The sequence below is a fragment of the Excalfactoria chinensis genome, chromosome 1 (assembly GCF_039878825.1).
Source record: "Excalfactoria chinensis isolate bCotChi1 chromosome 1, bCotChi1.hap2, whole genome shotgun sequence".
NCBI classification, from domain to species: Eukaryota; Metazoa; Chordata; class Aves; order Galliformes; family Phasianidae; genus Excalfactoria; species Excalfactoria chinensis.
Genome location: NC_092825.1, coordinates 103,603,680 through 103,742,751, shown reverse-complemented (window position 1 = coordinate 103,742,751; position 139,072 = coordinate 103,603,680). Strand labels below are relative to the sequence as shown.

General features: G+C 43.2%; 2 protein-coding genes across 2 annotated transcripts; one reads left to right on the top strand and one right to left on the bottom strand.

Annotated features, from left to right (window-relative positions):
- Window positions 1-9,154: 9,154 nt before the first annotated feature.
- Window positions 9,155-13,358, top strand: LOC140247172 (trefoil factor 3-like). Its single transcript, XM_072326569.1, has 4 exons — window positions 9,155-9,236; window positions 10,473-10,619; window positions 12,466-12,615; window positions 13,226-13,358. The coding sequence occupies exons 1-4, from the start codon at window positions 9,158-9,160 to the stop codon at window positions 13,231-13,233; spliced, it is 384 nt and encodes a 127-aa protein (XP_072182670.1). The 5' UTR covers window positions 9,155-9,157; the 3' UTR covers window positions 13,234-13,358.
- A 9,811-nt stretch (window positions 13,359-23,169) lies between these two features.
- ABCG1 (ATP binding cassette subfamily G member 1) lies at window positions 23,170-75,345 on the bottom strand. Its single transcript, XM_072332940.1, has 15 exons — window positions 75,201-75,345; window positions 72,098-72,341; window positions 40,725-40,842; window positions 39,948-40,080; window positions 38,507-38,557; window positions 34,143-34,288; window positions 33,309-33,432; window positions 32,103-32,217; window positions 31,219-31,367; window positions 30,938-31,039; window positions 28,419-28,587; window positions 27,564-27,664; window positions 26,947-27,105; window positions 25,523-25,641; window positions 23,170-23,996 (listed from the first exon to the last, which is right to left on the bottom strand). Exons 1-15 carry the CDS (start codon window positions 75,240-75,242, stop codon window positions 23,768-23,770), a joined length of 2,001 nt encoding a protein of 666 aa, XP_072189041.1. The 5' UTR covers window positions 75,243-75,345; the 3' UTR covers window positions 23,170-23,767.
- Window positions 75,346-139,072: the final 63,727 nt, after the last annotated feature.

Sequence of the window (139,072 nt, the reverse complement as noted above, 5' to 3'; positions counted from 1 at the left end):
ATCTCAACACAATCATCGTGGATAATAGAGACAAGAAATAAGTTGAGTTAAACTATTGGCAGAACGTTTTGTGGCAACTACCGTAATTTCACTAAAGATAAGTGTTTCAGAAGGGTAAGGGGGCTGAGCCAAGAGTACAGTCCAGGCTGGACTTTGTGGAGAACAAGGGGAAACCCCAAGGCAGAAATGCTCATGTTAGGGCACGTGGCTGGTGCTCCCAGCTCCTGAGGCCTCCTTCTGACTCATGTAGTACCTCTCTGTTTCCTCTTTTGCAGGTGGCCTCCTTAATGCAAACAGATCAGTGTTACGTGAATGTGGCCAGGTTTGCTGCCTAATGAGTACCTTTGGCAGAAAGGTAAGGGCAGCTGGTTTGTTATTCAGAAACCAGGCCGTTTCATACAGAGGCCTCAGGTTTCCCACATTTCTAAAGTTCCCCTTTGTTATTAAGGAGATCAATAAAGCTGCTATAAACCTCTCCAAACATAATCCAGCCAGCCCAAGACTATGGTCTAGGAACAGCACATGTAGAATGAGGTAATGATGGGTTCCAGCAACACTTATCTTGTCATTTATACATAGGTAAATCTTGCTATCCCTCTCATCAGCAATGGATGCTGCCATCACAGTGCCCTTGGCTGCAAAATGCTGAGGCTATAGGGCTGGGAGCACAGCCATATCAGGGTGCACACTGCAGGGCTCTAGGAAAATGCAAGATATCACATAGGAAAACTCCAGGAAAGCAACAGAACCTGATCTCCCCAAAAGCCTCCTATGGTGCTATAGCCAAGTTGTCTTGATGCGCATGCTATATGGAAATGGCTGCCTGCTGGGTTACTGCTGGAGTGGCCAAATATCACCAGAGGCAGCAGAGTATCCAGGATGGTCTGCTGGTGCTTCACCCTTCTGGAGAGATTCATGGGGGCATGATCTGATGGTTTGATTTGGATGTGGGTGTTGGAGGTTTGCAGAGAGGGCAGACAGCCCCTCTCTAGCACCTGGTGTACATGCACAAAACTTTTCTCACCTGGGTAAAAAACCTCTCTGACCTCTCAGCACTGGCTGACAATCCCAGAGCATGCATTTGTGGCTATTTTTGTCTGTTTTGCAGTCAGTATTCATGTAAAACTGCATGCAAGAGTCTATTTCACTAGCACAGATGCATCCCTTTCCTTGAGAAGGGGTAAAAGCCCTTGGGACATCTTCGATTCTCTCACTGATGCCTACACCAGAGCAGCATTCATTTGCACTGACACCAGCCCTTTCCGTTCCTTGCCCTTTCCACACACCAGCACCCAGCTGGCTGAAACCGAGCCCAGCAAACTGCCTGTTTCCTTTTTCTTTCTCTATTCTTAATTGTAGCCCCTTCATCATTAGTTCCCACAGGACCATCAATAGCATATTTGTCTGACACAGGCAGCTTCACTGCTATAAATTCTCCACAGCTCATTGAATAGAGACTTTTTAATTAGGTTTTAGAAATTTTCCATTAGCAGAGAGACACTGAGAATTCAGGTCTTACTTCTGAAAAGCGAAGTATGATAGAGGTGGCAGCGGCTTGATTTACAGAAATATTAATATTTTCATCCTTCTATTTATGGGCACGAATTAAGAGATGATTTGCTAGTGGATAGAAACATGTTTGTCACTTGTGCTACAAATGAGAGCATACGAAGTACACTCTCAGGAATTCACTGCCTTCTAGTGGGATGCTGAAGCCCAGTTCTAGGGAAATTACCAGTAACAAAAGACCCTTCCTCTCCACAACCCTCCGTCACCTTCAGACTTACACACACATATTGAAAGCTGTTTGCAGCATGATACTTACACCAGAGCCTCACTTGCAGGGCACTTTGAAAGCATCACCCTCAGCAGCCCCATAGGATGGCTGTATCAGCCCAATACCAGACAGGCTTTCTGATTTCCCATCTCAGCTTTGGACCAAACTTTGCCCTGGTCCTCAAAGAGAAGTTTGCATGAGATGATGGAGAGACAAATATTAGCCTCTCCCTACAAAGGAGTTTCATTGGATCCCGCCCAGACCAAGACACTGATTTACAGTGCACTCTGGATCAGTTAATATAATTTTTTGCCACTAAATCAATTAATTCTGATCACATTTGTAAACAGAGCTTGGAACCTCAGTATCTCCCTAACTTCTATTTTTTGTCATGGTGCCTTTTGATTGCCCCTCTGTATAGAAAGACACCCATTCCTGAGCTAGTTTATGCTATAAACATGTCCCAAAATGGGTAAATTACATTACAATATGTTTCTGATTTTGCTGCTGTACCACCACACCACAGTAAGTATTTTTGCTCACAGCTGGCCCACGCTGTTTCCTGCTGCTCCAAAGAGTTGACCTGAGCACATCAACATATGGAGCTGGTGATCAGCTTTGGTGTCTCCCTGTTCCTGGTGAGAGGTGCTGAATGGACCCTGCCCCTTCGCAACTGCACCAGCCAGCTTCCCTCCTTCCCTCCTCACTGAGGGAGGAAACCATCACCGGAGAGCCATCCCTTCCTTCATCAACGGTGTCCTTCTTCCAGTGATCACAACTAATATGAAGGACTGGGTTTGCTGAGTTGAGGTGAGTTTCAGAATCATTGCCATTCATCATGCCATTTTCCACTCTGCAAAGTGGGACATTTTTAATAGATTTAGAATTTAAACCAAGCTCCATTATCTTGATTTTGAGCTTTGTGCTTTCAGAGTATGATTAAACTCCAAAATCTAGGAGAGTTTGAAAAGATTTCCCTAAAAATATAACAAAAAAGCAAAAGAAGTAATCATAAAATCATAGTTTTGGCCAGACTAATTCAGGCTAGGTCCATCTTTATTCCTCATCTGATGCCAGGCATGGCCAGTCACAGGTGCTTACAGGAAAGTTTTAAGAACGAGTACAGATCAATCTTTCCTCTAGGTCACAGAAATTTAGAGCCTTCTGAAGACAGAATTTCTACCTTGAACATCATAAATAGCACTGCCAGTGGCCCTCTGTGCTGGGTAGTACCATCTGTCTTACAGTCCTTGCCTATCTCTGGCCTTCTGCTTCTGGAGAAATGATTTCTAGACCAGTCACACATTATATTCTTCTCATGTGCAGCTGCAGCCTCACTGTTTTATTGACTGACCTTCTCATGTTTGTACTGTGAGGAACAGTGAGCAACACAAGCCAAAGGCCAGCCAGTATCCTGTCCTAAGTAGCAACAAGAGCTGATGCCAAAGAAAGAGTTAAAGAGCAAGTCAGATGGGCAGTGACACTTCCCCAGATTCTTCCAACATGATTTTCAGCTTAGGCTTTTCTTGACTTACAACTTACAGACTTACAACCCAGAACAAATTTTCTTCTACAGATTTTGATCACTCCCCAGATCCATGTGAAGTTTTAGCAAATGCAGGATCCTGCAGGAAGGAATTCCACAGCTTGCCTACATCCTGCCCACGTGTCCATCTTCCTTCCCCCACTTTGAATGTGCTTCTTAGATGGTCAAACTTTAATATTAGGTGAGACAATGATGTAGTGGTATATTCCTCCGCCTTTTGTGACTTTATAGACCTTGCAGCCTGGATAGACCCAACCTACATGGTCATTCCCGGTGTGGATGCTGTCCTGTCCTACCCTACCCTACCGGCTTTCCTTCATCCTCATGACTGGACCTGTTAGAGACTGGAAACTGTGAAAAAGGGCATAAGAAAAGCAGATGTGGGTTTATAAGATGTCATAACAGTGTTCCCTATTCCATATCCTCCATTCCATTCCATAACCACTGCTAACTGCCATTTGCTTTCCTCAGTTGCTAAGTACTGAGCTGCTGTTTTCACAGATCTGCCTCTCCTACCCCATATGCCGACATCACACACTGCACTCACTCATAACCAGGTGATAAGCACCAGATCAGGGCCATCATTTTGTCTGAAGGGTTAGGGTTGCTCCTTTCCCAGATGAGCAGTGCTTCGTGTTACAGGCAGTATCAACTGCAATCTTACCCTGCAGTCATTCAGTTCTGCAAAATCCATCTGTGCATCTTCCTCATATCTTCACCACCATGGTGTTGCTAACAAATTTTACCCTCTCCCACTGTTTTGAAGCAGTTTATAAGTTTATTGTTATGCAAAGGTCCCAGCATGGCTCCTTCTGGCCTTTCCCTTCAATGAAAACTGCTCACTCTGTTACCTTCTTTCTTATCTAGGCAAACACTTCTCCTCCTGGCCTGTGACAACTTAGTTTCTGAGTTGCTACACTCTTCTAAATCTGTGTCCATAGCCGATTGCTTCCAAGCCTGGGTCTTTTCTCAACATCTCTTCAAACTGCACTTTCTCCTTTTAATGTGGGGCAACCAGAACCTCACAAAGCAATACAGGCATGGGCTCAGCGGGAACTGCAGTGGTGTTGGAATCACTTCTGTCACTTCGTCCTCAGTCCCTTTTCCAATAGCAACTAAAACTCAGTTTGCCTTCTTGACACTTTGAATACTCAATTAGTGTAAGCAAAGCAGTTCAGAGCTCTGTCTGAGTGACAAGGGCTAATTTACAGCCCATCTTTGTGTTTACATATAATTAAGTTATTTTTCCTCCATGCACTTTACGATGCACTTACCTATTCTGTCTTTCACTTGACATTTATCACTCTTGTAAGATATTTCTACAACTCCGTGGTTACCTGCACTTTTGGAAAAATATGACAAATAATTCTGAATCATCTGCATATTCATCACTTCATTATTCACCAACATTTTCTTATCATTTCTGAGCCTGTTGAACAACAAAAATCCTCTTCTCCCCTTTGTGATAACTAACCTTTGTCTCCTATCTCAGAAGAAATTATTTGTTTATCTCTCTCTGATTTTACATCCATGCACTCATTTTTATTTTTATTTTATTCTTTATTATTTTATTTTTTCTGTTTTCTTTATTCTTATAGTAGCTCCCTTTGCTTTCCCGCTTAACTCTTCTGGTTCTATGTACATACATGAGGACATCTCTTTTTCTTTCCTTTTCCTTTTCCTTTTCCTTTTCCTTTTCCTTTTCCTTTTCCTTTTCCTTTTCCTTTTCCTTTTCCTTTTCCTTTTCCTTTTCCTTTTCCTTTTCCTATCCCATTCCCTTTTTCTTTTATTTTTTCTTTTTGTGGTAAATATTTGCTCTCAGTCCCCCATATTGTGCCTGTAAATACCACTGTAAATACCACATCCATCTTACTCACCCTTTAAGTTCAATTTAGTCACAGGATCATAAAATATCCTGAGTTGGAATGGACCCACGAAGATTATCAAGTCCAATCTTGGAATCCACACATCCAAAATTCAAACCCTATGGCTGAGCACTTTAGATGTTGAAATTTAGGCTTTTAGACCTGACTGGGCTCTGAGTTACATATCTGATTAACTTCACATAATTACTTTTCTCATTTTACCCTAGGCATGGATGCTGACAACAAAAATATGATGAAATCCCTTGTCCAGCACTGCCTCTGCTTTGTAGAAAGTCCATATTCTTTTTAAGAAGTCCCCTGGGAGAGTTCATGCGCACCAAGTTAAAGGTGGTTTGGACACCCCCGCTAATATATCTGGTATAGGTATATTTATCTAAGAGATAGGGCTGAATGGCTCTCAATGCTTACTTTGAAACATTCGTTCCCAGAGTTAAGATGTAAGGTTTTCTCTGTTTATTTTTCTGAACCCACAGTGTTATTCGGTTGATAGGCAAATAACAACCCGAACTGAGGGCTTTTGTGTGCTCAATCAGCTTGTTAAAATACATGGGAGGCTGATGTTCCCACTGGCACCAGAAAGGCAGGAGTTTTCTCACAGTGTAAGCCTCAAAACAACTCAGAGAACTGTCAGAGACCCTGTTGTATCTCTCATCCTTACTGCTTGCTTTTTTGTGTTTCCTTTTCTACAGGGGAAAGCTTCTCCTTCTTTCTATAGTTCTTCCCCCACACCTGTGCAGCTCTGGCTCTGGTCCCGAGAGGATGATGTCTTGGCAATGTGGGGAAATGTGAGGTGTGGTGGGACTCAGCCTTAGAAGGAACATTTATCCAGACTGAGGTGAACACAAGGGTCACGGAGTTCCTCTGTTTCCAATTGCTCCTGACACAGTGTCTGCCCATACTTTTCTTAGTGACAAGCATCTACCTCTGCAACAGAGGCAGATTTCCCTGTGGTGTGTCTTGCAAAGTAAGCTGTGCAAATGGAGAGCTGCAAAGCCTCTAGATGTACTTCAGGAGCTTACATTTATAAATATGTGTTTAAAATTTTCCAAGTGTCACCAAGTCTCACCTGTTCTATACTTTTCAGTCTGCATTTAACAGCATGCACACTTTCAAGCATTGTGGTCTCATGTGCTATCATTGTCCACAGTTTGGTTTAGCTGTATTTTTCCAGAAGTATTTCTTAGCTTTGTCTGCAAGGCCTAGTTTTGCTGTTTTGCTCCAAAAGCAGGCCCCTCCCTAAAAGGGAAAAGGAAAACCTATCTCCAGCTCATACCCAGCAAGGCTGACCCAGGCACAGGGATCTCTGATCTGCAGCACCCTTGTAGAGCAAGGCAAACAGTCTGACAATTAAGGAGGAGAGTATTGCTCATTCCTGCAGTTCTCATAAACGTTCTCTTAAAACTCAGCATTGCAGTGAATGGCATGAGATGAGCTTGGCCTAGGTGATGTACATCTACTGTCTCCACTTATAGGTCTTCCTTTTTACCGGGCATCCCTTGCAGAACTTGAGGAAGCTGCATTGATGAAGACTCCCACAAAATCCAAATATACAAACAGGAAACATTCATTGTTTCTCTATGCCTGAGCCCCTAGCTCCATTGTGATTCCCAGGATACCAGAGAGCGGTGGTGAGAGAGGCCAGGAGGCTGGAAGGAGGCAAAGAGCCCTTCCAGTCCCTTCAGTGCTCAATGCAGAGTGACCCAAAGGTTTGGGTGGATACTGGCCTCAGGGAAAGAAACACATTTGTGGAAAAACCCCTGATAGTGTCCAAGGCTTTGCTCTATAAACATATCAGAGATCTTAAAGTGATCCGCTGGCAAAAAGCGAGGGGCTCATTTCTTTCAGTGTGTTTGCTTTAAGATGCCAATCATGTGCTCTTTCCGTAGCAAGAACTCGGTGGTATATTTGCCATTGTGTGTGTGGAAGGATTGGGCCCAGGAGCTGACAGCCGGCAGATAAGGGCTTAACTAATGTTCTGTAAGAGGCAGGAGGGACTGATTTTATCATGGTGGCCTGATTTATGCCCAGGGCCAATAATCAGCTGTGAGCTGCTGCTGTAGTATGAAGGCTGCACAGCTCCCCTGTGAAGCACAACATTTCATCCAGGCTCAGTGCCTTCTGAAGGAAGCTGGTGGAAAACTGATCTGGGCTTCCTCAGGACAAGCATCACCTTTGGCCTTTAGGAGTGCTGTCAGCATTTCATGCAAGGAGAAAAATGGATTTTTGAATTTTAGATCTGGTGTTTTCCCTCACTGACGAAAGTAAAAGGTGAGGGCTGGCACACAAGTCCTCCTCCACCTCCAGCTTGGTATCTTGTGCAGTGAAGGATGCAAACAGTGTCTGATTTCTGAATCATGGCTTTCAGTGAGAGAACATAAGTCTTTAAGAAGTTCTACAGCAGGATTTGAGCCTCTCATTTATAAGAAAGAGGCCCTGGAGAATGTTCGGAGAAAGGCAGTGAAGCTGTGAGGGATCTGGAGCACAAGGCTGATGGGGAGCAGCTGAGGAAGCTGGACTTCAGTCTGGAGAAGAGGAGGCTCAAGGGTGACCTCATTGCTTTCTGCAACCACCTGAAAGGAGGCTGTGGTGAGGTGGGGTCAACCTCTTCTCCCAGGTAACAGCAACAGGACAAGAGGGAATGGCCTCAGGTTGCACCAGGGGACATTCAGGTTGGACATTAGGGAACATTTCTTCTCATAAGGAGTGGTGATGCAGTGGCACAGGCTGCCCAGGGAGGTGGTGCAGTCACCGTCCTTTGAGGTGTTCAAGAACCGGGTGAATGTGACACTGAGGAATGTGGTTTGGAGTGGTTACAGGCATGGGTTGAGGATTGCACTGTATGGTCATGGTGGTCTTTCCACCATAATGATTCTATGATTCTATGATAATTAACTCTTATGTTTTGCTTTCTCTTCTTTGTAGGCCAAAATCTTTCCCATAGGGTTCAAAACACATTTAAACACATAAATTACACTCAAAACTGTCTTAGAAGTTCAGAGTTCTTGCTTTGAACTTTATCAAGGATGGAGGAAGAAAATAAAGTCATCTATAGTAATTAAAAACATAATTTTGTCAAGGAAAGAAAAATCAACTTTGAATTTCACTTCTGATTATGAGCAAGAGGAGTTCCCTGGTGGCTGGGAAGACAGGAGCCCTTGAAACTGATAGTACGAATATATTCTATCTAGGTTCACTTAGCTGGGACTAGTAAAGAAAAATACAATTAAAATATTCAGACAATAAATTCAGTTATTTAAAGAAGGTCAGTTTCCATGGGGCAGACACTCTTGCATAGGGTAACTACTCTGCAGTATCAGCTGGAAGGTAGGGGACCAGCCCCTGGACAAGCACCATCTCCAATGGGTTAGGCTGAGATGATGACACAAAAACTCTCCTTTTCTCACCCAACTGTCCCAGAGCTTGAAGATGTCACAGCTCGAGCTTCCCTGCCACATAAGCTGAAGAGTAAATGTAACTCAGACTGAACTTAAGGACTAGGAATATTGGTGGCATATCAAATGCACTTGTAAAGGAAATGTATGTATATGTTTTGCAGTAAAAGCAACCATTTGAAGCTGCTAAGTGATCCAAAAGACTCACATGGCTATGATGTCAGCTAGGAATGCCAGAGGCATGCAGTAATATCCAATTAATAGATTAGGGGATCACGTAATAGATACGTGATCTAGGGGTACATAATAAACATGCAATGAAAAGTTCATGCGAACCTAGAAATTTATCTCAGGGATATCAAACTATACACGTTAACATTTCCTAATTAAGCAACAACAAAAAAACCACCAGCCTCTGGGTGAAGCTTTGCAGGGAACAATGTTATCAGGTCTCTCCGGGTAAACATGAGGACCATATAAAACAGGCTGCTTGAGGCAAAGCAGCACCTCTCCTCCGCCTCCCTTCCCAGCCAGAGGCCAGAGGGCTCCCAGAGCAATGGATGTGAAGGGAATCTGGTTGCTCTTCGGCATTCTTGCTGTAGTCCTCATCAGCTCAACAGAAGGAAAACCACCGTGTAAGTACATTTACCTCCTGTTGCTTTTGCATCAGCCTGATCCTACTGATTATAATGGCAGCAAAAGCATGCCTCCAGATCACACGCCAGACAGGGACTGTATTGCTCTGGCACTATTCCCACATTTGGAGTCTATTTAATTTTGTTTTCAGAGAAAGCTAGAGCAAAACATCAACAAGAACTGCAGGTGAACTCCTATTGGTGGAATAACCAGAAATCTGACCCAACGATGGAAGAACAAAATGCCCAGGAATTCACTAGAACAGGACTGGGACTGAGTAGTAGTTAGGTTTGTCTAAAAGAGTCTCCTGACATCCGTTTCATGTTACTTTTCTGCATGAATGTGGTTTCAGATAAGTCTATCTGCCTCATCCACAGAAGACAAGTCATCTAAGTAACTCAGGAAGTAGAAAGCAAGTAGCTCAATGGCATGTGCAAAGGGACATCTCCAGAATGTCTTGGTTGTAGTTGACTATGTAGTAGCAAAATACTAGAAGTTGCCACTCAGAGGGTGGTGACGCTCTGGAACAGGTTGCCCAAAGAGGCTGTGGATTCCCCATCCCTGGAGGCATTCAAGGCCAGGCTGGATGCGGCTCTGGGCAGCCTGGTCTGGTGGTTGGTGAGCCTGCACATAGCAGGGGGTTTGAAACTGCATGATTGTTGTGGTCCTTTGCAACCCAGGCCATTCTGTGATTCTATGAAAAGTGCAGCTGCAATTATTTGTATGCAGCTGTGTTCTTATGGTGACCTGAAAGATAACGCTAAGATTTGGTATCTTTACATTTACATCCACTGGACCCTTAACTCATTCTTTCCTTAAATGAGATGAGTGAATCAACAAATATTTAGCATCTCAACACCTGAAGTTACGATTTTTGGCATCTGATGTGATCTGTTTGAATTTCACTGTCCCACTGTGCTGGGCTAGGCTGGGCTGGACGCATGTGGGACCATACAGTACTGGGTGAAGTACAGATCTTACTGAAGTTGATAAGGGAGTTTCACTTCAGCCATTAGAGAGAGGCCCAGCATTTCACTTGCCATCTATTTGCCATGAACAGATCTTAAAACAAACATTTTAAGTTCTGATCTTAACAAACAAAAGAAAACATACACTTATAAGATGGCCAGAGTCCAGGGAAAGCTTACGGTTTCAAGAGAACACTTGTTAAATGCACCTCTGATAACAAGTATGCAAACTAACACCCAGTAACTTTGGATTTCTGTCCTCAACAGCAAAATGCCAGTGCAAAATAGCTGCCAGGGAGCGGAGGAACTGCGGCCCCCCAGGAATCTCAGCAGCAGAATGCAGGAAAGCTGGGTGCTGTTTCAATGCATCGGTACCTGGCGTCCCCTGGTGCTTCACTCCTAAACCAAAGAAAGGTAACACCTCCACCAGAAACACTAACTTGCCTGGTGCTTGCTTATGCAGAAACATGTACAATCAGGGAGTGGCTCTGCTCTTACTCTTTGGCCAAAGAAGTGAGTGCAAACCTCTCTTAGAAGATGCTTGGTAGAAAAATGCAAAGTCAAATATTGATTGCCTATCAGGCTTGGAATGCATCCTCTTTGCACAAGACATTTCTTTTTTCCTTCAGGTTTCTTGTTATCAGATAGATCAAGCTGACTGTTTAAAAACATTTCACTGCCAATTGTGGGCTTGTCTGTCACTGGAGCATACAGTGGATGCTCATGGATGGATGCTCATGGATGCTCAGCACATACCTAAAATGGGCTTTCTATGTGGCTGACAAGGACATTAACACCACTTTAACAACATGTGTTAAAGAGATCAGAAAGTCCTCAGCAGATGAATCATTTAAAAACATGGACATCCTGTAACTTACAGGTTTTTCTTCTTTTCCTTTTTAAAGATTATTTTCATGCTCGCCGCTTTCTTCATTTTCTGCTTGATTCCCAGTATAATGCCAATGGGTAGTTCTTTGTTTGTTTGTTTGTTTTCTCTCCTGTTTTTGCTTCCAGTGTTCATTTAATGAAATCTCCAAATTATGTCAGGGCAGATCATTTTTCTCCATTAGATTCTTCCTTCTGAAGACCCATTGGAAAATCAGACCTCCTTCCATCTTTTACCCTTATGTTCCCATAGAGGATCAAAGATACTCATCCAAATCCTTCAGTAGCTGAGTGCATTTCATGTAACTGTTGAATGCAAAGCGCCAACTGCATGAATCCTTCTTAGGAGAACTTAAGTGCAGTTTTAGCCATTGTACCACCAGCTCTGGACATGTGAGATAGGAGGAAGTGAGGGTACAAAGGCAATGTTAACAAATAAACTAACTTGGTGTGAATCAAGATTGTCCAATAGGGCTTAGGACTGCTGAGATTTTATTTTGACTTTGAACACTGCTCGCTTTTCTTTAAAATCTTGAAAAAGAAATGGCTGTATCTCACAGCGGCATTTTCATAGAGTTGCTTCTCTGAGCAGTAATCTTCTAGGATAGGAATGCCTAATTATTCAGTCTGGGTGGTGAAAGGGGCTTAATGTAGATTCCCCACAACTACAGTTCCTATCTGCTGGTTGCGTTCCCACAGAAGTTCCTTCCTTGCATGTAATTATTAATTTACTGGATGAGCTGTGATTCCTCCTAAGTGACTTAGCTTCCCTCCAAAACTGAAGCTGGCATGGAGGTGAATGGATCTTCCTTTCACCACAGCAGGGCTGCTGTAGTGTTGGCCTCTTGCACTGAGCCAGACACAAGGCTGCTGTCTGTGGTGTCATCATGGAAGACAAAGAAACATTGAATACTCTCAGTTGAAGGGAAACCACAAAGATCTCTGAGTCCAACTCCTGGCTCCACACAGGACCACTCAAATTCAAATCCTGTGTCTAAGAGTGTTGTCCAAGTACTCCTTGAACACTGGCAGAATGGGCTGTGACCATTCTGCAGTTGGCCCTCTGCTCCACTGCTGGATCTGCAAAAGGCAAAACTGGATTGCTGCCTGCCAGGCACTTCCAGGGATGAACTTTAGCCCATCTAGCCCCAAGGGTGCAGCAGAAGTTCCTCATCTTTTGGTATGCAGCTTTGCATACTAGGCATAGTAAGAGTTTGAGTGATCTTGCTGCCTGAAATCAGTGTGGAAAAGGTCACCACTGCTGTAGTGCTTGCTCATGGACCCCATCTACCTTTTATTTGTGAATTTTTCCACCAAGTATGTTGGGCATAATGTAATACAGCCTCTATCCTTCCTTCCTTTTTGCTTTACACAGTTAAGAAAGTTTGCCCTGCTGATCCTCGTATCCGAGTGAACTGTGGCTACCCTGGCATCACAGCTAAGGAGTGCCTAAGCAGGAGATGCTGCTTCCGGGCACATCCTGCTGGTGTCCCCTGGTGCTTCTACCACCGCACGGTTGAAGAAGGTAAAATCCAAATGAGATATTTCCCCTGTATCCCCACAGCCACCCTGTAGTTCCGGAACAGGACAGGATCTTCCCTGATTCTCAATGTGGGTTCAGAGCCTCCTCACCCACAGGCATCAGTGGGTGATAAACCCTGAAAGACCAGCTTCTTTCACGGAGGAGTGGTGCTGATGTGTCCCAGGACCAGGGACCTGAGGGCAGTTGGGGCTCAACTGTGAGTGCAAGCCCTTGGCTAGCAAGATGATAGAGGTGTGTCTGCCAAGTCTTTATCACAAGAGGTAAAGGCTTCTTATTAGAAACATGGAATGAATCGGATAGAAATTTCTGATCCCCTCCTCCTGTGTTACAGTACAACTAGTGCAGCCCTGTCTGTTTCCAAGCCATCCCACAGTCTATTTTGCCCCTGGAATTATCATTTGGTTTTAATCATCTGAATCATAGCTAGGAAACACATGTAAAGATGGGTGGGACACTAGTTGCTAAAGTCTGCCTGTTGGATGCACGCACTCTTTTTAATGTGCTGCATCTAGGCAAATACTTCCTTGCATCTTGTCAAATTTGAGGAGAAAAACATCTGTCTTAACCTACTTCTCTTTTCCCCCCTCCCCAGGTTGTTAAAGTTGAAACTTCCTGAAGAACCCGCTCAACTGGGAAATAACAGCCAGATGTCCCAGCTCCAACTTCTTGTTTGTAGTAACAATGATTTCTAGGTGATTTTTTCTTCTTTCTGAAGAAAATAGAACCACAACCTCTCTTCTCTCAGTAGGGTAGTACGTACCGTTTTTCAACGTAATAAAAGAACCAAGATACAATCCATGAGTCCTCTGCTACCTTTATTTTAAAGCTGCATATTTCTGCTTCCCAGGAAGTCAGACATCTCAGTAATATCCACTGCTTACATTTCACACCTGTGAGCAGCTATGTGTATGTGCTACCTGATGGGTGGCTACAAATGGACCCCTCTCTTTTCAGCACTGACAATACTCAGCACTTCCCTTCACACCACTACAACAGTAGGGCTGGGTTGCTTTTTCCCCTCAGGACATGTAAGTTCCATTTGCCCATGTGCTCCACAGAAAAGAATCATGGTATCATAAAGGCTGGAAAAGGCCACTAAGTTTACCTAGTTGGCTGTTCAAGCTCTGGCAAAGCTCCTATTCAGAGGGAAGATATCAGGCAATGTGCTGAACCAAACTGAAAAAAGAGCACAGAGCTGAAATATTCATGTTGAAAGCAGCCACAGAGTTGGGTCACAAATGTCTGTGAGCTACTGGCCTAAAGTTTCAGCTCTGGGGTTTAGTAATAGAAGACACTTGTTACATGTGTTCAAGTACATTCCAAGGCTCTTGGTCACAAAGAAGAACCTGAAAGCTTGAAATGGTGCTCTCAAACAGAAGCTAGAATGTAAGAGCTACTTCTGATTCCCTGATACAGCACGTGTGGTCCCTGCCCCAGTTTACCCCAGGTACACCATGGCAGGAGGAGACTGACAACACATGCTCAGTGGTAGAAGACGATTTGGAAAACAGATAGGCTTTGCTTTACAGTGCTTCTGGTGCAGTGCACTGTTTGGTCCACCTACAGTAGCACTCTCACACACAGGAATGGACTGGTGTGGTTTGAAGCGCATATAATCAGTCTGGTGATTTGGGTCTGTCACATTTTGAGGAAGCTTCACCAAAGCTGAATCTGGGAATTTAAAACGTGATCCACGTGCTCCTTCTTGCTGTGAAATGGGATTTCTCCACTTCCTGCCCTTTCTCAGGCTAGGCACTAGGCCCTATGCAAGGGAACACTGTCATGGCAGCATGCAGCTTTCAACAGAAGCAGAAAAAACTATTGCTTCTTTTACAATGATTTCAGAGCCACTTCCTCAAAAAAACCAAACCAAACCAAAACAAAAAACAGCACTAGTAAGACTTCTGGTAAAGCTACAAAATATGTTTAACATCAGACTGTAAGAATAGGGGGAGCAAGCGAGGAGGGCCCAGGAACAGGGGCCACAATTTGATGTTTCACTTGCATGTTTTCCTAATATTTTCCATCTGTAGAAGAGATCAAGGACAGGCACAAAACTACAGTGCCAAGCAGCTAGCAATGCAATTGCACAACACTGCATAAAAAGTTATCAGATACTCTTGAAGAAGTCTGCAAGGCACCAAAAAAAGGGAGAAGAAGACAGAAAAAAAAAAATGAGGCTATGAAAGAAAAAAAGAAAGATGCAAATAGTACTAATGTGACTAATGCTGCCCTTGGCGGCAGTTTCTGCCATAAATGGAGCTTGCAATATACATTTCCCAACCAAGACCTTTATTATTGTTCTCCTCAGATCAGATCTCAGTGCTGAACTGACAGCATGACAACTGCTCGCTGTCAACCTGGGCACTTGCATCCTCCCATGCTAAAAAAGGGGCCATTCTTAAGGTAGCAGCTTTCCTGCCTTCCACTGTTTCTGAATCTGCACTATGAAGGAGAGTTTAAACTAATAGCTACAAGAAAATAATGCAGCATTAACTGTTGTTTTCAAGTGTTCTCTCTTTTATGAATCCATTTGGAATATAGAGTGGAAGGTAATTGTGTGTGAGGTACATTAACTTTTGCACAGTTACTAATGAGAAGCTTATGGTTGGCTTATTTCATAGCATTAATTATAATGTAAGACACTAAAAGTAATTTAAGTTGCCCCTCTGGCTACAAAGGAGTCCTGTTGTTCTTTTCTGGTCTTCAGAGACGTGGCATGGGGAGCCGTCTAATTTTGGGGGCTGTAAATCCTTCAGTCCAGCATTTTTTCATACCATAAAATATGACCTCAATTACAATTAGAAAACTATCTTGCCTTCAGTATGAAAAATACAATCCTATTGCATCCTATGGGCTGTTTATCCTTTAAGCATCATGACTCGTGTTGTCTAGGACTAGACTCTTGACCAGCTTGTGAAAGCTGTGGCTGTTGTCCTTGACCTGTGGTGACAAATCAGCTAATTCTGAGGCTGTGGCAGGCAGGATGGGTGCCACAAGGACAACTTAGCATGAAAAGCCACCCTGCCAACAAACAAAATGTATGGCAAAGACACACCTATAGCACAACCCTTCTGAAACTGCTGTTCTTGGGGCTTGAAACAGGTCCGGTTTCCTGCCCAAGAGTTTTCCTCATGGTCTCTAAGCTGGGACACCGGTTAGAGTGGCAGAGATGGAAAGCATGTCATTTCTTGGACAAGGCAGATCTTCAGAAGAAACTTGAGCAGAAAAATACTGGCTTTCTAAATGAGCTGGAGACCTTTCATGATGTACAACTTGACAGAAATACACAGGAGGCCAGAGAACACTGCAGGGGTATCGTGGCAGAACAAGGGAGAGATGTGCTTTGTAAAACAGGGAACAGATAGGTGTGACTGGCTGAATAGAACATATTTTCCCTACTCTGGCAACAAGGGAGGAAGAAATCTGTACACTCCAGAGTACTGAGCAGAAAGAAGAAAGCGGATCACGGAATGATTAAAGTTGGACGAAACCTCTGAGACCATCTAGTCCAACCATAAGTCCATCTCTCCACGTCCACTAACCATGTCCCTCAGTGCCACATCTACACATGATCATTCACTGCTGCCTGTAATGCAAGAGCATGGGGAAACTGTGCTGAAATGTGTAGGTAGGGTGATTAATATGAACAGGTGATTCAAATAGGAATTCGATGTGTCTGTGGAAGTTAAATCCATCAAAGACAAGAAAATACAGAGAAACTCCCAAAGATTCAGGCAGTCCTTGACTTGTCAGGCAAGTACACCTTGATGCGTTGCCCTCTTCTTACACTCTTACCTGTACAGTGCTGTTGCCACCGTCAGATCCTTGCCAACACATATCTTTGCCCTGAGCCAACACAACTGCATTTCTGTTCTGAGGAATTTTCACTGTTTGTATCCATAACCTAACTGCACTGGGACTTATGTGAAGCTACCACGATGAACATCCAAACCAGGCAGTTCGCTGCCCTTGCTAACTGCTAGAACCTCATGGAATCAGTGAGAACATACCTCCACCAACACAGCTGCCACATACATACATGGGACAAAAGCAACTGTCTGAAAATAATAACACTTTATTTGATTTTTATTTTATTTTTTCCTTACATTATCATAAATGCTCTCTATTCTCAGAAAACAAAGCCCTAGTTTGGAAAATAATGCACATACAAATCTCTTACGGGTATTAAGTATACAGAAATATACAAAGATTTCTCTATTGTTGTCATGTATCATCAGAATGTCCCACATCCCACATTTTTACTCAGGTTCACCGTACCAGTAAGCGTAAACTACAAAGGTAACAAGCAACCTGAAAAAGACATGGTTGATATAATTACATACATGTATATATATATCTACAACAGTGCAAATATATCACAGCGTGCGGGCAGCAATAGTCTCTAGAGAAGCATAGTAAAACTGATTCATAGTAATGCAAATGCATTACAGAAACAACAGTGACATTCGATATACAGCATATGCACACTTCAGCACGCTGATTTAAAATGATGCTTGCATTGACTCTTGCTTTAAAAACAAAAGAACAAATGTTAAATAATTCAATTACAGATTCAAGGGCAGTATCTCACAATAAGGTCAACTGACTCAGATCAAGTAATGAACAGATTTGTAACAATACAGGTAAGGGTTTGGCTACACTGCGGGACTTGTCTTCTTGTTATATATATCATGTGATCTTCTTCCTTTAATTTCATTTACTGTAACTGAGGAGCATTTGTTCCATATTCTTTTTCAGAACTGCTCAACAACTTTGAGAAACATTAAACCTGTTTCTTAAAGTGAAATAAAGGAGTCTGTGTAACAACACTAAATGGATTACTAAAATAATTTAAACTAGGGTCCAAAAAAAAGACATCACAGATGTCAACGTCTATGTTAAAGATTCCCATGTCACATTATCATCTGCAGAAAAAGACCCATTATAGATTTTTCTTTTCTTCTTGAAAGAGAGAAGCACGCCCTTAGATCCGGACTGTTTGGTATTCCGTAGCTCAGAGAAGTCTAAAATGTCTGTGCTCCTTCTCCAACTACCTCGTGCTATTCCTAAGAAGCTCACCGTAACCACCCATGTGGGCAACAACCGTTATCTAGCAAGGAGGACACAAGCAGTTGATTCATGTGGCCTGAGCTGTATAGAAGTCCCCAAAAGGAAAATGGATCAACAAAACCTTAGTGAACGCTGAAGGCATAAATAATGTCCAGAATGCAGGCTGGCAGGCTGAGCTATGGGAACTCATTTTGCAAAAGGATCCATATTTTGCCTGGTCATCCTTTGATTTATGTTTCTTGCAATGAGTCTCAATAGAATTCCGAATCTCTGTGAGGAAGCTCCTACAGCTGACAAACATAAAGTTATGGTTTATCAGATTTCAAAACAATAAAAAACTTAAAGGAAGCTCATAAACAAGAGAGAAAACCTTTTTTTTTTTTACATGGATAGTAAGCCAAGGGGGAATGGTTTTAAACTAAAAGAGGGGAGATTTAGGTTAGATGGCAGGGGGAAATTCCTTACTCAGAGGGCAGTGATGCACTGGCACAGCTGCCCAGAGAAGCTGTGGTGCCCCATCCCTGCAGGTGCTCAAGGCCAGGTTGGATGGGTCCCTGGGCAGCTGAGCTGGTGGGGGGCAGCCCTGCCCACAGCTGGGGTTGGGTGGGTGGGCTGTGAGCTCCCTTCCAACCTAAAGCCATTCTGTGATTTTTAGAACAGGACAGTAGGAACTGATCCCTGAAAACGGTGCTGCCCCTGTCCAATAGCAAAGCCAATGATTAATGTCTGTGACACCCAGCACTTCTGTACTCACTGGTGCTGCAGTAAGACCTGTGTCACGAGCTCAGCAATGATCAGCCTGTCATAGACTGTTACAAAGGACGTGACAGAGTGTCATTTTCTGCCTACTCCTTGTTCCCAACAGTTTTTCAAAATGCCTTTGTGATTGTTGTATCTTATTAATGGATTTCCATACAGAACTAAAAGAAAGCAATTCCTGAGCAACCACACCCTTTCAGGGTGTTCTGGTAGGAACACAGATACACACAATAAGCTCATTTGGTCTCAAAGGAAAAAGAACAACCTTTGGGACAGTATCTCTGCATTTACCACCGAGATGCCCTCTGCAGAAATTCAGATCAATTACCCAAGTCACCCTGCAATGGGGGAGTCTGAAGTCAGCTAGTGCTAAAACCAACCCTGAAGTTCTTTAACATTCTTGCTGCTGGCAGGGATTTTGCTGTCCTGAGTGAATATTCAAGGTAAGAACAATTCTAACAGAGCTCAGATTGAAACCCACTGTAGCTGATAAGACATTCTGCAGAGCTGGAGAGGGGGGAGGCATTCTTGCCATTAGGCAGAACAAATACAGACAGCCCTCTTCTCCTCCAAGTCACCAGGTGTGATGGACCTACAGCTCAGTAAGTAAAGGTGATGTGGAAGAAGGGGCAGAGGCTGCAGAAAGAAGTACTGATGTCATTTCTACCCTTCTCACATGCATTCTTTGAGGATCTCTGGAAACATCACTGCTGCACCTTAGGTCCCTCCCTCTGTCCTTTTTGTATTGGTACTGAATATCATTGTCACAGGGTAGGAGACAAAAGAAGACAATTGCATTTCAATAGAAGCTAATGCTGAAAAATAATTAAGAACCCTTCCTTCTTAGTTTGGAAAGAAGAAATAAACACTGGCATTTTTAGTAAGCAGAGCACTCCTGGATTGGCATTTCTGGTGCAGAAAGAGCAGAATAGAAACATTGTTTTTCCTTATCAAAATGATGCAGATAATAAAAGCTATTACGCAAACTCAAACTCAAAGTAAATATACTGGAAAACATACACTCCTCTCTGTGCTCTATTTTCACTCTCCTTTGTCCCAAATATTTTCTGGTTCAAAAAGATTAATTCAAGATCACTGTAATCACCATCAACTAACCTACAGCAACTAACCTAAAGCAAATGGACTTTTCACTACAGACTTTGAGTCTCTTCACACAGCCAACATCTCAGTTTTCCTGTGCAATACAGCCTCCAGCCAGCAAAGCACTTAAGCCTGGGCTTTATTTTAGAGACATCAGTCGTTGCTTTGATTCATGAAACAATACAGATGTGAGGAGTTATTAACAAGCATCATTACTCTTTTTGGGAAAAAGCTTTCCCATTAGTGTAGAATGCATCCACAAATAGGACGTCCTTCTGCAAGAATCACTGCAGTGGTGCTACAGGTCAGGGTGCATCATCAAACTTTGTTTTAAAGTAAATGCTTAATGTTACATTAATTTCCTTTGCCAACACAGACAATGGCACAAAAGACCATACTGAAATGTCTGCCTTCTGATACATCCAGTTTTCAGACTCAAGGGCTCATTATCTCACACTTACATAATCGTCTCTCACTTTAATGTGCATATATATTCCTCTCCTTCAATGAGAAATGAGATATTTGGGGTTCCAAATGTTAAGAACCACGCAGGAACTCAGCACCAGTTATTTCTTCCATTACTCCCTTTGATCCATTAAGATGACACCTTCTCATTTTCTTATGTGAGTACAAACTGTTTTCCAAATCTTTTATTTCATTGTAAGTAAAAAATAATTACTCCTAAAAACTTTCAGATGAGACGCATGTTTCAGCAGGAAAAAAAAGAAACTTGAGGCATAAAGTCGTAACTGATGCACATAATAACCAAAATAACATAAGACTAAGTAAATAAAAATGAAACAAGGAAGCCAACAGAACGCTAGACTTCTAGTAATCATGACAGCAACCATAGATGTAGTCTGCAAGAGGCCATTTAAAAACCCTTGTGCCTTGTGCAATTCTTAAATGGACTGCAATGGGTCTGAACAGCATTGATTTCAACAAGTTTATGACTATTTGGACATGGTTATAAAAACAGACTTTTTGAAGTGTTTAGTTTCTTGCTGGCCTCATCTTTTTTTCAGCACGAAGCCCCCAGAGGTTGGCAAAGTGCTCGCTCAGTTTGCTAACACAGGAATGCATTTTATCCTAGCCTGCTAGAGCTTATTACTGCAAAACAGGAGAAAGGCCGAACAGAATCTGTGTTAAAAGACTTCGCAGTTTAAGAACACACAATTGAGATGCACTTCAAATACTTCTGTCCCACGATAACATCAAAGGATATCATTAGTTAATTTTAGCACCAAGGCAGGAAAGAATGATTATCTCATCTGTGGGTAGCGTTGGCTTCAAGAGAATTCATTTATTTCTTTATTCGGATACTACAGCCTGAAAGTGTTCCTCAGAATAGTAACTTTCAGCTATATTCTGCCAGCAGATGGCTGGGAAAAAGCACATCTAATAAAAGGAGTGACAGAAATATTCTGGAGTGCCTATATTTTTTTTTTTAGGAACACCCACAGAGGACCAGATTTTTGGCTACCATGATACAATACATCGTTACAGCACAGAAGGATATACTGCAGACTAAAGAGCTAAAATAAAGTCTACAAACAGAGAAACGAGCACACACAGACAAGACAGTGTCCAAGGTGCCCATATTACTAAATTAGGTTAGACAGGAGAAGACAGCGTTGCCCTCATCCAAGTGTTGTAATGTCAGTTTTATCAGCAAGGTTATTTCGTTCGGCAAACTGCAGGTGATCTTCAGTGTGCTGTTTGGTAAATGGTAAACACGAAACTTAGACCTTGAACTGATTTAATGGTGTGGATGTCTCTCATTCATACTCAGCCGGCCCACAGCTGGACCATCAGTGTGCGACAAAACAGTCATATGGCAAACCCGGGGTTTCCTATCTGTTTGCAAACAGTAACTGCATGAAATACTTATAATATTCTGAGAGTCTTAAGATAATCAAAGCAGGTTGTACCAAGGAATTTCAGCTTGTGACTTATTGACTAAGTGTTCACAGTTCTGAATATTATTTAGAGCAGCTAAAGTTCTTAATTTCTCACAGCTAACAGCCAGGTAGACACATACCTCCTTGTTAGCATGCCTAGAAATGCTGTGGAGCTGTATAAAAGCTCTACTGGCTCCAGGGTTACTTTATTAAAAATGAAATAAAACAGCAACAAAACCATGCAGAGATTGTACAAGGATTCTTTTTTCTTCTATAGTAAAGATTAACCTTGCTTTCACAGGCCAACCTTACTTCTAGGGAAAGTTCAGCTACCATTCCTAAAATGCATGAAAAGACTCCAGTCTTCTGGAACACTGGCTTAATTCAAGTATGCTGATTTTAATAAGTATACACAGTCTGTGTCTGCATCAGTAAATTAAAGATAGTCTGGGCATGGGTAAGGAAAACCAGCAAATTGTCTTCACTGAAAATTGAATGGCAGAGTTGTAGCCCAGCACAACCCAAGATTTTTTGGAGAGCATTTGAAGTTAGCATAGGGTAGAGATTGTTCTTAGCAGTCCCAGTTGCTTGAGGATTAACAAGATAGCAGATTGTGCAAACTGCCCGAAGGCCGGAAATTGGGTTCTGGCATTATTTAGTTAACTAGTAAAGATGTAGCCATGGAGTCCTCAGACATAGTCTGTGAACTGTAACTGATGATGAGCAGATGCACAAGGTGTCTCTTCATCTACTCTACTGTTATGAATTACTGAGCTCCTGAGTGGTTTGCCTTCACTGAGCTGCTTCCAGTCTACAAGACTTCAGCACCTGCTTACAGAATGCGTAAGTCTGGCTCAGATATCTGTGACGCTTAGGTAAATGGACAATAACTGCAGAAGGTATTGGAATTCACAAATAATTTCACCAGAGTGTCCAACATGGGCACAAGTTCCACGCTATCATTTTGGGTTGCCAATCCATACCCGTGAAAATCAGTAACAAAATTCATAATGGTTTAAGAGTCAGAATTCCCCAACAAGTTTACAAAGGTGAGATACACAAAACAAATGCATGCCTCTTGCAATAGTTTCATTGGTGTTTAGATAATTTGCTGTTAATTTTCATTTCACTTACGTAGACTTTCGGATGTGAACAAAACTGCTTGGCCTGCAGTGTTAGAAGGCCCTTTGCATTATCTGAGGAGACGCCTACAAGTCATTTTTAACAGGTATTTCAAACACTGACATACAAGGCAGTCACAAGTGGTTTAACACAATACTCCAAGCTCTGAACTATAGATAGATTTTGGACTCCATCAGATGATTTCTTCAGGGATAGATTCTGTTTTCATAATTTAAGAAAAACTGAGCCTTGGAGTGCTCTGATCTTTTCATTCACAGGAGGTAGATCAAACAGATAAGGAGCAGTATCAGTATTTTCAAGGTAACAAACCTTTAGGATTTAAAAGACACTGCAAAAGAACATATTTTCAATCATTCAGCAGTAGCTTGAACATCTGTGCTATCTATTGTTGCTTCCAAATATGGATCACAGACTTAGCACAGACTCAGAATCTGCCCTGTCCTCCTATCATGACAATTTTCAGGTATGAGACCAGCTCGACAAGTAAAGCACCAGAATTCTACATTTAAACAGAAACAAAAATAATGACTTGAATCATTTTAGACTTTTTTTTTTCTTTCTGCTTTTAAAAAGTACCCATATCAAAAAGATGTATTTTCCTTATTAATTATTACAGTTACAGACTTTTGGCCAGTAGGGGTAATGCCATGGAAAATAACTGCAAAATAATACATAGAAAACTACAAAGTTTAAACTCCTGAATTTAAAAAGATGAGATAATCCTATTTTCTTTGCATTTCTCATTTTGCATCTTATTACCTTGTCACCTATAGATGACATTATACTATTCAGGCTACCAGGACTTGAATTACCTTATCACATAATTGGTTTTCATAAGGAGATTTCCTGCAACCAGTTTGTGGGTTTTTTTTATTACAGTTACACTGTCTCAGTATTGATATTCTGTGTTGTAAAATTCCCTTCTATTTCTTCTTCCTAGTTAAAGCTAGAAAGTGTAATGAAAACATGACCCAACCCAACTGGACTGATTGACGTAACGCTATATGTCCTCTATCCCAGTGTGGTTCTCTATGGGCTAGGTCATAACAGCATCTAGCTGGGCACTGGAGACGGGCCTGCCACAGTGAGACAATGTCAACTGCCCTCTACTGTATGCCTAAAGATCTTTCTACTGCATCATTTTGGTTGTTTTTCCTCTACCTCTCTGCTCGGATTTTGTATCTGAGAACAAAATAGGCAATTAGACGCAGAGAGAAGAAGAAAATTCCCAGAACAATGAAGTCCAGGTAAAGTTTGGCATTTTCTACATCCAGTTCTCTCAGAATGGCCTCTGATTTTTGAAAATGGCAAGTATCATCTTTGTCACAATGCAGATCTTCTCGATCCAGTCCATAGATGGAGAGAATAACTCCTTCGAACCCGTATCTGGAAAGAAGAAGAGTGGATCGTAATTTAAAATGTTGATATCTTTTTTGAAGTACTCTCACTGAAGTACACTCTCTAGAAGACCTTGGATGGAAACACTGAGGAGTTCGTTACTGTTCTGATGTATGTGCCAAGTTAATTTCTATCCTTATTACAATAAAACAAAGGACGTGCCACTCGTATTTTACATGGAGCAATTTCTCATAAAGGAAAATGTTAAAATACAAAGCAGGTGAACTTCAGCTTATATTCAGATTCCCCTTTTAAAAGTGATATAATTAATTCCATTTTTAAACCAAGCAATCGGGATACAACTATGGTTTGAAGTCAGAAATACATTAAAACTATTATCAATCTAGATCATTTCTTTTCTTCCATGTACTGCAGTTTCACTGATACCGCACAGTTCCCATGTCTCCCCTGAAACTGGATGCACTTAAGATTTTACTCTACAAGCAGATATGTTATTACAGTTCCCATGCATGTAATAGCTTCAGCTCCAGGAGACCCTGTGCAGGCTGGACAATAGCTTAAGGCCTCATCTTGAATTCTAGCTTAACTAATTAAAGGGGTACAGTCTCTTTATGACTGATGGGTCTTTGTGTAAGACCTCACTAGATGAATGAAAGGATATTCAGTTTGATTTTTCTTAGTAATACTGCAGTTTGGGCAGGGTGGGGAGAAGTGAGTGAGCAAAGTAGGTACCACCTAGGAACTTACTTCCTCATACTAAAGGGGCCCTACAAATACAGAAACCACATACAAAATGACAGTCCAAAGACCTTTTATTAAGATGCACTTCAGCTCCTTCCGCAACATCCACTTCCTAATCATTTAATCTGATTTCAAAGAAAACCTTTTCATAATCATCATGGGAATTCACCACTTAATTTTCACCATAAATATTTAGGCATCCAGTCCAAACTAGCCTGCTGTGTCAGCCTCCAGAGGTTTCCTGATGGCAATCATCACACCATTAGATAACTGTCTCAAGCAAAGCGTGACTGACATAGATAGGGCGCAACATGCCTACGCCTATCAGCTCTTGAGCTAAGAATTCAGATTAGTGATGACAAAAATCCTATGCCTCTTTGCTACTGCAAAATTTAAAGAAAACAATTCTTTGTCCAACAAGGCTACCTAGAATACAGCAGTGATTTATACACCATTTTCCTCTGAAATGTGGTGCTGACAACAATTTCTCAACAATTTTAGGTAAACCAGCTCTATCATTTCACAAAATCCAAGCAGATTTGGATGCTATGCAATCCAGATTATTTTCACAAGTACTTACACAGACTTGTGGCCAACGATCCATACCAAATATTCTTGTTTATTTCACAGTGTACACAAAATAAAATGAAGTGAGGTAACGTGGTATTCATTTACATTATACATATGTCTATAATTCAAAAGAATATTGCTTGAACATAGACTCCTCAGTGTCCAAAACAACCAAACAATCATGCAAAGGCAAATAAATAGCTTTTCTAAAATGGGAAACTAATGAACTCCTTAAGCAGTACCTGACATAGGAAATGTAGGACATCCACTGGAGGTATGTTGGGATGGTATCAAAGCTGACGAAAAACCCAGAAAACAGAAGCACGGGAATGGCAGTAACTGGACCTACAAAAGTGGCAACCTGGGAAGAGAAGGAGTAGGCAGAGTCTTGTCAGACAGAGAAAAAATTAAAAATTAACTTGCTCTTTCATCTGATGTCCAGACTTCACATTAGGAAACCAGATTGTCAAATAACACTTTTCTTACAAAAATCCTGGGTTTTGTGCCAAACCCAAATAGACAGTGAAATTCTACTTTCCTAGGCAGTGGAGAGTTCTACCACTCAAGTTATGGTATTTCACTAAATAATTAGAGGTTCAAATGCCAATTACTGATTTTTTTTGACAAAGTTCCTTAGGGGCAAGTTAACATTTAGTAGAGGAAAACGGGTCTTCTCATCTTCTTCAAACTTGTTCCTACTTGACTACATTGCTGCTTCAGGATCCATCCTTTGAAGGACTTGAACCCACCACAAAATTTACAGACCAAGATGGACACTAGGATTCCTTTGATACTCAGTGCAAGTGACACCTCTTCCTCACTGTTTGTTTGACAGACCAGCAGGCACACAGCCCCCCCTCCTCTTTAATTGCACATGCACAGTAGTTTCAACTGGTTCTAAAATTTGATGAAGGTGGTAAAAATCATCTCCAATTGAATGGCTTTGGTGAGGAAGACACATATTGGCCCATCTCTAGCCTCTCCTCTCTACATCTCCTCTGGGGCAAAGGGTCATACATATATCTCTAGTGAAAGCAGAAGAACAGAGGTAGAAAAGGGTTTTGCTCAATTCCACAGGATGGTATAGAGTAAACGAAGATTTCCAATTCAAAAAGTTTCACACTATCAGTACACATTAGTATCAATATAACATGTTACAACAGGCACCACAGAACATTTCTGTTGTAAATTACTGCTTCACCAATCTCCCTGCCAGTAAGCAGAATGGAGTTACATGGCCAGCTTCCAGTCTGGCAGTCACACCAACAGCTGCTTCCTGCCCTTCTTCTGCAGAAGTTTAATGTCTGGTCAACCTTTTTTCTACCTTTCCTCTTGCAACCTTCTAGTATGTGCATGGAAGAACCGCATCCTGAGCTGCTGACCTCCATGGCCAACCTCCACTCTGTATATGCATACAAAGGCATCAGTCCTGCAGTTTTTAGGACCTGCTCAGCCAGGGATAAATACCAAACGACAAAACACTCAATCAGGCATAGCCCCATCCAGATCTGGTAGCAAGAAGCATCAAGTAGCTATATCAGGCAAAGAGAACTTTTTGCCTATCTTCTTTCAATGAATGTCTTAGGGACATAACAGCATTCACAGTAGGCAAACAGTGCTAGGAGATTAGAAGGATTCCTGTGAGATCACCAAATGCCATCAGTACCTGGAGAGATGTGGAGGCTGCACCAATGAGAAGTCCCAGTGACTGTGCCACCAGGGATGTCATGGTTCCCAAGGCTGCAAAGAGGACAAATCGAAGTGCATCAGACGGCTGTGAAGTCATCCAGTACACAATGCTGCAATAAGCTACAGGAAACATGATCTGCAAGGAGATATAATTGTAGTTAGTCTGTTGAAGCCTAATGTTCACTTTTACTCTGAATAAGATCAAAACATAGGGAGTCCTAGTTAAATGCACAGCTCTCAGTCTTTCCATGTTTCATGATAGGTATGGTGTTGAGATGAGAAGGATGAATTAATCTGCCACAAACTGTAATATCTATCATACTCCTTGTGTTTTACACAACAAACTCCACACACTTATATCCCGTTCCAGTTTCCCTTTACACAAAATAAAAAATGTTAATTATTTAGTTAACAATACTATTTCAGATGTGGGCATACTATTATCAAGATGCTTTTTGTCTGAACCTGAGGCTAAGGCACACATGAAATGTTTCTCCATCACTCAAACAGATAAAATACTGCTACTGATCTTCTCAGTAAGTGGACTTGCAATGAATTTAAAATGGTTCCTGTTTCATTGAAGAGCACGTATACCTGAAAAGGAACATCAGCCATTGTTTTGGCAAGATAGTAGGCTTTCAGGCTGTACCAGTAGTTCAGATGCTCTCTAAGAAACACTCCCATCTCAAGAGGAACTACAGAAAACATAAATAAAGTTAGCTAGGTTGTCAGTGTGTAATATTCTTCCACACAGTAACAAATCTAATAATATAACATAACAGTAACAACATCATAATCCTTAACTGCTGTAGTCTGACAGTGGGACTGAAACTCAAATACCTTTCACAAACCAGCAATAGTTTCAAGATTTATAATGAAATGTGAGAAGTCAGCCCTGAGAATAGCTAACTGTTGAGTATACGCACTGGGTTACTCAGATGATCTGAACTCTCCTCTAAGAAGCTTTTTGAAATAAAAAGAGTTTCAAAGCCTAGAGGACCTGGTTATTCCTTCTGGCACAAAGGCACATCTGAAGTGACAGTGCTCCCTGAAGAAGTATGGAACAGTTTGTTTCAGATACCACATATCTATACTGATTTCATGCAGCAGTCATGACTTAGAAGTCCCAAAGAGATTAGCATAGTTTCTCTGAGGTTTAGCAAAAAATCTTAACAAAGCAGAGTTACACTGGCACGTTAGGAAAAAGAGTAATTCCAGTCAGGACTGTAACAGTAGACTATGAGAGTTGACAACTACTTGCAGAACTGTGGAGAGAAGTCTGCTCCTGTTTGTTTCTACACAGCAGTTAGTGAGAACAAGATTTACCCCCAAGACTGTCTTAGAATTGAAAGCACAATCAAATGTTATGGTACATGAAATAGCTACAAAGCCCTTCCAACCTGCTGTAAACTCCTAGTTCTTTATTTTAAGAGTATGACTCATACTCACATGTAAGGACAGTTGGCATGAGTGCAGCAAACATAAGAAACAACATGGAAAAGAAGAGGAAGCCAGAATTGCTGAGAACCTTCTTAGCTTCATTGCCAATGCCTAAGTAGAGCAAGCCAATAAGCAGACCAATTCCAATGTGAGAGGTGATACGCAAATGTGTTAGGACCTATAAGCAAGGAAAAAGAAGTATTTCCAATCAGAAAGTCTGAGTTCAAAAACAATGGAAATATGACTGAAATCAGATATACAGCATGCAGAAAAAGAATAATTATATCCAGAAGAACAAATATAGGAATGTTCACTTTCTACTAGGAAACTGGGTCTCAGCTAAGGAAAACTTACATTAATGAACTAGCGTGAATCAGATCCAGGGCTATTAGTTCAGAAAATTTCTTCCAATAAACAGAAACAGAAATTGTAAATATTGTAACCTGAAATCCTACTGTCCAACAATGTAATGGAGCAATTGTCCTTCATGCATCAGGAGACTTTCTCTCTCACTGTAAGATAAATGTCCCTGAGCAGATAAGAGTGGCAAGATAAGGGGGGAAGAAAAGAGGTGGGTTTTTTTGTTTTATGAAGACCAAACCAACTTAATCAGGTACATAAGCCTTTTATGTCTTCTCTGCAAGACAGTAGTCCTACAAGAGACATGGATGAATAAAGAAAATAAAGTATGAAAAACATGCAATAATTCTTAAAAACAACTCTGTTTCTCTACCTAAGTATTCTAAAATAAGCCACAGTTTCCCCTAGATGGAGATGAGGAGGGGTTTGTATGATCAGTGGTTAGGGCTTATACATCTTGGAGATATGCTCTCCATAGCTGCATATATGCTTTGGTTTTTAACAGATCTCCCATGTGAACATGTCAGCGTATTTTGGACCAAGTATTTGGTGATGTGCAAACGAGCACAGATTACAGGAACACATTTTTCAACAACTTCGTTAACTATTTAATGACAAATACACTGTAATGTAAAACAACAGCAAGGGAGAAGAACAAGATATGACACATAAATGCACTGGCAAAGCAACCAATGGGCAGAGAATCACAGAATGGCTTGGGCTGGAAGGGACCCCAATGATCATCAAGTTCCAACCCCCCTGCCACAGGCAGGGTCACCAACTTCTAGATCTGGTAGACCAGATTGCCCAGGGCCCCATCCAACCTTGTCTTGAGCATCTCCAGGGACGGAGCTGCCACAACCTCCCTGGGCAGCCTGTCCCAGCACCTCACCACTCTCAACATAACACATATGGTCTGGAAATAAGACACTTTGTAAGCACTGTAACAGCATAGTTCTACCATATCTTCCCAATTACCATACTAGGGAAAACAGCTACCTGCTTTTACTGTAACACTCAATATAGTGTTTCTCTTTCTAAAAAAAGAAGAAAAACTTGTTATCTGACAGTGGAGGCCTGGACACAGAGTCACAGTAGATTTCTTCAAAAGCCTGCAGTTGTGTACATGTCTATACTGTAAACTATAACGTCCTAAAAAGCTAATTCCCTACGTGTGGGGCAAGAGCAGCACAGTCACAGCATCTGGAGCTCAGTGTAACTCAGCTTACTCCGTTGCAAGGGTAATTCACTCACGCTGAGCTCCATCTGACTAAAGCACTTTTGGGTTTCTAACTACCTCATACATATATTTTATGGCTTTCCCCTTTCTTAAAAGATAGATATGTCTAATTAATGTGTATGTTAGTGTCTGTGCTGTCTTTTCTCCACTCTCATGTGAAGCACTGAAAACCTTCAAAAACACAGAAAAAGCAGCAAACAAACCTCCCTCAGATTTAGCAGATTGCAAATTAGTTACTGACAAAACCACTTGGCCAAGGACACAGAACACTGATGAGTCCCTTGGATGAGTTCTCACATGAAGTCTACTTTTGAGGAAGCTCATCTCCTTAACTTGTGCCTGTTGGTAGAGGGACATTCATATTTAGAGGACCTTTCAAAGCAGGAGCATGGATCACAAGTGTAAGTACTCCCACCTCTTAAAGGTTGTAGTTTCATTTTGATACTTATTCCATTCCAAGTGTATGGAAACAAGTATTTACTTTTCAGATAAGCAAATTTTGATTTATTGATTGCTTATTTCAGGAGCAAAAATAAAGATTTTAAGCTTTAACTTCACATTTCACTGAAATTGTATCTCTGCCACCTTGAATATTCTGAAGAGACAATAATTTTGTGGCATACCTCTACACCGTCATTATCACTTTTTACTAGGATAAATATTTGTATAAGTAACTAGCCAGCACAGAGAAAATTCAAGCCTTAGGTTTGTAGCCCGAATGTGTTTGAATTCTACTGATGAAAACTGCTGTTCACAGTTAAAGTAGTACAACTAATAGCAAGATTGAAAGAGAAGAGTCTTTACTTCAAAGTTTGTTGTCAATCTTCATGCATGGGCTGTGGACAAGACCCTTAAAGCATTGTTACAATGCCCTGCAACTAACTGAATAAGCCTTTAGGCTCCAAAGGTACTATCAAAGCAGACTTACTGAATCCCTCATGATGGTGAGAAAAGTTCTTTTGAAGAGGATACAGAATTGGGTTAGGCAGCTGGCGGAGAAGCTGTGGCAGCCTTCTGTAGAGGAGGAATCCTGCAGAAACACATGAAAGAATAAACTCCTTTCTTTAGAGCATCTTGCTTAGTTTTCTTTCACAAAACCCCATTCTCATCATCTAAATGTGCCCAGAAAACTCCTCCACTGAGGATTTAAATTCTCTTCCTCCCTCTCCAACCTCAAGCCATACCCATTACTTGTGATAAACAAAATACCTCTTCAGAGGGCCGGTGCCAGAGAAAGGGATTCAGCTCATTCTCACCACCAACATCTCTCTTGTAGTCTGTGTCACATATCCTCTCCCGTACTGCCCTTACCAGTCGGCTGTTTTGGTCTCCATATTCACCAGATGCTACTTCCATAACTACACAAATCAGAAGATGAGTTACTGGTTTATACTATGGGTTAGTTACAGGCCTTATTATTAGGTTCCCTTGATTCTGTAGCATTAAAAGTAGTAGAGTTTGTTTTTAAAAAGGCTACAATCTAAACTCATGTATATATATATATATATAATCTAGGTGTATTTTTCTATATATCTTCAGAAAATTCTCTTGATCTTCATAGTTAAATGAACCACTTTAGATGAAAATTAGTAAATATGGAACAGTCTTGGTAATCAAATGTGACAAAGGTCTATTTTGTGGTCCTTAGTTCATCTTTGGAATTAAGAAAGAACAACAGAAAAATCTCAAGCTGTATGACACCATACTGTTCATGAAAAATAATTCAAAAACAAACAAACAAAAACCCCAGAAAAACAAACAAATCCAAAACACCAGAATATTGGAGTCACTTTGAAAAATCATTAAGATTAAATTACTATGAAATATACAATGATATGTTTAACCTTTTATTTCATGAATGTGCACTTCCAACAGAGTGAAACAGTCACTAAATTCAACCACCAGATGGCATTCAAATTGCTTAGAAATAATCCAATTGATTCTAACTCCAGTTTTGGTAGATACACGTACTCAGGCACATATGTATGTATGTACGTATGCATGTATGTACAAAAGTATAAACTACACCATGGTTCCCCATTATCCTAAAGGTGTTAGCCAAATACAAAACAAATTATTCAAACTTTCCTTACCAAAATCTGCAGGATTATGATAGGTTGGACAATTCAAACCCAAATCTCTTAAGTAAGGGACGAGGTTTAATACTTTTCCCCGGTAAATACACTGGCCTTGACTTAAAACATAGAGCTGAAACACAAAGCAAAGAAAAGAGAATCACAACATGAAATCACGTAATTATATGCCAACAACTCACAAACACAAAATACTCTTGTTGGCCCAGTGAGAGAAATGTCTCAAGAAGATTTGTCACCATTTGGAACTATTTGTATGGAATAACAGCCACTGGAAGATGAAATGCTTGAGATGTGAATTCTACAAACATTCCCTCCAGGACTTAAAGCACATTAACTCAGAAACAAACTAATTCAAGCCTTAGACACATGTTGAAATCAGGCAAGAAACTACATAACCAAGTCATCTAATTTCCATATATTATGGATTTTTTTTATTTTTTATTTTTTTTTTACTGGGAGATGAGGCTGGTGAATGTAGGAACAGAAGAGGCAAAACAGCACAGCAATAGGAAACAGCTTGATTATCCTCAATTTTTGCTGCACTGTTGGCATTAAATAACCCCCACCTTGCCAGACTGGTAATATCTTGCAAGAGTTTGTTCATCCATGGTGTAATAAGTTTTCTCTTTGCTCTAATTTAGATATCCTAAAAAGATTCAGGTGAATTTAAATCTAAAATCTAACTTAAAAGCACATGGTTCACACCTTATTAGGTTGAAGAAAAGATCTCCAACTGACTTCATTTCAATTATTATTACCAATAAACACTTCTGAATTTACACCTGTGCAATTAGGATAAGAATGCGTACTAGTAACACTGCAGACATTTCTACTGCTCTGAAATTACCTCTCATTTACTTTACTGACAGCACCGTGCCCAGAAACAGTAGTAGGTTAAGATATAAAATTCGTAAGTGTGATAATGACCATTTTACAACCATACCAGACAGATTCTTTAAAAATATTGCACTTAAATAATGGAAATAGGGAAGGGAGAAAGGGAAGGAGGGGAGGAGGGAGGGAAGGAGGGGAGGAGGGAGGGAAGGAGGGGAGGAGGGAGGGAGGGAACATAATAAAAAGTATTTTTTACTCCAATTTATTTATGTATTTGATTTGGAACCATAGAGTTCATATCTTTACTTAGAGAATGTACCTTGGAAAGTATAGCTGCCTTAAACCATGTAAAAAGAGTGAGAATTATACCTGATCAAACAACTCAAAGAGTTTAGCACTGGGCTGATGAATCGTGCAGATGATGGACCGGCCACCCTGGGCTAAAGCTTTCATCAGAGAGACAACTTGAAAACATGATGCACTATCCAAGCCACTGAATGAGAGGAAAGAAGTCTGTTATCTATAGATCCATACGCACTCATAACTAGCACATGTATTCGATACTTTGGTATCTCACTATTATCTTTCTATAAATTCTCCCTGTAACAGTTTAATTTTATCATATGCCAACCCTATGCTTGTATTTCTCATCAGTCTTTTAATTAAGTTGGAAGCATGCCCAAGAATGAAAAATAGGAGTATTCTCAAAACTGCCTTAAGGGATTTCTGCATTTTGGAACTACAGATTTAAATGAGCCTAACTTTAATGAATAGATACATATTCATGGCCCTCCCAGCCTCCTCCTAAATTGATCACAGAATCTGATCCAAAATATGCTGCATTTGTTATAAAAAGTTAATCTTCAAAATGCTTGTATTCAAGCTATTCTTGCTTGAAGAATGATACAATCACATGATACAATCTGCTCACATGATACAATCTGAAAACAACATCCTCTCTCTTTCCCTTCCTGTTTCAGTTTATGTCTTCTTTAAATATCACTTATAGACCCATAGTCTCATGTTTACAGAAGTGAGCCAAGGCACTAAGTACTCAAACGAAAGCACTGAGGCATTATTCAGTACTTGCATGCAATACAACATGAGCCTTTTCCAGTAACTTAGATGTGAATAACTGTTTCGCAGCACAATGCTATCATGTGAGCAACATTGGTCTGTCTTTAATTTTTGCCCTTTAAGTACCTGGTTGGTTCATCAAAAAACATAACAGGAGGATTGTTCACCAGCTCCAAAGCAATGGCAAGACGCTTTCTCTGGCCTCCAGAAAGACTCCCAGTCCTTGTATTGGCACAGGTTAGCAAACCAAGGGCTGTCAATATTTCCTTCACCTAGAGGAAACACAACAGTGGAAGTAATTTAAACATGGTAGCAGAAAAGAGACTCTTTACCACCAGTTTTCATGGAGAATGTAAACCAGTGTAAGACTTTGTTTCAACACCTCTAAATCAAAGCCTATTTCCTTATAATGTAGCAGAGGTTAAACATTTATTAGATTCAGTGGGGCTTAATCTAGTACTAAACATTTTGATCAAAATTCTACTTGTCTGTACTACATTATTTGTCTAAGTAGAAAGCCTTTCTTGTGATAATCAGACCTTCCATAGTCCTTGGATATGGTGCAGATATCAAAAGATCTTGGGAGTATGAGAAGACCTACTATACAGCAAAACCAACAAGTCTCTCTTATTAGAACTTCTAGGATGTATTCAAATGGGAACAGGGAACTGCTTAACTCAAATGAGTAGTTTCTATAGAGGTTTGAGCTGTTCTCATATCTGTTCTTCCAACTCTTTAAAGTGCAGCCATTGATTTTAAGTGCTTTCATTTTCTCAGAGCCAACTGAGCTGTCACGTATATTCTCAGATGTTTGGGATTTCCTCAAGGCACTGCCTCGGGAAAAGCAGTTTGTCCCAGGGTCCTTAGAGCAAAGGAGAACAATCACAGCGGCTGTGAATTTTTCCATTTCAGTGACTGCAGATCTGGACTTGTAGCCCTATATAAGGAAAGCAATGCTTTGCCATCAGGAAAAACACAGACATAAAAATGTCTGAATCCAAGCTATGCTACTGTAATAAACCAACTACCAACCAACTCTCATTCTCAGAGAGAAGAGCCCAACCACCTCTTGCCTTAATTCTAGGGAAGATACTATGGAACATGGACAACACATGCTAAACCATCCAGAAACTTCAGAAACAAACCAGAAACTTCACTTGAGATCTTTGACTTGTCCTTGGCTGTTTTAAACAAGTATCTGTAATCTTGTTGACACAAGTGCATAAATTCATACAATTTAACTATAACCAACATTTGCCAATTTATAATAATAAAATGAATTATTTATTCCAGCACAGGCCAGTAATACTAAAATGAGTGCCCTTTTAAAAAGAATTGTGCAAATGCATACAACACAGTCTTTTCCTCAAAGAGCGGTTTGTAATTACAGTGACAACATGAAAAACTTGCTTGGCCTAAATTAGCAAAGTGTAAACAAATTAAGACTTTCAAAATACAAGTGAAACAACATTTGTTTCTAAATAAATACATTTTCCAATAAAAAATATGCACATATCATACTAAGAAAAATACATTTGAGTCAACCAAAGCAATTCTAACCAATGAAACATATGTTGATTCACATACCTTTCTGAAGTTCTTTCTGAATTTTGCAGATTCTCTGAGATTGAAGAGTTTTAGAATGTTCCAATTAATTAGGAAATAAATATGGACAGCAGACAGCAATGGAAATGGCTGCTATACCTCTGAAGATGCCATTTTCATACTGAAGGCAAAGGTTATACTTTTCCCCAGTTGGATCAGAAGTAGTTTCCCCTTCTCCTTTTGCATGTGGATCTTAGGATAAACATGCCAGCTAAGGCCAGAGGCATCTCTTAGTAGAACAAGATACTCCTCTGGAGTGGTTAAGTCCAAAAAGTCAAGTTGAGGTCTCAATCAGATGTGCAAGAGTAAAACGAATAAGAAAGGCTAAGGGAACTGGGCTTGTTGCGCTTGGAAAAAAGAAGGCTTCAGGGAGACCTCATTGTGGCCTTCCAGTACTTGAAGGGCGCACAGGAGAGGGAACTGCTGTTAACTAGGGTGGATAGTGGTAGGACAAGGGGGAATGGTTTTCAACTGAGATAGGGGAGATTTAGGTTAGATATTAGAAGGTAGTTTTTCCACACAGAGGGTGGTGACTCACTGGAACAGGTTGCCCAAGGAGGCTGTGGATGCCCCATCCATGGAGGCATTCAAGGCCAGGCTGGATGTGGCTCTGGGCAGCCTGATCTGGTGGTTGGCGACCCTGCACGTAGCAGGGGGGTTGAAACTGGGTGATTGTTGTGGTCCTTTTCAACCCAGGCCATTCTATGATTCTGTGATTCTAAAACAAACTGTAATGTGAGGAAGAGTAGGAAGTATCTCATGTTCCTGAAACATCAGGCCACGCCTTTCCTATGTCTATGCTCATTGCTTTCTTCATTCTGCAGACTTGTTTCAATTGAGTTCTGTTACATGGCTTTTTCCAGCTGCCCACGCTACTCCCAAATTCACCTGTTAACTGTATGGTTTTGGGAGCACAAAATGCACCAAAGCGAAAATATGACCCTTTCTATTTATTAGCAGTAGGACCATCTTATCACATTATCCCTATTAACACTCAGACCAACTCCCAAATAGTAGAGGTTTTAAGCTCGAAAAGGCAGTACATGAGAAACGATCATTACGCAACATCTTCTTGCTTGGTGTTGTTTCACCACCTCTATTTTCAACAGTGCCATTATTTTTTCTTTTATTTTTAGCTGCAGGCGTAATCCTCCCCAGGTATGTACTGTTTTGAAACACACTGTGCAGCACAGAACTGTTCCTCCCATATGCTTCAGCATGCTCTGGTAACACCCTCAAGCTGAGACAGACACCTGAGCTCTGAGTATTCTTGGGTATGTAGTGGCCCACATTTTTTATGTGCAGAATAAATGAGGAGATAGGGTACTTCGCCAGCTCTTTGAAGTATAAATGAGGTAACCAAAGTCAGATGAGAACACTGTCTCATAAGCTAACATGTCAGCGGCTTTTATGACTAGCTGGATACCTCCAAGACATTTTCATTTTTCTTTACACAGTGCTGTGTAATATCAAACAATCAGGACAAACTGTGATAGTCAGATAAGTGAGGAGCACACAGTGCAGGTTCAGGTAGGTTATAGGTCTCCGCAGGCAAAAATATACCATGGCTTTTCTCTCATTCAGATAAACCTTATGACAGCTACAGTCAAAAGCAAGACAGCGCACCAAATGTGCAAGAGTAAATTGTGCAACTAATTCCTGAGGTGTTTTCAAAAAGATACATGCATGTTTCAGCCTAGCACAGCTACATAGCTACAATAATCAAAACTTTCAAACGTGGGCACATAAATTTCTGCAGTAGTTGCAAGAACTCCTGAATTTTTCGTTAACCTTTGGAAAAACGAGTACTTCAATTTCTTGTTGAACACTTCAACTCCCTGTTGAAGCATTCATGTGAGCGAAGGCATTCACTCACTGTTGCCAGACATGACTGACTTATGTCACCACACACAGAACCACAGAGAATCATAGAATCACCAACGTTGGAAAACACCTCCAAGGTCCAACCATCCACCTATCTCCAATATTTCCCAGTAAACCATAACCTTCAGTACAACATCTAAACATTTCTTGAGCAACTGTAGGGTCGGTGACTCCACCACCTCCCCCGGGCAGCCCTTTCCAGCACCTGACCACTCTCTTGGAAAAGTATTTCCTAATGTCCAACCTGAATCTCCCCTGGTGCAACCTGAGGCCATCCCCTCTACTTCTATTGCTAGTTACTTGGGAGAAGAGGCTGATCTTCACCTTGCCACAACCCCCTTTCAGGGGACTGTAGAGAGCAATACGGTCTCCCCTGAGTCTCCTCTTCTGCAGACTGAACAACCCCAGTTCCCTAAGCTGCTCCACAGAAGATTTATGCTCCAGACCCCTCACAGCTTTGTTGCCCTTCTCTGGACACACTCCAGGGCCTCCATGTCTTCCTTGTAGTGAGGGGCACAAAACTGAACACGTACAGAAGGATGATCACCTTCCTGCTCGTGCAGGCAGCACTATTTCTGATGCAAGCCAGGATGCTATTGGCCTTCTTGGCCACCTGGGCACAACGCTGGCTCACCTTGAACTGAGCGTGGACAAACACCTCCAGGTCATGACAATGCCTGAGCCATCAGATATGCATGTGAAAAAATCTACGTGTTAAGTAACATCAAAAGGAATCCTACAAAACCTGTGAATTCATTTTGATAGATTTTTTGCAATTATCTACTCATTATCAGCATCAGGCATAATGAAAGCAACTTTTATGCCATCTGTACTATGTCTTCACTCATAATGATACCTGTCAACTTTGAGGTTCTAATTTATTCCATTATTTTAAGTCCAATGCAATTCAGTTTTAGATTAAAAATATCAGTTTCAGAGTGCTAACTTCACAGACCACTTTGGTATCCCCAAAAATTCTGTTTGATGGAGAGTACACATACCATTTCTCTTCTGCCTTCATCTTTTTCTTGAAGTTTCAGATGAGCAGACACCTGGAGTGCAAAATACAAAGAAATTTCGTTATGAACTGGTCTGATGCTTGACAACCAATTACAGTGGATGTCTCAGGTAAAACATCCATATGTACCATTTCAATGACCTCTTAATTCAGTTTAAGCTGAACCATAATGTTCAAATCACAAGTATCACATATGCCTGTGCACGAGAGTAATCCGACTTGAACACTCCAGCATCCAACAAAAATCACATTAGAAAGAAAGTCAATCTTGCAAGTTAAAGGAAGACTGGAGGAAGTCAGGAGAATCATGTTTTTGCATAGCCACTAGCTTCACAGGCAATGCTCAAAGCACAGATTATCTGTGCTTCTTCAATAACATGAGGATAACAAAAAAAAAAGGTTGTCCTCCAGGAGGTAAACAAATGAGTACAGAAATAAGTAATCTTGTGAAAGATGTCATAGCTGTCCTAAGAGGTAGCTGCACAAAACTTTCTGATTAACCTTTATGAGAAGCAATTAAGCTGTTAAGAAATTATTTTTGTCAGAGCCTTGATTGATTAATTTAGACAGAAAGTATCACCTGGGCCCATTTCTACAAAAGTGATCCTAGGGGATTCTAACTACAACATTCAAAAAAACAAAAGAGGAAAAATTCCCCACAGGGGAGTATCTCTGCAGGAAATTAGCCACATAAAGCATAGCCAAGACTATAGTTATTTCTCTGACCTTGAAATTTGTGAGCCAATGCTGATATACAGTGTGAGCAACCTTAGACATATTTTGATAACAATCTCAGAAAAATCACCCTGTTTCTCAAGCTGAGCAACAGGCCTTTCTAGATGATTAGTCTGTGTGGCAATTAGTAAAACTCTTGATGCTACAATAAGCCATGAGAAGATTTATGTGGCCTGCAATCATAGGATTATCTTATTCCCATTGTTTTCTTTTGAAGAACTAAAAGTGATTATATACAATGCCTTTATTAAAGAGTTAACTAAGAGAGAGACCATGTTTAAAGTCAAAATAGAGACTTTACAGTCAGAGCATGGAAGATGGAGAGAAAAGAAAAGCAAATACTTGACCATTACCCAAGAAATACAGTGGTTCCTATAAAGACTCATTCCATATGGAACTGCAGGCTTCATTCTTTTGGAAGACTTTTTAGTGCAGCCTTAGATTTTATTCTAAAACACAATGCTCATCACAAAATGAAAGTAGTAAAGCAGAAGAAGCTCAGAAAAACAATATGAATGAGCCTGGAACAGAATTCAAGTCATTATCAAAGTCCATACGCTCTTATTGAGCAGGATCAAATAGAGATAACAGTAAATGGCATTGCTAGAAGTAAGAGCATGTACAGCACACTAATAGAGATCTTCCACTTTCTCCCACTCAAATAAATTACAGGTAAAAACAAAGTTCACCATCATAGCTTCTTGGACAGTTAGATGAGGAAGGAGCATGTCATCTTGCATGATGTAGCAGGAAACTTTGCGAAAAGAGCGTAGGTCACGAGGCTGCCCATTGATGAGAATTTCTCCTTTCATTCCAGTCTCCCTGTAATGAAGAAAAAAAACAACCAGGTGTGAATCTTGCTTTCTCCTGTTAAGTCACAGACCTCATTATGTGGCAGTCCTAGGTAATTCTTATCCAGTATGGAATGAAACTAATACAATGGATAGAAATGAAATTATTTTGTAATTATGTTCTCTTTCACAAGAGACTTCATGCAATTTTGCTGATGATTTTAACTCAATACAAAATGCACATCGTCTTACACGAATGTCTGAAAAAATATGCAGCCATTGGTTGCGATTGTCTTATCATGCTATTGACAACAACACAGAAAAAACCTGTATTTAACCATACAATAGGAGATTCAGGATGATGAACCACAGTTATTTCACATATCGCAGTTTGGTCTAGAAGACATCAGTTTTATGAAAGTACTGATTAAAAAGGGTCATCTTTTTTTCAGACATTTATAAGATTTGATTTAAAATATGACAAAGATAAGACACTGAGTCAGATTCACTGCGCAGTTAGGAAGGAGAATTTTTTTGGTGTTCTAGACTTCAAATCTAATAGAAAATCTGTGGAATATTTATTTTCTATAAACACTAGGTAAGATTTCTTCTTTTCTCCAAGGAGTCATCAGGCTAAACGATCCTTACTTCACCTGGGGCTTTCATGTTACTGACCTGTATCCTGCCAGAATGTTCATGAGTGTTGACTTCCCAGCTCCTGACGGACCCATAATTGCAACAAGTTCTCCACTGCTGAACTTCCCTGAAATTCCTTTTAAAAGAGTCTTATAACCTGGAAAAAAAAAAAAAAAAAGAAGTTTACTGAATCCTTCACAATCATGTCTAGTGGGCAATATAAATTCATTTACACTAAACAGTGGTGACAATTAGACATTACCAGTTCCTTCATGAGAGGCTGATGTTAAGAGGTGTTCTTTGCAATAACTACTGAAAGCCAAATTGAGAGTGACAGACTCTTGTACTACACAAATGGAAATCCATTCATAAGTATACACACACTCTTGATTCATGGTATGAAACATTTCAGAAATTTTTGAAGTTTTAAGCCTTGCTGCCATTTTCTAAGTGTCTTTTCAGAGTACTTTATGAGGGTTCTGCTGTCTCAGTTATTAGATTTAATACTCCTCAGTTAATGCAACTCCATAGACTTGGCGAAGAATTGTGTCCTCCAATCAGTACAGCTTCAATGACTAAATTCTGCTCTCTCACTCAAATAACTACTTGGATGGTAACAGCCAGTACATCAAAAGCAAAGCCTTGTTTTTGATTTTGTTCCTTTCCCACTAAAAGAGGTATGATATGAAACACAGCATAAACAGACATACAGGAAAAGACAATCCTTGAATTCCAGATTTAGACTCAGTTACATCCATTTTGTCTTGCACGATGCACATTTTAAGGCATACTACAGTCTAACATGTCAGCACTCTGGTGCGGGAAGTCAAGATTTCTAGTGCACAATTACTCAGTGCGGTGCAGAGGCATTTTACTAAAAGAGTAAATCTGTATGAATAAAGCTTACTATATTTACTGGCAAGCAAAACAAGAAGTTGACATTTAGCTAGCTGACATCTAAAAAACTGTGCAGTAATAATGAGACTGTTGCTTGCAAAACATCACTGGTTAATGGGATTTTCATTACAATCTGTAATAATGACTCACAAATTCACCTTTTCCACTTATGATTTAGAGGAGGTCTTTTTCCTTTAGTGATCTCTAGAGGAGGAATGGGATAATAACTAGGTGAGGAGGTTGGAGAGAGCCCTGACCAGCATTTAAACTTTTCAGAACCATTTTCCCTTTTATTCATTTGCTTGCTTGCTTTGCTTAAATGACTGCTACCTTTCATTAAAACTCTAACAATAAAAAAATATCCAATAAGGTGTCAAAAAACAATCCTCCTCTATATTGAAAATGTTTTTATGATCAAACAAAGACAACAATGGGAGGGCAGAAGATCCTTTTACATACAGTACTGGTATTCACTTATTCATTTTGCCATATTAGTGCATACCCAGGCAGCATTTGTATTCAACAGGTAAACAACCCCAGCACTGTGATCACCATTAGCCTAAGCTGTATCTGGAACATTGAAATAATGTAAAGAATCATCTCGTACACAAGCTCCTAAAAACTGAATGGCTGATTGCCGCCTTCTGATTTCTCTTTCTTCCTAACTCCACCACTTCTTGTTTTCCTCCCATCCCCAATTAGCATTCTCTTTAAATTTTCTTCCCTTTTTCTAGTCTCGACTCACTTTCAATACCAATGAGCAAATATGAATGCCATCAAAGAACATAGATATTATGCTGCCAGAAGGCCTCCCGAGTACACAGCCAATACTTTCAGCATTTGCCACTGTAGGGGAAAAGCAGCAGCCACAGAAAATCTCCCTATCTATACTTGAGCCTTCCTTTTTTTCACGGCAGATGTTCTAGAAAATGTAATTGATCAAATGTATTGAAACAACGGCTTTCTTTCAATCAGGCCAGTAATTTTTCGGTCTAAAATCTTGTTCTGGACATGAATGAAACAACTTTCTAGGAAGATATCGAGATAACACATGTATGAAACGAACAGTATGAACAGGTATGAAACAGGTATGAAACAGGTATGAAACAGGTATGAAACAGGTATGAATACAGCAGTGTATTCACACTATGTCTTTTGGGGGCAAGTCCTACAAAACAAAACAAACAGAATCTAGCACAAGGAACAGATGCTTAGAAGAAAGAAATCCATGGTAGCCCTACAAGGTCTAATAACCTTGTTCCTCATGCCAATTATAGAATCACCAAGGTATGTCACCATCTTTTGGAAATCAGAATTTGAAAGAAAAACACAAAGAAGAGATCAGATCTTTCAAACACGACAGTACATACTAAATAGGATCTAGATATACAATGTTTTCCATAACATTCCTTAAGTCCAACGAGAATCATCTACCTCCCAAACCTATTAGATTTATAAGGGATTCAAGGATTTGACATTAACAGCACACACCCACCACATACACAAATTATACACAGCTCGGAAACACTTTCTCACACTGGTCAAGAGCTTGCCAAGTTGGTCTGTTATTAACTTTCACTGGGACAGGATTTATTTCACTGGATCCCACATACAGTGTACAGGGTAGAGTACACACTTGTGTCTTTCTCTGTGCTCTGTCCACCCCACAAAGCAGTTCAAAATAATGAAAAATGACATGCTAACTCGATTACAAAAAAAAAATCTATTGTATGGCTTTATTCTGACCCAGATTTCCAGCGTAAAACATTCTTTTAAGAGGTCTGTAACAGTCAGCTCATCATGTGTGCCAAGATCAAGACAGTAAATATTTCACAAATGTAAAGAAAAGCAGAAAGAATGTGTACAACCATGAATACTAAGGGAGGTACTACCCAAAACACACATTCATCACCTGAAAACATCTATCAACATACATTCCATTACCTAAAATTGAAGTCTTTCTGTGAAAACGTATGACTTGGACTTTTAAAATTACACCTATTAAAGTCACTTTTCCAAACGTCATTTCACAAATGACAATTAGTTTGCCTGTAATTACATTATTTTTCTCCCCTCAACACCTGCACTTGTTTCTGCCTTCTAGTAGAGATTTCTATGGTAAGTGCCTTGCACGCAATGTTTAAATCAGAGTGGGACACATCTCTGCAACCCATTTGCAAAACTGTATGGTAATGTAATCCAGGAAGAGAAAGAAAAATGTATTAATTTTAGATGAAGATCCCAATCACTGGCAATCTAAGTTGCTACAAACTCAAAGCTATCTCTTCTTTTGACTAGAAGCACATAAGAAGCCTTTCTGTGACAAAGGTTAATTCAGCAAACCCACAAGAACATTTTACATTGTAGGAATAGCATATCTACCAGTATAATCCTTTAGCAGGAATTAAAGACTGTAAGTAACTACAGTCTTCTCTTTCAGAACACTGAGGCTAATCTGTAACCGAATCAGTTGACCTAAAACTTCTATACTGGGCCTCATGTCTTGCACGAGAAACAGATTACGCATTTGGAGGAGATTGTGTTCTTAAAGTACTGGGACAGCTTTATATCCCTCTGTTGTACACTAGGAATTTCTGACTACCCTCAGTCCCAGTTTACCTTGTCCAGCTCCATTTCCTTAGGTCACCAGCTCATGATGAGTACAATAACGAGTTTCAGAACCAGAGAGTAGTGTCTAAGGAAAAGCTGCACCTCAAAGAAAACTCTCTACAATTAACACGCATTATCAGCCATTTTGTAATAGTACCACAGTGACCATCTTCTCTTGGCCTGGACTTAAATCAAGACAGAGTTTAGTATCATGACCTTCAGATCTTTCTTTTAAAATTATTTGGATAATAAAAATAAGAAGAATAGTTTGGATCTTTCCATTTTTCCAATGTCCCCTCCCACTGTTACTGTGACAAAACCCTTAAAAATATGTTTAGGGTCTTAAGCCCATGAAAATCTAAATATCAGTTTTCAAGAACTCCTTAAAATACTAATTCCTCAACAGTAAATTAATAAACTGGAATCAACTAAAAAACCACTTAGCAACCTTATTAGTCCATCTCCAATAAATAAAGGACATGAACAGTAAGAGATCAAAACTAAAAGAGAAAGTGTAGGTAATGCAATATGTCTTGGTCTTAGTTTCACCTCACATTAAATTCCTAGGTTCGACTGGTTCTCCTGAACCATGAAATTCATTTATGTCTGTGTAAGGATTTCCCATGGAAAGTAAACTCCAAGCTCTGTGATTTTAGATCTCACTCATAGTCAGAACCACATGACTGGCTGTAACAGACCCCTATTCAACAGGTGGATCTCCCTCACTGCATGTATGAATGCAGCACAAAGCCCACAGCAGCCCCTCCTTTAATTAACTGATCTAGCATGGCCTTTTTATTTGACAAAGATAACTGCAGGGCTCTCGTTGCTTAACTCACCTAAATGTTGCTTATTCATTCAACAGAGGAGACATACGGGGATGGCTTTATCTGCTTCCCTGAGGATTCTACAAGGGTTTCTGGGTAGATTTAATTTCATCATTTTCCAAAAATTATGATTAATATTAAAAAGAAGAAAGCTGACCCCTCCCCATATTTTGGACAGGAGTGCATAATTATGTGTTTGAATTGGCACTAAAAAATTCTAACTAGAACTCCTATCCTTACAGCAAATTTCCTCAGGTAAGTATTGCCTCTAGGTTTCTGATTAAAAAGTTTCATTCATTTGCATTTCATTGCCAGTAATATAGTTATCTGGTATTTGGAGAAATGTCACACACTCCTAGAAGTTTCTAGGCGTTTTGACCTAATTTTGCATCCTTCAATAGGCACACAGAGCTCGCCCCAGATCCCAAGTGGGCCCAGCAGGCTTTCCCTTCTTGCTACAATTAGAGCTGGATTTGCCCTTCCAAATATGTCTGAACTGGTTCTCTTTCATTACAAGCTCTTCTGAAGGTAGGAAATAGCTGTTGATGCCCTAGCAACTACTACTGCTCAGAGCTTTCACAGAAAATTCACTGTAGTGAATAAGCAACATTGGAAATCACAACTCAAATAGCTTAAATTTTGCAAAATGAGAAGCTACTGAAAACAAAGCTACAAAATAAGAAGAACTGAGCACTTAAATGTCAAAGCCAGAGTCATCATAACCTGCTCAGTCCCTGTGGCGGAAATAAGCTTGTTTTGTCAGAATATTTTATACAAGGACTACATTTCTATGTCATCTTGTGAGATTTTTTCAGATGTGATGTGATTTCCTACTGCTTGGAAACATCCAGCTGGAAATACAGAAGACACTTCTGGCAAGTACCATATTACAACCCAGTGTTGTTGCTCAGGGGTCAGTACTGGAACCAATGCTCTTCAACATCTTAATCAGAATCATAGAATCATAGAATCATAGAATTACTCAGGTTGGAAAAGACCTTGAAGATCATCAAGTCCAACCGCAGCCTAACCAGTAGCCTATCTCTTAAAAAAAAAAAAAAAAACAACCACGAAACAACACAAAACAACCACGAAACAACACATCAATGACATCAACAGTGGAATCAAGAGCACCCTCAGCAAGTCTACAGATGACAAGCTGTGGGGTGAAGTCAGCATGTCCAGGAAGTCATCATGGATGGGATGCTATTCAGAGAGACCTAGACAGGATTGAACAACAGGCCCAGGAGAACCTCAAGAGGTTCAACAAATCTAAGTGCAAGGTCTTGCACCTGGGTCATGGCAACCCCCAGTATTAATACAAGCCAAGTGATGAAATAATAGAGCACAGCCCTGCTGAAAAGGACTTAGGGACACTGGTGGATGTGAAGCTGGACATCAGCCAGCAACGTGCCCTTGCAGCCCAGAAAGCCAACCACATCCTGGGCTGCATCAAAGAAGTGTGGCCAGCAGGTCAGGGAGGTGTTGCTGCCACTCTGCTCTGCACTGGTGAGGCCTCACCAGCAGTACTGCATCCAGATGGGGAGTCCTCAGTATAGGAGACATGGAGCTGTTGGAGCATGTTCAGAGGAAGGCCACAAAAAAAATGATACAAGGGATGGAACACCTCTCCTACAAGGACAGACTGAGAGAGCTATGGCTGTTTAGCCTGGTGAAGAATAGGCTCCAGAGAGACTTGAGAGTGGCCTTTCAATATCTAAAGTGGAGCTATAAGAAGGCAGGGGACAGACTTCTTAGCAGGGCCTGTTGTGATAGAACAAGGAGATATTGTTTCAAATTAAAAGAGGAGAGATTTAGATTGGACAGAAGGAAGAAATCTTTTGCAATCAGGGTGGTGAGACACTGGCACAGGTTGCCTAGTGAGGTGGTCAGTGCTTCATCCTTGGAGACATCCAAGGACAGGCTGGACAGGGCACTGAGGGCAACCTGATCTAGCTACAGGTGAGCCTGCTTCTTGTAGGGCAACAGGACTAGATGACTTTTAAGGTACCTTTCCAACTCAAACAATTCTATGATTCTGTGATTAAAGAAACTCCACCACATTTTCTTATTTTAAAACTCTTAGGTTTAATTCTCATCTTCTTGCCTCAATTTAAATAATAATACATAAATTAAAAAACAAACAAACAAGCAAAAACTATGCTGAAGCCCAGAGGAGAGAAAGTTGAATCCAGACTCCATGTCCACATCTTTCCCTCTAACACAGCAGTAGGCAATACTCCTATTAAGAAAACTGCTCCTAGCAAAACTAGGACTTTGCTGCTGTCTCTGAGACCTATTATACCCATACAACAACTGGTAAAGACCATTCACTTCCTGGACTACCTAACATTGAACAACAAAATCAACAGGCAAAATAGGTCACATAACATCTGAAAGGACAGTCAGTGACATGTATGGAAGAAGGAGCTTGCAGAAGTCCATCTAGAACATCTGGAAAATATCCTCATACCTTGCAAACATTTCATTTGCATGCTCCTTAGACTCTACAGTGAAGCAAGTTGAGACGCACACACACACACAAGCAGCCTTAGAGCAGATTTAAATTAGAGACATTTGTAGATACAGTGCAGCACCAGCAATGACACAATGCTTTATCATTTTTACACTGGCAAAAATATCTCTTCCATACACCTAGAAGTAAATATGCCAACAAAACCTCCCCTTGTCCAATCCTTCACAAACTTATTTAGTTTAAAGTCAAGGTCTTTTCATGAACTGACATACTCTCAAAGAGATGTTTTTTTGTATATTTCAAATTCTAATTTCTAACCAGCCAGGACATCACATTCTTTGCCCACAATACAGATGAAGGATGCTTTCTTCTCAGTGGCAAGGAAAGGGTTTGTTAATGTTTATGTTCTCAGATGAGAACTACTATCTGTGTCAATTGATATTATTTTATTAGTTTGAACTTGAAAAACCTTTCATTGGGGATTATTTTAATAGGTATTTCTTTCCCAAGCTCCCCACTGAGCTTAAATGGGTTTAAGTCACAGTCAATTACAGGCACCAATATGTGGAAAGAAAACCACATATCTTTTAACTTCCAGAAAACACAAGGGACAGAAAGAGCTTTGCTGAGAAACAGAGCAAAAAAATATAGAGCCACAATAATTTGAACTTTCCTGAATATATATTGGCCCAAACTGTACCTCTATAAATCCTAAGGGGAAAAGTCACACTACACATAATGAATGTGTTTATTTTACATGTCTATCAAATGAAACTTAACTACACATTCACAGGTCAGTGATTCGTGATCTTAAGCGTCATTTGTGGGTTAAAAGGGAATAAATCTTTTTATGAATCATTATTGTATTCTGGCTTGTGAATCTATACATCCATATATTTACATTCAATTCACACATCTCTTGGGGACATAGAACAATAGGATTTGCCATTGTCTAAGCTCTGAGACCTGCTTTATGACAATTAGTGGAATTTACAATTGTAATGCATCCTTATATCCAGCCTCAAAGAAACGACCTTCATTATGCAAATATCTGTAAAACAGCATGCCAAGCACAGGACAGAGAGGGCAGAGAAGCTAAGTAAGTGCTTGAAGCAATCAGATCAAATGCTTTTGTCTCAAAGTCCTTTCTGACTCAAAAATGAGGAATCTGTTCCATTCTGCATAAAAATATAACATCCTTCATACTTTACCAAAAAAAGAAAGAAAAAAGCCCACTTTGTAGTAAATCTTTTTGCAGGGGACTAAACTGCATTTCTGAACGTAGCTGACAACCGGGCTTTCTTGAACATATTACTCTTGATTCACAGCTCATTTCCCACTTAATGATCACATAACTGATTACTCACAACTCTCATAGAGAGCTTATCCCAAACTTACCACTGAACCACAGAATATCCAGAGTAGGAAGGGACATGAAGAGTTCCTTTTACCTTATGTTGTATATCCAGAAATTTGATACATAAGCTAAATTAATTGCCTAGAATCCATTTATTACCAATGAAGAGAGACAGGCACCCTTAGCAGGTAATTAATTCTACTTATTTTGCTTTTCCGTACTGGGAAGGGATTGTAAGAAAGCATCTTTCACTGAGCTCTTACACTGGACACCTCATACCTAGATGCTGTGACAAACCTCATCCTTCATCAACACAATAATGTCTGATTTCAGTATCAATCACAAACAAAATAGGTATCAAGACTTTTTCTATATTTCTTAAGTGTCAGTTTGAATGTGATCCCTCATATGCTTGCCCCGTAGCAGTAATTAAACACACAAATCACATATTCAGAAATCTTTTAGTTGGACTGGCACTCCATGTGTTGGAGAAGCTCCTCACAAGCATCAAGAATCACAAACATCCATCTTCAGGATATACAAATGTAACAGGAATGGTGTTTTCACTTCATCATTAGTATTCAGCATTTATTTTTCCCTTTTTAAACTGGACAATTCAGACCTACATGAATTTTTGCGTCAAGTGATACAGTACCTCAATAACACATCACTGTATTGCTAGAACTTGGTTCACACTGAACTAGAACATCTCAAAGGCCAAAAAAATAAAGCATTTAAGCTTTGGAAGGTCAAACATTATACAAAAGCTACAAGTTAGAGAACAAACTTTTAAAGCAGCTTTTGAATTCTGTTTGTGTGGTGCCTACACTAACTTCTGTCAGGACACTTCCCTTGCACTAAATGTATCTGCTAACTTCTTCCTATGGAAAATCAGTAAAGAATGCAGTAGACTGCAGTGTCCGAGATTATGAGTCCCAAAACCAAGATTTATAATGTGGAATTTTTTCCTACCCTAGCCAATGTTCTATAATAAGAGGGAATATATTGATGAGAAAATGGGAATCTAGATAAGAAACTGAGTTCTAGCAGAAGGAGAATCTTAGACCAAAATATAGACTTTAAAGAATCAGAAAAGACTCTTTAATTTCATTGCTCTTTCAGATCTCAGGACTAGATACAGAGCTTATGCAAGACATTGGATCTGTCAGTTCACATGGTCAAATTAAAAAAAAAGCCCTGACTAAATAAAGATTTCTCCCTTCTGAAATTTCAGAATAAGGGTTGTATACACCACACTCTTTACCTACTATGAGGCCACTCACTGCATTATTGCAGTATCTGAAAATTGTTTTTCTTTAGAGTAAGTGATTAGATATGACAGTCTGTTAGGCTGCAAGCTTTGCAACCCCATAACTTTGAGTCTGAAGGTTTAATAGACTGTACAACCCCACTCACCTTGTCTGGCTCCATCACACTTTCTGTCCAGGTGACATTTCTCTAGGAACACAAGGAGTTTTCTGCACACAAAACCCATACCAGTCAACATGAGACTGAATGAAGCACTTGCAGGTGAACACAGAATTTACAGACTTCCTTGAAACATCACACTCTCCCAGTAGGGCAGAGAAACAGAATGGGAAGCAGTAGTATCATGGGAACACTTCCCTGCTCCTGCAACTATCAATTAAGCCTCACCTTTATGCTGAAATATTTTTGTGCCACCTCTCATTAAGTCTACACTCTAAAGTTATGACCAAGAAGAGCTGAAGCATTTAAGTATCTTATCAGTGCAGCCTGAGGTGGTAACAGGCCAAGGTAACTGTTTGACATCTTGTTAAAGAAATACCTCATATGCAGCAACATTAATCCCCCTGTAACAGCTTCTGTGAGCCACTGTGTATTCACCAAACATCAATTTATTCACTTCTACTATAAGACAAACAAGACCCCCCTTATTTCTCTTCCGACGCAGTAGTTCCAAGAGTGTAATAACCTTGTTTTGGTCCACTCACAGAGACCAAGAGGCCAGAACAAGCAAAGTTTTAGTGAAGAATACAGTGGGCAGCCAGTTTCCACAGATACCCAGAGTATCTGTGGAGCTCCCTTTATCCTTCTCTACACAGAGACTAGATACAGCTTTCAACTGAAGATGATTTCAATGATGCACTGGTATTCATTTTATTCAGATACATCCATGGCAAGATTTGGGTCTCGTCTGTTTCTCTGGTGAATGGTTTTTTTTTGAGAGACTTAAAACTGCTTGTCTTTCTTATGCGTGCACATAAAGCCATATGACTGCAACTGAGGATAGGGAATGATAACTAAATGGGTCAATGAACGAAAGTAACCTTCAACCACGAATGCAAACGGATCTGTACTTGCAATGAGACCTGATGGCTTCAGAAGCAGTATTTACATGTTGAAACATTTAGAGATCTAGGACATAGCCTGTGCTTTGCCTGTGCAAAAAACTGCTACCCTAATTTATCTTCAACCCCTAGGAAACATGAAAGAGGAAGAAAAAATGTATGAATGATGCACAGCTTTGTCCTTCTTCAACTATGAGAAATGTATTTTCAAAGCAATATCCATAGCCCAACCCTTGTTCAATAATTGTTTTTAACTGCCTTTTTTTTTTTTTTTTTAATTAATTGCCTTTGTTTCTGTTACTGAAACACACAAGAAAGGTCTTCCCTGACAAAAGAAGAGCCAACACAATTTGAAATGAAAGGCTGACACATTCTCTCAAATAACAAACTGGAGTCACGAGCCTGATGCATACATCTGGAGATGAAAGCTGTTTACGTATGTCAGTCAGGCAAAAAGCAATTTCCTCCTAATTGCAGTACCTTTATACCTCAAGTACAAATAGTATTATTCATAGTCTTACAAACAGATAAAACCCAAACTCTCTCCAACATCCCTTCCCTTAAAAAGAAATCTTCAAGCGGGTGATATTCTAAAATAGTCCAGCAGCTGTTAAGAACTGCCCTCATTTTAAAGTGCAGATGTTGCTGGATCACCCTGTAAGGGGAAACAGAAACCCCTCCTCCTTCAGAGAAGGCTACATTGGGACTTCTCACATTTATGTTCAGAGTAGTGACATTCCTTGCTTCTTCTCTCTCCCTTTTTCCCAGCCTCTCCCCACTCACATGCACAAAGCACAAAAGCAAAAGGGAAAAGAGAAACTCTGGGTCTCTCCTCCTACCTGTCTTTGCACAAGGGCTAGAGGGAAAAGCCTTGGAGCTTTTTAGAGCTGCAACAGAAACAGCAGAAGTTACATAGCACTCTTTCCTTTAGGCTAAGCCTGATGCTAATACCCAGTTCGAAGAACTTCGATGTGCAAGGAATAGCTTTTCGTAATAATTCATCACAAACAGCTTTATCAGAAATTCTACACTGTGTATGATGAAGTATCTACTATGAACTACATAGGGAAAAAGTAGAACTTTTTCCAAGATCACTATAAGCAACTGTGGTTTATAAAAACACAGAGTTCTTAGATGACTTATGCTCACAAGATAACATTTTGTCCTTAGCCATTACAGCCACTGGGAGATATATTTCCTGGATTCTGAAAAACATTTTCATTTCTGGTTACAGCAATTTAAAAGATGTCCCGGTGCTTGACCTTTTAAAAGAAACTGTAGTTCACAAGTATAATTCAATAATTCAAAATATTACATTTAACTCCAGATAAAAAAGTATTTCACAGCAGTCTTGTCTAACAAGGGTGGTCATGACAGCTTATTTCAGGAACTTCATCCAACAAACAGCCAACCACCAAGCACCTTGACCATCCAAACTTCTGAACAACTCCTGACATTCTACTCCTGACTATTCCCCCTTCTCTCAACCATGTAGAAATGTTCTGTACTGCAAACTGAAAGAATTCCATCTCCTCGCATTTCCACTGTTATCATTCCCATTCTCTGTTCCACAAGGAGACTACAGAACGCTTGTATCCAGGAGTACCCTTTGAAACACAGTTAGGGGTGTTTTAAAAGAAAACTTTAAACTTGGGTATTAAGACTTTCATTACAATACACATACACACTCAGGAGCAGAGACACAGATCGTAACATCAAGAGTTGGCATCAAACTGGAGAAGCTCAGTGAACAAGAACAGTAGTTGCATTGAGAAGAACCACTGAGGCTGAAGAAGCTGCTGTGGCAGTGGGATATCCTTATGGCCAGCCATATGGCAGATTGGAGCAACTATTTTGGGTGACCCCAGTTTTCAGAAACAGCCATGCTGATTCTGCCCATTTCTCCTCAACATTTTCACAAACTAGAAACACAGGATAATATGTTTACTTAATTCTAGCACTAACCTAATGACCGATTTAAACAATTATCCTGAATGTTAAAATAAAGGGAAACCTGAAGTGCATGCAGAAATAAACTCTGGATTAGCTCCAATTCTTGTATGTTACTTAGAAGAATTGTGTTTTTCTCTCTCGTCTTGAATATTTACCCTAATGAGGTTGCCCAAATTAAAATACTTTTCGTTGTCAGCAAACTAAATATAAAATCCTCTAAACACCACTGAACTAATTATCATCTTCTGTAGCATGTCAGAGCTGAATGTGTTACAAAGAGAATCCAACTGCACATGGCATCGTTGCTTCTGGAATGAAAATGAGTTGGAATAAGCGGCTTTTAGGAGGCTGATTTCTGCTTTCTCTGCAATTTGGAACTGGAGAAGTTGGCAGCCTTGTGGGGACAGGCATCCATTGAGCTACCATAAACTCCTAAACTTCCATCTGTTTTAAAAAGCTCCAGTTGACCTACATTTTATGTTATGGATTAGCTGAAGCTGATGGAGTAACACAGACAAAGCCTGACTCTTGCTGCTAACCATATATCCTTAGCAATTAAATATTTTATCAGTCATATGTTCCATGTAAAGATGAGAGTTTGAAATAGGAAAACTTCTAGTGTTTCAAACACACAAACTAGAAATAATCTCTTCACAGATGCACTTAGACTGCAATATAAATATCAAATTGATTAACTTTGCCTACTAAGACCTAATTCAAATGTACACGCTACAATTATTTGAATTTTAAAAAAAATATAAAATGCTAATTAATTCACAATTTTGGCATATGCTAAAATGAGGCACCAGAACCATTTGGCATTTTAGAAACTCTGTGTTTTTCTAAATTATCTACAAAACTATTGGTAAAGTAAGCCAGAAAGCAAAAATTTGTCTCAAAAAAGCATGATTTCTGCCTCAAGTTTCCATGTTGTTTTTATTCTGAGGTAGAAAGAAAATTCAACCTTGAGTTGGTTGTTGTTTGTTTGTTTTTAGCAACCAGTAACATGTCATTCTACAGGCCAGCAGGACACACTGAGATGAGGAGAATCAAGTCTAAGCCCCCGTGTCACATCAAGAACTCAGATTTGAATGTCTTCCATTTTTAAGTGTTCTGATCATCAGATAGATTGGATTTTCTCTCTTCCTCTTCTTAACCAGAAAATCAGAAAAAGAAAAAAAAAAAATAAATATATATATATATATATAATGAAGAAGCAACATATTTCTACTCTGATGCACTACCATTTACAAAACAAAGAGGGTACTGAAAAATTGCTGATGGATTATTATTATAGGCTCAACAGAAGACCCTCTCAGTCAATAGTTGTTTTATTTAAAATTATCTCTCCACATTGGCTCACTTCCTGGTAACACCTGTAACTAATTTTGATGCATTTTGTCCTTCTCTACAATGAGGTTATTCAACTGTTCAGTTAAAAGCTAAGAGGTAAGCTATAAACACACTTAGGCTGGGTGCTGAATCATCCAACTGGTCTATCAAGAGACACACTTAGGCTGGGTGCTGGATCATCCAACTGGTCTAGCAAGACTTCCATAGTGAAAGCAGTTGTTTCATCCACAAAAAGTGGATGAAAGTCCACCAAAAGAAATCAACAGTGTTAATGTCATGAAGACTTAAATGTATCACTAGTTAGAAAGTGCTGGTCTTCTTACATCCTTCTAATTAGATCCTGCTAACTACATTTCAAAACATACCCATTTTCCAAAGTCAAGACATGCTTCCATTTTTTCTGCTCACCAGCTACACTGACTAACATTTCAGAAAAATGGCAATTAGATACACTATCAGAAAATGAAAACCGACTTGTTTCTTCAGCTTTCTTCATTCTCCTACTTTATGAGTTTATGACTGTCTATCCATGCTTAATATGCTTCTGACAGTCACTTATCCGTGCTATCAACATCCACATGCCAATTGGAACTAGTGAATAAACTTCTTATTTTATTTTGCTTGCATGTACAGCTTTGCTTCACTTTTTAAACTGCCCTTATCTTGGACCAAAAGTTTTCAGTTTCTCCTTTTTTGTTCTCTTCCCAATGCCTCTGTGAGGTAATGAGAGAGAAGCTGCAAAGGGCTGAACTGCTGAATGGGGTCAACCCATCACAGCTGTTCTTCCTAGTAAGTGTGGAGATTAAGAGTCGCTTTTAGGTTCATTTAGGATGAAATGAACAGTAACCTACTCTCCACTGATCGTCACTGACATCCCTGTGGTCTATAACAAGCCAAGGTTATTAATCTAACTTGGACACAGACTCATATATGGTAGAAACCTACACTTACTCAGACAAATCTGAGCGTTACATGTCTGCTACTGCTATGATGTGCCTAAGTGAAAATGTGGTTCTAAGAGACATCTCTTAGGTATAACTGTAATTTCTGTTTTTAAAAATATCAATATACCTGAGTATAATTCCAAATCTCACTTCAAGATGAGCAGCTTCATTAAACACGGTGATAGAACAAGCAGCAGTTTACCCGGCTACAGACATTCCCTCTTACAGGTAATACACTCAGTGCCAAAATGGAGATGCACAAATTGAAATTCTTCTGGGTAGTATTTTCTACATATATATATGAAAGAACAAGAGAAAGTAATGACAGTTGTAGCTTGTGTGCCAATGGAAAAAGTAAGTACATTTCTAATATTGTTGGTCTTCATTTTAGTGCTGGGTAAATGCTTCTGATTGCTACAAGCAAGCGGTGAATGCACTGTGTCTTTCTCACAAAAGGTGAGAGTCCATGATGCTGAGAAATGCTTTAACAATCTGGGTAATGATACAAGAGCAGTATAGTGTTCCACCATCAGATCACAACATTTTGAAAACATTACTACTTCCTTAAATTTCTGTATGTATGCGTTAAGACTGAGTCACCAATCCACTTCCAGCAAAAACCTGAATAAAATAAAGCAATGTATTTCTAAGGTCCGCTACCTGTCCCTAACAGATGAGTTTCCGCTCATACATTTGTAATAATTTTGAGAGTTCTTCTGTATTTCACAGTTGTTGCAGTTATTACTGTAGCCTCCACACACTCCGTGTTCGTAGTGAACTGACATCATATATTAAGATCCTGTAGGAAGGGCAGAGTATGTTTTACTTTGTTCTTCCCCTTCACATTCTCTGTTTGTTTGCTGATGATAAATTCTCCCAGTTCAATGAGAAGATTCACTACAGTATGTTTCCCTGAAGGGATCCAAAGCACTGCCTTAAGACCCTTACTGGTCAAGAAAGTGAAGCTCACAAAAGGGTTAATTTCCTACATGGTGGTAAAGTGAAATTTAATCAAACCTACAGGTTGGCATTGCCCACAAAAATCCCACCATCTGTTGTATTTGAAGAATACTTGGGGAAACTGCACAAGATACACACTTCTCGAAGGATGTTTGCTGATCTGTGAATTCAGAGTCATTTCAGAAGTGAACCAAAACCAAAATAACAGGCCTGAGTTCCAATACATATAAACCCCAAGAATGCGACTCATAAATCATAAAGCAAGAGCCTCGACTGGAGTTTCTCTCTATATGGAACTATCTGGCACTTGGTCATTTTCTGCAGTAAGGCACGACAGGTATTGGATGATAGAGTCCTTGCTCAGGCACAGGACCTTTTCTGGGAACTGGCAAGAAATTTCTGCTCCCTTCCATTCCCTCTCCATACACCTTACCTCTGTTGTAGCTCCAGGTTCCTGACAAAGGCTATCTGTGCCTGTCATAAAGTAGCACGTATTATTAAAAACAGCTGGCTATATTCTCGGATCCACTGAACTTTAATGGAGCTGTTCTGCCTCTGGACCAGAAACTTATGAGCAGCAAAGACAAAGCAAAGACAAAGGCCCCCTGCAGGGATTGTTCAAGAGTCAATGATTCAGGGAGAAAGAAGTCCCTTTAAAGGCAATTCATAAGGAGAAGATGCAATTGCCTTTGGGGAGGTTTACATCTGTCACTTTTTCCATCTTGCAAATCCGCAGTGAAAATGGTGTAGGTGGACGGCTGAAGATTGTTCTTCTCAAAGGCTTCCTCCTGAAATGGGTGCCTACGCTCTAATACTGACTAAGCCACAGGGCTTTGCTTCTGATCTAATTAGATAATGATACTGCAATACAAAAGGAGAGGTTAATTCTGACTCCATCTTCAATCTTCTTTCCTTGTATACAATTGTAAACACCCTGGAATCGTTTGGAATCACCTCTCCCTATGTGTTTTAATATCAGCACATGCATGGTACAGCTACAAATATGTGTTATTAGGGGACCTAGAAAAGAGAAGAAAGGAAAGCCAATTGTAAAATATATTGAGCGTTCCACACAAATTCAGAGGTATATTAGTGCCAGTGTGGATAGAAAAAAAGAATAGCAACAGAATCTGACCACAACCAGACAATATTCTCATTAGACCTTTCCCTTCCCTACATCAGAAGTGCTCAAAGGTGGCCAACATAGCCACAAGGAACACAAGACACCCATCACGTGCATAGAGCTGTTTCTGGAAAGTACCCTCCACTTGCAGACCTCAGCTGCTCACTAGCACTGTCAACTCTGGGTTTTGCCTTAGGGCAGTCAAGGAATATTTCTGGCCCCCAAGAAAATCAGCCACTGGAACATCCCTACTACATTCCTGTTCTCCGCACTACTGTATCTGAGCCTTTTGCAAACTAAATAGTCACATTCTCACTAGTTTACATAAAATCCTACACTTTCCTTCTATGCTTCAAAACATAGCCTCCTTCCAATTTTCTGTCACCAGCAAATCACTATCCAAACAAACAAAAGTACACTTGTATCTAACACATAAGCGTAGTCTCCCTTATATCTAGGAAGAAACTGAGTTGAACTAATGCTCAGTTAAATGAAAAGGGAAATTCAGATAATGACATTAGCAGCTGTAAAAAGACAGGAAAAGTTGTCCAAACATATGAACTGAATCACCGCTGATACACATGAAGGCTTCAAACCATCCTTCCTTATAACTTCTAAAGAAAACAAGAAGAAATAAAGCAAAAGCAATCTGATTGCAACAGAAATTACCGAGAACAGAAAATTACTCAACTTATGTAATGCAATAAGCTCCCATTGAAAAGCATCAGCAAAATGCTGTCTTTTCTTTACACCATTCTTTACACTAGTGGCATTCAGCCACCATTTTGCAGTCATTTTTCCTGCTATTTTACCTTATTATGCTGTTAATCCAGTAACAGCAGACTCAAATCTTTATTATGCAACTAAAGTTATTTTGCTTTTCATCAAAAAAAAAAAAATCAGGTTGTTACTGCATTTCCATAATTATATCACCTTATCACTACAAAGGAAGAAGAATACACACCTCAATAGAAGACTTTACTATCAAAATATTTGCTGTAGTGACATAACACCCAGATCTCATACGTAAATATTTATACCTGAGTGAATGGGGTTATGTGTGTATATATATATATATATGTATATATATATATGAACAGAGGCAATATGTATGCATACATATACACACATTTACACATATTGATATGAATCTATTAGATCTCCCAATATATCTATATTATATTGAACGTATTAATAGATAATACACAGAAATAAAGAGAGGACACATACAATATGCTCACAGATTGCTAAAATGAAAACTTAGAAATCTCGGGTAAGAAGCAGTACATGACTCTGCCCTCTGAAAGAGAGGCATCCTGATGTTCTAAGACACACCTGTATTGGATGATGATGTCTGCTGGCACATTTCCACCACAATACAAACATGCCTTGCTCTATCTCATTTGTAATGCTGGTTGCCTCGACAAGGGTCAGACTACAAGTCAGGACAAGTTTTCTCAGGTCAAAACTGGGGATGATTGGAGTGCATAGAAAAGAGATAGGCTTTGCTTTGTTATGGTGGTGCTCCAAAGTCCAGCTTGCTTGACATTCATCACTTGTGTTTAATATGAACTGGATTAGCTTCTGCCTTTTTTAGAATGCAATTTTAGCATTGAACCATATTAATAAGTGAAAGTTCCTTTTAAGTAGTAGGTCATACGCTTCCTTCAGCAAGCTTTATTAATTTCAGTTAATTTATACCAGCGATGAATTTGGTCCAAAACGTTTCACTGTAAGACAACACTCCTGGCATAACTATTCTTTGGGTAAGCTCTATCCAATATGCTATTGCAGTGATTTCAAGATTCATTTGGCCATATAACTTTTGAATTGTATACTATGAGTGTCTAAGCCTAGACATAGACACCTAGGTTTGCTTCAAAGTTAGGTTTATTTATTGCAGGATGTATGCGACATTTTCTTCCTCACTTGGCTTGAAGAGGTTTACTTCCCCTGCTTAACTCCTGTCAGTGAGAACAAACAGCATTAAAACACCACAGTTATGCTATATATGAGGAAGCTTACTTTATTTTTGTTTTTATACTTTGTATATGGGGTATTTAGAATACGTGGGATTCAGGGGGTTAAGATAGTGAATAGTATACTTGGTAAGTGGTATTATGCATGTTACAGAGTTTCATCTTACTTGTAGCGTCCCTAGGTGTCTAACTACTATTGGAGAAGACACAATTGTTGCCAATGAACAGCCAGTTTTACAGTAATCCCAGAGTCTATGGATTTGTGTCCACTTCAGGCTATTTTTCCTGGAGGCTTACATTATCAAATTCAAGACAAGAAATCAAATGTCGGCCTTACTCATGAATGTCTGTCAAGATCCTCTGACTATTTTTAGTAAAACAACCTGCATACATAGCCGTAACTCAGCTTTAAAGTCAGTAGAAACCAATTTATTATAATAAAAAATGGCAGCACCTCTATTTCCTGACTGCACTTACTCACAATTTTCCTGATACTTTCATATGTGAGGGTAAAAATATGCAGGTATGAGTTACAATTCAATGATGATTTAAATCACAAATTAATTTTTCAAGGAATTAAAACAGGCTACTGGCCAGGCACAATATGCCATTCATTTATAAATAAAAGGCTTAGCAAAGTCAAATCAGCCAAGCAGATCTAAAAATTGTTGCACTGAACATGAAATCCAGGGCTCAGATGACCAACAGGTGCTCCAATCATACCAATAGCCAACAGAATCAATACATTTTAAGGCTCTTGAAGGAAAAGGACTGGGGCACTGGCCTGCCATGATATGCCAATGGGGAGACTCTCCCTGGAAGGGAAAAGGACTTGCCCTGCCATGCAGAGGGAAAGGAAATATGGATTGGTGTGAAATAACCTATGGATGGTTATGGAAAAATTACAAAGGAGAGTAAGCAAAATTTATCACAGGATGTTTGGGGGGAATCAATCACCAAAGTCAGGGAAAAGAAGGGATCAAGGACACAGAAGGTGTAAGACCTAGAAAATGAAGGGGAAAAGGGATTTATGAGGCCAGACCCATGTGAATATGCAGCTGCTCATCATGCTTGTCTGACTGATTCCTGCACCTAGCCACTACAATTATTAAATCCCATTCCCAGTTATCTCCTGTGTGAATGTACTCTCTGCTGTGAGCCTGCATGTGTGAACCCTAATGAAAATCAAGAAGGGCTCATTGGTGAGCAGAAGAGGTTTGTATGCCAACCATTGGTACAAGAAGTTGCAAACAAGAGGGCCAGGTAATAACTAGAGGAGTACCAACCCGCTGTTGAACTAATACAGCCTGAAACCAGTGGGGAGATCTGCTTTGTGTGTATGTAGCCCACAAACAGACTTCAATCCTGATCAGCTAATGGGGATGAAATGCAGCAAGTCATTTATGTTTTGTATGTTCACATGTGCCATCTGCATCCATATGAGTGGAGCAGAGGCACTTCTGTATTTGTGCAGGTCCATATGACTGGCTGTGTGCTATGCATATATGGACATGTTTGTGTGCCCAATGGAATACACATCTTGACTCTTTACTAAGTGGATCTGTAAATACAGGACCAAGGCTGCCATGTAGCCATTGGACTGGGGCAGGAAGAATAAATCCCCTTCATTCCCAAAGCCCCACCAGACTTGGCTATGGCTAACAGTCTTACTTTACAATCATCAAAATGAGAAATTCTTGCAAATTTGTTATAAATAACTTGCATTTCTGATTAATAAATAAATAAATAAATAAATAAATCTAACCCAACTGGTTTTCAGTAAGGTTATAGAATCATATCACAGAATTACAGAATGGCTTAGGTTGGAAGGTACGTTGAAGATCACCTAGTTCAACCCCTCTGCCATGGGTAGGGTTGCCAACCACTATCAAGCTGCACAGGGCCCCATCCAACCTGGCCTTGAATGCCTTCAGTACTGGGTTACAACAACCTCTCCGCACTATTTGTTTAAAAAAAAAAAAAAAAAAAAAAAAAAAAAAAAAAAAAAAATCTTCCTATTGTCTAACTTAAATTAACTTAAATCTATCTTCTTTTAGTTTTAAGCCATTTCCCCTCCACCTGCCTCTATAAGATAAAGTAAAAAGTTGGTCCCTCTCCCTGTAAGCTCCCATCAAGTACTAGAAGGCCACAGCGAGGTCTCCCTGGAGTCTCCTCTTCTACAAAATGAACAAGGCTAGTTACCTCAACTTTTCTTCATAGGGGAGGTGCTCCAGCCCTCTGATGATCTTTGTGTTTTGCCTCTGAGCCTGCTCCAACAGTTCTGCATCCATCTCTTACCGAGGACCCCAGACTTGGGCACAGTACTCCAGATGGGGCCTTACAAGGGCAGAGTAGAAGGGGACAATCATCTCCCTCTCCCTGTTGGCCACTCCTCTTTTGATACAGCCCAGGATATGGTTGGCCTTCTGGGATGCAAGCACACACTGCTGGATAATGTCTAGTTTTTCATCCATCAGGATTCCCAAGGCCTTCTCTGCATGGCTGCTCTCAATGAGCTCTTCTTCCAGTCTCTGATCCAGCAACTGTTTGCTCAGCATTTACTTACTATTAATTTCTTCCTCTGGGGTAAATTCTCCTTCAAGTAATTCTTCAAGATTCAGGGTCAAAAACAAAACCCAGTGAGTAACTTCATTCTCTGCTGAGTAAAGATATGTCCATCTAAATTTTTCCTCATTTTTCTAGATCTCAAATTTCTCTTCTGCTGGTATACAACATTCATCTCTCTGAATGGATTTTGGTTTTATGGGCCTCAAATAATATTTTAGGCAGTCGGGCCTTGACAGTCACATTCAGTAAGTTGGATGAATTTACTGGTTTTCTGACCGAGGTAAAATAATTTTTCTCACTCTATGAACAAAGCATTTAACTTCAGTCCCCATCCTTTCAAATGAACTCACTTGCCAATTCTAGACCTGTTATGCCTGTGCAATTTGAGCGTTTTATTTCTGAAGCACTTAAAATAACAACAGCATCATGATTAAAAAAATTATATTAGCCGTGCTCGGTTGATGTAGCCTCAACCACTTGAGCACTTTCTCAAGTACAAAAGAGATGCAAAAGTGCAGAATTTAATTCTATTCCTTAATGTGAGTAATAAAACCCTCAAGTTTGGTGTTTTGTTTGTTTGCTTTTTGGTATTAACTAGCTGCATTGCTTCCTATCTTTTCTTGACCAGCATGAAAGCCCACCCTCTGAAGATTATTACAAGACAGAGATAAGGTCTCAATCTCATCTACCTCAGAACCTAACCATGGCATGTTCCATCTTCTCGCTGCTGTAGCAGACGTATTGCAAGTATAAACAACATCTGTTATTATTCTATACATGCATAGCAGGAAGAAATATGATTCTTACACTGAAAATGTAGGTGGTAGATGCTGATGAGAGGCAGATGGTAAATCATTTCTAAAGCCATGGTCTCTGTCCTTAATTTTTCTTTGGAACAGATACATAAGGAATGATGAACAAAGAAGTGGTTAACTCACTTTGACTATTATGTAATTCCATGTACTTCTTTCTGTTAACAATTTGGATTACTTCATCCCTATCCTCTCTGAAGAGAATTAAGTCTTCAAATTACATCTGTTTCTCTCATCAAAATCAACAGCCTAAATGAACTGTGGACAAGAATACAAGCCTAGCAGTGACAAGAAAGCCCAATCAGGAAACACAGCTAAAAAGGTTTCCACAGCATGACTGAAGTCATAATGCATTATAAGTCTATAGCCATACCACTTCCTAGAAGGAATTATTTTGTCCTTGTTCTACAGACCTAGCACAGCACAGGTCTCTCTCTTATATTCTCTATCAAATATTCATTCTAAAATATTGTTTACTAAAAAAAGGAAGTAACTGAAAGTCAAATAACCCCAAATGTCTGCACTAAAGCATAAAATTCACAAGGGAGTCACTATCAATTTATCTATTTTTATCTTTTATTTTTATTACTACTGCTGGGATATTTCTGTAGGCCTCTGAATAAGAAGTTAAGGAAGAAATGAAACATATACGAACACTTGATTGTAGGAAGCTACTGAGATTCAAACAACTGAAATTTCTTGCCTTTCTATCTCAGTTCCACAACCCATTTCCACCAGATTTAAAATACTGTTTTGGAAATGAACATGTTAAAAAACTGGTTGAAAAGGAGCACTTATTCTTCAACACGTTATTAAACTTTAACTTCTTTTCATGTCTTTGAAAGTTGGCAAAAAAGCAATTACATTTGGAGGAATTTGAAGACCCTTGTCTTTCTGCTTCCAAGCGAATGCATACTTTGATATCCAGAAGATGATGATGTAACTAAGAGAACTAAATTTTCCCACATGGTACAATCTAAGCAAGGCCTGCTAGTTTTGCTGTGCCCTATACTGATAGTGTTAAACAGAAACTGATAGCTTCTAGGTTCAAAGCCTAGCTGGCACAGCAGGCAAGCAATCTGAACCACTAACATCTCAGCTTGTTACTGTCCCAGTGCTTCCTGACAGATAAAAAAGCAGAACTCAAGCAGAAGTCTCTGATAACAAAAAGGTAGATGGACAGCTCTCAAATAAATGAGAAAGCAGATAAAGCAATAGGAAACAAGAGGCATCAGTAGTCGATCAACAGAGAAAGTTTCAGGGGATCTGTATAGAGAGATGGGCAGTTCAACTCACTCCTCAATGATCTGAAACAGGAGGCAAGCAGCACGGCGACAGCATGAACACCAGAAGTCTGCTTAGGTTCTGAGTGCACATGAACAAAAGAAAAATCCACAAAGAGCTAGTAAACACACATACTACACTCAGTTCTGGAAACCTCAGAGCTGTCAGAACCCAGGGAATATTCCAGGTCTGCCTGTTCTCTCTCTTCCCAAAATACTTACCTTTGCCAACTGTCAGAGAATGGACATGGGATCAGTTGGACTTTCTCTGACTTTGTGCAACAGCAAACTGATTTAAATTCCCCAGCTATATATATATATGCATATATATATATATATATATATATATTTGCCATCTTTACACACAGCAAGAGTGTACAAGCCACAAAAGTTCTAAGGCGTTAAGACCATCCAGACTAATGCCACATTTTGAGTAGCATCATGTTTCCTGAACTCTATCTTCCCAAAGCCAGTCAGTTTATGTAGAAGAATGCTACAGGGAAGTGTGAGGGAATTAATTTCTCAGAGAATACAGAGCTGAACTCTGAGATCTTAAATCCTCTGAGAATAAAAGATCTGTCTTAGTACAAACGTAAGTTTAGACACTGAGGGCTTACAGAAGGGCACTTTCCAAAACAACATGTGAACACGCAAGTAAAAATAGAATCAAAAAACATTTTCACGCTTGCAATAGCTTCTGTTCTTGGTTGGTTTGGTGTTGTTTGTTTTTTTAATTCATCTTCCCTCTTACTGAGGCCAGGCAGAACCCTGATCAACCATCTAATGACTGAGGTCTTCAATTGCAAACTGACCTTTACGTAATCTTTGTTTGGACACATCTTCAAACTATGACCAAACTCTACTTCAAAATATCATCATACAAGAAAATTATATCCATATATCAGTCTGTGGTTTGTTATGCCTTTATCAACATGGCACAACTACACACCACCTCTTCAAATGGTGCATGCTTTCTCCTCAACACCTCGAGCAAGATATCTGAATATGGGCAGAAGGCATCAAAGCACTTCATCAGACCCTACTCAGTATAAAGAAGGTTGCAGTGGAGAACTGTCAGGGTGAGTTACAGCCAGCCCCCAACACACGCTCCCTGTGAGATGGAAACAGTGGAAACTGCAGCTAGAACTCCTAGCAGCCCATCACCACTGCCATCACCACTTTCCTTGCATATAAAATCTGAAATATTTTAACTGGTCTCTTTCTAAAAACTTCCCTTCTTGGCCACGAGTTTTCAAAACAGCAATAAATAAAAAATAAAAATGTATCATAGTAAAACATTAGGTAGTATGAAAAACAATGAGGTCATAGTAATGCTTGGTTTTAATAAACAACATGTCAAGGTGAAAGAGGAAAAACATGTTTTACTCACACAGTAACTCAGTGACCAAGACTCACTGAATCAAGCTCAGACATATAGAAAGAAATCCTACAGCAATAACTATGGGCTTCGTATGAAGGAAAATAAGTAATCCTAATACTTCAGTGGAACTGCTGCTGAAAGAATATCATTCTTGGCTGGGAAGCAATAGAACAGTCAGACAAACAGGCTGACCAAGATTTGTCCCTAGTAACTCCCTATTTCATACAGTGTGTGAAATGATGCTAGGAGTTATTATAAATCTATTAATAAAATGCAGTGAATTATTCCAGTAACAATGACATCTCAGTGTATTTTTGACACACTGAGGCAGCTTAAGTGATAGAAAAGAAACTGCACAATTTTATCATGGCTGAAACACGAATTCAGAAATCCTGTTAGAAGTCATGTTTTGTTTCCATTAATTTCACTAATATTTGAAGTAACAGAAAAAGAACCCACAAAACATTTTGTTGAAGAGCTTTTACAAGCATCGCAGCTCATTTCGACCAGTTTAACTTGCTTATTTGTTCTAACATTTAGATCCTAATTTGCACACATTTTGCTCTCCTAGATGAAACCACACTCTCAGACAAAACAGGCAAAACCAGAGAAAACAATGCAACCCATCTGTTGGAGTAAGGCGAGAAACAAAAAATCCCCCTCTTGCAAACGGGTTGTGTTGGTATTTTTTTTTGCTCTTTACTGCTCATCTCTTCCTCTCCTCTTAGCAACAGCGTGTGGAACAGCCAACCAGGACTCGCTCCCGGCGCTGGAGCATCACAGCCGGGGTTACTGCCGTGCACTGACCGCCAGTAACCGCGAGGCTGGCAGCCCGGGCATGCGGCACCTCTACTGCAGTGCACCTGCTGGGGATGAGTAGAGGCTTTTTCCGTCTCCTCTGGCAAGGATTAGCAAACAATTTAGGGCAAATCCCACCCCCCTTTCCCTTTATCTTGTGGGTCCTTGGCTATCTCCGGGAGGGGGGGATCTTTTAAATATAGTCACTGCAAAGATGCAGCAAAGAGAAAACCCTAGCTTAATAAAAAGAAACGAGTTAGTCTGTGCGCACACAAGCACGCATAGCAGAACAAATTCATAGCAAAGCACCAGAGAGAATCAGTAAAAGCCAGCGTGCATTAAGGATTTGACAGTGGTTCATGTTTCCATCTTACTCAGAGATCAATATTAACATAATACACAGACCTCTAAGCTAGAACATCAGTATCAGCTGTTCTGATGACACCATCTCAGACTATGATGGATGCATTCAGTGCTTTTCAAGAACGCCAAGCAACCTGCCAAACATTCCATATTTCCCCACTGGACACTATGGAGCCATTCAGAATAAACACCGTCCTTCACCTCCCTCCTTTCACAGGCAAACCTCCTCTGCATCTTTCATGTGCTCCATCTCAAAGTTAGGAAGCTGTAACCATGTAAGAAAATACAGGATCTCTTAAGCTACTTGTTTTCCCAGGTCTGAGCTATTGCAACAACCCCAGAATAGTGGAACGATGGCTTTTTCTGCTGAGCATGAATTTCTGTTGCTGCTAATCCACTCGTTAAGTAGACCAGATTGCAGCTTGACTGGCTGGAACCCCTTCCCAGAGAGGTTACTAGAGATCAAACCTCCATCCCGAGGCAGTACAAATGAGTCACTACATTTCTCAAAATAACAATGGAGAAATTTCCAACTACACTGCTGCTTAATTAACCACCAATACTGACGAGTACTAGAAAAAAAAAAAAAACAACCAACATGAATTCCCAAGTTCCTGTGGAGTTTTAACAGCCAATAGATTACTGTTTTCTTCCCAGCCACGCTCAAATATGTAGAAACAATAGATTCCTACCTTGTGGCAAAAACACCTAGAAACAAAAGGATGGATGTCTTTTTTTGCACGTGCGTATACAATCAAGCTAACACTGAAATAATTATGGCAAGACTGAAGACTGCAAGCTACTTACTGTGCCTTCCTCATATTTGGGACTATCCATAATTTTACGCTGAAATCACTCATCCTATTCAGATTACTTTGTGGTGCTCACTACAACAGCAGTAGAAAGCTAATGCACTGACTTTTCTATAAAATCCTCTTGCAAACAGTTTTCAGGCAGCTCTGCGTTTAAAACCTCAATACATATTTCTGTAGTTTGTATTTTAAGCTGCATTTTCAATCTGAAATATGATTTAAGCAGGTAGTTCAGAAGCCAAGATAAGAGGCACTGTCACGGCTCTTTTTCAACCCATTAAGACAGGGAAATTTTGAGGATTGTTTGCTCTGAAGCCCTGTGACATTGCATTTCCTCATTTAAGGAGCCCACATAGAGGGCTCCTCTTCTTCCCATGTGAATCAGCTGGCTCCCTCATTCTAAGAGAAGAGAAAGCATTCTAGCACTAAGCAGTTCTATTATTCCTTTGAGTGCTGAATTTTTCCTTTCTCTTGTTTTGCCACTTCATCTTAAACTTACAAAACAAAGCATCTGCTCCAGCAGTCCTGGAGATATCTTATGGAAATCTTGAATCTTGCTGACCTGCAGAAGACTTTTGGCATGTGCTAGAACAAAGACTGGAATCAAAGTGTGAGGCATTTTTGGTTCTGGAAGAGAGTGATTAGGCTATGATCCTTAACCTCAGAAGATCTGGATCAAGTCATTTATCAGTCTCTTTCATTCAAAACTTCAGAACAAGTTCATCCTACTGGTTGAGTAATTCCCTAAGCTATGTGAGACCTTCTGAACATTTTAGCTTTGTAGCATTTTCTAAATTCCCAGATTGATAAGAAGTCCTACTGAACTGAATGGGGCAAATACAGCTTCTTTGATCAAGAGCTCACTTGCCAGATTCGTATTCAGATTGGCTGAATAAACTCCTGTTAACACCACTTACTTCAAATAGAATTACACCATGAATCAATCAGGCTTAGCGGCAACCAAATCTTTACTATGAATTTAATTAAAATTAGAACAAGTGGAACGAGCATTTTTGTAGCAAGATGCATTTATCAGATAATTCTGAGAATGAAAACGCACTTTCTTGTTTTTAAAGAGAAAACGAGATTTAGTAACTAAATTGAGCACATTAAGGCTGAGAATAAAGAATTCTAATTTGAAGACTAATATGTCATATTTAGTTGTTTTTTTGTTAACTGTTGACAAGCAACTCAAATTCACTTTCTTTGTGCTTTTAATAAAAAGTAAATGATATTACAAATCATTAGTTTAACTGTCTGAACAACACAGCAAATGGCAGAACACAATGGCAGAATTACTCACGAGTCCTCAGTTTGTTAATTTATAGTCTAACCTTAACACTACTTTACAATGCCATTCTCGCTGAGGGGAGTACATCTTTTTATTGTTGCTTTTTAGTTGAATTCCTCTCCAACCTATTAACACAAATAGTCTTTGAGAGCAAACTATACTTCTCCCTTTGTGATCCAATCCTCACTGAAAGGTTTTCAGTAATTCATCACAGTTTTGGAGAAAAACATATAAATAGATTTTCTGTCAAGCTTGATTTCAGAATAGAAACACCACTAGTTTAAAAGGCCATTTTTACAATGGCATTCCTTGTCCCTTACTGCTATGAACAGCACCACAGAACAGTATGAACTGAGATACACCTTCCATTTTTTTTCTCTCTCTTTTTTTTTTAAAGCTTGTACATACATGCTTACAGTTGTTTGTTTTTTCTGATTGATTTGTTTGCTCTGTTTTTTAAGATCAGTTGGATTTCCAACACTGGATTTTCTACCTTTTACCTAGTGGAGTAATATTGGCAGTAGGTAGACAGTTGGACTGGATCTCACTTCATGGCAATGAGAAATCCTTTTGGTGCAGGGAATCCCAGTCGAATGCAAAGCTACAGGAGTTACCACTGTTTGAGGGTAAGACATTACCCATTTCCTGAGCCTAATATTTTGATGCCTACCTTCATTTGAGATCATTTAGGCAATTCCTTTTTCAGTCTACTGTTACACTACTGGAAAGCCTTCTCTACCAAAATCAATACATTGAGTCGGTTCCTGGGGTTGGAACATCGCTGGCAAGAAAGTTTCTCTCTAGGTTAGCAGTCTGGTTAGTAACTCAGTAAATTATAGAAGTGATGCTTGGAAGAGACCTCTGGACATCTAAACCTAGCCTTCTGCTCAACGCATGATACTCATCAGCACCACTCATACCAGCTGTGGCTCTACCCAGACCAATTTTCTAAACCCCCCAGCATGGATACACTACAGCGTCTGAGTGAATTATCCCAGAACTGCATTCCTCTACAGGTAAAAAGATATTTCCTAACATCCACTCTAAGCCATTCAAAATGCACTATGTGGCCAGTATTTGGAATTTGGCTCCAGTGTCTTTAGAGCTGCCCTGTGAGTAGTTGTAAGATGGTCCCCCAGTTTCCCTTCACTCAGCCTAACAAGAACAGCTTCCACAGTCTCTCCTCATCAGTCCCCAGACAATTTTTCACTTCTCTGATAGACCCTTGACAACCTCCCACTACCTCTGTTGAACTGGAGGGAGAAAACAAGATGCAGTGTTCCTGTTGTGCACTCACTAATGTTAACTAGAGAAGGATAACTTCTCTCCACTTCCTGGCCACATCCTTTAAAGGTAGCTCATCATGTTATTTGCCTTACTTGCCGTGAAAGCACACTCTGGCTCGTATTCAGATTGGCTGAATAAACTCCCCACGGATCTTTTAGATTCCTGGTCAGCAGAAGAGTGCCAAGACCTGCTGACAGACAGCATTCCTCACAACCACTCAGCAACTGACCTTACTGATCCAAGGAAAGACATATAAGGTGCAAGGCCAAGTGAGGAGTGGAGAATAAGAACTCCTGCTCACAGCTACCCAGAAGCTGGAGAATCCGTGTCTAGCAGCCATTCATGCCCTATTTCGAGATGCCACAATGGGTCCTCTTTAGCAGCAGGACATTTTGTTGTGATCTGCTGTTTGATTCAAGCCAAGTCACCCTCAGACATGTAAGCAAATGTGGACAGAAGTTTTTGGTTTAGAATTTCTAGACCATTTTTGGCCAATGACAAAGAGGCCCAGCTAAAATCCCCAAGTTTTTAAATCCTATGCAATATAGTTTGACATAGTTTCATTTCCTGGGGGAAAAAGGACTTCAAAATTTGAGTTCATTCTAAGATGAAAAATAGTTTTGAATGCATGAAAGTTGTTGTCAAGCTAAGTTCTACGTGCAGCCTTACTACATGATTATAGAAGACATGTGCAAACATACAGTTTTGATGTGGAAAAAACATTAAAGCCACAAGTTTGCACCTCCTTCAACAGATGATAAACTGTATCCAGATATGGAACCATTTCCGTGGCCACAGCACAGTGTTTTTTGTATCACACATTTCGCAACAATTAAAGCCACCATGTTGTGATAATGTTAACATTTCCAGTCAGCAGCAATGTACTTTGTGAAACAATTTCAAGTGGAACTTCTAAGCTAGTGGATTTACAGATCCAAAGAAAGTGCAGGTGCCTAGTAAGGCTCAGTGAAGTACCACACTGGCAGGGTCTTATTGTTTAAAAATAACTAAAGCACACAACCATACAAATTTACATTACTAAGAGAGAATTCCTTAAGGAAGAGCAATTATGTCACTTAGCACACAAAACTTTCCTTAATATTTCAGTAATTTCTTTTGGGCTTCCTTCTTTTCACTGAGAGGAGTTTACTTCACGACCTAGCTTTCCTGTCAGAAAGATGACTAGCCACACACTTACACACACAAACACAAAAATTGCCCTGAAAACACATGGCTACAACAAAGCAGATAAAAGTATAAAAAGAATGAATGCAAAGCAGATGAAAAAGGACAAAACCACTTCACACCTTTCAAAACTGTAAGTGACCAAAAGTATACAAAGAACAGATCTGAATACGCCCTCCCAACTGCCATCAATATTTCAGCACTGGAAGCAATGTTTCAGAACTATAAGAGAAACCGTACTGTGAGGAGAAAGTCGTAATACCTCAATTTCTTGACACACATACAACGTCCATACAATTTGCGCCTTGTGATGCAGGCTGAGAACTCTGTGCTGTGTGTTAGCAAATTAATTAGCAAAATAGCATCCCCATGCTTGACTAAAGCTCAGGAGTTAGTCCTAGTAATAGCCAGCAACTACATCAGTTAAAAGAAATGGTAACCTTAAAGATGCCTATCTGAGAAAAGCAAGAGTCTTGGAAGAGCTGACAATCCTACAGCCCATGACACTGATTTCCAAGCACAATGTTTTAAGAGAATAATCATCTTGATTTCAAATGCTTTCTGAAATTCTGAGATGCTTGCTGTTCTTAAAGAGTACTTAAAATATAACTATCTTACAAAGCCTTATTGTAAAAGTAAAAACAAAACAAACAAACCCAAGAACAAAACTACCCCCCTTCCCCTAACCTCTGTCTTTACTGCATTCTCTAACCACCCCCAACAATAAACAGGCAAAATCACATAACAGATTACTTTCAGCTACCACAACTATCCACGTAGACAATAACATTTGTATAGTTGCTAAAATAATACTTTTCCTCACCTTTCTTCCTCCACCAGGGCCCTTCTTGGACGGAGTACGACAGTTCTTTAAACTCAATATTTACAGCTGGTCTGCGTGGTAGATAGGAGAAACGGTGAGCTTCTGTCAGAGCGTTGTCCACTTTTTTCAAGTGTCCATTCATCAGTCGAATGTCTTGGTTATCTGTGCCATTTGAGACCACTTCATCCACTGAAACGCACACTGACTTTGGCTCAACCATAGTACAAGCAGAATTGCTGGCATTCTAGAGAGAAAGTTGAGGAAAGAGCAAAGTTCACATGCTTTTGTTCAGGAACACATTTCAAAACCTTCTGCATAAGAATTATTATTATTTAAAAGTAAAATCCAAGCACAGAATCCAGCAAAGTGACATACTGACAGGTGAAAAGAAAAACCAAAACCACCTTTTATTTGTTCTTCCAGTGTCTTCGTAGAAAGCCCGCGCACTTATGGCACACAAAAGGCAGATCCTTTAGCACTATTTTCCTCTCAAAAGGTACAAACAGCACATCACTATCTACCTTCGGAAGTGAATAGCTCTTGGACCAGAATAATGCAGCAGAAAAATGCAATTTCTAAGTACAGTCATATTGTATTCCTTCCAAGAATTGAGTTCTAGTTGTTCTAATCCCAGGGCTTGTACTGGGACAGAGCTGAAGGATGAAGGAAGTTAGCTGAGCTATTTTTTTGTGCAGTCATGTCAAAAGACAGCCACTCAGAAAGTCCAAGAGCTCTTATCCCTTCAGATCAGAACACACACCTGTACATGTGAAATTGTACAAGTTACATTTCTGAAAATTTTGAAATGTGCTGTTTTCTGCCTTATCTGCTCATGCAGTGATAGTTCAGGAGACTCTGCAACCTATAGCAGTACAAGAGAAAAGCACAAAGATTTCCATCCAAAATCTTTCCTTACTTGACAGCAATCCCTAATGGAAATCTTATCAGCTACATAAACATACTAAACCCTGTTCCAGTACTAGCACTGCTGACGCTGCAAGGTCAATGCTCTCAGCTCACAGCCTCTTGCCATGCTTTGCCCAGCATAGCACTCAGTGCAATCGCACTTGGCATTCTTTGGACTAAGGCTCTTTCCTCTCCTCTCTTGATCATACCAGAAGCCTGCAGCCTGCCCTTCTCTTTATAATATACACACACGAAATCTGAACTTTTTCCTTTCCTCTTACCCACATGAACACCTTGCATCAGTATCAACAGGGCACATCCAAAGCCTAAGGGAAGACAACCTGGAATCTTCTGCAGTTTAACAGAATTTTGAACAGTTCAGAGGATGTCCTTTGTCATAAGTATGTAACATTGTATGTCATAAGTGTGTAACATCTGCACAGTTATTTATTGTAACACCTACTATTTTTAATGCAGATCTGTATCAGAAAATAATTCCATAGCTGGCTTATGGGCTAGGCTTTCCATATTGTCACCCCTAACCAACAGCCTACATTGTTCCAAAGGTATCTGCTGAAAAGCAGATGTGCTACACTTCTTTCAAAGGTGCCAGTATTGAACACTCTCAACAAGGAGCTGTAGGTCATGCCACTGCCAACTCCTGTTTGCCCTCCAAAGCAACTAAGTCATGCTGCCACTTCTGAAGTCAACACACTTCCACTGTACCACTGTCATCATCTCTGTTACGGAGAATGGTCTCCCCATTTATATGTTAAAAGTAGTGCTTTCCAGACTGGTCACTTATCATGGATGCTGATGAAAAACCCTAAAGCACAGTCCTACAAACATAGTAGTCTGGAGTCCTACAAAACCAGTAAACTGGAGTCTTCCAGTTCTTCTTGGTTCTGGATATAAAAATCAAATCTGCTCACCACACTTTCTCAAGCGAGCAACTTTAATTACCCTCTCAAGTGACTGCGAGGTCAGGTATCCAGTAACACTTACTCCTGATTTCTTAGAGTTGACTGCAATGGCATGGAATTTGAACAAAACAAGCGTAATGTGAAACATCTGAGACTTGAGCAGTTAAAGCAAGGGGACCTCCCTCTTCCTTAAGAAAACACGAGACGTTGCGTTAATAATATTCTTTCCTGAATGTTTTCAAGGCTTAACTTTGAAACTCTCAGACTGCTTGGTTCACAGAATCTACTGAGCGCTTTCACGTGTTAAAGAGAATACCCACAAACTAACCCTCAATGAGCAGGTCACCTTGAGCACTCAAGGGACAGTGAGGGCTGCTCCAGCTTATTTCAATCCAAAAAGAAAAATGTTTGCCAGACAACTTCAACCTGCTGAGAGTAGGAAGCCAGAGACTTGTATTCCTGGGATACCGAGCAAACCCTTTTGGTCTCTGGGTGGACCGAAGCATCTGCTTACAGCAGACCATGACACAACCTGGCCAGCCCTTAGGTCACACACCAGCCTCCTTTGGGGGACACTGCCCCAGAGGGCTGGGGCAAATGAATCCCGCCGGCTGCCAGGTGAGCACTGTCAGTTCATGGAGTCGCAGCATTGCACAGTGATTCCTTCAGCACGCTTCCGTACGTGTACAAACATAAACAAGCTGCTCGCTGCTCCACTGACGCGGCCGATATGTGCTGACATCAAACCGCTGGCCGTCTCAAACAGACAGATAACGTATACACTGAAGGACAGCGTTACATCGCAGCTGAGCTCACGCCGTTGTATTTATCAGCTTCCCGTACAGCGCTCAGCCGCTTGCTGGTGTTTACCAGGCACGGCAGCAGACACGGCAGCGAAACGGTCCCCCACGCTCTGCAAACAACTTCCCTCTCTCATCAAGCCGAGGCCGTTACGCACCAAGCCGATGCTATTATGCAAAGACCCGCTGAGGTTACGGTCCTCCCGCAAATCTGTTTTGAGAACCATCGGAGAACGCCCGCAGAAGCCTCTAATCCCTTTCAGCAGCTCAAGCCCAGAGGTAACTGTCGGTCAAACTCCGCCGTCCTCACAGCCGCCGGCCGCCGCCGAGGGGCTGCTCCGCAAACCCCCAGCCCGCAACCGCCCCGCGCCGACAGTCAACCCACCGCCCTCCACCCGCCGCCCCTCGCTGCCCCTCACTCCCCCTCGTTTCCCGCTGACCCACGGGGAAGCACGCGGTCAGGGCACCCCTTACCAGAGCGGTGCCCAGGGAGAAAGCCGCCATCAGGCATGCCATGTGCCCCACTGCCTAGCCGCCTGCTCCTGCTGCTCCTGCTCCTGATACCGGCGGCTCCCGCTCCGCCGGCGCCGCGCGAAGCCCTCCAGAGTCGCCCGGATTGGTGGCGGAGGGAGGGGAGGAGGAGGAGGGAGCGGCCTCCTGCCGCGCTCAGGGCCGCCCCGCCGCGCCCAGCTGGCCCCGCCCGGCTCCATCGAGGGCTGAGGAGCGCGGTCCGGAGCTCCCTAGACCCGTTCCCTTGGGGTAGGGGGTTTGTCCCCGCTCTGAGCAGGGCATGGGGGTCTTGGTGGATGGCTGGCTGGACATGAGCCAGCAATGTGCCCTTGTAGGCCAGAAAGCTAGCCGTGTCCTGAGCTGCACGGAGGTGGTGGATGCCCCATCCCTGGAGGTGTTCAAGGCCAGGTTAGATGGAGCCCTGGGCAGCCTGGTATAGTATTAAATAGGGAGGTTGGTGGCCCTGCATGTGGTGAGGGGGTTGAAGATTCAGGATCCTTGAGGTCCCTTCCAACCTGGGACATTCTGTGATTTTGTGAAAAGAAGTGTGGCCAGCAGGGCAAGCGAGGTGATGCTGCCCCTCTGCTTTGTGCTGGTGAGGCTTCATTTGGAGTATTGTGTCCAGATGGGGAGTCCGCAGTACAGGACAGACGTGGATTTATTGGAGTGTGTCCAGAAGAGGGCCACAGCAATGATGCGAGGGATGGAACACCTTCCTGCAAGGAAGGCTGAGAGAGATGGGGCTGTTCAGCCTGAAGAAGAGAAGGCTCCAGGGAGAGCTGAGAGCAGCTTTTCTGTATCTAAAAGGGGGCTGTATGAAGGAAGTGGACAGACTCTTTAGCAGGGTCTGCTGTGATAGTACAAGGGAAAATGGTTTCAAACTAAAAGAGGAGATAGTTAGATTGAATATAAAGACCTTTTTTTACAATAAGGATGGTGAGGCACTGGCACAGGTTGCCCAGAGAGGTGGTGGATGCTCATCATTCATCTCATCATTCAAGGTCAGGCTGGATAGAACTCTGAGCAATCTGATATAGCTTTAGGTGTCCCTATTCACTGCAGGGGAGTTGGACTAGATGGTCTTTAAAGGACCCTTCCAACACAAACATTTCTGTGAGTCTATTTAAGTAGGAGCCCAAACCAGATCCTTGCCCAGTAGGTGCACTGGATGGTGTTCGTGTGCTGTTAGAGTTGTGCTGGCACTCCCAACATGAATACAGATCCACGACTAGATTTCAAGTCAGAGTAGTTAGCCTCCCTACCTAGTGGCAGAGAGCTTGGCTCAGCCATGAGCCTTTCCTTGTGCTTCTGAAGTTATGTGCCATCTGGGCCCATTCTCCATAAGCTCTGGTGCTCCCTTCCCTCAGGTACCCATCAGGTAGATAAATCATAACAGGGATCTGAGAACTGGATTCAAAATGTCTACATGTTTTATACATATCTCCCACAAGACCAAGAAGGGCTGTGGAAAATGGCTATGTATGTTTAAGGCATTTGTGGGGCTAAACCATTTAAAGATGTCACATATTTTGTCTGCTGGGTAGAAGGTGATACAGAGAAAGTGCATGAGATATCCTCATTTTAGGGCCCATGTGATACAGACACATCATAATGCTTAGTTCTCCTGCCTTTCAACTGCCTGAGAAAAGTAAGATAAGAAAAAATACTACTGTAGCACAGCACAAACGCACAGTACCAAAATCTGCTGCACAAACAAAAGTTTTAGCTCAGGCTGTAAGCAGCTTTTGGCACTAAGGCTGAACAGTGCCGTTCACTAAGCAGTCCTGCAAAGAAAGGTATGCACAGTTTGTCTGCTTTGAGAGTACCAGTGCTGCCTGCCAGGACCAGCCCAGCATGAAGGGAGGTCATGTTATTTGGGATGAAGTGACATGGAGACACAAACCCTCCTCACATGGGGCACAATATGAAGACAACGAAAGGCTCCATCGCTCACATTACTGTCCGTGGGAACTCTGCCTGAGCATGAGTACATGATCACATCCCAGGGATTTATTTTTTCACAGTGGCTGCAGTATCAGTACCCACCAGAGCTTCCTGTAAAACACTGAGACGTAGAAACAGGTTTCACAGAAACTGAATTCTATTTGGTATCTATTTTGATATCACACAGGGAAAAAAAAAAAAAAGAAAAAAAAGATTACATAAGAAGAAGCCTGCTAAAAATAGCAGTCTCCTGCATTCCTACATTCCCTCATTAACTCTTCCATTAGCTTTACGGGTGATCCCCTGCTCCCTGCAGACAAAAATATCAAGAACGCAACTCTGAGAAGAAAGAAAAGAGGAGAGAAAACCATGTTAAAAAAAAATCAAGGGGAAAAAAAAAAAAAAAAAAGAAAAAAAAGAAAAAAAGAAATAAAAAAAGAAAAACGAAAAAAAGGAAACTACAAATGAAGGTGAGGACAAGCAGGCAGGAACAAAGCTCTCACTCCTAAAATAGATGAGGAAACAGTAGTAGCTTCCAGGCTTTACAGCAGGGTAAGCATTGCAGGCAGTGGGTTGGTGCAGCCCACAGGAAAGAAAAAGGACAGCACAAGAAGAAATGAGCTGGGAAGGGCAGGGCAAAGTGGGAGCGTGTCAGCAGTAGGAGGGGGCAGATTTACAGCACAGTCATGGGAGTAATTCTGGTGTCTTATTGATAGCTCTGGTGTCTCTGTACAAGATCTAGTTCACATGGAAAAGCAGTATAGCCTGGGGGAAAGCAGCAGCCAGTGTGGATGTAGCTGATAAGGTACAACATGTAGGAAAAGTTTAATTCAGAGGAGTGGAATAGGCAGATGAGGAAAAGGAAGTATCGAATACAAAATATTCTAGATGGAGTTTTCATATACGTAACATATATACGTAACATATATATGTATATATATAATATATATATGTAACATATAGTTACAGTCAAGGTGTGTGTGTGTGTATATGTATATATGTTGCAGCCAAGTTGTGTATATATATATATATATATACACACACACCTTGTCTTTAACTATTTTGTTAGCCTGTTAATGTTTGCAGCTTGTTAACTTTAAGTGGTTTAGGCTGAGTTCAAGGAATATTGAAGAAAAGATTTAGAGAGTTTTCAAGATATTTTCAGTGTGTTTAATATTTACCAGAGAAAAGCATTTGGGAGTTTTCCTGTCAGAGCTTTTCCTGTATCCACCTAAAAAGTGAACATAAAGAAACTTGTCCCAGTCTAAAATGCTCACACGCAGTTATTGACCCAAATTAAAACCCAATAATAACAGTTTATCCCGGACAGTTTGTCACCTTGCTTTTTCAAAATAGCCATTGCTTTGGATGGTTTCTGAATTATATTTTTTTCTCTTCCTGTCCTCTGATCTATAGATCTAATACAGTAAGGGTGAAAAGAACATCAGTAGGTTGAACAGCCAAAAAGTGAGGTTGAAAAAAGCCATTATGGTCTGATTCTAAGTAAGGCTGAGGAGCCTTCATTTGTGGCAGCTAAGAGCTGGGAGTCTTCATAATGCCATGAAGCTGAAAAGCAAATAATGATAGTAATAATAATAATGTAGTCTTACTGGAAAACAATTGTTTGGAATAAAGAGGTAATTTTCTATTTAAGTACCCAAGTAATAGAAGTTGAAAGACACCAACACATGCATGGCCTTCATATGATACATCAGAAAAAACACCCGTGATATTTCAGATTTTCCTGTACTACAAAGAAATTCTTGCAAGCTCTGCACTCAGTATCCAGCTAAAAAGTTACAGCACTTTTTGGGATTGGGCTGGAAATTTGAACATCTCAGTAAAACATGATAAACTCCTAAATTAGTCCTGATTATTCCTTTCCCTTTCTGCTGTTTACCTGCTCTGTTTTAGTGGAACAGCATTATAAACCATCTCATATTTTCTCGTGTCTTTTTGTATATGACATTATTACTTCCCTTTCTATACTGGAAATATTCACATAATGCTATTTAAGAAGAATGCAGTCAGTCAGTTTAAACAGATCTGCCTTGAGATCTATTTAATATTGAAGAACACAATCAGTCATTCCTTTCATGTTAGGTATACTCTGTATAATGGGTGGGATTCATCTCTAATTTTAGCTGCCTGGAAAATTGTTATCTAAGCTAGTCATGCAGAGTCTTTCAGTCAGTGGAGAGAAATGGGTCTCCACTAAAGAAAATTCAGTCTTAAATATTTATCTTGATTTAGGATGAATAGGCTTCTAGACCTGTCTTGGCTTCCCAATCGACCAGGGGCTCCAGACACCTACCTTGAATTAGCCATGGCCACTGCTATAGAGATGGATGCCATCTAAGCTGTGTTCTTAGTCTACTTTTGTCTTCAACTAACATTTTCAGGAATGATACAAGAGGTGTCACATGTTTATTTTACATGAGATAGCATGTCTTTTTTATAACTGAGTACTTCAACATCCAGAAATCCAAGGGCAAGAAATTCAAGAACTAAGGACCATTTCATTTCTTACCAGTTTTAGTTGCAGTTCATTCCTATGGCTACTGTCTATTATACTGATGGGATTTAGTAGGGCTTACAGCGCTCACTTTGATACAAGCAGGTTATTTGTCTGAGTTTTTTAACTCAAGCATACTGAGGTGAACAGTGGAAAAAAAAACTAGCAGTAGGCACACCGGACTAGCTCAGTTCTACAGATGTTGATTGTCCATTACTTTCTATTTAAGTAACCATCACTTACCATAGCCAGATGATCCCAAGACATTCTAGGAGAGAAAAAGAAAGCACACCATCCTTCTACCTGCTCAAACAAATAGAGTTATTTTCTCAGAGATGAAGCATAACTTATATGAACTCACTTATATGAACCCACTGCTTTCAGTTGATACCAACATAGTACATTCACAGTAAATTTACTTTCCTTTAGTTATAATGAGATGTGAAATAGTAAAATGTCATCTGCACATCATACTGGAGGCAAATAGGGGTTGAGTACCTGTAGGGAAAAGGTCCCCAGTACTGAGGCTGTTTCAGACAGCCCTGCAGTGTTGCCCCATGTGGCAGCTCCCCAAAAAGAGAAATGAGATAAGATGGGGAATTGCCCAAGCAATCCGTGTGCTCTGGGAATGGGTACTATGACTGATAGTCAGCAATAAGAGCAGTTGGATTGAAGGCATCATATCTTCCTAGACAGCACCTTTACAGGCAGGCAGCAGAGTATAGCCTCAGGGTCTGAGTGCTGAGGAGCAGGTTATAGCACTCACACAGTGATAGTCAATGGGAGGAGCTGTTGTGAACAAATCAGGTGAAGAACCTATTCTTGTGGCCTGAATAAAAGGCTTCAATCTCAATTCACAGGGCAACTTGTCAATCAGATGTGGCACCAGGCTTCTGAAACTCTTTTCACCACCTTAAGCTCCCTATACAATGCCTAAAGAGAGTGTCAGGCACCTGGGAAAGGAATACAAAGAAGCCAGCAGGAAAAGTTAGGCCAAAGAAAATGCCAAGGAAAAACCAGTGCTTAGTGGACTTGAACTCAGTCTTTGAAATCCATCTCCAAAGGGAATTCTCAGCCATGACTCCCCTTCATGTTTTGCTGACAGAAAGCTCCAAACAGCACCAGTCCCACTACACCCAATTATCCTGCAACTGAGCATTCATCCTGGTGCTGGAAAGCAAATTTCAAATTCTGCCTCCGCTCAGTTTCAGGTAAAGTCATGGACAGGCCTGTTGGGACGGGACAAGGTCCTTATAATAACTCAGGGAAACTTATTTTAAGTATTTTCTAGGGAAAGTATTTGGTGTCTCTCCCATTACAGTTCTTTGAAAATGTATCTGAACACTAACTGGGGAAGGGACCTGAATGCCATTCTCCCCTTTGCTTTCTCTGTGAAGCAAAACAACTTAAGGCAGTCAGGAGTTTCACCCCAGAGTATGCAGCTCCACTACAAAGGACATGAAGCTCAGGTTCAAGCTCCCTGCTCTGCTCCATCTTACATGGAACAGTTATGGTGACTGCTAGAAAAACACTCCAGTCATCTTCGTCCTAGGGAAAAAACAGTCCTTCTCCCACCCTGTCAGCCTTAGGTGGTTTGGGACATGTTTGACAGCAGAGATTTGGGATTATAGATTCTTTTTGAGAGATGTGAGACTCAGCAGAGAAATTTCAGTAATTCCGCAAGGCTATGGAGTCTGGCACATCCCAAATCTCATTTCATATGTGATATAATGCTCCCTCTCCTGTCAGTGGGTATGTATATGTTTATTTCCTGCAGCATTGAAATCTTTGGAATATAATAAGCACGATTCCCAGGCAACAAAACCAGGTTGTTGGAGTCTCAGCCTCATAGAAAAGTTGCATGTCCTTCTTTAGCTCAGGGGTTAAAAATCTGCTAAGGCACTCCAAACCAATGGTGTATTGGGAATTTCATCCCACTCACTCACATGAGTCTGACAGGGGAACAGAGATCTGGCACACTTATACCATCCAAGATGGCAGAAAAAAGGAGCATAGCAGGAGCCGGGAAGCTTATTACAAGTGTATTGCTTGTTACATGCACTTGGCAATGCTTTTGTCTAAGATTACATTTCAGAACAAGAAATATGTGTGATGCACGCTACAGGGAATGTTTGATCTCTGGGAAGCCTCCCATGGGAGCAGAGCTGCCGTTTACCTGTAAGGCAGCCAAACTGCACAGCCTGATATGTCATGGTTATCAGAATGAGAACGTGCCACTTTGGATCAGTGAGCTCCTTGGAGTCCCTGACACAGCTAACTGAGGCTTGCGGATAGCAGACTTGAGACCCAAAAATCACAAACCTCATGGCCACAACATTCAGTAGTACTTGGTCAGCCCATGGGCTTGACATGAAAGCCTTCATGATGAGCCTTTCCCAATTAACTGGTAGACCGATACATGTCAAACTAAGTGGTCATATCTGCTAATGTGATCCTTTATATATCAACAGTCCTTCGGTCATGTACAGTGATCCTGTATGGGAAACAGCAATGTTCAGCTCTCTTCTGAGCAGATGTTCTGGTTTGATTTTAAGGTATGAAATCAAAGAAGGGGAAGATACTCTTTCGCAGTTTTTGCCAGTTTTGTCATTTGCTGTAAAACAATCTTCAGAGTATTTACATGTCTATCACAGTTCCTGAATGTTTATTTACATGTTTAAGTAATGAAGTTAAAAAGCCCTTTGCAGTTGGGTATTTTTCTCTCCCCTGGTCTCAAGAACATAGATACTTAGACATAACAAGCTGTATCCAATCTTCTATTTGATAAGCTAAACAAACTGAATTCTTTAGGGCTTTCTACAAAGCAACTTCACCAGCTATTTCATCATTTGTGGCACTTTTTCATGCCTTTTCACAGCCTCGCTTTTGAAACAGTTGATGTCAAAATGGGATGCAGCATTGCAGTGTCGTTCCCACCAATGCCGTATCCAGAGAACATTACCTTACTTATACCCCATTCATGCACTGTTAGTCCAAGATACCATTAACCTTTTTTGACAGCAGCATAACTGTGGGAGCTCATGCTGGTTTGCTTATCCTTTGATTGCCAAATAGTTTTCTGAGTCCATTCCTGCTGGGATGCAGCATCCTATTCTGTAGGCATGACCTTCTTTCCTTATTTCTAGAAGTGTGTCTGTGCAGTTAGCTACTTAAATACATTTCACTTAAATAGGTCAAGCTTATCAAGAAGTCGAGGCTGTTGCATGCAACATTTCTTGTCTCTTTGTTTACCATTCTGCATAAGTCACACACCTTAATCAGCAGAGGAGATATATTTACTTCTGAATCACTGATGCAAATATTTAATCACTTCAGGCCTAACACTATCACCAGTGGAATCTTAATCAAAACATGCCCATTAGAAGTTTCTCCAACGATGATTGCCTTGAGATCTGTTAGTTTACCACTTTGCTAAACTACTTAGCTCATTTTACATCACTGTATAGTATCGGACAGGTTCTCACAGGATACCAATTCAAACCTACAAGAATGTAGCTATATCACATGTGAGTATGCATGTATTTTCATAAATCAGGGCTGTATCTGCTCATGAAGAAGGGAGCCACGATCTGGCTGGGGCAGGCTCAGAAAAGGGCAGTCTTCTTGTCAAATGCCATTAGTCATCATGTTTGAAAGCACAGATTGTTATTATTTTGTCTCAATTTGGTGTCATGCTTCCAAACCTAATCCAGCCCAGTCTTTTCTGAATTATGGATATTAAGGATAATGGAATTTCCCCAGAATTCCAAGTTTTATTCAACATCATTAAGTGTTTATAGTTTTGAATTTTCTTATAGTCATGTAAAAGAACTGAAAGTGTCCAGGCCAGTGATTTAAAAGTTTGGTAAAATTAAGTGCTATGGAGTATCCACCTCCATCCTAAGAACCTTCTTACTTCTTAGTACTTCCTTGAATTCATCAGCTTACTCACACTGTGCAGCTCTTTTCTAAACACTAAACAGAAATATTTCTTAAATTACTATTTTCTTTAATTATCAGGCATGTCAGGTTCAGAGCTGGTCTGTCTCAGACTCTTCTTACGTTGTCTTGCTTGTATACAGACAGACTGGCACCTCAGCAACTGGTGGTTTCCAGTCCAACAGAGACAGTAAGCACCCAGCTACCTTCGGTCAGGTATGGTGTTTTTAAGCACTACCAATCTGCTACTTTTAAAAACTCTGGCACTGGCTCACTACTGACACACCCATGTTCAAGTCTGCTTTTATTCCTATTCTGCTTTTATTTTATTATAATGATTTTATTATTATTTATTTATGCGCTCTGCATAGCGCATGAACTACTGGTTGTATCCAGTAGTCCTTTATTTTCCTTCTCTATTTTAAGCCATTCAGATCTACTTTCTATGTTATCTGTGCGTGCACTATGGACATCTGGAATTTCCAGTTGTAGAGCAGTCTTGGTGAGAAGTTCCTTGCAACCACACACGAATATTGCTCTGGTTAACCTATGCTCAGTGGCAGCAGGTTGTATCATTGAGGAAAGACAGACCACTCACATGGACATCCCAAATTAATGCCAGTAATCCACTGAACTTAGCTCAGATAACATTTCTGAGTAGAAGAGGATATGCATGTGGAATATAACAAAGTAACCCCACTTTGGATGGAAATGTCTAGGTGTCATTTTGTTGAGAAGTCAACAGTTTTGTAGCAGCTTACCAGCTTTTGGTTGTGAAAGGAAGATGAAGAGAAGGAGCTCTCAAACAGGTCTTGGATAGAAGTATTAGCTTCCCAGCTCCCACCAGCCCAGTTGGTGCAGTGGATTGAAAGCCATCAGCAGCAGCCTCCCCAGCCAGAGCCTGAACAGACTGACAGGATAACAAGCAGGTTCCTGCAGAGCTATTTGACTCTGGCAGTTTTCCAGCATAAAGCTTTTGGGCTGAAAAACTGACAAGCAATTTTGTACGTTGAGTCTGTGTCAGAGGTAGTTCCAAAATTGAATAGCCATTCCATTCTCTTACAAGCCCCTCAGCTCCTCCAGCTCTCTTGTCAAGAAATCGAGTCAAATAAAAAAGAAATCGCTAAATATTGTGCTTGTAACCTTAGTGAAAGAATGACTAATTAAAGTCATCATGAAATAATTACATACTGCATTGTACAAATGCAAAGGGAAACTGTTCCCAGCTACCCATGGAGACATCATTTAATAAAAGGGAAGGAGACAATTGCAATACAGGCTGTAAGATGAAGAAAGAAACCCCTTTTTTCTCATAGTTTGTATACCAATCACTTCTGATATAGCACAAACGAAATAAAACCTTTACAGTGACCCACAGGCTTCCTTTGCAGGATTATTTATTTATTTATTTATTCGGCAACAAATTAGTCCAAATGTTCCTATAAGTTAAACATAAATGCAACTTACACACTTTTGCACCATCATGTTGCAAAAGGACAACACAGCAAAAGCTGAGTTATTATAGCAAAACAGGTAGCCCTTATTCACATGAGGCTGAACAACTCAAGGTGAATGGAGTATTCAGGTACGAAATAGGATGGAAATTGTCCGTCTGATCTGAATAAGACTTTCAGCACTTTCTGCTGAATTAAGGAAATTGTTCACAGAGCAGTAGGACCCCACTCATTATTAATATCAGGTCAACCTCAAGGCTCCATGCACATACAAATTCAAAAGAAGGGGCAAAGGGGTTCGTTGTCTATTGGATGAGACATCTCCTAGCTTCCTTGTCTGAAGCAGACAGGTTGCTGGCAGTGGGAATCGTAGCAGGTGCATCCCATCAGGCTTGCAGAGCATTAACACATCCCTGATTCTTTGCTGCTCTCCCCATGCATGACAAATTTGCAACGATGGGCAGTGATCTCTCATGAAGGAGTGAAGCAGTTGTTCTCCTTAACAGTCTTCCCTAGATCTAGCAGTACTCACTGGCAAGTCCTGAATTTAGCACTAAAAGAGTTTTCAGCTTTTCCATGCTTTAATCCTTTTATTTCTTCCTGTCTTCTGTGTTCATCCTGCATAACATACACATGCTCCTACTTTCTTTAGGGCCTGGATTGCACATTGATACACATGAGCTGGCTGCAGCTCTCCATGCAAGCTGCATAGGCTGGGAGGCACAGTGATATAGATAAGGGTGTGTGCAGTAATGCCCAGGTGCCTTGAGCACCTTCTCCAGTGCATGTATGTTGTGGTCAGGATGTGTCCTCGCAATCAAGGGAAGAGGAGTGTGCTGGTGGCATGCTGGACAAGGATGATATCTTCATCCAAGGTATGAAAGCTGGGGAGGGGTTTTCTTCTCAGACCTGCAGCTGTCTCGTAATGTAGACATCCATGATATCATGGTGCTCCAAGTTCCCTTCAGAAACATGTAATCACACAACCATTAAAGTTGGAAAAGACTTCTAAGACCATCTAGTCCCACTGTTAACCCCCCTCCACCGTGCCCACTAACCATATCACTAAGTGCCACATCTTCACAGATCACAGAATCACAGAACAAGGGCAGACAAATCCTGCCTCAGGGATGCTCATTTTTCTCTCCTAACTACAAATGCCCTCATACCTGTCACAGTATTGAGCAGCAAATACTGATTCATCTTCAGGAATTGACAGGGCTATGGTCTCACAGGGAGAGCTCCCTCCTTGGGGACAGCCTTTGCCCCACAGATTTAGGCACCATGCAGCAGAAGAGAAGGAAAAGGATAATTTCCTTATACGCTAATTAGGATTTGAAAACCAAAGCAACAGGCTCCCCAGGGCAGTAGTCATGGCACCAAGCTTGTCAGTCTTAAATAAGCGCTTGAGGAATGCTCTCAGATGTAACGTCTGATTTTTGAGTGGTCCTACCAGTACAGCCCAGCAGTTGGACTAGATGTCCTTATGGGTCCCTTCTAACTCAAGGTATTCTGCGATACTATGATTCAGGTTCTTCAATGCAATACTCAATGCCAAGTGAATCCTCTGATAGCTGACACTCTGCAGCCATCCATTTCCCCAGACAAGAGAAATGATTAGACAAGTGAAATGACCTTAGTAATAGTTAAGGAAAATGACACTTTGGAATATCAGACTTTTTAATTAGCTGAGAGCTAATATTTAATTACATTTTTTATTTATAGGGTGTTTTTTACTCAGATAATTTGGCCATGCTCATAAAATTATATCTTTTTTATAGTAATTTACTTTAGCTGCTGACACAGTAAAAATCTCCATAAGAAGTATCAACAAAGACTAAGAATCCATACTGTTGCGTGAGGCTTCTGAATGTAAAAATAGAAAACAAATTAACATTTTGAAAATATTTGATGCACAATTAACCTTTTAATCAGCAGAACAAGATGCGTAGGGGTGCAGTGAGATGAATTAAAGTTGAGTAGCTGCACCACAACAGCAAAGTCTAACTCCAACAAATGCATCAGTCCCCTGACTAAGGCTGCAAGCAATTCCTTCATCTGCTGCCAACATGCTGCTCTGAACCAATTCAGAGCATACAAAAGAAAAAGGGGTGAATGGGGGAAACAAGTCAAAACCTTTTTATTTGAATGTTTTTGTGGGTTTCAGGGCCATGCTTTATACTGGTATTTAGGCACTTGAAGAGACAGGCAGGATCACACTGAGATTCCCACCAACAATTTCATCCCTTTCTTCTGTGACTGTAATCCTGCTATGAGTAACACGTGCTGGAAAAGAAAACACTTGGGTGGCTTTGAGACAGGACTAAAGTGCCATTGAAAGGGAAGTCAGCTTCCAGGCTGCCCTGCTTGGAGAGTCTGAACCAATAATTTAGGAATTTATGAAGTTTTTACTGCTAATGATTCTTGGAGCAGCCGGTATGGGTACAGGGAGCACCATCTGCTGGGTACTGCTGCACAGTGCAGCATCATGATTCGGTATCTTCATGAACAGTTATCTGTCCAAGTCTCATCAATGTATTAATGAGATATTTAGAAGCTCAGAGATAGTGTTATGTGCATCCAGTCTCAACAAACAAACAAACAAACAAAACAATGAACCAGCCAACCAAAAACCTTTTTCTTTAGTGAAGCTACAAATAGAAGAAGGGGAATAATTGCTACCAAAGTAACTTTGAAGTTGATTCCTCCTTTCACTCTTTATCTATCATCTATCTATCTATCTATCTATCTATCTATCTATCTATCTATCTATCTATCTATCTATCTATCTATCTATCTATCTATCTATCTATTTTATTGTTTGCTTGACTGTGCACAACTTCCATGGGATCACATACTTGCAGTGATTCACTACAACAAATGGAAGTGAGCCGCAGAAAACTAGTCTGGACTTGGCTTAAGTGACCTCAAGTGGTCACAAAGGCAACATGCTGATCCCATGAAAGAACCAAGTCTTCCTAAAGGCATCCTGACTCTTCTAGAGTCCCATCTAACCTGTACTCACGTTGATGCTAGCACAGAACCATGAGGAGCTTAGAAAAGGATATTTTCAAGCAAGCAGTGAAAGCTTTCATTTCCTTGGGCTCAAGCATCTATTATTGCTTCATGTTCTAGCATAGTTTCTCTTCTATCTGATCATGTGAAGTTCGTATCTCCACAACCAGCAAGAGTGACTGAAGAGACATGGAAGAGGGCAAAGAACAGCTTTAGCAGCTCAAGGCAAACTTTTAGCTGGGGGCATGAGACAGCTGACTGGATGTGAGCTGGCCACATTCCAGCCTCCTGCTGCAAGCTTTCTAACCACAAGCTGAGCACAGCCGATTATTTCTTAAATGTTTGAAAGCCCAGTCCTTCAAGAACCAATTAACACTTGGAAATAATCAACAAACAGACATGTTTAGACAGTAAAAATGTTTAAGCACAACCCCTGCTTAAGCAGCAGCACTGTCTGACTGTTCATGAAGTAGAAACCACATTTCCAGAAGGCAGATGCACCAGTTTAATGCAGTCAGCGATAGCTGAACAGATGCATTATCAGTTTAGGTCTCCAGAACATGAAGATCCAGGATAACCGAATTCTTACAAAGAATAAGAATCACAGAATGGTTTGAATTGGAAGGGATCTCATAGCCCACCCACCCCAACTCCTGCCATGGGCAGGGCTGCCCCCCACCAGCTCAGGCTGCCCAGGGCCCCATCCAACCTGGCCGTGAGCGCCTCCAGGGATGGGGCACCACAGCTTCTATGGGCAGCTGTGCCAGTGCCTCACCACCCTCTGGGGAAAGAATTTCCCCCTGACGTTTAACCTAAATCTCCCCTATTTAGTTTACAGGCATTCCTCTTTGTCCTATCACCATCATTCCCTCCTACTTATAAGCTCCCTTCAAGATCTTGAAGGCCTTTGTCATATCTTTCTCTTCTCCAAGCTAAAGAAGCCAGCTCCCTGAGTCTGTTTTCATGGAGAAGTGCTCCAGCCCTCTGATCATCTTGATGGCCTTCATCTGAACTCACTCCAACAGTTTCACATCCTTCTTGTGCTGAGGGCCCCAGGCCTGGTCACAAGCAGTCAGAATCTGTTTGAATTATCAATTCTGTTGCTAGATTATTTTCACATTTTTACATTTTAAAACAAATGTCAGCAAGTTCTGCAAGTTCTTACTACAACATCAGTCATAAGAATTAGACACAATCCTAAAGCTTTGATCACAACATACAAAATGGAAATGGCAGATTAGGTGACTGCACTTAGAAGGTAGTTAAAATTTGAACAGTGGAGACTAATAGCACCCAACACAGAATGAGGCTCACAAAATAGATAGCTTGTCTTTTATCTGCAAGCTGTTGGAGTTGGAATGCCGGGTTAGGTGGGTCTTGTCTTCTAAGCCAACGTAGCAAATATTAAACAGCAGGCTGAAATATTTCTCAATTCTTATTCTACTGGCACTAATGGGAATAATGTCAAGTCATGAGCCTCTTTAGAGGCCAGAAGGCAAATGCTGCCAGAAAAAGAAACATCCAGACCTTGTAATTGTTGGAAAATAATGTAGAATCTCAACATTTGTGGTAAATCTTCTGTGATACTCTCATTTGAATTCCACTCTAAAGACTTCAGAGGATATAGCTTGCAAAGGTTCACCTGAGTAAAATATGCGTTATCTGTTTACACTTCCTCTATTTCCTCACACAGACACAATAAAAAGGTGTGAAACATTAAGATATGGTTGGTGTGTGCTGGGTCAGTGTTCTACTTTCAGACTAACACGGGCTTTATGGTGTCCTCCAGAACAGTCTCATTTAGTGCTTAGTTTATTACCTTCCATATTTAGGAACTTCAGTATCATACCTCTATTTCTTATTGTTTTGTAGAGAACATCATTTGACTGGAAATGCTGTTAGTGCCACAGATGAGATGACCCAGAGCCTTCTGCAGAGTTTCTTTGTTTGAAAGCATTTTTCTCTCCTCCTGTGTGATAGACCTTGCAACAGGTTATGACAAGAGTCTCACCCTGGAGATAACAACAAAAGCCAGCTATCTAGGTAACTTTGGATGTCTTACCCCCAGCCATTTCTGTCCCACATTCTGGCCCCACATTTCAGAGCAGAGAATGTACACAAGCCAGTCTGACTGCCACTTGAAAACGAGGAAGAAATGCCCTGGGGAAGGGAGTGTTCTGGCTCCAATTTTCAGAGAATTCTCAGTGTCTAGATGACACAAGATGGTAGTATAAGGTATTTTTGGAATGTGAAAAAAATGATAGATCCAGTAGATCTAACTTTTCATGAAATCTCTGAAATCAAATACCGGACCAAAGTAGCTTTGTTGTTGATGGAAGGGGCCATCTTCCCCTTTTGCATCTTGAAGAGACTTCACTTTACATAGCAGAAACAACAGATGCCTTCAGAATACAAGATTGTAAAAATAGAAATTTTATTTGTAAAACTTTTGGGAAAAAAAAGTCATTTAAAATACCATATGTCTTCAGAGATAAAGGCATTTTACAAAGACTGTTCCCCGAATTCCATAGTACAGCCCTGCTGTACGTGGTCTTTAGTTCAACATTATTTGCAAGGACATTAGAAAGTTTTATTAACAATAAGATATTGCTGTTCAAAGTAGACCCCTCAAAGAAAATGAAAAAGTATTAGCATAAGCAAAAGAGCTCATTGGCATTTTCAACGCAACTCAACAGAGAACTTATATTTACTGACAGAATGCATTGTTAAACGTTATTTTTCCACTCAGGGAAAATAACAGCAAAAATCAGCCGTATTTAAAACATTTGAGAAATAATTTTAATAAATGTTAATCACATCAAGGTGCTCACGCAAACAGCACAGGCCATTGGCCTCACACTAACACTGCTGCTAAGCCCAGGGCAGAAATCATGGCTGGCTGGGACAATATTACAACCTGAACTAAAGCAGCCTGCATTTGTCGAGGCCAGCACCTAGACAGCTCCACCTTTCTGCTTACCCAGGTCTTCGGCAAGATTCATCCAAGAGCTGTAGGAAAAAACCTGACTGCACACAGAGGCTCTTTCAGTGCTGGTGTCCTCTAACATGCCAGGATTCTGGACAGTTCCTTACTCTAACCCTTGCTAGTTAACCATAATGGAATCAGCAAAGACAGAGGGCATGAACTGCTAAGAGGGCCGGAGCCAGTGTCTCAGAACATCACAAGTATTCAGTGCTTCAGTACTTCAGTGCTCAGCATTGACATACAGACAAAATACACAGGCACAGGGAGAACTGCTTTGAGATTAAATAAATAACTCCTACTGAAAATATATACAGAAATATACTGCCTTTTATTATTTGTTCAGCACTTTCCATGGAGAAAAATACACCACAGAAGAAGCAGACAATAACCTCACTGGGACTGCAGCTAAGAGTGATGAAAATAAATAAAGGCTGTTTCTTTCCATTTCCCTAGAACACAGGGTATTGTGTAAAGCTACGGGATCCACTGGGCTGCTTTCAGCAAACTCTGCTTTGGTATTATCAGGAGCAAGGCACAACAGCATTATGTGACGCACTCTTACCCCAGCTGTCTTTGACAGGCGTAAATTAAAGTGACAATTTACTTCAGTCCAGATGAAGTTCTATATCCCTTCTCCCATCTTCTAGTAACACATCAAGCTATGCAATTACTGATTTCCTACTAAATGGCATTTGTATCTAGCATGCTATCTATTTGTCACATGAAGGAATTTGTTTCTTCACAGCCCAAGAGTTAAGGAATCAGGTCTTGAATTCAGAAGCTTTCAGATAATTTTCCCGTTCCACCAGAGACACCTGTGGCAAGTCCGTATTGCCCAGATTTGTCTCACTTTCCTCCAGGCTCTAAACCAAGCCACATACACTAAAACATGGAACTGTCCTAGGCCCACTTTACAGTCACTGGAGAGAAGAAGGCATCTTCATCTGGTGATAAAAATCTCACATTGGATGAATCACCTTTGGCATAAAGCTCAACTCTGGGCTCAGATTTGTAGTCAAATATCCTGCTATAGGTATGAAGATCAGTCAGTCTGCTGTGTCATGTAAACATAAGAGAGTATTGAGCAGTTCAAATTCTGTCTCTCTTTATGGTCACTGGGTAGGAGTCATTGCAATGCCTGTAGTCAGTGCTCTGAACAGGAGTTTCTCAGTGCCTTAGTCTTCCCCACCTACTATGAGGAAAATACACAACTCCTCGCCCAAGAGGAGTAATGTTGAAAGGATAATTCATTAGAAAATAATTCATGAGCTCAGTAAAAGACATTGAGAAGAAGAAGGTCGGGTTATGTTAGTTTAACATAAATGATTAACAAAGGCAAAAGGAATTTAAGACAAATATATTACTTTCCCCCTGTACTCAAAATATGTAAGTCAAAATGATAGCTTACATTACAAGTGCTTGTAGACAAAATTTCCCAGGAGTCCTGTAGGTTCAACCAGGTATTTACCCGATCTTTTCTTCTTCCAAATATAAACCAATATTAGCAGAAAAATTAGCACTAAAGCAACTCCAAATAAAACTCCAAGGACAATCACTGCCACTTTCCAGGAAGAACTTCTTCCATTTGATGACTGAGTAGACAGAGCTAGAAATTTAAAACACATTTTAGAGATATTAGTTAGAAATGTTAAAAAAAAAAAAAAAAAAAAAAAAAAAAAAAAGTAGGAGTAGGAAAGCTTGGAGCCCCAAATAACAGCTGCATTTTACTTTTGGACAGCTTGCAAACATTTGAATAACGTAAAAATGCTTCTGTTTGAAGTAGAGCTTTCTTAAGTGGGAAATTTTATGGACCCATCTCCCTCTGAAGGTTCTTGGGATCTGTTGGTGACACCTGTCATCAACAGATCTGAGGTTTTGTTTAGTAGAAGGCTCTAGGAGAACTCCAGTTTGCATCTCAGAAAAAGTTACTCCAAGGTGTGAAAAACTGGTGTAAAAAGCAAAGTGTACATAATTTAACCCTCAGTCCTTATACTTGCACAAGCAACTTTGTAACTATTTGGGATCTAGACTGCCAGTCCATGGATTGCTCCAGATGAAGGCAATGAGAGGGGTGTACCATGTGTAAACATATCTCATCTCTGTAGTAAAGATACACTTAGTAGCAGTGGAAGGGCACATAGACTAGAGGATACTGCTAGCCAGTCTTTTATAAAAAACATATTAACTGGATCTGAGAGAGCGTCTATGTTTCATGAAACCCCCAGAGCTCAATGCAAAAAGAGCTTTGCCAGTATCATGGGTGTGACAGATACCATATTTTGGATGGATATCCTTCTGCACAATTTCTACTTCCCCTCTTTGTCTCTCAGCAGCTCTGCAGTACTTTGTGTTACTAAATCCACACTGCATCTAACCAGGAAATCAGGTGCCAAAGCTGTCCATTAGTCAAGAAGAACACTTCCAGCACATCTGTACCAAGGGAAGAGTGTTATAGGTGCCGCTACAGAAGAATATGGGTTATCCTTATCCCCTCCTATACAAAAGGCACATGTCTTTCAGGATCTGTGTGGAGCATGCAAAAATGGCTACACACTACCTAGCTCTCCTTCTGTGTGAAGATAATCCATTCTTATGGAAATGAATGAGCTACTTAAAGTAGATCTGCAATCTACATGACAATTGGAATATGCTTTCTGTTTAAATAGATAAGCAAATCTCTTAAAAAGAAGTTAATTTATCTGCTTTTGTACATGGTAGAAGATCTGATCCCCCAATCCCCACACCATCACAGAAAATATGTTTTTAACATCACTTACACTGTACTTTTACTTCAGTTTGATCACCAAACTTGCTCTTCAATATTTGGCTTAGGTATTCCTGTACAGTATCCACATCAACAGGCTCTTGTTTTTGCAGTACAGAAATAAAATCAACAATCACACTCCCAGGTCTGAATCCAAGCACCAGAATATCAAAATGATCATCTTTCAATTTGATGCGCATTTCTGTAACAATCTGTAGAAACAGATATTTATGTTTGTCCCATTGTGTCAGTCAACTGAGATAGAGCAGGAATTATTGCATCAGGATATTTACTTTCTAAATTTCTCCTTATTTCAGTGTTGTCTCTTTGGAATAACAAACAGAATAATGACAGACATTTTTTGTCAAGACCAGTAAAATACTTATGGAAGGAGAATTCTGGAACAGAATACAGTCTGAAATTGAAAATATGAAATCAGACTTTGACTTTCAAAGCAGTAATCCGCTTAGTTAACCAGTATTTCATTGCAATTAGTTGTCCTTCTCCATAAGCTACAAACCCATCTGCAATAAAAATGGAACTTAAAACTATGCATAAGGCTTCTGAGATTACTGCTTGCTGCCCCCATTTGTATTTTTTTGTTTTTAAACAACTCAACCTTGAGCATGATGGTCATGCACACAGTGCCAGGGCAGAACTTACTGTTAGAAATTTTTGCCCTGTTCTAAATCACTACCCAACTAGAGTTGTCTACCTCTATTCTTCTCCTTGGAATAACCTCCCCCTTCTCAGACTACACATCTCTACAAACTACACTAAGATATCTGGCCAGAGACACCAATCATGTTTTCTTAGGTAAAAAGTATGATAGTCACACTAAAAATATTTTTCTCTGTTAGTTACACAAAAGCAGTCTATTCCAATCTTAGAACAGTGGCACTTTTCCAGTGAATTCACATATATCAGGATCCCTGGGTGGTGTGTAGATTGACTGGTCCTTTTCTTTAACACTCCCTTAAAGATGGCTGCTTCTGCATGTTAGCTTTACTAGAGTCATCACCATCTCTAAACTTCCACTTTCTCTCTTCAGTTTCTCCTCGATACAATCTCCTCATTCCCTCCTCCAGTCCACCAGCTGCAACTCTGAAGAAAATTCACAATGATCTGGGCTAACAGTACCCACTGGTAAAGGTCCCGTATTTCCTAGTGTGTGTTGAGCTACTTTTTCTTTCCCTTCTCCACAGGCACATGTTTAGTACAGCAGAGGAAAATTAAGGGAATAGGAAGTTCCTTGTGCTTGTAAAAAAGAATTTTAAATCATCATTCACTAAATACTGCACATTTGAAGACTAGGTAGGTAACGTACCCCTCCTCACCAGATGACATGATTTGTCTCCTTCGGTCAATACAGTTCTTGTTGAGCAAATGATTCATATGCTATTTATCAAGGAGGGCTTACCTTTTTCTCCTGTCACAAATACTGATTTAACAAAGAATATAAGTGACCAGTATTGCTAATTGCAAAAAATTTCTGAGCTTACTTATGGTGATAAACAAGATTACAGCAACTTACTTCTGTTTTGATACTTTCAGACATTGTTTTGTAGCTTCCACTACTGGTGTCATAAAGGGAATTGTTAAATATCTGGTTTTTTAACAAAGCTGTGCAGGCAAAGGATTGGTAGTCTGAAAAACAAACAAACAAACAAACAAACAAACAGTAGGTGAATCCTGGGACACCACTTTACAGTTGCTTTATGGACTTTGTTTTCTTGTGTTATTGGTTTGTAATGCTAATTGATAGAAACAGGAACTAATCAAATACTAAGAAATAAGTCTATCACACAAGTGTTTACTGGCTTCTGAACCTTCACAGTTGTCTCCTCTTCCTCTTCAAATTTGTCTGCCATCACAATCCTCACAATTTGTTAGTCGTTCCTATATTATTCAGGCCATATCCCACTCCCACATTCAACAGTCATTCTCCCATTGATCTCAGCAAAAGTAAGATCAGTGTATTAGATCCTGCAAAACACTGAGTATGCTTCAACCCTCATGAGTCGGTGGATAAGCCCTAAGCTAAAAGAAGTACACTTCACACAGAAAAGTGCTGTCTAAAAATAGAGATTCAAGCTGACATTAAGTTTGACAAAGGCAGTTTCCTTACCAAAGAAACGTGAACTTCAGATGCCATGAAAACTGGCATAATAAAGCAGATGACAAAATACTCATGAAAGAGACTATATTGTGCAATGATACCCTATAGTCATGAACGAATAAAGAATAAAATTATATAAAACTTACTTGAGCATATAATGTATTTTAAGTCTGGACAGCCACGATTCTGTGATAAGCAAAAATCAGTTCTGTTGAAACAGGAAGCAGGATCTGCAAAATAAATAACAAAATCAAGAGAACTTCCTTTGTGCAAGGTTATTGATTACTGCTGAGAATTTAGAACTGCAGATTATTAAAATGGAGTGTGTCAAAAAAAGAGGCAGGTGTTAGGTTTGTAAGGGAAGTCCATAAAAGGGAACTCCACATTTAGCAACTAGAACAATAGTCCTAGAAGGGTTTTGAAAGTAGTCATACAATCCACTAGAGAATGGAGAAGAAAGTTGCAACAAAGAGAGTTATATAGAGATGGCAAGGAGTGATGGAAGAAAGTAAGAACTGCATAAAGTCAAATTAGGTATTTCAAAGAATATTTAAAAAAAAATAATGAGAACTCTCTCGGGCACTGAGTAAACATGATAAAGTGCAATATGGTTTTATCAAAAGTAAGTTGTGCTAACATAACCAAATCCTTTGACAACTTGATTAACATATCTTCCAATCTTTTGCAGTGCAATGCCAAGTAATATTTTCTAGAGGGAAAAAAAAAAGAAAAAAAAAAAAAAAAAAAAAGTGTGTCTAAAGGAATAGGCTAATGGGAAGGTGGAAACAAGTAGCTTCAGAAGATGAAACTTTGCACTGAAGGGGTATAACCTGTGATGTTTCATGAGAACCACTGCAAGCATAGCACTTGTTTGGCATTTCCATTATAAGTCCTGATGGAAAATATAGTTTTCTTAAAAAATTTTTAATGCCATAAAGTTAGCAAGTGTCATAAGCAGATGGGAGTACTGAGGTACCATATAGAAAGAACTGGATGAATCCAAAGTCCAAAGTAAGAGCAGTATGATGGCATTTCCTGAAAGCTGGAAAATATCCCCTGAAAGTTGGGCATTTGGGGATTAATAATAGAAAAACCTTCTCTAACCTGGAATTACAGGCACTGAAGAGAAAAATGGCCCATTACTTAATCTGATCAAAGCTGTTATGCAGCTATGAAAAAAAGCATGTGCATCTAATGCATTGTTCAGTACATTTCCAGCAGAGACAAGAATATTAATGGCACCATAAGCACAGCGGTACAGCCTTGCCTGGATGATTGTGTATAATCCTACTTGTCCATATTCAGGCTTCTATTTTGAAGAAATTAAGAGTAGTAGAGCCTTTCAAGGGAAAGAGGAGTTTGTCTTATGAGAGGAAAGTAAAAAAGAATGGCTTGTTTAGTCTAGCAGACAAATGCTTAGAGCACTTTCCATAGAAAATTTTATGATTACACTAGGGTGTGGGAGCATAACATGGGGAAAGGAAGAGAGAAGAACTGTTTAAGTTAGAGGGCAATGCTGGCACAAAAGCAAATGGCTATGGATTTGTCATGGAACTTTAGGCTGATATTTTTGTAACATTTTTGAAACATAAGATAGTTACAGACCTGAAACTGCTTTCCAGTTTTAATAATTAAGGAAATAGACGTAAAGACTTTCGAGGCCTCTTTTTCTAGGTAACTAACAATAGGAAAAGGGCTAACAGCCTCAAGTTGTGCCACGTGAGGTTCAATTGGATGTTAGGAAAAATATCTTCCCAGAAGGAGTGGTGAGGCATTGGAATTGGCTGCCCAGGGAGATGGTGGAGTCACTGTCCCTGGAGGTGTTCAAGGACCACGTAGTTATGGCATTGAGGAACATGGTTAGTGAGCGTGGAAGGAATGAGTTGATGGTTGGACTAGATGGTCTTAGTAGTCTTTTCCAGCCTTAATGGTTCTAAGAGTCTAAGATGACTGATAATTGAGTTGATAAGAACCCTCTACAGTTTCTACTTATTGCTAGATAACTGTACTTAACAGATGACTTCTAAACCTTGTTCAGAGACAGCTATGGATTTCAGGCTCAACGCTGCTCTAAGAGCACTAAACACCTTTTGTCTGGTCAAAGTAGGCAGATAAGATTCTTCAATTAAAGCAAGTTCCTGTCTTCCTGCAACATTATTATTATTATTATTATTATTATTATTTTATTTATTTTAAACAGAGGTACAGATGACATGATGACTATCAGTTCACATACATCTCAGCTATGAACGTGCTTTTGAATGCCCCAGAAACTAAACTGTTAGATACAGATTATATGTGCTGTCTCTAAGTAATTCATAAGGAAGACAGCATCATTTGGGAGTCCCTGCACATAATGTGAGAAGTTCAATCAAATGCTGGGGGGAAGGATGTAAACATTCAGACCTGTACACTTTCTAAATGATGCTTTCCAGGTGTACCTGAAATTTTGAGAAAAAAATATATTGCTTATGTTTTCTTTGTGATATAGTTGTGATTCAGCCAAACAGTTTGTCTTAACATCTACAGCCTAAAATGAAACTGAAAAGATAACAATGATAATTAAGGACTGCCAGCATTCACAAAAGAATGTACAACCTAAACTTTGCATTACCAGAAGATTTACTGATAAAATTGCTTTCTAAATATCTTGACTTTTGTACAGAATTATCTGGTTCATCAGAAATTTTACAGAATAAGCACTTACTCCTGCAAACTCCTGTCTAAACCAAGCAATCACAGCTAAGGAGATGAGTCAGATAAATAAATTCAATTTACAAGATTAGTAGTATTTGAAATCAAATCCAAATCACATTGCAAAAAGACATTCTGAGAGTATATTCATTAAAAATAAATGACAGTGTGATCAAGGAAATACCTGTTCGGACACTCAGTGAAGTCCTGCTATTCTCAGCACAAGATAATACTTCCACAGATATTGTGTATACATGACCAGGAAGCAGATGTTTAAACATTATTGTTGTCTCATTTGTAGTAGTTTTATTTATCTCTCTTATTCCATCCATGAGGAAGATGGTGTACAGACTGCCTGTCCTGCTATCCTCTGAGGTCCAGCTGAGTTGTATTTTCTCCCCAGTCACATTCTCAACTTCAATGAACACTGGCACTGCAAAGTGAACACAATTCATGCAACTGAGGGGGATTCCGTTCATTTATGCAATTCTGAACATTTAATATTTAACCAAGTAGTGTGAAATAAACCACCATAGAGTTTTGTGAGTTTTCTGAGGATTAATTTCAGTTTTTTATCCCATTCTTACACAAGAGTAGAAATAAACTGTCAGCTCTAAAGAGATAAAATATATGTAGGTCACTCCAAAAGTCATGGCTTTTATTTATTTCCATGGAAACTACAATACATACAAAGAGCACAATAACATTAACTGAGTGAGAAAATTTTCAGCTACAGAATACTATTTTGCAACTCAGTCACCACCATAAGCTTTACAGTATTGCCAGCAACAAACAAGAACCTGCATGCCATGTTTCTAAACATCTGTACCAGTGGAGGTTGCTGTCACCACTGATGAAATCCAGCACCTGACACTTCATTGTGTTCACATCCTGTTTGGTCTCCAGAAATGATCAGCAAATGTCAGTAAATGTCAATGGGTGCCATTTTTTCTGCACAGAGGAGGGAAGTTATCAGAACTGCCACCTTGGACTTCTGGAGGGCACACTTTAACCTCTTTAGGACTGTGGTTGAGAGGGTCATTTGGGAGGTAGTTTTGGAGAGCATGGGAGCCTAGGAAGGCTGGGAATACTTTAAGGAAGTTATTTGAAAGGTGTAGGAGCTGACCATCCCCAAGTCACAGAAGGAACAAAAGGAAAGTTTATGGTCTCTGGAAGAGTGGGCAAGCTATTTATGATAATTACAGGTACGTAGTGAAGCTGTAGTAGTGAAGCTTAGTCTGGGGAAAAGGAGACTGAGGGGAGACCTCATTGCTCTTTCAATATCTGAAAGGTGCTTACAGCAAAAGCGGGACTGATCTCTTCTCACAGGTGACAGGTGACAGGTGACAGGACGAGGGGAAATGGCCTCAAGTTGCACCAAGGTAAGTTTAGGTTGGATATCAGGAAAAATTTCCTTACTGAAAGGGTTGTTAAGCACTGGAATAGGCTCCCCAGGGAGGTGGTTGAGTCACCATCCCTGGATGTGTTTAAAAACCGTTTGGATGTGCTGCTCAGGGACATGATGTAGCAGAGGGTTGCTAGTTAGGGTACTATGGTTAGGTTGTGGTTGGACTCAATGATCTTTAAGGTCTTTTCTAACCTGAGCTATTCTATGATTCTATGATTATCTGATGGCTCAAAAACATAAATTAGTGTAATTTTTCTTGTTTCTTGTCTCTCTCATCACAGGCAAGGCAGCTCCTCTAATTGATGAGTGTACTGAGTTGGGCTCCTATCTGACTCGTATTGACATCTGGTATCATCAAGAAGATGGGTTACCAAAAATTTGCTAGGAAACCCTAAGTTCAGAGCAGTAAGCAGGCATTTAATAACTCTGATTCATAATAACATTACAAAAAATGTTCTGTCACAGTGGTTTATCCTTGGAGGTAGGCATTTTTGTCCATGAGGAATCCTATGGTGTCCAGGGTGGCTTTACCAAGATGTAGAAACTGCTTTGACTGATATTTCTATAATTAATTTCTTTCAATGGTTCTCTCAGTATGTTCTTTAAGAATCCGTGTCTTGAAATTTTACTTCTCAACCAATATGACTGACAAACAAAACTATTATAACTGATTTTAATAACTAATCTCAGAAAAAAAAAAAATTATAGCATTCAACATTAAATATTTACTCACTGCAAGCTCCTGGTGTAAACGTGGTAGCAAAAACAGAACCAGTTGAGGTTCCTGTAGATCTACCCAGGGTGCTTCCTGGAGGGACTGTAGTTATCTGCTCTGTAAAATAGAAATTTGGAGGCTGTAGGCAAATGTTTAAAACTGACAGACATAAAACAATTCAAAGACATAAAACAGTTACGTGAAGGTGGATTCTGCTTTAGTTGGCAAACTCTTCCTGGAACTCGGGGACTGTTATCTGTGAATCCTTCATTGCATTGACAGGAATAAGTTGCTCCTTCAGCACTGCAGGTAGCATTTTGTGAGCAGTCATTTAATCCTGGCTGACAACTATTCCTTGCTGCAGTGGTTAAACAAAATGGAAAACAAGAATATTTTAAATGAGCTCTGAAAAAACAAATAAACAGAATGCTTGCAATTGTTTTGTGCTATTTAAATTCCATTTCACTGAATTCTACTGTCAGTGAAAGGTACACTACTACACTGATGCATGAATTCATACCTTCTATAACAGTCTTTTTAAGATCAGCTTTCAGTACTGTACTCATGTTAAGGGCCTCTATGAAAGCATCTGAAATGTCCGTCTTTGTTACATTTTCTTCTTCATCCAACACAATGCTGAAGGATGCAATCACACTGCCATTCCTGAGGCTATTAATTACAATACGCATTTTTCCTTCCTCTATTAACTTCAGGATCTCTGGTGGCAGATAATTTTTTATCTGCAAAGCAAAAAGTTTACGTTATTATCTTTTTTCTCCCTTAACCCCAAGAACTGTTAGAACAACAAACTGCTCTAATTTATTTTGAAGCTTCTCTTACAGGAGGGGAGTACATGTCTCAGCCAGGTAGAATTACTTTTAAATTATGGCTTCAGAGGACCACAACATAAATGAGAAGTAAGGCCTCAATAAGTGGTGTTTTGTTTATAACCATCATATTTTTTTCATAACCACACAAAAGATTATTCATGCCTGGATCCTCATGCTTATTGACATTAAAAAGAGCACAAGAGAAAATAAATTTTGTGTTAGAATTCCTAAGCAAAATACCTCCTCAATGAACTTAGTTTCAAATTTCTTAAATTCTGTACTTGATTTGTTCAGATATTCAGGTTTGAAGTCTTCATTGGTAATCCTAGTTGTTCCATTGAAGACTTTAGCAGCTGTGGAGATATAAAAGACGGAATAACCAGCAAAAGCAAAGTTACAGTTTAAAATGGTTCTTCAGCTAAAATCCCCTAAGGGCAAGAGTAAACCAGAGGTGAGCTTAGACAGGTTAACTTCGTGCACCCCAATTGGCCAAAGCATAATGCATAAATAGCATTTACTATTTGGAGTTTTGGCCTCAGTTTTCCTGTACATTTCAATCTACAGTATACTCATATCCAGGACAATGTCTGATGAAACGGCCTTCACTGTCAGGCCAATGTGTATGTTAGCATGCCAATGAAAAAAATGGAAAGATTTCAAAGGAGATACCTGTCCGAATGGTCATCGATGTACTGACATTCTTAGAACAAGTTAAAACATCCACAGATATTCGGTATTCATGATCAGAGAGCAGACCTTCAAATGCAATACTAGTTTCATTTAAGTTTCTATTCTCAGTTTCTCTAGTTCCATCCCAGAGACGCACATGATAAGGACTGTCTCTTGTGCCACCTTGAGGTTTCCAGTTGAACTGTATTGTTCTACTGGTCACATTCTCCAGCTGTATGGAGAGAGAAACCGGAGCTAAAAAAGAAAGCAAAAATATCCCTGTAAGGTATGTTGTTGTTGCTATAGCTGCACTGAAAATAATAAAACACTAATGCAACATTCCGTACAAAAGGGAAAGAAAAAGAAAAAACAAACAAACAAACAAAAAAAAACCTTAAATCTCTGCTATGTTTTTATAAATGTGTGAAATTCCAAGTTCTAACATGCACATGGCTGTCTCCTACTGAATCCCATGACACAAATACAATGATAGATGAGGGTAGCATGAAACCATTTGTTTTAAAACAGGAAGGTTATTGCTTCCCTCAAAAGATGAAAATCATAAAAACCAAAGCATCATTCTAAATTTCTGAAGGATAACATGGACGTTTCATTTTATTTCACTCTTTAATTTTAAATGAAAAAAAAAAATCAAAACAAAAACAATAAATTAAAGAAATTATGTAAATTTTGAGGGGTAAAACCTGGCAAAAAATAAAAATAAAAAGAAAATACTAAAAAAAAAAAGACAAAATACAAAAAAGAAAGAAAAAATATATTTCTGCAGATTTCTCCAAGAAAGAAAATTCAAACAAAACAAAACAAAGATAAAAACAAACAAACAAAAACGAAGAAAAAAATAGCAATAATTTCAGATCCAGAATGAAAAAAATAAGAGAATGGCCTAGGTTGAAAAGAAAAATGAAGAAAAGTTAATATTGCTCTGAGACATGCAGAGTCATCAACAATGAGACAAGGTTACCAAGAGACATATCAAACCTGGCTTTGAAGAAATCACAGAGGGAATTAGAGAAAGAAATATAAAATGAACAATGAAAAAAAAAAGAAGTAAAAAAAAGATAGTAAAAGAAAAAACAAAAAGTAATGAAATAACAAAAAAAAAAAAAGAGAGAGAGAGGAGAGAAGACTCATAAGGAACAAAGCATAGAAAACAAACAAAGAAACAAAAATGGCCAGATTCAAAATTAAAAACAATTACAAAAAACAAACAAACAAACAAACAAAAAAAAACAAACAGAAAACACTGAAAAAAAAAGTATCACTCACAGCAAAATCCAGGTAAAGGTGCACTATAAGAGGTGGACAAAGTAACACTTGAAAGAGATACAGGCTTCAAAGACGTGGTAAAAAAAGACGACAATAAGCTTGGTGATGAAGAAACTGAGCCAGCACTGCTGCTTTCTGAGGTGACGCTTGTGGAGCTGGTGTCAGGCTTCAGCGTTGTGGATGCGGATCTGGTGACCTGGCTACTGCCAGATACCCCAGCTGAGCTCACCGTCCCAGGCAGCATCGTCGCGTTCTCCGTCTGCGCTCCTCCGCCATGCGTTGTGGTCACAGACGCAGACGTCAAAGATGTTGTGGAGGGGAAACTGGATGTCTGCTGCTGCTGGCCGTGCGTCGTGCCACTGGGCTGCGTTGCACTTGCAGTAGTAACACCTGTGCTGGCAAGAGCGGTGGCTGTGCTCAGAGCTGACGTCGGAGCTGTGGACGACAACGGGCTCTCGGTGAACTGTGACGTGGATGTGATCTGAGACGTGGTCTGCACTTCTGATTGCGATGTTGTGGACTGCGCAGTCCCTGCACCGGCAGTAATAGCCGAGGAAGCTGAACCAGATGCCGTTTCTGCTGTTGAAGGCTGTGTTGTCTTGGTCAGCCCAGCTCCAGTGTTTTCACTGCTGCTGCTTGGCGTGCTGCTGGAGGGCACAGGTGAGGAGCCCGACAGGGGAGAAGAGGCACTGGCATCTGCCGCGCTGGGCGTTGGAGTCCCTGAGCCAGCACTGCTGCTTTCTGAGGTGATGCTTGTGGAGCTGGTGTCAGGCTTCAGCGTTGTGGATGCGGATCTGGTGACCTGGCTACTGCCAGATACCCCAGCTGAGCTCACCGTCCCAGGCAGCATCGTCGCGTTCTCCGTCTGCGCTCCTCCGCCATGCGTTGTGGTCACAGACGCAGACGTCAAAGATGTTGTGGAGGGGAAACTGGATGTCTGCTGCTGCTGGCCGTGCGTCGTGCCACTGGGCTGCGTTGCACTTGCAGTAGAAACACCTGTGCTGGCAAGAGCGGTGGCTGTGCTCAGAGCTGACGTTGCAGCTGTGGACGACAACGGGCTCTCTGTGAACTGTGACGTGGATGTGATCTGAGACGTGGTCTGCACTTCTGATTGTGATGTTGTGGACTGCGCAGTCCCTGCACCCGCAGTAACAGCAGAGGACGCCGAACCAGATGCCGTTTCTGCTGTTGAAGGCTGTGTTGTCTTGGTCAGCCCAGCTCCAGTGTTTTCACTGCTGCTGCTTGGCGTGCTGCTGGAGGGCACAGCTGAGGAGCCCGATAGGGGAGAAGAGGCACTGGCATCTGCCGCGCTGGGCGTTGGAGTCCCTGAGCCAGCACTGCTGCTTTCTGAGGTGACGCTTGTGGAGCTGGTGTCAGGCTTCAGCGTTGTGGATGCGGATCTGGTGACCTGGCTACTGCCAGATACCCCAGCTGAGCTCACCGTCCCAGGCAGCATCGTCGCGTTCTCCGTCTGCGCTCCTCCGCCATGCGTTGTGGTCACAGACGCAGACGTCAAAGATGTTGTGGAGGGGAAACTGGATGTCTGCTGCTGCTGGCCGTGCGTCGTGCCACTGGGCTGCGTTGCACTTGCAGTAGTAACACCTGTGCTGGCAAGAGCGGTGGCTGTGCTCAGAGCTGACGTCGGAGCTGTGGACGACAACGGGCTCTCTGTGAACTGTGACGTGGATGTGATCTGAGACGTGGTCTGCACTTCTGATTGCGATGTTGTGGACTGCGCAGTCCCTGCACTCGTAGTAACAGCAGAGGACGCTGAACCAGATGCCGTTTCTGCTGTTGAAGGCTGTGTTGTCTTGGTCAGGCCAGCTCCAGTGTTTTCACTGCTGCTGCTTGGCGTGCTGATGGAGGGCACAGGTGAGGAGCCCGATAGGGGAGAAGAGGCACTGGCATCTGCCGCGCTGGGCGTTGGAGTCCCTGAGCCAGCACTGCTGCTTTCTGAGGTGACGCTTGTGGAGCTGGTGTCAGGCTTCAGCGTTGTGGATGCGGATCTGGTGACCTGGCTACTGCCAGATACCCCAGCTGAGCTCACCGTCCCAGGCAGCATCGTCGCGTTCTCCGTCTGCGCTCCTCCGCCATGCGTTGTGGTCACAGACGCAGACGTCAAAGATGTTGTGGAGGGGAAACTGGATGTCTGCTGCTGCTGGCCGTGCGTCGTGCCACTGGGCTGCGTTGCACTTGCAGTAGTAACACCTGTGCTGGCAAGAGCGGTGGCTGTGCTCAGAGCTGACGTCGGAGCTGTGGACGACAACGGGCTCTCGGTGAACTGTGACGTGGATGTGATCTGAGACGTGGTCTGCACTTCTGATTGCGATGTTGTGGACTGCGCAGTCCCTGCACCCGTAGTAACAGCCGAGGACGCCGAACCAGATGCCGTTTCTGCTGTTGAAGGCTGTGTTGTCTTGGTCAGGCCAGCTCCAGTGTTTTCACTGCTGCTGCTTGGCGTGCTGATGGAGGGCACAGCTGAGGAGCCCGATAGGGGAGAAGAGGCACTGGCATCTGCCGCGCTGGGCGTTGGAGTCCCTGAGCCAGCACTGCTGCTTTCTGAGGTGACGCTTGTGGAGCTGGTGTCAGGCTTCAGCGTTGTGGATGCGGATCTGGTGACCTGGCTACTGCCAGATACCCCAGCTGAGCTCACCGTCCCAGGCAGCATCGTCGCGTTCTCCGTCTGCGCTCCTCCGCCATGCGTTGTGGTCACAGACGCAGACGTCAAAGATGTTGTGGAGGGGAAACTGGATGTCTGCTGCTGCTGGCCGTGCGTCGTGCCACTGGGCTGCGTTGCACTTGCAGTAGTAACACCTGTGCTGGCAAGAGCGGTGGCTGTGCTCAGAGCTGACGTCGGAGCTGTGGACGACAACGGGCTCTCGGTGAACTGTGACGTGGATGTGATCTGAGACGTGGTCTGCACTTCTGATTGCGATGTTGTGGACTGCGCAGTCCCTGCACCCGTAGTAACAGCCGAGGACGCCGAACCAGATGCCGTTTCTGCTGTTGAAGGCTGTGTTGTCTTGGTCAGGCCAGCTCCAGTGTTTTCACTGCTGCTGCTTGGCGTGCTGATGGAGGGCACAGGTGAGGAGCCCGATAGGGGAGAAGAGGCACTGGCATCTGCCGCGCTGGGCGTTGGAGTCCCTGAGCCAGCACTGCTGCTTTCTGAGGTGACGCTTGTGGAGCTGGTGTCAGGCTTCAGCGTTGTGGATGCGGATCTGGTGACCTGGCTACTGCCAGATACCCCAGCTGAGCTCACCGTCCCAGGCAGCATCGTCGCGTTCTCCGTCTGCGCTCCTCCGCCATGCGTTGTGGTCACAGACGCAGACGTCAAAGATGTTGTGGAGGGGAAACTGGATGTCTGCTGCTGCTGGTCGTGCGTTGTGCCACTGGGCTGCGTTGCACTTGCAGTAGTAACACCTGTGCTGGCAAGAGCGGTGGCTGTGCTCAGAGCTGACGTCGGAGCTGTGGACGACAACGGGCTCTCTGTGAACTGTGACGTGGATGTGATCTGAGACGTGGTCTGCACTTCTGATTGCGATGTTGTGGACTGCGCAGTCCCTGCACCCGTAGTAACAGCCGAGGACGCCGAACCAGATGCCGTTTCTGCTGTTGAAGGCTGTGTTGTCTTGGTCAGGCCAGCTCCAGTGTTTTCACTGCTGCTGCTTGGCGTGCTGATGGAGGGCACAGCTGAGGAGCCCGATAGGGGAGAAGAGGCACTGGCATCTGCCGCGCTGGGCGTTGGAGTCCCTGAGCCAGCACTGCTGCTTTCTGAGGTGACGCTTGTGGAGCTGGTGTCAGGCTTCAGCGTTGTGGATGCGGATCTGGTGACCTGGCTACTGCCAGATACCCCAGCTGAGCTCACCGTCCCAGGCAGCATCGTCGCGTTCTCCGTCTGCGCTCCTCCGCCATGCGTTGTGGTCACAGACGCAGACGTCAAAGATGTTGTGGAGGGGAAACTGGATGTCTGCTGCTGCTGGCCGTGCGTCGTGCCACTGGGCTGCGTTGCACTTGCAGTAGTAACACCTGTGCTGGCAAGAGCGGTGGCTGTGCTCAGAGCTGACGTCGGAGCTGTGGACGACAACGGGCTCTCTGTGAACTGTGACGTGGATGTGATCTGAGACGTGGTCTGCACTTCTGATTGCGATGTTGTGGACTGCGCAGTCCCTGCACCCGTAGTAACAGCCGAGGACGCCGAACCAGATGCCGTTTCTGCTGTTGAAGGCTGTGTTGTCTTGGTCAGCCCAGCTCCAGTGTTTTCACTGCTGCTGCTTGGCGTGCTGCTGGAGGGCACAGCTGAGGAGCCCGATAGGGGAGAAGAGGCACTGGCATCTGCCGCGCTGGGCGTTGGAGTCCCTGAGCCAGCACTGCTGCTTTCTGAGGTGACGCTTGTGGAGCTGGTGTCAGGCTTCAGCGTTGTGGATGCGGATCTGGTGACCTGGCTACTGCCAGATACCCCAGCTGAGCTCACCGTCCCAGGCAGCATCGTCGCGTTCTCCGTCTGCGCTCCTCCGCCATGCGTTGTGGTCACAGACGCAGACGTCAAAGATGTTGTGGAGGGGAAACTGGATGTCTGGTGCTGCTGGTCGTGCGTTGTGCCACTGGGCTGCGTTGCACTTGCAGTAGTAACACCTGTGCTGGCAAGAGCGGTGGCTGTGCTCAGAGCTGACGTCGGAGCTGTGGACGACAACGGGCTCTCTGTGAACTGTGACGTGGATGTGATCTGAGACGTGGTCTGCACTTCTGATTGCGATGTTGTGGACTGCGCAGTCCCTGCACCCGTAGTAACAGCCGAGGACGCCGAACCAGATGCCGTTTCTGCTGTTGAAGGCTGTGTTGTCTTGGTCAGCCCAGCTCCAGTGTTTTCACTGCTGCTGCTTGGCGTGCTGCTGGAGGGCACAGGTGAGGAGCCCGACAGGGGAGAAGAGGCACTGGCATCTGCGGCGCTGGGCGTTGGAGTCCCTGAGCCAGCACTGCTGCTTTCTGAGGTGACGCTTGTGGAGCTGGTGTCAGGCTTCAGCGTTGTGGATGCGGATCTGGTGACCTGGCTACTGCCAGATACCCCAGCTGAGCTCACCGTCCCAGGCAGCATCGTCGCGTTCTCCGTCTGCGCTCCTCCGCCATGCGTTGTGGTCACAGACGCAGACGTCAAAGATGTTGTGGAGGGGAAACTGGATGTCTGGTGCTGCCGGCCGTGCGTCGTGCCACTGGGCTGCGTTGCACTTGCAGTAGTAACACCTGTGCTGGCAAGAGCGGTGGCTGTGCTCAGAGCTGACGTCGGAGCTGTGGACGACAACGGGCTCTCTGTGAACTGTGACGTGGATGTGATCTGAGACGTGGTCTGCACTTCTGATTGCGATGTTGTGGACTGCGCAGTCCCTGCACCCGCAGTAACAGCAGAGGACGCCGAACCAGATGCCGTTTCTGCTGTTGAAGGCTGTGTTGTCTTGGTCAGCCCAGCTCCAGTGTTTTCACTGCTGCTGCTTGGCGTGCTGCTGGAGGGCACAGCTGAGGAGCCCGATAGGGGAGAAGAGGCACTGGCATCTGCCGCGCTGGGCGTTGGAGTCCCTGAGCCAGCACTGCTGCTTTCTGAGGTGACGCTTGTGGAGCTGGTGTCAGGCTTCAGCGTTGTGGATGCGGATCTGGTGACCTGGCTACTGCCAGATACCCCAGCTGAGCTCACCGTCCCAGGCAGCATCGTCGCGTTCTCCGTCTGCGCTCCTCCGCCATGCGTTGTGGTCACAGACGCAGACGTCAAAGATGTTGTGGAGGGGAAACTGGATGTCTGCTGCTGCTGGCCGTGCGTCGTGCCACTGGGCTGCGTTGCACTTGCAGTAGTAACACCTGTGCTGGCAAGAGCGGTGGCTGTGCTCAGAGCTGACGTCGGAGCTGTGGACGACAACGGGCTCTCGGTGAACTGTGACGTGGATGTGATCTGAGACGTGGTCTGCACTTCTGATTGCGATGTTGTGGACTGCGCAGTCCCTGCACTCGTAGTAACAGCAGAGGACGCTGAACCAGATGCCGTTTCTGCTGTTGAAGGCTGTGTTGTCTTGGTCAGCCCAGCTCCAGTGTTTTCACTGCTGCTGCTTGGCGTGCTGATGGAGGGCACAGCTGAGGAGCCCGATAGGGGAGAAGAGGCACTGGCATCTGCCGCGCTGGGCGTTGGAGTCCCTGAGCCAGCACTGCTGCTTTCTGAGGTGACGCTTGTGGAGCTGGTGTCAGACTTCAGCGTTGTGGATGCGGATCTGGTGACCTGGCTACTGCCAGATACCCCAGCTGAGCTCACCGTCCCAGGCAGCATCGTCGCGTTCTCCGTCTGCGCTCCTCCGCCATGCGTTGTGGTCACAGACGCAGACGTCAAAGATGTTGTGGAGGGGAAACTGGATGTCTGGTGCTGCTGGTCCTCCGTCGTGCCACTGGGCTGCGTTGCACTTGCAGTAGTAACACCTGTGCTGGCAAGAGCGGTGGCTGTGCTCAGAGCTGACGTCGGAGCTGTGGACGACAACGGGCTCTCGGTGAACTGTGACGTGGATGTGATCTGAGACGTGGTCTGCACTTCTGATTGCGATGTTGTGGACTGCGCAGTCCCTGCACCCGTAGTAACAGCCGAGGACGCCGAACCAGATGCCGTTTCTGCTGTTAAAGGCTGTGTTGTCTTGGTCAGGCCAGCACCAGTGTTTTCACTGCTGCTGCTTGGCGTGCTGCTGGAGGGCACAGGTGAGGAGCCCGATAGGGGTGAAGAGGCACTGGCAGCTGCCGCGCTGGGCGTTGGAGTCCCTGAGCCAGCACTGCTGCTTTCTGAGGTGACGCTTGTGGAGCTGGTGTCAGGCTTCAGCGTTGTGGATGCGGATCTGGTGACCTGGCTACTGCCAGATACCCCAGCTGAGCTCACCGTCCCAGGCAGCATCGTCGCGTTCTCCGTCTGCGCTCCTCCGCCATGCGTTGTGGTCACAGACGCAGACGTCAAAGATGTTGTGGAGGGGAAACTGGATGTCTGCTGCTGCTGGCCGTGCGTTGTGCCACTGGGCTGCGTTGCACTTGCAGTAGTAACACCTGTGCTGGCAAGAGCGGTGGCTGTGCTCAGAGCTGACGTCGGAGCTGTGGACGACAACGGGCTCTCGGTGAACTGTGACGTGGATGTGATCTGAGACGTGGTCTGCACTTCTGATTGCGATGTTGTGGACTGCGCAGTCCCTGCACCCGTAGTAACAGCCGAGGACGCCGAACCAGATGCCGTTTCTGCTGTTGAAGGCTGTGTTGTCTTGGTCAGCCCAGCTCCAGTGTTTTCACTGCTTCTGCTTGGCGTGCTGCTGGAGGGCACAGCTGAGGAGCCCGACAGGGGAGAAGAGGCACTGGCATCTGCCGCGCTGGGCGTTGGAGTCCCTGAGCCAGCACTGCTGCTTTCTGAGGTGATGCTTGTGGAGCTGGTGTCAGGCTTCAGCGTTGTGGATGCGGATCTGGTGACCTGGCTACTGCCAGATACCCCAGCTGAGCTCACCGTCCCAGGCAGCATCGTCGCGTTCTCCGTCTGCGCTCCTCCGCCATGCGTTGTGGTCACAGACGCAGACGTCAAAGATGTTGTGGAGGGGAAACTGGATGTCTGCTGCTGCTGGCCGTGCGTTGTGCCACTGGGCTGCGTTGCACTTGCAGTAGTAACACCTGTGCTGGCAAGAGCGGTGGCTGTGCTCAGAGCTGACGTCGGAGCTGTGGACGACAACGGGCTCTCGGTGAACTGTGACGTGGATGTGATCTGAGACGTGGTCTGCACTTCTGATTGCGATGTTGTGGACTGCGCAGTCCCTGCACCCGTAGTAACAGCCGAGGACGCCAAACCAGATGCCGTTTCTGCTGTTAAAGGCTGTGTTGTCTTGGTCAGCCCAGCTCCAGTGTTTTCACTGCTGCTGCTTGGCGTGCTGCTGGAGGGCACAGGTGAGGAGCCCGACAGGGGAGAAGAGGCACTGGCATCTGCCGCGCTGGGCGTTGGAGTCCCTGAGCCAGCACTGCTGCTTTCTGAGGTGACGCTTGTGGAGCTGGTGTCAGGCTTCAGCGTTGTGGATGCGGATCTGGTGACCTGGCTACTGCCAGATACCCCAGCTGAGCTCACCGTCCCAGGCAGCATCGTCACGTTCTCCGTCTGCGCTCCTCCGCCATGCGTTGTGGTCACAGACGCAGACGTCAAAGATGTTGTGGAGGGGAAACTGGATGTCTGGTGCTGCTGGCCGTGCGTTGTGCCACTGGGCTGCGTTGCACTTGCAGTAGTAACACCTGTGCTGGCAAGAGCGGTGGCTGTGCTCAGAGCTGACGTCGGAGCTGTGGACGACAACGGGCTCTCGGTGAACTGTGACGTGGATGTGATCTGAGACGTGGTCTGCACTTCTGATTGCGATGTTGTGGACTGCGCAGTCCCTGCACCCGTAGTAACAGCCGAGGATGCCGAACCAGATGCCGTTTCTGCTGTTGAAGGCTGTGTTGTCTTGGTCAGCCCAGCACCAGTGTTTTCACTGCTGCTGCTTGGCGTGCTGCTGGAGGGCACAGGTGAGGAGCCCGATAGGGGAGAAGAGGCACTGGCAGCTGCCGCGCTGGGCGTTGGAGTCCCTGAGCCAGCACTGCTGCTTTCTGAGGTGACGCTTGTGGAGCTGGTGTCAGGCTTCAGCGTTGTGGATGCGGATCTGGTGACCTGGCTACTGCCAGATACCCCAGCTGAGCTCACCGTCCCAGGCAGCATCGTCGCGTTCTCCGTCTGCGCTCCTCCGCCATGCGTTGTGGTCACAGACGCAGACGTCAAAGATGTTGTGGAGGGGAAACTGGATGTCTGGTGCTGCTGGCCGTGCGTTGTGCCACTGGGCTGCGTTGCACTTGCAGTAGTAACACCTGTGCTGGCAAGAGCGGTGGCTGTGCTCAGAGCTGACGTCGGAGCTGTGGACGACAACGGGCTCTCGGTGAACTGTGACGTGGATGTGATCTGAGACGTGGTCTGCACTTCTGATTGCGATGTTGTGGACTGCGCAGTCCCTGCACCCGTAGTAACAGCCGAGGACGCCGAACCAGATGCCGTTTCTGCTGTTGAAGGCTGTGTTTTCTTGGTCAGCCCAGCTCCAGTGTTTTCACTGCTTCTGCTTGGCGTGCTGCTGGAGGGCACAGGTGAGGAGCCCGACAGGGGAGAAGAGGCACTGGCATCTGCCGCGCTGGGCGTTGGAGTCCCTGAGCCAGCACTGCTGCTTTCTGAGGTGATGCTTGTGGAGCTGGTGTCAGGCTTCAGCGTTGTGGATGCGGATCTGGTGACCTGGCTACTGCCAGATACCCCAGCTGAGCTCACCGTCCCAGGCAGCATCGTCGCGTTCTCCGTCTGCGCTCCTCCGCCATGCGTTGTGGTCACAGACGCAGACGTCAAAGATGTTGTGGAGGGGAAACTGGATGTCTGCTGCTGCTGGCCGTGCGTCGTGCCACTGGGCTGCGTTGCACTTGCAGTAGTAACACCTGTGCTGGCAAGAGCGGTGGCTGTGCTCAGAGCTGACGTCGGAGCTGTGGACGACAACGGGCTCTCGGTGAACTGTGACGTGGATGTGATCTGAGACGTGGTCTGCACTTCTGATTGCGATGTTGTGGACTGCGCAGTCCCTGCACCCGTAGTAACAGCCGAGGACGCCGAACCAGATGCCGTTTCTGCTGTTGAAGGCTGTGTTGTCTTGGTCAGGCCAGCTCCAGTGTTTTCACTGCTGCTGCTTGGCGTGCTGCTGGAGGGCACAGGTGAGGAGCCCGATAGGGGAGAAGAGGCACTGGCATCTGCCGCGCTGGGCGTTGGAGTCCCTGAGCCAGCACTGCTGCTTTCTGAGGTGACGCTTGTGGAGCTGGTGTCAGGCTTCAGCGTTGTGGATGCGGATCTGGTGACCTGGCTACTGCCAGATACCCCAGCTGAGCTCACCGTCCCAGGCAGCATCGTCGCGTTCTCCGTCTGCGCTCCTCCGCCATGCGTTGTGGTCACAGACGCAGACGTCAAAGATGTTGTGGAGGGGAAACTCGATGTCTGGTGCTGCTGGTCGTGCGTCGTGCCACTGGGCTGCGTTGCACTTGCAGTAGTAACACCTGTGCTGGCAAGAGCGGTGGCTGTGCTCAGAGCTGACGTCGGAGCTGTGGACGACAACGGGCTCTCTGTGAACTGTGAGGTGGATGTGATCTGAGACGTGGTCTGCACTTCTGATTGCGATGTTGTGGACTGCGCAGTCCCTGCACCCGTAGTAACAGCCGAGGACGCCGAACCAGATGCCGTTTCTGCTGTTGAAGGCTGTGTTGTCTTGGTCAGCCCAGCTCCAGTGTTTTCACTGCTGCTGCTTGGCGTGCTGCTGGAGGGCACAGGTGAGGAGCCCGACAGGGGAGAAGAGGCACTGGCATCTGCCGCGCTGGGCGTTGGAGTCCCTGAGCCAGCACTGCTGCTTTCTGAGGTGATGCTTGTGGAGCTGGTGTCAGGCTTCAGCGTTGTGGATGCGGATCTGGTGACCTGGCTACTGCCAGATACCCCAGCTGAGCTCACCGTCCCAGGCAGCATCGTCGCGTTCTCCGTCTGCGCTCCTCCGCCATGCGTTGTGGTCACAGACGCAGACGTCAAAGATGTTGTGGAGGGGAAACTGGATGTCTGCTGCTGCTGGCCGTGCGTTGTGCCACTGGGCTGCGTTGCACTTGCAGTAGTAACACCTGTGCTGGCAAGAGCGGTGGCTGTGCTCAGAGCTGACGTCGGAGCTGTGGACGACAACGGGCTCTCGGTGAACTGTGACGTGGATGTGATCTGAGACGTGGTCTGCACTTCTGATTGCGATGTTGTGGACTGCGCAGTCCCTGCACCCGTAGTAACAGCCGAGGACGCCGAACCAGATGCCGTTTCTGCTGTTAAAGGCTGTGTTGTCTTGGTCAGGCCAGAACCAGTGTTTTCACTGCTGCTGCTTGGCGTGCTGCTGGAGGGCACAGCTGAGGAGCCCGATAGGGGAGAAGAGGCACTGGCAGCTGCCGCGCTGGGCGTTGGAGTCCCTGAGCCAGCACTGCTGCTTTCTGAGGTGACGCTTGTGGAGCTGGTGTCAGGCTTCAGCGTTGTGGATGCGGATCTGGTGACCTGGCTACTGCCAGATACCCCAGCTGAGCTCACCGTCCCAGGCAGCATCGTCGCGTTCTCCGTCTGCGCTCCTCCGCCATGCGTTGTGGTCACAGACGCAGACGTCAAAGATGTTGTGGAGGGGAAACTGGATGTCTGGTGCTGCTGGCCGTGCGTTGTGCCACTGGGCTGCGTTGCACTTGCAGTAGTAACACCTGTGCTGGCAAGAGCGGTGGCTGTGCTCAGAGCTGACGTCGGAGCTGTGGACGACAACGGGCTCTCGGTGAACTGTGACGTGGATGTGATCTGAGACGTGGTCTGCACCTCTGATTGCGATGTTGTGGACTGCGCAGTCCCTGCACCCGCAGTAACAGCCGAGGACGCCGAACCAGATGCCGTTTCTGCTGTTGAAGGCTGTGTTGTCTTGGTCAGCCCAGCTCCAGTGTTTTCACTGCTTCTGCTTGGCGTGCTGCTGGAGGGCACAGGTGAGGAGCCCGACAGGGGAGAAGAGGCACTGGCATCTGCCGCGCTGGGCGTTGCAGTCCCTGAGCCAGCACTGCTGCTTTCTGAGGTGATGCTTGTGGAGCTGGTGTCAGGCTTCAGCGTTGTGGATGCGGATCTGGTGACCTGGCTACTGCCAGATACCCCAGCTGAGCTCACCGTCCCAGGCAGCATCGTCGCGTTCTCCGTCTGCGCTCCTCCGCCATGCGTTGTGGTCACAGACGCAGACGTCAAAGATGTTGTGGAGGGGAAACTGGATGTCTGCTGCTGCTGGCCGTGCGTTGTGCCACTGGGCTGCGTTGCACTTGCAGTAGTAACACCTGTGCTGGCAAGAGCGGTGGCTGTGCTCAGAGCTGACGTCGGAGCTGTGGACGACAACGGGCTCTCGGTGAACTGTGACGTGGATGTGATCTGAGACGTGGTCTGCACTTCTGATTGCGATGTTGTGGACTGCGCAGTCCCTGCACCCGTAGTAACAGCCGAGGACGCCGAACCAGATGCCGTTTCTGCTGTTAAAGGCTGTGTTGTCTTGGTCAGGCCAGAACCAGTGTTTTCACTGCTGCTGCTTGGCGTGCTGCTGGAGGGCACAGCTGAGGAGCCCGATAGGGGAGAAGAGGCACTGGCAGCTGCCGCGCTGGGCGTTGGAGTCCCTGAGCCAGCACTGCTGCTTTCTGAGGTGACGCTTGTGGAGCTGGTGTCAGGCTTCAGCGTTGTGGATGCGGATCTGGTGACCTGGCTACTGCCAGATACCCCAGCTGAGCTCACCGTCCCAGGCAGCATCGTCGCGTTCTCCGTCTGCGCTCCTCCGCCATGCGTTGTGGTCACAGACGCAGACGTCAAAGATGTTGTGGAGGGGAAACTGGATGTCTGGTGCTGCTGGCCGTGCGTTGTGCCACTGGGCTGCGTTGCACTTGCAGTAGTAACACCTGTGCTGGCAAGAGCGGTGGCTGTGCTCAGAGCTGACGTCGGAGCTGTGGACGACAACGGGCTCTCGGTGAACTGTGACGTGGATGTGATCTGAGACGTGGTCTGCACCTCTGATTGCGATGTTGTGGACTGCGCAGTCCCTGCACCCGCAGTAACAGCCGAGGACGCCGAACCAGATGCCGTTTCTGCTGTTGAAGGCTGTGTTGTCTTGGTCAGCCCAGCTCCAGTGTTTTCACTGCTTCTGCTTGGCGTGCTGCTGGAGGGCACAGGTGAGGAGCCCGACAGGGGAGAAGAGGCACTGGCAGCTGCCGCGCTGGGCGTTGGAGTCCCTGAGCCAGCACTGCTGCTTTCTGAGGTGACGCTTGTGGAGCTGGTGTCAGGCTTCAGCGTTGTGGATGCGGATCTGGTGACCTGGCTACTGCCAGATACCCCAGCTGAGCTCACCGTCCCAGGCAGCATCGTCGCGTTCTCCGTCTGCGCTCCTCCGCCATGCGTTGTGGTCACAGACGCAGACGTCAAAGATGTTGTGGAGGGGAAACTGGATGTCTGCTGCTGCTGGCCGTGCGTCGTGCCACTGGGCTGCGTTGCACTTGCAGTAGTAACACCTGTGCTGGCAAGAGCGGTGGCTGTGCTCAGAGCTGACGTCGGAGCTGTGGACGACAACGGGCTCTCGGTGAACTGTGACGTGGATGTGATCTGAGACGTGGTCTGCACTTCTGATTGCGATGTTGTGGACTGCGCAGTCCCTGCACCCGTAGTAACAGCCGAGGACGCCGAACCAGATGCTGTTTCTGCTGTTGAAGGCTGTGTTGTCTTGGTCAGCCCAGCTCCAGTGTTTTCACTGCTGCTGCTTGGCGTGCTGATGGAGGGCACAGGTGAGGAGCCCGATAGGGGAGAAGAGGCACTGGCAGCTGCCGCGCTGGGCGTTGGAGTCCCTGAGCCAGCACTGCTGCTTTCTGAGGTGACGCTTGTGGAGCTGGTGTCAGGCTTCAGCGTTGTGGATGCGGATCTGGTGACCTGGCTACTGCCAGATACCCCAGCTGAGCTCACCGTCCCAGGCAGCATCGTCGCGTTCTCCGTCTGCGCTCCTCCGCCATGCGTTGTGGTCACAGACGCAGACGTCAAAGATGTTGTGGAGGGGAAACTGGATGTCTGGTGCTGCTGGCCGTGCGTCGTGCCACTGGGCTGCGTTGCACTTGCAGTAGTAACACCTGTGCTGGCAAGAGCGGTGGCTGTGCTCAGAGCTGACGTCGGAGCTGTGGACGACAACGGGCTCTCGGTGAACTGTGACGTGGATGTGATCTGAGACGTGGTCTGCACTTCTGATTGCGATGTTGTGGACTGCGCAGTCCCTGCACCCGTAGTAACAGCCGAGGACGCCGAACCAGATGCCGTTTCTGCTGTTGAAGGCTGTGTTGTCTTGGTCAGGCCAGCTCCAGTGTTTTCACTGCTGCTGCTTGGCGTGCTGCTGGAGGGCACAGGTGAGGAGCCCGATAGGGGAGAAGAGGCACTGGCATCTGCCGCGCTGGGTGTTGGAGTCCCTGAGCCAGCACTGCTGCTTTCTGAGGTGACGCTTGTGAAGCTGGTGTCAGGCTTCAGCGTTGTGGATGCGGATCTGGTGACCTGGCTACTGCCAGATACCCCAGCTGAGCTCACCGTCCCAGGCAGCATCGTCGCGTTCTCCGTCTGCGCTCCTCCGCCATGCGTTGTGGTCACAGACGCAGACGTCAAAGATGTTGTGGAGGGGAAACTGGATGTCTGCTGCTGCTGGCCGTGCGTTGTGCCACTGGGCTGCGTTGCACTTGCAGTAGTAACACCTGTGCTGGCAAGAGCGGTGGCTGTGCTCAGAGCTGACGTCGGAGCTGTGGACGACAACGGGCTCTCGGTGAACTGTGACGTGGATGTGATCTGAGACGTGGTCTGCACTTCTGATTGCGATGTTGTGGACTGCGCAGTCCCTGCACCCGTAGTAACAGCCGAGGACGCCAAACCAGATGCCGTTTCTGCTGTTAAAGGCTGTGTTGTCTTGGTCAGCCCAGCTCCAGTGTTTTCACTGCTGCTGCTTGGCGTGCTGCTGGAGGGCACAGGTGAGGAGCCCGACAGGGGAGAAGAGGCACTGGCATCTGCCGCGCTGGGCGTTGGAGTCCCTGAGCCAGCACTGCTGCTTTCTGAGGTGACGCTTGTGGAGCTGGTGTCAGGCTTCAGCGTTGTGGATGCGGATCTGGTGACCTGGCTACTGCCAGATACCCCAGCTGAGCTCACCGTCCCAGGCAGCATCGTCACGTTCTCCGTCTGCGCTCCTCCGCCATGCGTTGTGGTCACAGACGCAGACGTCAAAGATGTTGTGGAGGGGAAACTGGATGTCTGGTGCTGCTGGCCGTGCGTTGTGCCACTGGGCTGCGTTGCACTTGCAGTAGTAACACCTGTGCTGGCAAGAGCGGTGGCTGTGCTCAGAGCTGACGTCGGAGCTGTGGACGACAACGGGCTCTCGGTGAACTGTGACGTGGATGTGATCTGAGACGTGGTCTGCACTTCTGATTGCGATGTTGTGGACTGCGCAGTCCCTGCACCCGTAGTAACAGCCGAGGATGCCGAACCAGATGCCGTTTCTGCTGTTGAAGGCTGTGTTGTCTTGGTCAGGCCAGAACCAGTGTTTTCACTGCTGCTGCTTGGCGTGCTGCTGGAGGGCACAGGTGAGGAGCCCGATAGGGGAGAAGAGGCACTGGCAGCTGCCGCGCTGGGCGTTGGAGTCCCTGAGCCAGCACTGCTGCTTTCTGAGGTGACGCTTGTGGAGCTGGTGTCAGGCTTCAGCGTTGTGGATGCGGATCTGGTGACCTGGCTACTGCCAGATACCCCAGCTGAGCTCACCGTCCCAGGCAGCATCGTCGCGTTCTCCGTCTGCGCTCCTCCGCCATGCGTTGTGGTCACAGACGCAGACGTCAAAGATGTTGTGGAGGGGAAACTGGATGTCTGCTGCTGCTGGCCGTGCGTTGTGCCACTGGGCTGCGTTGCACTTGCAGTAGTAACACCTGTGCTGGCAAGAGCGGTGGCTGTGCTCAGAGCTGACGTCGGAGCTGTGGACGACAACGGGCTCTCGGTGAACTGTGACGTGGATGTGATCTGAGACGTGGTCTGCACTTCTGATTGCGATGTTGTGGACTGCGCAGTCCCTGCACCCGTAGTAACAGCCGAGGACGCCGAACCAGATGCCGTTTCTGCTGTTGAAGGCTGTGTTTTCTTGGTCAGCCCAGCTCCAGTGTTTTCACTGCTTCTGCTTGGCGTGCTGCTGGAGGGCACAGGTGAGGAGCCCGACAGGGGAGAAGAGGCACTGGCATCTGCCGCGCTGGGCGTTGGAGTCCCTGAGCCAGCACTGCTGCTTTCTGAGGTGATGCTTGTGGAGCTGGTGTCAGGCTTCAGCGTTGTGGATGCGGATCTGGTGACCTGGCTACTGCCAGATACCCCAGCTGAGCTCACCGTCCCAGGCAGCATCGTCGCGTTCTCCGTCTGCGCTCCTCCGCCATGCGTTGTGGTCACAGACGCAGACGTCAAAGATGTTGTGGAGGGGAAACTGGATGTCTGCTGCTGCTGGCCGTGCGTCGTGCCACTGGGCTGCGTTGCACTTGCAGTAGTAACACCTGTGCTGGCAAGAGCGGTGGCTGTGCTCAGAGCTGACGTCAGAGCTGTGGACGACAACGGGCTCTCGGTGAACTGTGACGTGGATGTGATCTGAGACGTGGTCTGCACTTCTGATTGCGATGTTGTGGACTGCGCAGTCCCTGCACCCGTAGTAACAGCCGAGGACGCCGAACCAGATGCCGTTTCTGCTGTTGAAGGCTGTGTTGTCTTGGTCAGGCCAGCTCCAGTGTTTTCACTGCTGCTGCTTGGCGTGCTGCTGGAGGGCACAGCTGAGGAGCCCGATAGGGGAGAAGAGGCACTGGCATCTGCCGCGCTGGGCGTTGGAGTCCCTGAGCCAGCACTGCTGCTTTCTGAGGTGACGCTTGTGGAGCTGGTGTCAGGCTTCAGCGTTGTGGATGCGGATCTGGTGACCTGGCTACTGCCAGATACCCCAGCTGAGCTCACCGTCCCAGGCAGCATCGTCGCGTTCTCCGTCTGCGCTCCTCCGCCATGCGTTGTGGTCACAGACGCAGACGTCAAAGATGTTGTGGAGGGGAAACTGGATGTCTGGTGCTGCTGGTCGTGCGTCGTGCCACTGGGCTGCGTTGCACTTGCAGTAGTAACACCTGTGCTGGCAAGAGCGGTGGCTGTGCTCAGAGCTGACGTCGGAGCTGTGGACGACAACGGGCTCTCTGTGAACTGTGAGGTGGATGTGATCTGAGACGTGGTCTGCACTTCTGATTGCGATGTTGTGGACTGCGCAGTCCCTGCACCCGTAGTAACAGCCGAGGACGCCGAACCAGATGCCGTTTCTGCTGTTGAAGGCTGTGTTGTCTTGGTCAGCCCAGCTCCAGTGTTTTCACTGCTGCTGCTTGGCGTGCTGCTGGAGGGCACAGGTGAGGAGCCCGACAGGGGAGAAGAGGCACTGGCATCTGCCGCGCTGGGCGTTGGAGTCCCTGAGCCAGCACTGCTGCTTTCTGAGGTGATGCTTGTGGAGCTGGTGTCAGGCTTCAGCGTTGTGGATGCGGATCTGGTGACCTGGCTACTGCCAGATACCCCAGCTGAGCTCACCGTCCCAGGCAGCATCGTCGCGTTCTCCGTCTGCGCTCCTCCGCCATGCGTTGTGGTCACAGACGCAGACGTCAAAGATGTTGTGGAGGGGAAACTGGATGTCTGCTGCTGCTGGCCGTGCGTTGTGCCACTGGGCTGCGTTGCACTTGCAGTAGTAACACCTGTGCTGGCAAGAGCGGTGGCTGTGCTCAGAGCTGACGTCGGAGCTGTGGACGACAACGGGCTCTCGGTGAACTGTGACGTGGATGTGATCTGAGACGTGGTCTGCACTTCTGATTGCGATGTTGTGGACTGCGCAGTCCCTGCACCCGCAGTAACAGCCGAGGACGCCGAACCAGATGCCGTTTCTGCTGTTGAAGGCTGTGTTGTCTTGGTCAGCCCAGCTCCAGTGTTTTCACTGCTTCTGCTTGGCGTGCTGCTGGAGGGCACAGGTGAGGAGCCCGACAGGGGAGAAGAGGCACTGGCATCTGCCGCGCTGGGCGTTGCAGTCCCTGAGCCAGCACTGCTGCTTTCTGAGGTGATGCTTGTGGAGCTGGTGTCAGGCTTCAGCGTTGTGGATGCGGATCTGGTGACCTGGCTACTGCCAGATACCCCAGCTGAGCTCACCGTCCCAGGCAGCATCGTCGCGTTCTCCGTCTGCGCTCCTCCGCCATGCGTTGTGGTCACAGACGCAGACGTCAAAGATGTTGTGGAGGGGAAACTGGATGTCTGCTGCTGCTGGCCGTGCGTCGTGCCACTGGGCTGCGTTGCACTTGCAGTAGTAACACCTGTGCTGGCAAGAGCGGTGGCTGTGCTCAGAGCTGACGTCGGAGCTGTGGACGACAACGGGCTCTCGGTGAACTGTGACGTGGATGTGATCTGAGACGTGGTCTGCACTTCTGATTGCGATGTTGTGGACTGCGCAGTCCCTGCACCCGTAGTAACAGCCGAGGACGCCGAACCAGATGCCGTTTCTGCTGTTGAAGGCTGTGTTGTCTTGGTCAGCCCAGCTCCAGTGTTTTCACTGCTGCTGCTTGGCGTGCTGCTGGAGGGCACAGGTGAGGAGCCCGACAGGGGAGAAGAGGCACTGGCATCTGCCGCGCTGGGCGTTGGAGTCCCTGAGCCAGCACTGCTGCTTTCTGAGGTGATGCTTGTGGAGCTGGTGTCAGGCTTCAGCGTTGTGGATGCGGATCTGGTGACCTGGCTACTGCCAGATACCCCAGCTGAGCTCACCGTCCCAGGCAGCATCGTCGCGTTCTCCGTCTGCGCTCCTCCGCCATGCGTTGTGGTCACAGACGCAGACGTCAAAGATGTTGTGGAGGGGAAACTGGATGTCTGCTGCTGCTGGCCGTGCGTTGTGCCACTGGGCTGCGTTGCACTTGCAGTAGTAACACCTGTGCTGGCAAGAGCGGTGGCTGTGCTCAGAGCTGACGTCGGAGCTGTGGACGACAACGGGCTCTCGGTGAACTGTGACGTGGATGTGATCTGAGACGTGGTCTGCACTTCTGATTGCGATGTTGTGGACTGCGCAGTCCCTGCACCCGTAGTAACAGCCGAGGACGCCGAACCAGATGCCGTTTCTGCTGTTAAAGGCTGTGTTGTCTTGGTCAGGCCAGAACCAGTGTTTTCACTGCTGCTGCTTGGCGTGCTGCTGGAGGGCACAGCTGAGGAGCCCGATAGGGGAGAAGAGGCACTGGCAGCTGCCGCGCTGGGCGTTGGAGTCCCTGAGCCAGCACTGCTGCTTTCTGAGGTGACGCTTGTGGAGCTGGTGTCAGGCTTCAGCGTTGTGGATGCGGATCTGGTGACCTGGCTACTGCCAGATACCCCAGCTGAGCTCACCGTCCCAGGCAGCATCGTCGCGTTCTCCGTCTGCGCTCCTCCGCCATGCGTTGTGGTCACAGACGCAGACGTCAAAGATGTTGTGGAGGGGAAACTGGATGTCTGGTGCTGCTGGCCGTGCGTTGTGCCACTGGGCTGCGTTGCACTTGCAGTAGTAACACCTGTGCTGGCAAGAGCGGTGGCTGTGCTCAGAGCTGACGTCGGAGCTGTGGACGACAACGGGCTCTCGGTGAACTGTGACGTGGATGTGATCTGAGACGTGGTCTGCACCTCTGATTGCGATGTTGTGGACTGCGCAGTCCCTGCACCCGCAGTAACAGCCGAGGACGCCGAACCAGATGCCGTTTCTGCTGTTGAAGGCTGTGTTGTCTTGGTCAGCCCAGCTCCAGTGTTTTCACTGCTTCTGCTTGGCGTGCTGCTGGAGGGCACAGGTGAGGAGCCCGACAGGGGAGAAGAGGCACTGGCATCTGCCGCGCTGGGCGTTGCAGTCCCTGAGCCAGCACTGCTGCTTTCTGAGGTGATGCTTGTGGAGCTGGTGTCAGGCTTCAGCGTTGTGGATGCGGATCTGGTGACCTGGCTACTGCCAGATACCCCAGCTGAGCTCACCGTCCCAGGCAGCATCGTCGCGTTCTCCGTCTGCGCTCCTCCGCCATGCGTTGTGGTCACAGACGCAGACGTCAAAGATGTTGTGGAGGGGAAACTGGATGTCTGCTGCTGCTGGCCGTGCGTCGTGCCACTGGGCTGCGTTGCACTTGCAGTAGTAACACCTGTGCTGGCAAGAGCGGTGGCTGTGCTCAGAGCTGACGTCGGAGCTGTGGACGACAACGGGCTCTCGGTGAACTGTGACGTGGATGTGATCTGAGACGTGGTCTGCACTTCTGATTGCGATGTTGTGGACTGCGCAGTCCCTGCACCCGTAGTAACAGCCGAGGACGCCGAACCAGATGCCGTTTCTGCTGTTGAAGGCTGTGTTGTCTTGGTCAGGCCAGCTCCAGTGTTTTCACTGCTGCTGCTTGGCGTGCTGCTGGAGGGCACAGCTGAGGAGCCCGATAGGGGAGAAGAGGCACTGGCATCTGCCGCGCTGGGCGTTGGAGTCCCTGAGCCAGCACTGCTGCTTTCTGAGGTGACGCTTGTGGAGCTGGTGTCAGGCTTCAGCGTTGTGGATGCGGATCTGGTAACCTGGCTACTGCCAGATACCCCAGCTGAGCTCACCGTCCCAGGCAGCATCGTCGCGTTCTCCGTCTGCGCTCCTCCGCCATGCGTTGTGGTCACAGACGCAGACGTCAAAGATGTTGTGGAGGGGAAACTGGATGTCTGCTGCTGCTGGCCGTGCGTCGTGCCACTGGGCTGCGTTGCACTTGCAGTAGTAACACCTGTGCTGGCAAGAGCGGTGGCTGTGCTCAGAGCTGACGTCGGAGCTGTGGACGACAACGGGCTCTCTGTGAACTGTGACGTGGATGTGATCTGAGACGTGGTCTGCACTTCTGATTGCGATGTTGTGGACTGCGCAGTCCCTGCACCCGTAGTAACAGCCGAGGACGCCGAACCAGATGCTGTTTCTGCTGTTGAAGGCTGTGTTGTCTTGGTCAGCCCAGCTCCAGTGTTTTCACTGCTGCTGCTTGGCGTGCTGCTGGAGGGCACAGCTGAGGAGCCCGATAGGGGAGAAGAGGCACTGGCAGCTGCCGCGCTGGGCGTTGGAGTCCCTGAGCCAGCACTGCTGCTTTCTGAGGTGACGCTTGTGGAGCTGGTGTCAGGCTTCAGCGTTGTGGATGCGGATCTGGTGACCTGGCTACTGCCAGATACCCCAGCTGAGCTCACCGTCCCAGGCAGCATCGTCGCGTTCTCCGTCTGCGCTCCTCCGCCATGCGTTGTGGTCACAGACGCAGACGTCAAAGATGTTGTGGAGGGGAAACTGGATGTCTGGTGCTGCTGGCCGTGCGTCGTGCCACTGGGCTGCGTTGCACTTGCAGTAGTAACACCTGTGCTGGCAAGAGCGGTGGCTGTGCTCAGAGCTGACGTCGGAGCTGTGGACGACAACGGGCTCTCTGTGAACTGTGACGTGGATGTGATCTGAGACGTGGTCTGCACTTCTGATTGCGATGTTGTGGACTGCGCAGTCCCTGCACCCGCAGTAACAGCAGAGGACGCCGAACCAGATGCCGTTTCTGCTGTTAAAGGCTGTGTTGTCTTGGTCAGCCCAGCTCCAGTGTTTTCACTGCTGCTGCTTGGCGTGCTGCTGCAGGGCACAGGTGAGGAGCCCGATAGGGGAGAAGAGGCACTGGCAGCTGCCGCGCTGGGCGTTGGAGTCCCTGAGCCAGCACTGCTGCTTTCTGAGGTGACGCTTGTGGAGCTGGTGTCAGGCTTCAGCGTTGTGGATGCGGATCTGGTGACCTGGCTACTGCCAGATACCCCAGCTGAGCTCACCGTCCCAGGCAGCATCGTCGCGTTCTCCGTCTGCGCTCCTCCGCCATGCGTTGTGGTCACAGACGCAGACGTCAAAGATGTTGTGGAGGGGAAACTGGATGTCTGCTGCTGCTGGCCGTGCGTCGTGCCACTGGGCTGCGTTGCACTTGCAGTAGTAACACCTGTGCTGGCAAGAGCGGTGGCTGTGCTCAGAGCTGACGTCGGAGCTGTGGACGACAACGGGCTCTCTGTGAACTGTGAGGTGGATGTGATCTGAGACGTGGTCTGCACTTCTGATTGCGATGTTGTGGACTGCGCAGTCCCTGCACCCGCAGTAACAGCAGAGGACGCTGAACCAGATGCCGTTTCTGCTGTTGAAGGCTGTGTTGTCTTGGTCAGGCCAGCTCCAGTGTTTTCACTGCTGCTGCTTGGCGTGCTGCTGGAGGGCACAGGTGAGGAGCCCGATAGGGGAGAAGAGGCACTGGCATCTGCCGCGCTGGGCGTTGGAGTCCCTGAGCCAGCACTGCTGCTTTCTGAGGTGACGCTTGTGGAGCTGGTGTCAGGCTTCAGCGTTGTGGATGCGGATCTGGTGACCTGGCTACTGCCAGATACCCCAGCTGAGCTCACCGTCCCAGGCAGCATCGTCGCGTTCTCCGTCTGCGCTCCTCCGCCATGCGTTGTGGTCACAGACGCAGACGTCAAAGATGTTGTGGAGGGGAAACTGGATGTCTGGTGCTGCTGGCCGTGCGTCGTGCCACTGGGCTGCGTTGCACTTGCAGTAGTAACACCTGTGCTGGCAAGAGCGGTGGCTGTGCTCAGAGCTGACGTCGGAGCTGTGGACGACAACGGGCTCTCTGTGAACTGTGACGTGGATGTGATCTGAGACGTGGTCTGCACTTCTGATTGCGATGTTGTGGACTGCGCAGTCCCTGCACCCGCAGTAACAGCAGAGGACGCTGAACCAGATGCCGTTTCTGCTGTTGAAGGCTGTGTTGTCTTGGTCAGGCCAGCTCCAGTGTTTTCACTGCTGCTGCTTGGCGTGCTGCTGGAGGGCACAGGTGAGGAGCCCGATAGGGGAGAAGAGGCACTGGCAGCTGCCGCGCTGGGCGTTGGAGTCCCTGAGCCAGCACTGCTTCTTTCTGTCGACACGATTTTGGATCTTTTTTGTGTTGTGACTTCTGTATTGGCTGCTGACACTGTTGACAGATGTTACTGTTAGGAAAGTTGTTCCCTGTTGGAATTTTTTGTTTTTTGTTTTTTCATTGATTTCTCCTATATTTTTTGTCTGTTTCTTTTCAACAAATTGTTTTTTTCTCTGTTTATCATCTTTGATTTCACGTTTGTTTTATTTTTTTTTTACATATTCTGTTTCAATTTTTTATTTTTCTTATCATATCATTCGTTTTATCTTTCTTTTTTTTCTCATGCATTTCACCTTATTCCCACAGGCCACATATTTTCCATCACACTCTTTTCTGCTGTCATCTCATGCCTCATGCCACCATGTCAATGGTCTTTGTCACTGTACCTTTCCGACCCTGGCACTCACTTGTCTCTTAGGAGCATCCAAACATCTGTGTTTTTATAATTGTTTCTTAGCTGAACCCCAGACAATGTTTTGTCATAATGCATTTCTAACTCACTTTATGGTAAATAATTTTATGTCTTTTGATATTTTGGCTAAAATATTTCCTACGAGTTATGAAAATATTTGCATTTTGTTCTCCATTTTTATAAAGGATTTTGAGATTAAATTTCATTATTTTCAATAATATTTTCCATTTTATGGTACGTCTGTGATTCCTTTTTCTGTCATCATTCAGTATATATCAGCCTGTGTATATCAGCCTGGACTTTTCAATTTGAATACACACAATTGTGATCAGATATTCATCTCAAGAATTTTCGTGTACCTTCCTACTGGATTTTTGTAAGGCCTGTCTTACCAGGGAAATATATCCCTTTCTTCATAATCATATCTTTTTGGTTCTATATAGTTTTTTGAACAATTATTTTCAAGCATCAAGCACATAAAGTGTAAAATTTCATCAAAATCTCTGAGGAGCACTCAAGGAATTCACAAGAATCAAACCACTTCCATCAAAGCAAACTGATTCATTAGTTTCACACAAAAAAAGGCCAAATATCCCACAAGTTTTCAATTCTGGTTGCTTCCACTTTTTTCATGTTTTCATACTCTTTTTATGTTAAAAAACAAAGGGTCATTATTTAGATACATCAACTATTTTATATATCTTATATGCAGCCCAAGACAGCTTCTCTTCACCCACTGCAGTGCTGGCAAACCAGAAGATTGGACACTCATTTTTCCCCCCAGTTTTTGTTCTGTTTTTCTCCTTCATTTTCTTTTTTCTTTTTAACTCTTTTAATTCTTCCCCAGTGACCCAGATTTCTCTTTTATTTCCCTTCGTACTTGTCTAGTTTTTTAATTCTTTTAGCCTTCCATATCTCTATTTTTGTTGTTGTTTATTGATATGTTGTTGTATATTGATCTGTTTCCCGTTTATGTTGTTTTTTGTTTTAATTTATTTAATCTCTCTAACCAAAAATTTTGCATATGTCTTTACACTGTAATTGTATAGTGTTTTTATAGCTGTTTCCCAAAGACTGCAATTATTTTTGCAAAATTATCTCTTCTTTAGTCCTTTGTAGTCATTATTTAATTTCCCCTGTTTTGTGAGTTATCTTCATTGCAATCTCAGTTTCAGGCAGCAGAGATTAGGTTATGTTTTTTTTTTTTGATACCCTAAGTCACTGATTATCTTGAGATAAAATTCAATTATTTCCTGTGTTTACCTGTATCTCTAATTACAAAACAAGAATAACTACTATTTTTTACAAGCTGAAAAATATTATAGTTTTTATACTCCTTAACAGAAAAACCGAATCCTGTTTCAGTTATGATCTTCTATAGACTAATTCAAATCCATTTCCTGTACATGCCCCACTCATTTCATCATGATTTTAAGTGTTGTTTTTGTCCTTCCTAGAAACACATAATCTGCTGTCTCACTTTAATATTATTCCTTAACAACACTTAGCTGATATTCTAGCTCATCATTTGCAGTTGTGTAAAGTTTCAAGTATTGTCACACAAGTGTACTGGAATAGTTCTACCAAAAAGTTAGCTTGCTTTGGCTCCATGTATCTAAAATCAAAGCGGCATTCATCATATTATTTGGCATAGATGTATCAGCATGTAATATACATGTATTCTGCAAAATTCCTCCTACAGACCAATAACTCTTCTATGTCTCAACGCAGCTCAAACTGTATGATCCTCTGAATGTATGCTTTGGACTCTTGAGAGAAAATAGTAAAAAATACTGAAGAAACTTATACTCATCTGCATTGAATGTCACAGAACTAGACAGTAAGAATAAACATGATTGCCCTTTGGAATTTCTAGATATTATTTCATATTTCTCTGGCAGTACATTAGCAGAACAGCATAATTAATATAACCCAGCCTGTATTTTCTCATCTTTCCTTTTCTAAAGATTCCTCAGGAGAAAACAATTGACAAAACAGAGCATTCATTGATCTCCTAACAATAGAATTTAAGAATAAAGGCCAAGAAACATCATAAAATCTGGTCATACAATGCACGTTCCATTTTTAGCTGTGTTTTCCACATATTTTTCTCTCATTCATTTATTTATTTGCAACTATATGCCCTACTAAAATGCCTTCTGAAATATAGAAATTTAAGAGAAATTACAAAATAAATTCTAACTCTAAATAGTGGTTATTTATTTTATTTTGATTTTTAGCCAGCCCTCTCCCCAGATTATTGTTTCAAATCTATCTCCAGGAAATCCTCTAATAAATATTGCAAGTGCAAATAGTCATATAGATTTTAACTTACACAGACAAAGAGACAAAATGAAATGCCAGAGGTAATTCCAAATCGCCATGATGAGTTTCCACCTCCTTACAGTACTCTCTCCATTTCTGAAACTGACATTTTGTACTGGAGGCGTCAGTAATTCAAAGAGGGTGAGGCTTCATTGTTACGTCTCAGCCACAGTTAATCCTTCACACAGGCGGGATCACAGCCAATGTAATGAAATTCTCACACCTGACTTCTAGTATCATAAATTCCGAGGTTTTCAGTTGAAGTATGCTTGTGTTTCTATAGTACAACAACGTCGGAATGTGATTCAAAGTCCGGTGCGTCAAAAGGAAAGACTTATGGAATTCATGGGCAGTGCATCACACCCAAACACTGTTCGATATTTGATTAGAAGGACACTTTAACAACCTTGGGCATGTGTCATGCATGACTAAGATACAGGGCTCTGGGCAACACAGGACAAAAGCCTAATTCTAACCTGGAGATACAACTTCTCTTTACAAATATTTTCCATATTTTGAAATACTTTAGGCGTAGTTATTGAGGTAATAGCTTGGGTTTTTATTGGATACCAATTTGTTCTTCAACACTGTAGACAAGCTGCAGCAGCTGTACACCTCTGCTCGTTCACCTTCTTGAGCTAGGTGGAAAATACAAAAAAACTTTCCCACTCATTCTTAGCTGTGTTTGTCCAAATTTTCTTCAGTAAGCAAGGTCCTCCTAATGATACGCAAGTGATACTGCTGGTCACCTGCCCTGAGCTCCATCTTCATCCTGATGAAACTATAAACATCTCCCTTCACCTCAGTGACTGTTAATGATAGAAACCCCCCACTTTTCCATGCCTACAGACATACTGAAGACATAAGTATTTATGTTATCTCGTGTTTTTAATACCTTTTCCTGGCTCATGTTTGTTTTCAGCCTCAGAGTGCTTAGAGGAATGCCACTAAACACTCAGAACACTTGTATCTCTTTGCAGTGTGGAAGGATCCCATCTTACTGTGCAGCTCAGGGGGAGTCAATACCTACGTCTCTGGGGGATGCTGCCACTGCTAGCACAGCCAGAGCTGTGAAAGTAACTGAAGTTCTTCACTATCTGCCTAGTATATGTATTACATGTATTCACATTGGTTGGCCTTTAACTTGCAATCTCCTCTGCCTCAACTGTAAAAAGTATTATTCTGTGTTTTCCTTCTCTCCTACCTCTCCCTGGATGGTTTTCATTCTGTTTCTTTTGCTTCTTTAAATTAAATGGGTTCTGTTTTCCTAGTCATGAAAGTTAGGACACTAATTCTCTAACATATTCACCTACTTTTTTTTTTTTTTTTTTTTTTTTTTAAGGAAAGAACAAGGAAATGAAGGATATAACTGACAGAATAATCTGTTTCATTGTTATCAGGACAGTAACTCTGGCCTTCCATCGAGAATACCCTATGCGGATTAGTTAGTATCACAGAACTGATGAAATGGGACCATTACCTATTTGAGGACTTCTCAGGTTTTCAAGTCCTAACATGTCTGTAGCTATGTAAGTTTTAGATTTTTAGATTTTCCTGAAACAGGTGTGTTTTCTTAACTTCATTTTGTTTTGGTTTTCCTTTGACAGGGAAGTGAGACCAAGGCAAACAGTCCTTGAAATGAACCAAGGAAATGGCACTGTTGTTCTTTCATGTGAGGTAGAGTAGCAGATTTCTGCTTTATGCTTTGTTTGTTGTAGGAACTCCTGACACAGTCAGAAGTTTTCTAAGCAATTACTAATTTAGACCTAATTTCCCATGGCCTGTGCAGGTCCTACTCATCTACTAACAATGTTTGAGCGCCAATTTCCTTGCCAACCAGAGTCCTTTGTCCCTGTTGAAGGAAGGGCAAAATATATTCCTCTTTAACTTCCTTGCCCAGAATCATCTTCTGTGATACGAAACATATTTTCTACTGCTTACAAAAGCTATTTATGAGTTCTCAGGCCAAATTACATCAAACCATTTCTGAAATGCTTAGAAGAAGGAAAGACAGTGGGTCTTATGCAAAAGCGTATTTCTGGCTCCTGACTGTAAAATCACAACAAAAACCCAGAAGACCCAATTCAGAGAAACAGTTCCCAGGAGCCTTGAACTATCCTGACTTCCATGTCTCTCTACCCAGCTATCCAAAATGCATCTTGCTAAGAAAAATCATGGTCTTGGCTTGAAAAAAAAAAAATAATATAAAAATTAAGACAGAAACAGAAAAGGAAAAAACATAGGCAAGATATGTATTTTATTTACCTCCTGGATTTGCAAAACTCTGATGTTTGTGTAAAGACACTTTTTACTGTCATTCTAGTGATCAGAAATTTAAAATGGAAGAAATACAAATACTGGACTTTTGTTTCTGTGGGATTTTGAGACTTTAAAAAGCAGAACACTTGATCATAGCTATATCAAAGGATTTGTAACACAGTACTGCATAATGCTATGTAGAAAAATTGTCTCTTTCAGTTTGACCAGGAAAAGGAAGAAACGAAAATGCCTCTAAACAAGAAAGTCCAGTTCCCCACCATGCACATCACTCACACAGCATCTGTTTCAGAAACACATCCAATAGCCTACTGCCAGAGGACAAATATCCGTGTTAATCATAAACCACAGATGAGAATTAAGGAATTAGCCATGGTTTCCAGGGTAGAATTCAAAAGACGTTGCTCAGCCAGGAATTATTGCCAACAATAACAATGTAAGTTCATTATATAGAGCTGGCATGCAAAACTAAAACAGCGACTTTTCAAGGAAGATGATACTGCATTTGAGGCTTTCTGCAGGATAGCTAATTCTGTTCTCAGAATTCTAATATAGCTGATGCCAGGGAGAACTGCAGGAGAAGCTGACTGGAGCTCTGCGAAATTAATTCTTTTCCCAGGACCATGTGTGCCTCCGGTGGCGCAGCGGTAGAATTCCCGTTTGCAACACCAGGGGGCCCGGGTTCGAATCCCCCCCTGTGGAGCAGGGGGTAGAAGTGCCGCTCTGCTACACAGAGGGCTCGAATCCCGGGAGTTGGACTCGATGATCTCTAAGGTCCCTTCCAACTCGCACAATACTATGATACTATGATATGATATGATGACCATCACAACCATCTGCAAAATTAAAATTCACTTTCATAATGTGGGCTACTCATATTCCTGTTCTTGGAAGAAAAGTCAGCTGCACATCCACGTATGAGCATAAGATGTCCTAAGCTGACAGGTGTCCTCTCACTGAGGGGCAGTTGTTTTATACTGCTAAGATAAGCAAATAGAAGATTTCTTATGTTCAACATATGGTTTGATGTTATAGCTGAGCTAAATAAAACCTGCTTAACACTATTTTCAAGAGAAGTGTTGTGATAACTTCTCCCAGGTAATTCCACATAAACAATTTTTTTTCTCAAAAGTTCTATTCTCAAGACAGCAAAAACTGTTAAAGACCTTTCAGTGGAGTAGCATTTTTTGCCAGGGACACTCCTAAATTATCATCTTCTTTTACAATACATGGCCAATAAATGCATGAAATCCTTGTTCCATTTTTAGGTTACCTGCCTACACATCTTTTTCGTACTGATATACTTTTCCATATAAAGCATTAGTTCTATTACAAAACAACACACAGAATGCCTCCACAGCTAAAATGTAGATTCCAGTCTTTCATAGCTCTTTTCCTAAAGAGCTGTTAATTAGCTTCATGAAACTACACAGAAGGCACTCGGTTAAGGTTTTAAATAAAAGACTTGTTTTTTCCCCTGAGTTAATGGGAAATGAAAAAGAAGATGGTAAAAGATAATCATCAACTCAAGTATTTCTAAACAGAAGAGTTACAGACTGCTCCTAAACACCAAGGCCAGAGAAATTAGCTGGCTCAAAATTATGCTTCTTGGGCTTCACCCATCTCGCATATCCTTGCCTTAGAGAGAATCAAGGAGTGAAATAACAGGTGAGTACTGTAAAAGAGAGTTCCAACTGATGATTTCTCCCTGGTTCATTTTTGTTTAGAAGCATAAAATTAACTGTTGAGAATGCTGCCTCCCTTTGTACAGAGAAGATATTTGTGAAAGTTTTTATCGTATTTTTGCAGTGAAAGGTTCCAATCATGCCTTTTCCATTGTCTCCCTGACACTAGCAAGATCTAGATGTCAAGACCAGAAAGAGAAGATGAGATTTTCTCCATGCATACAGGCAGCAAATAAAGGTACAGATCAAGTAAATGACAAAATAATGATCATTCTCAAAGCAGTATGTAAATGGAAAAATGAGAAAGACTTCAATCTCCTTTCTAGGTTAATATAATATGAGGGCAATGGTACCTTGGCTTCTGCTTCTGTTGACTGTCCCAAAATTATTTGTGAGGAGCCCTTCTGCACATCAGATTGAGCAACAGCAAGGGCTTAACTGGAATACAAATCACTCTTCTGGAGCATACCCAAATTAATGGGAGAAGGATGGCACAGCTATTCTTGTTTTTTGTTCAGTTTCATGATTGAATGTAATCAAAGATTTTGTTTCTTTATTATTGTCTTCCTCTGTAGTCTCTAATGTGAGAATAAGAGTTAAGCTTTGTCTCCTGACGTTATTCCTTTGCTTTTCAGTTCTTCTGAGAATACTGTTTTCTTTCCTCAGTTTCCTTAATGAAGTCTGATTTGCCCTTTGGAGTGTTGTTAATTAAATAGATGTTTAGCCTTCCTTCTAAATTTTGGAAACCTTCCCCACCAACGTTACCTGACCCTAACCTTCAAAATACAGAAAGAATAAGCTAACATTTTTATCTAGCAAGGATTTCCCCAGAAACTATAGATGTAGTAAAGCAGTGTTATTTTGAACAGATTCAGCTGATGACTCTTCTTTAAAGCATCAATTCTTTCAGTGGTACTTTTCAAACTCATATCTGAGTGCTGCAAAGGAAATAAGCCTGAGAAAGTACAAACCAAGAAACAGGCACAGCACCTAAAACTTTAGATTGTATATTTGAATCTAATTATGGCTACAGACACCCTCTTGCATCATGCAAGCATCTGTGCATTTTGCTACTTTTGGAATTGGTCATTTAATAGAAATACTGAATACCCAGCGCTCACTGCAGTTGCTGTGACTTTGAGAAGTCCTACCAGTTTGTTGACAATACCAGTCCTTTAAGGACCTAGACATCCTGCATGGCGACACATTGTTGATAGTGAGGATCACTGAAGTGTTTAAGCAAGGAGGAAAGGCCACATACACACAGTTACAACCAAGCAGGCACGTAAGTGATGGCTGGATTACAGCTTCACAACACAAAGCTGAAACAACTCAAGCACAGAACAAGAGTACTCACAGCAAATAATACAATATTAAAATCATTAAAAATATTCAAAATAAGCAGAGCAAACTCCAAGCCTTCTAAGCTTTTACTGACATGGGCAGAGTTGCTTGACTTCAGTGCCTAAGGATCTCCAATAACTGCCATTTGGGATTTCAGACCAATTTATGAACATGATTTATACATGATTGCATGTTTTACAATGTATCTGCCTCAAGGGTTTTGCTGAGTATCATCTCCCCGATTTATTAATAGAGAAACTGAGTGCTTACGTGTCTTTTTCAAAGCATTTACACAAAGGAGTCCCTGAGGACTATGAATACTGCTGCTCAGAGTCTAGCAATCTGTCCACTTCTCCCAGAGAGAGCGTTCAAGTGAATGGGTGCAGCAAACAACTGGTACAGCACAGAGGTGGATGACTGGAATGCTGGAATTTCAAACACTTGGGACACTTTCTTTTCCCCTCAAGAAAACTTAGATCACTTAATATGTGCTTAAACAAGGTACGGATATATATCCCCTTAGTTTATTTCAACGACATGAATGCAAACAGGGTAAGTTGATGAGAAGTATGTGTAGAAACGCTTACTGTGCGGTAAGTGAACGGAGTCAGAAAAACTCTGGGATAACACTTTAAGTCCCTTGTTAGGTTTTGAGAAGAAAGCCAAGCCACCTCCTTTTGATGTCTGCGTTACACTCATAGTATGAAACGGCTGAATGACTTGAAGTTTTGTGCATCTCTTTATAGGACTGCCAGCATAAACATTCTATTACAAGAATCTGTTCCTCTCTGGCATTTTATGTAAGATCAGGCTGGCATTTCTGCTAGAACTGGTACGGACCTCGGCTCTTCAAGCATATAGTTACGCTAATAGCAGACAAGAATTATTCACTGAACATTTCAGTCAGGACTCCATCATTTCTGACTGATGCGATTATCAGATTGTGCCAGATGACATCAGAACAAAGCTAGCAGCCACCATGCATGCTCTGCCCCTGCACAGAAAGCCTGTTCACATAAAGGTAATGATAACTTGGGATTAAAATGAGATCTCCTGGCCCTCAGAGAACACTTATTCAATCTTAGATTGCTATTATTTTCCTCTTCATTTAGCAGCTTTCTGGCATTCTCCACCAAGGAAAGCAGGAAAAAAAACAAACAAACATATATTGATGGCAGACCCTCTTACTTCTTTCCTGATTTCAACTGGAAATGAAGTTTGGAAATCGTCTTTCCTGACAAGCTTTCCTTGAAGAACCACTTGAATTTCCGAAAGTGATAACTGAGAATCATTCCACTGGCTTGTGTATCCTAAGCCAGGTCCTGGATGTCTGAGAAGCACTGTCCTTTGGTCACACAACAGAAACTCGTATGAGGATCTTCATGGCTGTTTGCACCCATGGTGTCATTTATCTCTATATTCAAACTGTCAGTTTGGACGACATACTCCCTTGCTACGAACACACTAAGCTGTACCAGTAAGCAGCAATGACAGCATATTGCAGAAGGCTCAGGATACTACTCTGGTCTTACTGTGGAAGTTCTCAGTGAAGTACATCACAGACACTTTAACTCACCTTGCCCGGTTGCACGTCATTTCAGATCACTGTGACTATAATGCTTATTTCTTCCACTACCAATTTTTACACTGAAACCTCTTCAGGGAAGGGAAAATCACATCCTACAGAGGGTCAGCACCAAGCACAGTGACTCTACAGCCAACCCAGCCTCCCTGATCTCAATTAAGACACCTTACTAAAAACGGTTTTTTAGTATTTCCATCAACCCTTTCCTCTAGTTACAGTTGAAGAGATGAAAGGAAGTATGAGCTCAGCCTCAAGAAGCGAAACCAGGCTGAATAAACCAGATGATTCCGAATCAGCCTTGCCTCCGGCTGCTGAGAGCTCTGTTCAGCTCTGTTGAGTATCAAGGGGAGGGAAAGGCACACTGGTGGGTGAGGCAAAGGGAATGGGAAGCAGGCCAAGGAAGGGGCCTTTCCTCTGTTGTGTCATCCAGAATGCACACTGCAGTGCTAATAGTGAGATGAGAAGTGCCTTCCAGCCTCCAGTCATCCTGTTGGTAGCTTAAACAGCTCGTGAATAAGATTTATTGGGGGAAGATTTATATGCAGTGTAAAGAAAAGTACACAGCCAGAATGCTTAAACAAATACAATAATACAAGTAACCTTGAAACATACAGCCTTATGGGTTTCTTGTTTAACTCTTTTCTGTTGGTTTAGTGAGATTATTTTTATAAACCTAACTCCACCTATTCAACTATATAAAATTAACCTACAGCTGTAAGAATCTGCAATTGTTCAATAAGGAAAAAAAGAAAGTGCAAGTTCTCCTCTTATCATTGTGACTCCGTGTTTGTTTGGTTTTTCTTCAGAACGTTCCCTTGTGCTTGGTCCTGGAGCTGAGATGTGTGCAAGTGCCTTATTAGACACAGTGTGACACCAGGATTGTTAAGAACTTTTTCCACCATCCATCATTACTATGGTGGCATGCTGCAGCAAGCTGCACTCTGCTGGCACCAGACACACGAGAAGAGGCCTGAGACTACACTGCCTAAGAGGAAGTTTGAGAAGAAACCAAGGCTCATTCATTTCCCAGCTCCTCCAAGCACAAGGGGGTAGATCTTCAGTACGGTCAAAGCATGTCCAGGATGATCTGTGCTCTCTAGCGAGTGGAAGAGAGAGAGAAAAACATCCCTGCCTCCATCTCTTTCTAAGAACTGCAAGAAACAAGTCAACAGGCTGAAAGCACCATGATAGGAAAAACACTCCAAAACTATGTCTGAGTGCTAAACATCTTAGCACTAGTCATATTATAAACACTTGGTTTTATACTCCTATGTTCAGACATTTAAAGGCACCCTTCCCCTCTCAAAAAGCTTGCACTGCGAAGCCACTTCTCACTGCTACTCACGTAGGCAGGAAATTGTGCTCTGAGTCACTGTCACAGCCTGTTGCAGGAGTCAGGTAACCAGATGAGCTCTCAGAACCAGTGGGTCTCATGGAAAGCTGGGAAAAAATATTGGCTTAATAAATAGCCCAGCCAGCCTCCACAAGGCCAGGTTGGAAAAGGCACTCAGTCAGCTGAGCATTCAGGAGTGAGCCCTGCAACTCTCTGAGATGGAAGTCTCTAAGCCAGAAATACAGTGGCCTGAGCTGACAATCACGCACAAGCTTCAGCATTTGCCTTAGAAGTCTCGGGCCTGTGTAGCAACCTCTCCTATTGAGCAAAAGCCTCACAGGAGACAGAGAAGCAGCAAAACTTCCACTACAGCTTGCTACAGGTTTGCAGATACCTTTGCTGAACACTCATCTAGCTTCAGTATTCTGGAGCAACTTGATCAATATTCTATCCCCTTCACCCTCATGTATCACCAATCTTTTAAATGCAGATTCCCTAGAAGAAGAGTCACCTGATACTTTGTGCCTAGACTACACCCCTACCTTCCGTAATATTGCTTTTGAGAGCAGTGGATAGCAGTATGCTGTTGTTACTGCTCTACCTCAATGAATTATTGACAGAAGGCAGGTAAAGAGGGAGTCTGGGCTGTCCCACCACATTTGAGCTGCCAAGACTTCAAAACATATATATGTCTCCTCTTCAAAAACAGCAAGAAATGAAAGTCCAAGGTCAGATGCACTTTAGTCCTTGGGACATGAGGCCTCACCTTGAGTACTGTGTTCAGTTTGGGGCGCCTCAGTACAGAAAGGACATTGAGATGCTGGAGCAGGTTCAAAGAGGGGCAACAAGGCTTGTGAAGGACTTTGAGAATCCTATGAGGAGAGACTGAAGGAACTGGGACTATTTAGTCTGGGGAAAAGAAGGCTGAGGGGAGACCTCATTGCTCTCTTCCAATATCTGAAAGGTGCTTAAAGTGAGAGCAGGGTTGGTCTCTTCTCGCTGGTGACAGGAGGAGGGGAAATGGCCTCAAGTTGTGTCAGGGGAGGTTTAGGCTGGAAATCAGGAAAAACTTTACAGAAAGGGATGTTAAGCACAGGAATAGGCTCCCCAGGGAGGTGGTTGAGTCACCATCCCTGGATGTGTTTAAAAACCATTTGGATGTGCTGCTCAGGGACAAGATTTAGCAGAGGGTTGTTAGATTTAGGGTAATTTGGTTAGGTTGTGGTTTCAACTTGATGATCTTTAAGGTCTTTTCCAACCTGACCTATACTATGATTCTATGATTCATGGAGAAAATCCCCCTGGATTAAGACTGCCTAGGAATAACACATTCACACACGATTCCAGGTCACTTTACCTGTAGCTCTGCAGGCAGTGCTTTGGCTTGGATGCTATAGGCAAGGAAAGAGAGAAGGAAACTGTGTCATTCTGTGCTACTACAGGTGTTGGCCTTATCTCTGCTTTGTGTTTGTACTGGCAAATGATGTCAGCTTAAGGTATCCAATTTTTTAACCAGGAGAGATATATTCCTGGATAGTCTATAATGCAAGTATGGTTAGATCAACATGAAGGTGTCTTAAGTTGGAAAAGCTTCTGCATTTTGCTATGCAGCTCACTAATTCTGGTATGAATGCATCCTCTATGGGGGAATGTCTACTATCACCCCTTCAAAGTAAACAGATGTGACAACTTTTGTCTATGAAAAAGGGCATTTTCGTGTTTGGGGACAGCAGGGAGTCCTAAGAGGTATATTCACTATCAAAAGATGGCAGATGTCTGATCGCTAGGCAGAAACAACTATCAGACCTCTGCTGTTTCCCAGGCACCATTGCTCTCTATAAACAAATTTTTGTAAGATTTGTACCCATGTCCATCCTCTTTCCCTCTTCCCCCATGTTTACCTGTGACCAACATGAGACTGGAAGCCATGCCTATTCCCACAGAGAGCAAATAAGAAGAGCCATTAAGAGCACAAA

What these genes read in the sequence shown, in the direction of transcription:
- LOC140247172 (XM_072326569.1), top strand. Translation starts at nt 9,158, where the DNA reads ATGGATGTGAAGGGAATCTGGTTGCTCTTCGGCATTCTTGCTGTAGTC. An exon ending in AACAGAAGGAAAACCACCGT is followed by an intron (nt 9,237 to 10,472) that starts GTAAGTACATTT and finishes TGTCCTCAACAG; the next exon opens with CAAAATGCCAGTGCAAAATA. An exon ending in CACTCCTAAACCAAAGAAAG is followed by an intron (nt 10,620 to 12,465) that starts GTAACACCTCCA and finishes TGCTTTACACAG; the next exon opens with TTAAGAAAGTTTGCCCTGCT.
- ABCG1 (XM_072332940.1), bottom strand. Translation starts at nt 75,242, where the DNA reads ATGGCATGCCTGATGGCGGCTTTCTCCCTGGGCACCGCTCTG. An exon ending in CTGTCCAAGAAGCTATGATG is followed by an intron (nt 38,558 to 39,947) that starts GTGAACTTTGTT and finishes TTTGCACTCCAG; the next exon opens with GTGTCTGCTCATCTGAAACT. An exon ending in TCTTTGAGTTGTTTGATCAG is followed by an intron (nt 32,218 to 33,308) that starts GTATAATTCTCA and finishes TTTGTGTTTCAG; the next exon opens with CTCTATGTTTTAAGTCAAGG.